This window comes from Chrysoperla carnea, chromosome 4, assembly GCF_905475395.1.
Source record: "Chrysoperla carnea chromosome 4, inChrCarn1.1, whole genome shotgun sequence".
Lineage (NCBI taxonomy): Eukaryota > Metazoa > Arthropoda > Insecta > Neuroptera > Chrysopidae > Chrysoperla > Chrysoperla carnea.
Genome location: NC_058340.1, coordinates 32682208 through 32817493, shown reverse-complemented (window position 1 = coordinate 32817493; position 135286 = coordinate 32682208). Strand labels below are relative to the sequence as shown.

Here is a 135286-nt window from a genome sequence, read left to right as displayed (position 1 = left end):
TTTTGCAATTTTTTTACGTACTCCTTTAAAATTTTAAAAATAAAACTCGGTGGATGGGGTAATTTTGATCCAAAAACTATAAAAATAAGGTGATTTAATGATTGTGGCACCGACTTGAAAATTTTATTGAAATATTTCTTTTTAAATTATTTAATGATTATTTTTTTTTTAAACTTATTAAATATCAAAGTAATGTTTTCTATAAAAAAATTTTAAGAGAATTTAATAATAAAATTTATATTCATATAACTTTTTTCATTGAAATAAATTTATTGGTTTTTATTATGACAAATTAAAATAAAGAATCGAAAATTATTGAACAGGTGTAAAACATTCAAAGTTATTTTACATGTATCGAAAATTTTTTTTTCTAATTTTTTTTATTTAATATTACACATATGTGTGTGTGTGTGTGTGTTATTCGATTTTTATTTTATTTTTATTCGAATATTTATTTTCTTTAATTTTTTTTTTAGATTTGATTTTTTTATTGCTACAAAAACAAAAAATAAAAATTCAATATTATCGATTGATTCATTTATAATTTGGAAATTTTCAGTTTTATGTTGTAAGAATTGAAATAATTAACAAAAAAAAAAAAAAAAACAAGTGAAAACAAACAATTGACTGAGTTAACTGTTGAAATACCATGTATAGACAGTGTTGATAACTTTATCACATTACACACACATACATGTCCGACACATACAACTGATATACCCATATAATAATACAATTTGCGCATAATATGCGCTCTCACGAATAAACAGTGATGTTAACGAAAAAATGTTTCAAACAAAAGTTGTTAAATTTTTATAAGAAACATTTTTTACATTTTTACTTTTATTCTAACTGTAACGGTTTAGAAGATTGGTCCTACGGGACCCAATTGACCTATGTTGCTCATTTACAAACTCGATCTCACGTTTTACGTCCTCAGCACGCTATAAAAATTTCAATTTCACCTTGATATCTATGTTTATCAGACGACAGCTGATAGACGGCAGACGACATACGGCAGACGACAGACGACAGACGACAGACAGACATCCGGAAATTGGCTAATTAGGTAATTTTATGAACACCTATACCAAATTTTGTTTATAGTATCAATATTCTTATCGTTACAAACTTGGGACTAAACTTAATATACCTTCGTATATTTCATATATATGGTGTAAATATACTCACCAGATTTGACTCTTTTCATTGTTTGAGGACCTGTTTTATCGGCTAAAAGCTCATTTCAAGTTGACAATATCTCGAAGTTTCGGTTTAAAATTATTGTCATTTCTTTAAAAAAGATGAATTCCCAATGTTGAATTGTTTAAAACTTCACTTACTTACTTGTTAGGAATGTTTTCTGCACCGAAGGAAACTGCATACAGAAAAAATTTTTCTAAACGAAATTTTTCTTTTGTTCTATGAAGTCGAAATACTTAATAGTTTGGATAAAATTTTCCAAATAGTTAAAGTCGTAATTCAAAACAATTATTCTCACGTAGGTATTTAGGAAACAGATGTAAAATTTCAAAACAAATTCTACAATAAATAAAAATACAAATTTTCAATATCGATTTAATAATAAATTTTCTGGAAAAGCATAGAAAAATAAACAAATATTATAATATAGTTTTAATAAGAATTTTATTAATCTAAAAATACACAATTTTTTATTCTTACGGAATATTATTTTGATAATTAACTGTATAGGTATAAAGCTTGAGTAAATTTTTCGTTGATTTCGAGGAATTTTCACGGAAATTTTTAGTATTACTGTAATCTAAAGAATAGTTTGAATAAAATGCTATCACTTAAATGGGTTACGCATAATAATTGAATATATTAAAAATTAATTTTCATAAAAAACTCCACCTTAATAATCATAAATAAAAAAGAGATAACAACTGATAAATAAAATTTGTTCAATTAGGAGTTCTACGTCATACCCATGGTTCTAAGGTTCAGATGTTCTTATCAGTTATGTTTTTCCGGCACATTCATACAGAAAATTTGTTTTGCAAATTAATTTACAGTCTTGGGAGCCAGTGGTTGATTTTAAATACATTTTATCACAAGCTAAAATTGTGTTGCTGCATTTTCAAAATTGTTGAAAAGAAATTAAAGGACGTTAATTAAAACTTTTGAAAAATTGAACTTTTTGTGAGTTGTATGTCTAGACTTGAGGGAAACTATTGGCCCACTTCCAGATTTGAAATTAGCATAGGTTCAGCACGCGATCGTGCGATTGTAATAACAGCCACTCAATTTTCTGCATTTAATTAAATGGTTTAGAATTTGGTACACTAGGTTTTTTGCCATTCCAAACGTTACTTTTTACCCAACTGTCAAGACGTGGTTATGTTTTTCGCGCGTATCTTGCATGAATATTTGTTTCTAAATTTCTTTATTTACTCGTATCTTCTAAACGGCTCAATAGATTTCAACATTTAAGAAATCATTATATTTTTCTCAAAAACCCAAATGTTCTTAGATAGGTCATTGAAAAAACAAAACAAAATGGCGGATTTTTTGAGCGAAATAGTATTACGTTAATAAAAAAAGATTAACAAAATCTATCGAGTAGGGTATCAAAATAAAGGAAATTAAAAGGGAAAAACAAAAACATATATGTTATATGTTTAAATTTAATCAGTAATCAAATGAAAAAACGTGCCATGATTATGAAAGAAAATATGTTAAGAAATTAAATAACAAAGTCTCGCCATTTTTCAATGGGATACTTTCACATAGATTTTCATCTATATTTTTCATCATATAGTTTGATTATTTTCAAGATGCAAACCCCCGGGGTACATACAATTAACTAATATACATCAATAAAACATTAATTGGATGCGATATAGCTGCGGGGTTCAATTGATAATAAATACATAATATAAAAGAGTATATTAATAATATCATAGAGTATCATTGATATTGGATCTTGAATTACAATTTACTTAAATGATCGATGATCTCATTCTTCAGTCCATGTAACTCATGAGTATAAGAATTTAATGTGACTTGAAGTATAGCATTCGATATTTTTTAAAAATTATCTGTAATAATACGGATTAATGAAGAAAAATTATAGTTTTTTTTCAGACAAAACCACCCTTTAAAACGTGGTTGTTAATTTTTATAATTTGCGTCGTCCTATGGTCGTTGATTTTTCAACGGAAGTACTTCTTACATTTTTGGATCAGAATATGTCTAGGAAATTGGATTTATTGGTTTAGTTTAACTTTCAAACCTCAATAATTTTGTTTGCTTTTTAAATGAAAACTTTAATTTTTTACTTTCTAGTTAGTTTATTTTCAAATTCTGAAACTGATTAGGGAAGAACGTAAGAACTTGTCGAAGTATTATACTGATAAAAGACAGTTTTTTTTTTAATGTTTCCATAATGGTGGGAGCGCACGTCAGTGTAATAAACAAAAATTCATTTATAATAAAATTGAATATATCCCGGCCAGGATCCTTGTTTCTTAACTAAGTTTTTCGAAGCATATTTCGAAGCATACTTTGTAGACGAATTCATCGATTTTAAGTAAGCACTGGTCGTAAAAATTCTTAGTTCGTTTTTACACCACAAATTCAGCAAATAAATTTCACCTCACAAAAGTGAGAGCTATAATATACCAAATTTATTTGATACAGGATCCTGAAAAAATGATATTTCTATTTGTTTATCACTTATCAATTACTAATTTTCAAAATATAATTAAACTAATTGAAATTTAAAATGATAAATTTTTTTTTCTTGTTCATGATATCATTCGTCAAACTAAACACAATTCCTGCCATTGTTTATATTTAAAATATTGTCCCCAAGTAGCAACAAATGCGCGTTCTATGATGTGACATTTCCTGCTAATAAAGTTATTTTTTTTTTTTGCAAAGTAATTAAAAACTTATAATAAAATATAAAACTAAATTAGATTAAAATAATTAATGATTAAAAAAAAAAAAATGTTTAAAAATATTAGAATAACGTATACAAAAATATACCACTTCCTTAAAATAAAAACAAATATATGCTGCGTTTATTAATTTACGAACGCGAGAATCGTTTGTATCGTTTTCAAATAAAAAAGTTTGTTCGCGAGTTTACGTCTTTCAGTGTATTATAAAATAAATTTTTAAATTAAAACTTTTTTTTTCTTTCGAAAAGTTTTCAACAAGTTGGTCGGTTCAACTAAAAACATAAAAGTGTTTGAGTCTACAAAATTCTATATAAATTCGAAATTGTTTGAAGCTTATCTCTTTTTATAGGGATTTTTAATTTGTGCGTGAGTTTATGTTTAAATTGTGTTCAATAATCGAGTATAGTGCTAAATTTGTGCTTGAAAAGTTTAAATGGTTTGAATCACGAGTAAATTAAAACCTTTATAATAACTAATTCGAAACTTTTTTAAAAATATACACACGATTTTTAGCTTTTTTGAGCTCACGTTTGATTTAAATTGAAATTTTTTTTTGAAAATTAATAATTATTTATCGTTTTTTAATAATATTTGTGTGCTTGAAAAGTGAGTTTAAATCATATTTCAGTTTGAAAAGTGTTAATGATCTTGCTTTTACAAAAATTAGTTGAAAAATCGTGAAGAAACAATTTAAAATTTGAATACTGCAGTACACCGCATTTTAAAAATATATGTAAAGTGAAAAAAGTCCGAAAAAATTGTTTGAAAGTTATACACGAGAAAAAATTTAAAGTGGTTCATCTAGGATTAAAAAAAACTCTTTAAATTTATAAATTTGATATCGAAAATCAACCACAAGTTAAATGTGACCGAAAAGGGTTAAAATGGCTTGAATCATGGATTACAGAACCATTTTTACAGCCGAATAATTTAACCACAGCTAGGTGCACTTTATGTACATAGCATATAAATTGAAAAGTGACCCAAGAAGTTTTTAAAAGTTCTGTTTCCAAAAAAAGTTAAAAATGGTTCGAATCACAACTTATTTAATATTTTTACTATATGTTAAAACTTGTTTAACAATTGAAAAAGAATGTCAAATCAATGAAAATTGGAATGAAAAAATGATTTCAAAACATTGTGATTGTGCCCATAATTATTGTTATCGTAAATGTTGTCAAACGAATGAATATATCGAATTAAATTACACAATGGGATTAAATTGTATTACAAATCAGAATATCGATAAATTTAACTATCATGTTTATAATTTAACAGTTGTTTATAATGATAATCAAACAATTGAAGTGAATGCGAAACATCTATATGTAATTATACCGGGTCAAAGTTGTACAAAAGATCGAATAGATTTAACTTCGAAATTATATTTACAACAAAATGGTTCATTGATTGTAATCGAAGAAGATGGTTATCAAGAAGTTTTACCATTAACGGAATATTGTTTTGAATATGTTCATGATGTAGAAACGGATGAGTATCAATTTGAAGCATTCAGTTGTTTTCCAATCGAGAGAAAACAAAATATGGTACCAATATCTATCGGTAAGTACTTTTTTTATTATCTGGACTTGTAACCAATTGTAAAGAAATATAATAAAACAAGTGAAAAAAAACAATTTACTGAGTTAATTGTTGAAATACCATGTGTAGGCAGTGTTGATTACGCATTCGTTGGGTTTTTTACGTCATTTAGGTAAAGGAAGATAGCCACACATACATACATGTCACACACACATAACTGACATTCCTATATAGGAGACCCAATAGACCTATGTTGCTCATTTACGAATTCGATCTCACTTTTTACGTCCTGAGCACGCTATACAAATTTCAGTTTTTCTGAAATCCTTTTATTTCTTTTCGATCTTATGAAAGATCAATGAGATCTATGGTTACCATCTCGCATAAATTACTTTGGTTACGGTAACAACCAATTACCCTCAGAAAGTGAACTTCAAGACATCAATCAAGTTTTTTTAATTTCTCTCCATGGTTCAGCATACATATCATGTAAGAGCAATCTTTAATACATTCTTATACTTCTTAACAACGAACTTTTTTACCTTCTGCGTACTTTTTTAACCTCTTCCTAGGTATGTAATGTAAATATTATGTTTTCCAAATTGAAATTAAGGAATCAAGTTTTTGAAGCTCCGGATCATTGAGTTTATTCCGAATTCAGAGCTCCGTAACTTGAGGGTTTTTGAGGTCCCGACAACAGATTCTTCAAATATTTTCAAATTATTTCATTACACATGCTGTAAAAGCGCTTTCTTTCCGCACCGTTTTCTGGGTGGCAAATTGGTAATTGCCTTTCTTGCGTAAAATTTGCTTGTCGCACTTGTCGTACTCAATGGACCATCAGCAATTTGTCATTTTATAGAAAATCGTGACAAAAGAGAGAATCTCGGATTCATAAAAGATAGTTTGTGAAACACGGTCGGTAGTTTTTTCTCATGTGAATTTTGGTATAAATGAGTTGCTATTACTGTCCTTGCACATTGTAATACTTGTTGAACATAAATTTAATCATTTTTTAATCAATTTTATGACATTTCAACACAAATTATTATTACACAGGCAACGAATTTGTTTTATGACTGAGAGGTTATTGATTTTTATGTCATTGAAACTAACAAATTTTAAATACTCAGTAAAATTTTCAATCATAATCGTTAACACATGCAATAGACAAATCAGAAAAAAAACCTTCGTCAAAATAAAATCAAATAAAATCTTTTTAAAACAAAAAATATTTATTATATTATTAAATTAAATATGATTTATTTTAAATTATGAAATAATTGTTTTTAAAAATAATTATATATTGATTAATTTTTGTATAAAAATAAATTTTATATTGTCTCAGCAAAATTTGAAATCAGAAGTAATCATTTACAAAAACTAAAAAAATACTATATTAAAAATATATCTAAAACTCATCAATATTTTTTGAAACGCGTTTCAATATTTGAAAATATTTTTTGAAATGCGTTTTATTTTTTAATATTAAAAAAAAACACTAAAAATATAAAAATGATTTGTTAAGGTGGTTCACGCATTAGAAGAATTTATAGATTTATAATTTATATTTAAAAATACCAATTGTTTTTTAGTGTTTATCAAAAAGGTTGATGTATTCAATAGTTTAAACATTCATAACTTGTTATTGGAAAAATTACTTCACCAGCACTTTGCCATTAAGCCATCAAAACAGCAAAAAACAACAGTGGCCTATGAAATGATCAAACCATTAAAATGGTAAACTATTTAATATAAGAAAGTTCTGAACATTTGAACATTATTGTTGTATGTTACTATAGTTTCTTAATATCCGTCTATTTATCCAACGCCTGCATGAAAAGTTTAAGTCTATACCAAGAATTTGTACTTTTTTGATATCGAAATTCGAAAAGATAGTGATATTTAATTGAAAGTAAAACATTTGAAAAGAAAATAATGCCTCTCAAAGACTCAAAAAAGAATTTTAGTATGTATTCTGGCACCACGTACCAAGTCCTATCTTTTAGTTGAAAGATAAAACAATTTAATCGAATTTTAATATTACTTTCCCAGATGCAAACCTTTTCAATGTGATGTCTGTGTGTGTGTGTGTGTGTGTGTGTGTGTGTGTGCATACGTATGCTCGTTCGGATTCTTTCACTTCGATTATCACGAACCAGTTAAGACATTAACACGTGACTGGGCCAATTCGACGCGTAATCGTGTATTTAAGAACTGAAAGAGAATTTTCAGCAGAATTAGTTGAGGCATTTTTTAAAGGCGATAAAAAAACTGGAAAAAACTGAATAAACAGAATCTGTAAAGTGGATGAAACACATCATTTATCTATGGAGATAATGATCGTTCCAGCATAAGCTGCAGTAAATGTTCGAAGAATAATCTATGAAGGTTAACAAGACCTTTTCTTTAATGTTTTTTGCCCCTCTGGAAAGTTAGGGGTGTGGTCTACAGGGGTCGCACTCACACGACTTCAGTACCACACCGATTATGTACTGCAAATTTATTATTATTACTAGCGGCCCCGACGGACGTTGTCCCGTAAAAACGTAACTCCAATTCATGAATACCTATACTACGTTTAGCCTGTCCGCTAAACCCATCCCGCTAAACCCCAATTTAACTAATATTTATTGGAGTGGCCTGACCTTCGACCTTTGGCCTGACCTTTGATAGTAGAGCTCGCTGCGCTCGCATATGGCTCTAATAAATGCCTATTGACAATACCTGAATACTATTAAAAATACATAGTACACATAGTATACATAATGTGATATGATTTATATGCGCTCCCACCATTTAATGAAATTTCATTTTTTTGGTACGGAGCCCTCAAAAACAGTTGTACTGGACCAAATTGTAAATCTAAACCATTCTCGAATCTCCACGAACACACACAAAAAATTTCATCGAAATCGGTCCAGCCGTCTAGGAGGAGTTCAGTCACATACACACGCACACAAGAAATATATATATTAAGATATATTCAACATGATTTTGTATATATATAAACTGACCACAATCATTACACCAACAACCTTAATATTTAGAAAATATTTTTATTTAAAATAAAAATATGAAAATTAATAATATTTTACAAGTAGATTATGTCGTGCGTTGGATAAAACGAGTATATTTTATGTGAAAATTAAATCATTATGAAAAATTAGAAAATATACAATCCATTAGGGTAATTAAATCATTAAAATAGTTTTGATCACGTGATATTTGAGTTTTAGGGTTGATAACAGTAAATATTTATTCAATATTCAAATATTCAACTTTCCTTATAGATACTAGTTCAAAATTCGTATTTGACGAACTTTATAGAACTGCAAACTTCATACTTTTTTATATGCCTTTATGAAAGCCCCTTCATGCTGAACGTGCACTGCAATCCTTCATGTACAAAACATTTTTTTTTTCTAAATAAACAACTCTAATTTCTGTGTCTACTTAAAAACTTTTCAAATGATAATTCAAGTTCTACGCAGCCGTGCTTTACTAATTTTAGGTGAAGGTAGCAGAAAATGCATCTATTTTAATAATAATAATAAACTGTAATCTTTTTTTGGAGCAACCAAAACATCCACCTCATGAACTTTAATTTTAATATGCGATATTAATAAGATTTCCTGCCACGCCTACAGTATTAACTTCCCAGAAAACACTGTCAATATTTTCCATTGACCTTGAATAAAATTCAATTAATATCATAATATAAAGCAGATAATTAGTTAATTATTTACATTATTCATTAGATTAAAAATAATTCTAAAATTAGTAAAGTGACGACTAATTTAACTAGATTTCATAATTATTTCGTACTAGTTTATTGCATTTAGCGTTGTCCGTAACTTTATACACGATAATTTTCTTAATTTACTATAATCGAGGAAAATAAATAGTTAGAAAAAACAAAATTTATAAAAATAAGACCGAAAATAAGAAGCCCGTATCCATAAAAAGTATTTGAAAAGCATTTAATATAAGATCCCATACACAAGAATAAAAAAATAGTTCATCTGAACATAGGTCGTAGAAAGAAAATAAGTTTAAATAAACGTACTGTCTTACATTTTCAAGATATAGGCTCTACTGATAAATAAAATAACATCAAAATTTTAACCATCAAAGAACCCTGCAAGTTTAGATAGGAGAATGGCTTTCTGTGAAATATTTTCTAATTCACCTTAAAATGTTCTTTGGATTATTCTGACCAATAACTCTCACGACCACAAAAATTTTTTACGAGTAAGTTTTCGGGCTACTGGCGGCTAAAGCTACAGATATATTATATATAAAGTTACACATATAGTTACTCACCCGTTGCTTGAAAACTACCCGTTAAAAGTTTTGTGGCCGTGAGAGCTTTTGATCAGAATGATCCAAAGAACATTTTAGGGTGAGGGTGAAAAATTTGCACAGAAAGCCGTTTTTTAATCTTGCGAGGTCCATTTTCCAATGAAAACCAAAAATTGCTTTGTGGATAAAAATCTTTTACACAAGATATCAGGATTATAAAGAAGCAAAGGAAATTCTGTGATTAATTTAATAATATGTATTTGTTTGAAGATTTTAATTACGTACAAATGCTTAATAATGATGCCTTGCGGTTAAATTTAAAACAATTAAAACAAAAGCTTTTCAATTTCAATGACAATTTACAATTGCTTTTGTTCCGGTAAATGTATATTTAAAGCTTCGATTGAAATAAATTTGCAAATAACTACCCGGTTCATTATAAGTTTACTAGCAGATACCCGTCCGCTTTGCTGGGTAATTTCTCCTTTAAAAACAAAGACTATCACGTTATTGCCCCCACTTTTCCTCCCTTTTGTTCACAATTTTATGGATTTTTTTTTAATGGATTTCTAACTTTTTTGAAAATGAAGTTTTGCCCATGATACTCGCTTACATTGTACTTTTCTATAGGTTCATTCATTAAATTAACCTGATTTTTATACTTTTTTTATCAAAATTACAGCATCCACTGAGTTTCATCAAATTCCTAAACAAAACTTTTTTTTGCGTTTTTCTCGATTTACGTACCCCTTAGAAAAATTGCAAAAAATCGAAAATTTTTTTTAATCTCCAATTTCGATCAAACTTAGTATAATAGGAAATTTTGATAGAAAAAGTACAATAATCGGGTGCATTTGTTGATTGGTCGAATAGTTTTTGAGATACGGACTAAAATCGATCCAAATATTGCGATACCTCAGAAACTCTACATCCAATCATTAAATTAACATGATTTTTATACTTTTTGGATAAAAAATTACCCCATCCACTGAGTTACATCAAATTCCAAAACCAAAATCTTTTGGCGATTTTCTGGAATTTTTCAAAAGGTTACCCCTTAAAAAAAATGGAAAAAATCGAGAAATTTCTTTTATGTCCAATTTTGATAAAACTCAAAGGTAATTTTGAATTGAATGTTTGGGTCAAAATTTTAAAGTCAATAATCAAAAATTACAATTATTCTTTTCCGAATCATCCTTTCAAAAATTATAATTATAATTTGCATAAAAATGAAATTTATCAATATTTGTTTTGATAATAATTAAAATTTTATTTATTTACACACACTCATCAAAGTCGTTATACAGGTCCTCCCGCTGATCAAAAATATAATTAAAATTTAAATAAACATTAATTATGAAAGTAAAATATTTATACTCATACAAGTGTTCAATAAATAATCAGGATTCGTTATGTGCGTAGTCATGGTATGGACAATAAAATCGAAGCCAGCTCTTCCAGTGTAAAATTTTGGCGTTTAAGGAGGCTGTTATGACTAATTTTCAATTCTTTACATGTTAATCTTATAGAAAATGTCAAAATAAAATTATTGAAAAACACTAATTAATTAAACTTAATGCATTAAAAATTGTGAAAATAAGAAATCAAATTGCACAAATATTATTTTTCAAATGTAAATTATCATAATTATTTATTTAAATTTGTGAGACAATAATATTAAATTTTCAATGTAAGTCATAAATGCAATCCATACATTTATATAATTAAAGTAGTGTATCGTTACCATGGAAACGCCTCCAAAAAAACTCACGCACGGTGCGAATTGATAACTGCTCAATGATTTATTGACAAATATGTACAGTAATTTACATTAAAAATGCTCCTCGTTATTAGGAAGAATATTCTGTTGATAATAATTAAGCAATTATTTGTCATTGAAGGGGGACTTACAAGATAAATATCCTTCTGAAAAGAAATTGTGAGTGTTCAAGTATCAAACGAAAATACCATTGTAGATTAAGAATTTAACTTTGATTCTGGTTGGTTCAGTTTTTTTGTCCTGCACTATACAAAACTTGAACTCTTGATGTGGTACTTAACTCCAAATATTTTTGATAAATTTCAATCAAAATCACAGCTTAAGAAATATTTATCTTTAAAAAAAATTGGCAGTCATAGGGACTGCCGATAGAAGTGAAAACTTAGAACTTTAAGTAAAAAAGTTTGGAATTTCATAATTTTTTAATTAAAATTATCAATATCAGTCTGGTTATCGCATCTATTAACACTCAGAGCAACAGTTATATGCATGTTTATATGGTTTTTTATTATTTGAATATATTACGGGCTGTACAAGATTATGACAAAATATAAATATAATTCAATTGAAATAACAATAAATACAATCATATGATTTTTGGATAGCATTTGTATTTATACAAATTTCAATGCACTTGTTATATACGCAGCACTAATGAGACACAATACGTCAGCTGTATAGCTACAGATATACTGCTATAAGCATGTCGGCGCGCTCACAGTATGTCGATAACGCGAGCCCATAAGATTTTCCCCTACCAAAAAGTGCCCAACGTCGCTAAACAAGTTTTCACTAAAAAATATTCAATTCCGAAAAGAAAGGTCATATATTTCGTTTCAATATTAAACTTGGTAATTTTTGCTGACAAAAACTAAACTATTTCGAAAGTTGAATACATTCAGTCATTAAAAACATAAATTTTGCATTTAATTTGTGCAAAATGTATACGACAGAAGTATTTCCGATCGTCAAAAATGTTACATGCCTCTAAAAGGATTTATGATGTACTTATTCTAGTTATTTGTATAAGATATTGAAATTTTGAAATTTGAGATAATTTTTCGATTATTTATTACAATCAAGTTTTATTATTATTATTATGCATTAAAAAATTTAATTATTTAAAATCAAAATAAATTTATAACATTGTTAATGGATTTATAAAATAAATATTTATAAGAACAAAAAAGAAAAAAAAAACATATGCCAGACCAGTCCGTCAATGAGAGTATAACAAATTTTTATTAACAATTTTTTATTATTTTCATAAATTGTTATTCAAATAAAAATCTGGTCTGAAATATTCACGTGACCTCCGGATCCAAACTTCGCGAGCATAAATGTATAACTGCGAGTCTTGTAGATATAAAATGACCTTTGAGTGAGTGAATTATTAAAGAAAATTTTTAAACTGTTTTTCGATATCTTTAGTAGTTATACTTACTTCTGATAATTTATTTTCCTAGACTTAATTCGTTAAAATACGCAATGTTAATTTAAAAAAAATGATTTTATGCATAGAGGTTTAGAAAACATAAATTATAAAAATATTCGCAATAAACTTTAAGAAAAATTAAATTAAGTATTTTTTGTGGGTTACCACACTATTTAAACAACGAATTAATTGAGTTTCTAGAAGATATATAAATCAAAATCTAATGCAGAAATATTTCTTTCGATTAAAATAATAAAATCTGAAATAAATGTTCCCTAATTTTGATCATATTTTTGGCTTTTTTGTTGATAATTCGGAAATTATTTTTATCTTTTAATATCATATTCTTGTAGTCATTGTGAGATAGATGCAGATTTGGGCACTGAAAATTTACTCTTATTCAAAGGAAAAACGAAATAATTTTAGCCCTCAACAATATATTTAATTTATTGAATTGTTTCAATTAAATCAGGATATAAACCAAAATTTTCTCTTAAAATAACTTGAAAATTTAAACCATAGTGACACCTATCGGACTTTGTTAAAAGTATAAGCTTCACGTACATAACACACAAACTGTATTAGCACTGCTGAACAATAAAATACAACAATGGTTTAAATAATAGAAACTATACTTAAATCAATATTAAAAGTATTATCATAAAGTACAGCGGTCTTTTTTAAACAACGTACTGCCATCTGTGAATGCATGAATGTACCTGGGGAAAAATTCATAAATGGTGGAAGCGCGGGGAACAATTCTTGCCATGTAATTTTAATGTATAAAAATTACTTTTTATTAAACACAAAATCAATGTTTTTCACAAATTTAAATGTCATGAAAGATTATAAAACTATTATTTTAATATAAAAATTTTATTGCTTTAATTTTAGATTGACGTAAATATGTTTTGTTATTTTATATACTTGAGGTCAAACATTTTGGCCGAAGTTCTCTTGTACATATCATAAAATCTTTATTATTCATTTTATTTATGATTTTTGTTTCCAAAAGTGAAACTTTATTTTTGTAGCTTGTGAGAATTACTCAAAATCAATGTCTAATTACATTAATATTATTTTGTAGTTATATTATTGGAATAACAGAATATATAATTACTTAAATATAATAAGTGTAAACATCATTAATTTTTATTGAATAATTATTATAAATATTTTTATTTTATTTTTCTATTTTTAACATCATTATTTCATTTTACAGTTAATTATTTTTTCATAAAAATTCACAGATAACTTGTTTAAAGCTAGATCGCAGACTTTATTTTTAAATTTTGATTATTTAAAATAGCCAATTTTGTTAAAATTGTTTACTATTTTATTAATGAACCGCCGAGTTAATTTTTAACCAAGAAATCATATGGTTGACTGTTCTTGGTGTTTCCACATACTTATGACATGAAAAAAATGGTTTTATGAAAAAGGGTTGATATTCTGACTAATTAGATCCATACTGGAGTCAAGACCCTGCGTTTTTTTTCTACCTTTCGAGTTTTGGGATTGGCCTGTGTGTTAAAAAAAAGTCAATGACACATAAAAATGGTTAGATAGTATCGTCTGTCGAAAGGGCTTAAAATATAGAGTCTTAATTATGATATCAATGACTTCTTTTAATCAGCAGACAAAATATATTTTACAAAAATGTATAATTTGGGCCACGATTAAATTTTTTTAAATACCTTACTTACTTTTGTCAATTTTTCAAAATACCACTAAACAGTGATTTTTTTGACAAAACATTGATATTTCGCATTGTCATTTAAAAAAATTTGTGATCAAAGTTTAGCATAAAAATTCTTGAAAGTTCATAGAAATACATAAAATTTAATTTTAGTAACAATATTTCTATAAATCATAATTTATTTTCTAGAAACAAATTGATGTAAAAATTAAAAAATTTTTGCAAAATTCTTTTAACAATTTTAAATATTATTTTATGAATTATTTATTTTTCGATAATTTATTTTTACTAATCATAATTAAGTCATGAATTTATTTAAAAATGTCTTTATTATTTAAACATTTGATTATGGAAACTTTAACAGCAAATAAAATAATATTGCCAAATTTTATTGAAATGTTTTAATTGAATATTTCAAGTGCATTTATAACTCTCTTTCATCCAAACGAAAATTGAAAATTCAAATAGATATAGATAGTATATACATAAGAAAATTTTCAATTGCACCTAGCATCGAGCCTTTTATTTTTAGGTAAGCCTTTTTTTAAAATCATAATTGTATCAAATTATGCACATGAATTATTTTATATCATTTTATATACAATTTCTTAGCTCTACTAAAAACATTTCTTATGTTTCCGACTTATTTTGAAAATCCAAGCATCTCATTCGATTAATTTTTATTTTTGAAAATGTTTTGTTACCCCAGTCACCAAAAAGAACATGAAGGGGTTAACTAGAGATTCTAATCATTTCCTCTGATATCAGTACCTATCAAATGGATTTTTGATTTTGGGTTATAACATCAAATATCGCTTCTAAGGGTACTTAATATATAGAAATTTGCCTTTTTGATGAAATAGTAAAAAATAAAAAATTTTAATTGAACTTTATTTTACCTTACTAATTTGTATGAACAATATTAAAGTTTTAATTTAATAAATAAATAAACTTATATTTTCTTTATTTTATTGTGTAATACCTATGTAATAAGTTAGAACTTATTAACTTTCTCTAGAAAGTATGTAATAGGTATTAAATTTAATGACAGAAATAGAATATAATAAAAATATTTTTTTTATTACCCGTCATATTATTTGTAAGTTTGTAGCTACAAGTAACTCGAGACAAGGTCAGATTAGAAATATAGCGAAATATTGATTCCACACGAAGGAATGAGAGACATTCGTGAGGTCTTATAAGCTGCAAACTCTCAGTCTATAAATAAGGAGGTTTTAAATTTTGCAGCTTTGATAATCCGCACCTGATGGGCTTGAAAGAGATTATTGAAGATTTCTTGGAAATTCATTAAAAAGAAGATAACACTTTTCATCCCTTTAAACTTTATTATTTTGCTTCTAGTTAGTGTAAGAATCTTTGTATTTTCGTAACAGTCTCAGTGAATTTGTGAAATAACTAAGTATATTTGTAACAAAGATTAACGTGCCAAGTCACTCAATCAAATTTGTAAAATACATTTGTCATCTTTCTGTAAAATGAGTCACGTTTTCTGGTTAGATTTGAGTAAATATTTTAATTAATTAAGTCTATATATTGGACTAAAAATCCCTGTAGTGGTTTCCAAATTTTTAAAATGAGTTTTGCCACAATCTTTTATTTGAAGTGGAAAAAATCCAGCAAAGATCAATTTCGCCAATTCATCTCCTTAGGGGTTAATTTTTTTAATTTCTCTCATAGTGCCTACAAATAGTATTTCAAATTTTAATTTCACGTTTATATCATGAGTAGTATTTGTTCTGCCGTTGATTATCTGTTAGTCAGGATATAAAGCTTACGTCAAGAAATGTTTCATCAAACGTAAATATTTAATACTTATAATTGAAAATGCTCAAGGTCCTGGAAGAATCAAATTTTTTCGATTTTCAAATTTCTGTGTGACTCGTCTAATACACACTTGGCGAAAAGTTTTTTATTATCTGTAATTTTTATGTATTCTTTTTTTCTATTTATTTTAAGATGACTTCGATTTTGATACTTTTTTTAACACCTTATTAAAAGAATGACAAATATAATATTTTATTACTAAATAAACAATAATTATTTTTTATTATTCTTAACTTTTACAATAAATATTATTCAATTTACTTAAAATTCCCCAATATATGTCATTAATTAGTTCTTGAAAACAATCATTTTTGTGTATTTTTGTCCATAAAAGGTATTGAGTTTTTAAAAATCATAATTTAATGCCACAAAATATTTGTGTGACCAATTATGGTTTATTATTAACATTATGTCGTCCTAGATTTTAATTTTTTAATCGAAGGTTTATGTGAAATTATTATTATCAATTCAATTAATTGATTTCGTTTTTTTTTTTCTCGGGAAAAAAAATAAAATTTATAAAGTATACACAATTTTTCTTTTTCGTGTAGATTCCTTCCAATTTTTAGAAAAATTTCCTGGAGATATTAAATTATTCCCTTGGTATAATCAAGTAGGTTTGTATATATGGAAGAAACTTTGGATATCGAATACAAAATTTCTACAGGTTATAACCAAGTGCTTTAAAGTAATTTTAGTAGTTAGTATGTAAATTTCATCATAGATTCTTCTAGGTCGAAAAATGAATCAGGAATCTCGGAAAGGAGAAAAAATTAGAGTAGAATAACAATTTTATTTTTTTTTACAATTGATGCAATTAGCATTCAGAAAAAGTTTTGATACATTTTTCGGGCCAGGAATTGGCATAATAAAATTAGACGCCACTCGTTAATATATCAAATATGCTTAAATGACTTTCAGTCACTTTCTTGAAGTCGATTCAGGTTATAATGTGGACATTTTAAGAGAATAAATTATAATATTACGGAAATATTGTTGTGCCCATTAATTTCACGATCTCAAGAAGGTGATGTTTATTAAATTAGAGTAAGATAAATCACCCCGTATAATATTATTCATGTGACCTGCATACAACGGTATGAAAGCTTCTGATAATAAGGATAGGTAGTATATATGAGCTTGTTAGGTATGGTATATGAATTCACATATCTGGTGTTAAATAGATGGTTGACACTTGGATAAACATTTATTCATTCGCATTTACCGTATCGTATTCCTATATACTTACAAAAGGTTGACTTTTTAGGTGGTATCTACTTAGAAATTATTAGTGATAAGGTGTAGGAATCCTGAATTTTCTTACATTATACATAAAGACTGATTAAAAAATTATAATACATATTACACGGAAATGGTTTTCTGGACTCGAATAAGAACAATGATAAAATTTTTTCCAGGCAAGAATACAATTAGTTGTTTTCCCACAAGTTAATTTTTTTCTCGCTGCAATAATACTCTTCTTCCTTTTTAATTAGTTCAAGAAGAAATCTTTTGGGTCAAGAAACCCTTTTGTAGTGTAGAAATGTTTTAAGTTTTATTTGCTTAGCTTATTCAACTGTGAAACGATAATAATGCCGTTTTATTGCCCGGTATAAGAGGCGAAAATAATTACTGTGCTCTTTTGACACAATTATTTGGCTAATGCAACGTCACGTCAATCTTAAACGAAATCCGACTTAATCGCGGTAGAGGTATTTGAAAGCCGTTTTGATTGAGATAGCTAATTTAAATGAATTTTGTCTGTTGCTAAACATCTTTTAAAGGTTTTGTTTTGTCAAAGTTTTTCAAGGGATGTTTAAATTGGTGGAAGCGCAATTCAGTACTAATCCACTGTTTTAAATTAAATCGAATATACCCATTGCTTCCTGTCTTATTATAGAGACGGGTCTTAAAAGCAAATGATTTTATTTATTGTCTGTTTAGTATTCAACCGTTCAAATGTACAGAGATTTTTGAATCAGCTTTATAATTATACATAACACCTACACGCAATAAATAATTTGAAATGATATGTAGACATTTCTTACATAAGCAGCATTTAAACACGTATAATATCATATTATTTATTTAATACTGATTTTCACAGCTTTACGTGCGTGGCAATAGAAAAAATATATTAATTACAATGTATAGCCACCGAATTAAATTGAAAGTTTCGTTACTCTTTGGCTATCAAATCTAGTGATGAGATCAAACGAAATATTCTTTAACACTTTTTCAAGTAAGTTTGCCATTTTCACAAGTATCTTCCAGTATCGATTTACCCAAGAATCAGTATTTTGAGTGAAAAAGAACATTGGAATAGCTTCAAGGCTTGTAGCCCACAGTATATATAAGTGAGAGTTTTTATTAACTACCACATTTCTAAAACTTTGGAAATAATTACCCGACTGCGCCAGAAGGAAGGGTATCATTTCATATCACGCTAAGTGGGATATTATTGATTGGGTATTTGAAAATCCTAACTAAAAGTGTAAAATAAAAAAAAATATGGAAAAAAATCAAAAAATCACTCTTAGTTAAATAAAAACCGAAAAGAAAAAACAAGTCCAGTAGATTACATAGTGACTTGAACAATCGGAACCTATTAAAATCCAAGTGACTCAAATCTTCGCAATAATATTGGGCTTCGATAATTAAAGACGCTTGGTAGGTAAACTACTGGACTTGTTATCAAGTCTAGTTTTACGTTTTATGGGTAATAGGGCCAATTCGACTTCAGAATTTCCCCTATTAGAAGATTGTGACTTTCAGTATAATAATCAATAGAAACTACTACCAATGTCCTCTTTGAACAAGTTTTTACTTAAAAAAATTCTTTGAACTGTGCAAGTAATAGAGATTATCGATTTTGAGGCCTTCGTACATTTAGGAATAAAGGAAATTCTATATTGCTTCAAAGATATTAATGTTTATAAGAATTAGTCTGTATTTTAATTTTAAATTCTGTTTTATTACAAAAAATATATTGGTTTTCATTTTGAAGTTGGTCGAATTGATTTAGTTTACATAAAACCATATTTTGATTGCTAAAATTCTTTTAAGCAGATATAAGTAAGTACATGTTTATACTATTTCGTGTTATTTCATTACATTCCTCTAAAAATGTTAATGCACTTATTGATTATTTTCACAAAATATTTTCTTAGAATTACAAATTCATTCTGGTGAAATCGAACTTTTAAATAAATTCAAATTATTAGTAAATTAAGTCATGCAATATTTCCAAACATTTTTGAATACGTTGGATGCAAATTTTTTCGTACGTGTTCAAATTTTCATAGAAGAAATCTATCTGTGTAGTTTGATTTCCAAACTCCCAATAGAATATTTTATTGTATGCATATGGAATGTTATTTAAAACAGGTGAAAAGCAACAAGTGACTGAGTTAATTGTTGAAATACCATGTATAGACAGTGTTGATTACTCCATCACATTACACATATACCTATACATGTCACACATACATAACTGATAATCTAATATTAATACATACTATAAAATTTGCATCTAATGTGTGCTCTCGTGAGTAAATAGTGATGCTTTCAAACAAAAGTTGTTTATTTTTTTATAAGGAACACTTTGTACATTCAAGCTTTTGTTCTATCTCTAATGGTTTACAAGATGAGTCCTACTGACCCAAGACCCAATTGACCTATCTTGCTCATTTACAAACTAGTCTGTCTAAATCTTTTTTCGTTTTTGAGTTATCGTGATGACAGACAGACAGACAACCGGAAATGGCATTATTAGGTGATTTTATGAATACCTATACCAAAATTTTGATTTAAGCGTTACAAACTTGGGACTAAGCTTAGTATACTTTGGTATATTTCATATACATGGTATAAAAAGCGAATATTTGGTATATTTGAGTAGAAGTTGCAAAGTTTTTTTATTTTGTTTTATTTTTCGAATTATGTATATCTAAAAACATAAAATTCTTTTCTAACATTTCGTTTTGCTTCGGGTACTTATTCACGATTTCTGCACCTGGAGTATATCCTATGTATGCTTTAGAAATTGTATTATTTTGTTTCAATATATTGATAAATATTTCGATATTACCTATATTCGAGTTTTTATTTCAAAAACAAACTGGATCTTGTGCAATATTCAAAGAAAATAGTTTTCATCATCATTTCTAAGGCTAAGAAACACATTTTTTTGTATATATGTTTATAAAAACCCGTACCTCCTATAAAGACATGAGAAATAAAAAAAATTTTGATAATATAAAGTTTAAATAATTTTGAATGATTTAAGAAAGAAAAAATTATACAGTTGAATTAATTTTGTTGAATTTTAACTTTAAAAAGTGACAAAAACCAAGGTTTACATTGGGACTAATCGATAAGACAGTATAAATGGATATTTCTCAAAAATAACTGCGTCAATTCTTATCTGCATTTTCAGAATTTCACAGATTTTTTCATTTAAAATTAAATTTTTCATTTAAAATTTTCGATTCGTTTAAAATAATTTAAAATTTACATACTGTTTGCTTATGACGGGAAATTAACGTCATTAAACGAATTGATTATTTTTAAGGTGATATTTAATTGAGAGTAGGATTAATCTGTATGAGTTCAACCGTAACGAAAGTGTCTGTCAGTTTTCTTAAGATCAAACAAGCTTTTCTTAATAATGTACAGATTTTCATGTTAGTGGAAGCGAAGATCAGGTCATTCAACATATCTATTTGTGATAAAGTCAGAACGATTTTTCAATATTTTAAAGATTCTTAAATTTTGAACTTTGTAACCAAACTAAATGTCAGACTTGAATCATCTATAATTTTCACACGAGTAACATTTAATTTTCTTCTTCTACAAAATTTTATAAATAAATACTTAATTTTCACACCTATGATTTATAAATTTGGAATAATCGGGAAATTTTCTTGTAAACCAATTCTCAATAAATTTTAAGTTCTTAAAATAAAATTTTTTATTAGTCTATAAATCATTTTTCAAATCTATCTAAATATTTTAAATATTTAATGATGATTTCCGATTTTATAAACCATTAATAAATGTTTAATTTTCTTAAGTACTTAAAAACAAATTCGATTTTCCCATATCGCCACAAAAATACTTTTCTAATATTAAATAATGAGGTTAATACATAAATTGCATTTCTTTTAAGAAACTTTAATAAAAATGATAGAATTTCCCCGGGTTGAACGTGCTAAAAGGTATGATTCCTGTACGAAAAAGGTAAAACAGACAATAGGTAAATTAATGGGAGTTCCAAAATCGTCATATTATATATTCTGCCTAACATCAAACATCGACCACAAACGGTTGTTTACAATAAAAATTCATTTAATTATTCTTTTTTTAATCTATTTTCTCTTATAGTTTATTGGCTCGATTTGGTTTTTGAATGAGTAATTCGAAATGTAATCCAAATGCCTTCTTAACTTTCTCCATTTACCTACCGTAATTTAAGCAAAATTTGTTGCATTGCAAGAGCCAATATTGCCATTCGAAATTCTAATTGATTGCTCGAAATTAAATAAATGTTTTTTTTTTCTCCAAAATTTATTATTTTTCTACAAGAAAAAAACCTTTTTCGGAAAAACAACATTTTTCTTCCAAAAAATTAACTTTTTTAGTAAGGAATTAGTTAAACTTGACCTTCATAAAAAATAATTATAAATAAATTTAGATTATTTAAAAGAAATCGATTAAAAAAAATTTGATTGATTTTATTCGAAATTTGATATCTTATAAGTGGAATTATGTCAGTAAATAATTAACAGAATCGATACTTAAGTCAATAAATAATTAACAATAAATTATAATTATCAATAATAACTAATCGATAAACACTTGAATTTGACCAAAATGACGTAGCAACTATTTAATAAATATCTGGTTTTCATTAGTTTCAATACATATTTATAAGGGCACTATTTTTTTTTATATGTATCTGTTTTTTGAAGTAGAAGGGACTATACTGAGAGTCTTTTAAAAAATATTAATATAAAAATTTAATTTTACTGTTATAATTAATTTTATTAGGTTTTTTTTCTAGAAACTCATTACTTATTTGAGTTAATCTCTGCAAAATATTCGAAGCCCTAGAATCTGGCCGATAATAATTATTAGGTATTCTGCTAAATTTGCTAAATAATTATACAAAAAATTCAAATATTGGTTTTAATTTCATAATGAATTAATCGATGTATCGATTTAATGAATGCTTAAACTTATTTTTATTCTAGGCTTTGAAATGTTTTACATTTTTCCAACTTACACAAAAAATCATAACAAGGGCATTCGACCGCGTAAATATGTTTTTTCTTCAAGGTGAAGATATTCGTTCTACATTAACAGAGGCAAATACAAATTAAATCAAATTGATTTTATTTTTAAATTACTCAATTACCTTGGATAAAATTTTAGGATTCTGTATCAAAACAAAATTTGCCTGTTATTAATTGGTTTATTGTACTTATAGCTGCTTTCTTCACTTGCTGACTGTCTAACAGAGAGCTGAATCGATTTCAATTTAACGGTCGATTAAATTTAAAAAGCTTCTAAAAAACATTGGAAAAATGGTAAACATTTCCAGAAATGGGTCGGAAGTTTTAAAACTTTTCGAATTTTCTTTTTTTTTTAAAGCTTAATATTATCGCTTTTTGGTAGTCAACCAAAACTTTACCAATAGCTGAAGAAGACTTAGATATTGTAGTTATTAAAATAGAAATATGTCCGAATAAATATTTCTAGTAGAGTAATTTGTATTAATCATATTTTCCCTTGGAGGTTTGACTTCATGGTTTTATTTTTGGGTGGCAATACTTCAATAAGTTTAAGTTTAAGAAATAGGTTTAAGAAATCTTTTGTAAATAAAAAAAGCTTGAAAATTCATATTTTCTTTGATGTTTATTTTTCACAAGGTTTCAAGGGGTAAAGTTTCGAAAGATACTACAAAAAAAGACAATTAAATAATTTATTTCCTTTTAAAAATGCAATTAAAAACAAATTTTTATATTTAAATTAAACTAATAATTATTTTAAAACAGAAAATTAATTCACTGGGAAACATCCAAAATGATTCGATATATGTGATTGGTATATTTTTACAGATTCAAACAAAAATATAGAGAAATATAAAGTAAATACAATCGTATGACTCTTGTCTTTCGAATATTTATCGAAAAAGCAAAATTATAATTTGCACCTTGTCTCGCGCTGATTCTCTTCTCGCTTCTTTCGTTTGTCCTTATCTTGATACGCTTTTTTGACCGAGTGAACTATCAAATTATTTCTTTTTTTTCTTCGGAAGAAAAAAGCACTTTAATTTATTAATTTATAGGTGAATTGCGTTCTCAAAAGCCTTGTTATCGAGGTTATACTGTATTTGCTATTTGCTAGTATTTAATTACTTTACAAATCTGGGATAGTTACTAAACATTGAATGCCTTCTACATATCTTATTTCATTTAAGTGTTTACCCCAATCAATCATATTAATACTTGGACAGAAAAATAGATATTTATGAATAGACCACAAAAGCAAATAAAATTATTTCTAATACGTATTTTTATTCCTGCGTTCTTAAATTTGAGAAAATAATATATTTATGAGTTTTGTGTCTTTAACGCTAGCAATTATTGACAATATTTACACATTTAGCAGTGATTATAGTAGGAACGTTGTTAATTGGAACGAAAGGATAAATTTCTCTTAACTTTGATTATAAAGATTCATACATAAAGTATGCATTTTTAACCCTCGAACTAAAGAAAGGGGTATTATAAGTTTGACCGCTATGTGTGTGTCTATCTGTGGCATCGTAGCGCCTAAACGAATGAACCGATTTTAATTTTTTGGTTTCGTTTGAAAGGTAATTTAACGGAGAGTTATTAGCTGTGCGAGATTAGTGTTCCTTACCCGAAAAAACTAAAAAATTGGCGATGATCTTCTAAATTGATTCAGTTTGCAAAAGGCATGACATATAATTTTAACATATAAATAATTACTATGTAAATGAATGGCCAAATAAACCTGGCTAAATTCATTTCGAAAAGTGAAATGGTAAAAATAATTAATTAATTCAAAACATTAATTCAGAAGAACAAAGTCAACTCAAATATTTCAATTTCAATAAAAATATTTCCAAAAATTTGTCCCAAAAAATGATAGTTCTCCAAGTATTCTTTTCATCTCATCTGATGTCCTTGACCATCACTTTGATATTGATTTCAGAAGTAGTGTTATGAGTTTAAAGTGTTTATCTGTGCGTCTGTATGTATCTCAGTGGCATCGTAACGATTAAACGGTCGAACCGACTCGATTGAGAACATTTTATAGCTAAGTTTCCAAAAATCGGTTTACAAGGAAAATTAATCGCATTTGTCGGCGGTTTTCTAAATATTGTAAATTTCACTTGTTGTAATAAATTGTTTGTAAATATTTAGACAGTTGATGGCTTTTCAATAATTATGAGCGTAGTTTTGAAGGCAACACCATTCTTCATGTTTATTCGATTTTCTTTATAAACTGGAAAATTTGATTTTTTTTTCTAACAAGTAACCAGTAATAATTTTATCTTATGGGATTAATAAAATAATATTCAACTAAAAACCTATTTCTTACTAAAAAAAAATTGAGTAATATTAAAAGCTAAAAAATACAGTACATAATATTAAATTTATTTCAAAAATGTTTTATTGAAGACGAAACTAGAGTAAAATGTCTTAGTAATAAAATACATGGATATTCCTTATATTTTATTGAGTGTGACATTTTCAAATTTATTTTCATATAAATATATGACATTTGTTTTTTACAAAAACTATTAAAAATATTATCTGTAACAATTTTGATAAAATATACGGCTTCATGTTTGTTGGACAGTCCACCAAACTTTGTAGAAACAGTTTAGATACTAAATGTCAGACACATCAGACGTGATGTCAGACACATATTATTATCTTAAATGGAACTATTATTGCATTTAAATGATAATATGTACAAATGGAGCCAAGTGTAATGGCATTTTGATCATTTAAAGTAACGAAATGTCATTAATATTATTGCAGTTTACTCTTAGAGCCTTATTAATATTTTTGCAGTTTATTCTTATATTAATAAAGTAACTTGTCGTTGCTATGGCAATTCCTTGACATAAGAATCATGCACGGAGCGAATTTTCAAATTATTTTCCTGTTTCCTACAATCTCACAATTAAAGTGTTGACTTTATGTGATTGATGTAGGACTTTAAACATCGCTTTGATTCCTACGGTATCATTCTTTTTGATCCAATAATAATCCATATGGACGAAATCAAATTTTAATGACTGCAATGGACAGGATATGTAAATGGTGGAAGCGATGGGAAGGATGAATTAGTAGTCTTAAAAAATAAAACACTTCTTTAAAGGAAGTTTTAATATTCGGGAAAGAAGGTAAATTTAAGCTGCACATTGAAGAAAAGACAATTAAATGAACTTTTCAGTGGAAAGAACCCGCCATCATGTTGAAAACATGTTAATTCCTCAACCTTTAACATTTCAAGTGACTTTTAAACTTTTTTTCACAGTTTTCCACATACTCTGGTTGACAATTATGAATAAATGATGGTCCTTGACCTTATCTGTATGTAGTTGCTAAAAATTTACTTTTTTCTTAAATGGTGGAGGCGATGGGAAATCAAGGAAGTTTGTAGTATTGGAAAAAGCACTAACTACTTCAAGCAGTCAATATGACAATCATAATTGTACACGGTAAGAAATGCATGGCGTTTATTACAATGCTGATATGGTATAAAGATTGATACTCAAACAATATCTGATAATACAATATTTCTAAAAAATCTATGACTATGGCGTTATTTTTTACAACACTGTTTGGTCAAAAAACTTTGGCCCCACTTACATTAGCAAATATTTATTTCAACTCGACAGTCTAGTCTTGAGTCGCATACTGCATTGCAGATGTCGCAATGCTATTGGTTTTTCTCGCTATAATTTTTGGCGCGTTTATCAATACGCATTCTTAAACTGCGATCCTATTCAGTATAGGTATAACCGCTGTGTTTGTTGTCACACTGCTCGTCACTCTTTCTACTCTTTAACTACTTTGTCATTTTGTCTTTGCCATCGTAGCAGTGACATTACAGTGTTAAATAGGCGTATTCGCCAGAAGTGTTGTGGATATCACCAGTCAGGGTAGACCGGACATCCATACTGGCATCGGCCCATGCGTTATAACTGTTGCTCATGTTCCGATACATTTAATGGTAAAATTATCTTTTTTTTAAATTTAATAGCAAATCAAAAGCATCGAAACCATACAGTATTGATTTTAAGCCAATACTTACATAGTGATACCATACACGCTTAAATTTTACAAAAAAGCACCGTTAGTACATCATTAAAAGAATGAAAAGGGCCATTTTTATTCAGGGCAGTACATTTGTAGATTATTATTATTTGGGCATTTGTGCATAGAATATTAAAGCATCGATTAAGTGCTAAGCGCCAGAATGGTTTTATTTCTATTTTTAGATTAAATTTTCCAAGAACAGCAAGTTAATAAATCATCTTGAATCACCTTGTAGACAGAGAATTTAACATAATAATTTAAAAAAATGTATTAATTGTTTTATTATATAATCTGTTGCAAAAAGAAACCATTTATTTACACCAAACATAAAGCAAAAAAGTAAATAAGTCATAAATCAAAAATAATACTTAAAGAAGTAAACACACTTTACCTAACATCGTAGACATCTTCTTATAATAAAAACAAACATCACAAAATACTTTACCTTGATTATAATAACTTCTCGGACGCAACAAACAGCATCACATAAGTAATACAAAAACCTACATTAAAAAAAAAAAAAACAACAACAACATAAAAACTTAACATGGAGTATGGATTTGGAAGTATATAACCTAACCAAACATGTACTGGGGTTTTCCTAGTACACGGCAAAATCAAAATATTAAACATATAGGTAAAACACGACTTTGCACGAGGTATTGTTGATGATGGTCGGTTTGAAAAACAAGTTTGTATTTATCTATATACTTAAACATTTGTCGACTCAGTAGTATCAGTGATATTGCTACGGTTATATTAGTTTGTGTGTTTACACTGGATGAAAAACAAAGCACATAGAATATACGAGACATTTAAAACTGTTTTTCTTCTGTCATGTCTTCATGTTTTTTTGAATAAGTTCTTGTTTTTATAAAAGAAGTATCAATTGTTTGAGAGTTTCATGGAATAAAATCATCATTCATTTGTTTTCAAGTAGTGTTATGGAATAACGTTATTCAATTGTTGTTTTTTTCAATCAACTGTCATTTGTTAGTTAGTTTGTTTTGTTTTAAGTTTCATGGAATAAAAATTCATTTGTTTTGTGATATAATGTGAATTTTATATAAAATACCAAAGAAATAAAAATGTGTTTAAATAAATTAATAGTGTCATTTTTAATTTTAATTATTATAAATAATTGTAATACAATATCGGAATCCGATTATGCACATTGTTTAATACCAAATGTTACAAGAGTTTTATTTAATCGTTCAATACGAACGCGAACAGGTGAATTATATGATAAATTCCAATATATTCAAATGAGTTCGGAGGAATCGGGACAATTAGAATATTATAATAAACAATGTTTATGTAGAAATAAATTATGCGTACGAAAATGTTGTTCAAATGATGAAATACATGTTAAAGAAAATCGAAAGTTACAATGTAATATATCAGAAAATGCAAATTTTACGAAATTAAACCTGGATTTTTATAATTTTACAAAGGAAGCGAATAGTTTAGTTAATGATTCTATGATACAATTAATTGATGGGAGTCCGTGTGCGCGCGGGAAATATCGTATGTCGAAAGAAGATGGTGAATTATATTATTTGCAATATAATACGGGATTTTTATATACAATTGAAGAAGAGACCCAGGAAGAATTGTTTCAGACAACTAACGTAGACACGTTTTACACGTGGAATGAATATTGTATAGAGAATAAATTAACTGGCGATGGAGACTGGGAAACGGATTATTTTGTGTGTTTTCCAAGTGAAGTTGAACCAGAACAGCTTATGGTGTATCAGCCTTTAGCCATTGGTATGTTTTATCTGAATGTTATTTTTGTTTATTATAGGTCATTTTTTTTGCTTCTGCCTTCGAAAAAGCTGGAAATTATTTAAGTTGGAAATTTGTAAGTGAAATCTGTGAACTACATATCGAAAAGTTAGTTTTCCATTTTTCAAAGCTGTGATTTTGTCGGGTCTATCATGTTCGCAGAAAAATTCTGTAATTCAGCCATGGCCACATGAGACGCACGCAAGTGATTCAAGGGTTGAAGTAAAGAAAAAATTTTTCTAGGAAAAATGGTCATTTTAAAAATATGTGGCAGTTAAGAGGTCGCTGATCACACAGTTTACTGGTAAATTTTTCCTTATTTCAGCAAATATATTCCAAGATATAAACGAGCAAATTAGGCACTCTTATCTGCCACCATCTTACGGTCTATTGGAGTAGAAGATATCAATAATAATTATAATATTTTTAAATTAACCAAATCGTTTTATTATAATAGGTACCAAATTTAGACTGAAACTAAGATAAGATATCTCTCTTAGTCCTTAGAACTAAAATGTTAGTTCATAGAAATTAAGTTCCTAATGATAGCAATTTATATAAAAGGGTTTTTTTTTTGCCAAATTTAAGAACTGCAGAGAAAATGCCTTCCGATCTTCTTTAGTAGCCCATTTATCAAAGCCCTTTTATTTTACTGATACAGTTTTTATTAGTTTTTATTTTAAATTTCAATCATTATCTTATTTGAAAAGGCGAATCATGACCCTGTTGAAAGGTCGTGATCCAGTCTTTGAATTCAAGTATTAGTTTAACAAAAATTACCATTTTTAATTACTTGATTTTCCATTTTCATTCAATAACAATGCATCAAGGCGAAAGTCATTTAATTATATAATTTTTCTTCACGCATGGATAAATATTTGCTATTTTTACGTAAAAATATTACTTATTATTAGCTACAATCAGTCCGTTATGATAAAAATGAAATATTCCCTAAACATCAACCGCTAAGAGGATTAAAATGGGATATTAAATAAAAAACATTTTTCAAATAGACCAACCGAGAAGATAAACGAATTAAGGCGCAAAAATATCTTCTTAGCATATATCTTGAATTGAAATGGAAGACTACGGGCTGGAATCTTGGCAACGATACGATGCCAATAATAATGAACATGGCAATGAATTAATTAAGGTGGGGGGATGTTTAGGACTGTAACAAGTATATTTATTTGTGAAGAAGTAATTTTTCTTCACGAAATCCAAGCGAATATCTTTAAAAGGCGTTTATAAAGAACGTTTATATATATACTGGCGATAAGTTGAGACAAGATAATGATTTGGCGATATTCGTCTCACATACTTACATGAGTCATAAATAAAGTTCATGAGACTTCAATAAAGTCATAAAATGTATATTATATTTTACTGCTCACGATATTGTTGCGAAAATATATTACTTTGGGTGTAAACTGAATTAAAAAAATTCTTTTTATAAACCATTTGTCCAAATAGGTCAAGCAAAAAAAGTTTACTAATCACAAAAAAATCTCAAAAATTGTTGTTTATCAGTGAATCGTTCTTACAAAAAGAACTTAGACTAAAACCTCAATTTTCAAACGTAATAAAAAAAATATGAATTCATGATAATAACTAGTAATGAGCGAAATAAGTCTCGATCCGGCAGTCGTGATTTGCTCTTACAAATTTTTCGTGAACAATATATTTATCACTTCGACAAGACCAGTACCAAGACCAATCAACGGAGAATCAAGACCAAGACGAAACTCTGCAGGACCGGGACCTAATGTTGCAAGACCAAGATTTGTAACAAGACTTTTACCAAACCTGAGCCTTACTTTATTATACCCAAGTAAATTTTTCTTTCGCCTTTTAAGTAAAACCAGAAAACTTTCGGTATAACACAGTTTGGGTGACAAACATTGACTTTAAATAATATAAATGTAGATAATTGATTAATTTTGTAGCGATGATTAAAAGTAAGACTCTAAAAATTCTGAAATAATCAAATTAATACAATATAAGACTTAATCAATTCTTAACAGCTCAAAATATTGCTGATGCAAGATCAAAATCAAGAATCGATTAATCCAAGATTGAGATTATTTTTGCAAGACCAAGACATATTTTTGGAATAAAAAGACCCAGAATAATTAGTGAATAATTAGGATTTTAGTGAATATTATTGAGTATGAAACTCAGTCTCATTTTTTAGTCTTAACGGTTCTAGCTTATCTAGCAATTATTATTTACACACATAATGTTTAATCTTATTTCCTTGCGTCTTGTAGTTTTCTTTGTGGTTTACATTGTACAAACGCTTCCTCTAATTTGACGTAAGTCATTCAGATAAACAAAGTAAAGTTTTGATAGCTTCATTGATATTTAAATACACAAATTTTTCTATATATACTAAAATATCTTAGTCGACTCAGCAGTGTCAGTGATATTGCGCGGATGTGTATAGCAATACATGCTTATATAAAAAGAATACCTTAAACCTAACTGTTTATTGTTGCTCATAGGTAATTACATAACAAATAAAATTCAATTGTTTTATGGAATACAGTGCTCATTGATTGTTTTTGAAGAAATATCATGGAATATTAATATGGAATAAGTATCAATTGTTTATTAGTTTCATGGAATAAATCGAAAAACATTGGATTTTAAGAAGTGTTATGGAATAATCTTATTCATTTGTTGTTCTTTTAAATTTAATCATTTGTTTGTTTCATGGAATAAATATTCAGTATTTTTTGTGATAATATGTGAATTTTATATAAAAGTACCAAAGAAATAAATAAATATGTATTTTAATCATTTAATAGTGTCATTTTTAATTTTTATAATTATAAATAATTGTAATACAATATCTGAATTCGATTATAAACATTGTTTAATACCGAATGTCACCCAAGTTTTCGCTAATAATAATGCAATAAGAACCAGTACAAATGAATTGTATGATAAATTTCAATACATACAATTGAGCACAGAAGAATCGGGGCTATTGAAATACTACAATAAAACATGTTTATGTGAAAATAGATTATGCGTTCGAAAATGTTGTTCAAATGATGAAATACATATTAAAGAAAATAGAAAGTTACAATGTAATATATCAGAAAATGTAAATTTTACCAAAAACTTGGACTTTTATAATTTTACAAAGGACGCGAGTAGTTTAGTTAATGATTCTATGATACGTTTAATTGATGGAAATTCGTGTGTTAGTGGGAAACAACGATTAACGCAAGAAGATGGAAGTTTCTATTTGCAATATAATACGGGAAAGTTGTATCTATTTGATGAAGAATTACAGAGAGGAACGTTTGTGTCGTGGAATGACTATTGTATAGAGAATAAATTAAAGGATGATGGTGATTGGGAAACAGATTACTTCATGTGTTTTCCTAGTGATGTTCAAGTCGCAGACCCTGTAGTGAAACCATTTGCCTACGGTATGTTTTAATTAAATTTGATTATCATTCTTTAGATGAATTAATTAAGAAAAATATAGATAAAGCACAAATAATTTGAAACTTTTAAATAGTGCAGGCAATAAAATTTTTTTCCAATATTACTTAATATAGATTTAGACAGGAAAAATTACCCTTTCTAACATAGCTATAGGTTTATACTTATCACTTATCCTGCGGTTTTTGTTTAAAGAAGATTCATACTTTGAAACATTGAATTTGGGGTCAGATATGAAAAGGATTGTCATTTAAGTGATGCCGATATCTAATTAAAACGAATATAAAAACGAACTTTTCGAGAATAACCATTTATGAAGAAAATGCTTAGAAATTTTTGCGTATATTTTGCAACAATCTTATATATTATTTCCCTACCCTGTTTTTTCCACGCAATATCTTCCTTATTCTATTATCAAATCCCATGACTAACCTCTCATTGCCAAGGTTGTCGTGCTGGTTAATGAGGACAATTGTACCGCTTAGGGAAAAACCGGCTAGAAATATATGTTAAGATTGAATTTTGTACATTAGGTACTTTGTATATCATAGCTGTAATAAAATTGCCTATAATTAAAAAGACGAAAGAGTTATTTTAAGTCGAAGTCACCATTAATATAACTTTATTGTGTGTCATTAACTCTATTGTGTGTCTCTTTATCCAAGATTGTTCATAGAGGAGGAAGCGAGACGGGTATACGAATCTTCTATCTATCTCAGTTTCTTTAATAGTAATAGAGAAACAAATGTTGTCTCTCTGTCTTACTCGTATTTTAGGTTGTCGCTGGTTAAGTTTTCACTATTTTACTCGTATTTTAAGTGAGGAGTCCGAGGGACTTCTCTAAGTCACATTAGCCCATGCCTGCTCTAGAATGTTTGTAGCTTCGGTAACCGCATTGTGAAAGTCTCCAAGGGTCGAGCTAGTTCACTTTTATTTAAAATTTCGTTATAATAATGACAAATATTTCAAAGAGTTACTCCAACACAGTCTGAGGGTAGAGAGGGTAACTTTCATTATTACGACGTAATCTTAAATTGAAGTGGATTGTTTCAAAATAATCATATATTGTATTCTCAAATATGAAAATGGAATTCCACAAATTAAACCGCAAAAAATACACAAAATGTCTTATCATATTATTGTATAAAATAATGTTAGATAAAACAATTTTTAAACCAACATTTTTTGTTTGATCAGTATCAAAATGTTTTCCAGTGTTACATAACGTTTTAGCTATTCCTCAGGGAGTTGAGAACAACGATATTCAAGGTATATCGCATCCAGTCAGTCCTGTACAATCTTCCCATCGTAGTTCATGATAGCTTTTAATGTTTAGGTTAGATTAGCTTAGGTTAGGTTATATTGGCTGCCCAGGAGGGACACACTTAGGCTATAGAGCCCATTGTGATACCATATATGTGTTTTACCACCTTTCCGCTGATAATTTCATTTATCAGTTCCTCAATTTCAGAAGCTGAGTGCATCTCGATCATGCATATACCATGCACTACACCAGCCCATCACAACTATTAATTAATTTGATTATGTTGCGACGGCGGAAATCGATCTAGCTACCCTATGTATCGCGGGCGGAATTTGTTACGTCATAACCAACTGTGCTAATAGGGCATTTTTAATGGTTAAAATGAACAGCTTAAGCCATTTTACTCACTCAAGAAATTTTGCTCACTAATCCTGTCTAAACACTGTACATTGATTACTCAACCAAATAAATTAACTTGATTTCCGTATGTCTTGAGGTTTTCATTTGGCGCACGCGTAGAAATTCAACCGACTCCAATTATTATTTAGATATGAGTTATTCACAAATTAAATTGAAATTTAATACGATTTATAATAGATAAGCATATTTGATATATATATAAATGAATACATATTTATCTAAATATACTGAAACATTTAGTCGTCTCAGTTATGAGTCGTCAGGGATATTGCGCGGATATATTAATATTCATATGTTTACACTTGATGAAAAATAAATAGATAGAAATATAGTTTATTTATGTGGAGTAAGTTGTCGCTTTTCTTAGAGAAAACATCAAGGATGTAGTATATATCTACAGTTATTAATTGTATCATGGGATTAAATCATCAATAATTCACAATAAGTGCCATGGAATAAAAGTTTTTCAATTGTTGTTTTTTTTTATTCAAACTGTCATTTGTTTGTTTTTCAAAAAGTATCATGGAATCAAGTTTATTGAATTGTTTTATGTGATGATATAATGTGATATTTTATACAAAGAAATTAAAATGTTTTTAAATAATTTAATAGTGTCATTTTTCATTTTAATAATTATAAATACTTGTAATACAATATCTGAATCTGATTATGCAAATTGTTTAATACCAAATGTTACACAATTTTTCGAAGATGGTGTAATTAAAACAAATACCGAGGAAATATTCTCTAAATTTCATTACATACAAATGACTTCGACGGAATCAAATTCATTAAATTATTACGATAGACAATGTTTATGTAAAAATAGATTATGCGTTCGAAAATGTTGTTCATATGATGAAGTACAAGTTCAAAAAGATGGTCCATTGCCATGTAATAAATCAGCAAATTCTACGAAATTAAACTTGACCTTTTATAAAAATACAATAGAAGTGAACAGTAGTTTAATTAATAATTCTATGATACGATTTATTGATGGAAATCCATGTGTATATGGAAAATATCGGTTAAAAAAGGAAAATGGTGATTTATATTATTTACAATATGATAATGGATTATTGTTCACGCCTGATTCGGACGATCCCGATGGTGGAATATTTCATTCATGGAATGATTATTGTGTTGAGAATAAATTTCTTAGTGATGGCAAGTGGCAGCTGAATAATTTTTATTTATGTTTTACAAATGATTTTGAATACGAGGAAGCTGTGGTAGAAGCTTTAGCTTATGGTACGTTATAATTTTATACATACTGAATTTTTACTCTCACTTTTTGGTTCAAACAATTTACGAGGCTATTTAGGCTTTTTTGTCTATTAAAAATTTATATATTTTGCAAAGTGTAAGCAAAAAACTGAAATTTTATGTGTCAATTAATGTATTTAATACGCCTTCTGTATAAATTTCAAGTCGATTCTATGTATGGTTTATGAGAAATATGCCCTTTATTTTGTAAAAAAAACTAACTTTGATAGTTAATTTCTCCTAAACCGTTCAGACAATCGATATGAATTTTTCACAAAAGACGTGTAAAAGGATGATTAATTGATGAATAAATCGAAATACCTTAATAATATTGCTTTATAAATTCGTGTAAAAATAAATTGAGTGTGCGACTCTCGAGGTCCACACGAAAAACTTCCTGGTATAATAAAAAGTTATAAAAAGGTCTTGTTAACATTTATGGATCATGTTTCGAACATGTTTTGCAGCTTATCCTGGAACGATCATTATCTCCATAGATAAATGATGAGTTTCATCCACTTTTCAGATTCTGTTTATCGAGTTTTTTCCAGTTTTTTTGTAACCATTAAAAAACGACTCAACCAATTCTGCTGAAACTTTTCCAGTTCCTCAATACGCGTCGAATAAGCCTAGTCACGTGTTAATGTCATAACTGGTTCGTGAGATAATCGAGGCGAAAGAATCCGAGCGAACATACGCACATACGTGCACACACACAGACATCACATTGATAAGGTTTGATTAGGATATTGCGGCCTTGAAACCCCGGAAATATGTAAAACTGGATATTTTCAAAATCGGCCCCATTACATTAACTTCCTCTGGGAAGTTAAAAATTTCCACTGCATTAAAATGTTATGCTGAATCAACATACAATTGACTTAATTTTCCAGGTCATGATCAATTTTGGGGAATAAAATAAGGAAATTTGATAAAATAATCTCACTGAAGAAGTTTTTGAGTTTTTACGGCTCTCGTTTTTCCCGACTCGACAAGGAATATTAATTGATCACCAAAGTTTACTCAATTATCCTACCGCCTGTCGTGTGGGTTGGATTTGGCGCAAGCGTCAAGAACTAATCAACTCTCCGTGTATTTAAATATAATTAATTCAAAGTAAAAAAAACTTATTTATATAAGCTTATTTGATATGCTATAAAAATATGATTGTCTAAAAATATTAAAACATTTAGTCGCATGAGTTATGTGTCGTCAGGGATATTGCGCGGAAATATTAATAATTTTCATGTTTATACACTTATTTAAATAGATAGAAATATAGTTTATTTGTAAGTTGTCGTTTTTCTTAAAGAAAGTATCAAAGAAACGAATAGTAAGTGTTAATAATTGTTTCATGGAATAAAACCATTAATAATTTGTTATTTTAAAGAAGTGTCATGGAAGTAGTTAATGGAATAAAGTATATTCAATTTTTTTTCGATATTTTATGTGCATTTTTTTAATAAATTATCAAAGAAATAAAAATGTTGTTATCTAATTTAATAGTGTCCTTTTTAATTTTAATAATTATAAATAATTGTAATACAATATCTGAATCCGATTATGCAAGTTGTTTAATATCTGTTAAAGAAGTTTTATCCGATAGTAAAATAAAACTAAGTACCGGTGAAGTGTTTGATAAATTTCATTACATACAAATGAATTACACGGAATCGAATGAATTACATTATTATGATAAACAATGTTTATGTAAAAATAAATTATGTGTTCGAAAATGTTGCTTAGAAAATGAAATACAGATTCATAAAGATGGCCCATTACCTTGTTATAAATCAGCAAATATAAACTTTACTAAATTAAAATTAGACTTTTATGATAAGACAATTAAAGTGAACGATAGTTTAGTTGATGATTCTATGATACAATTTATCGATGGAAATCCATGTGTAAATGGGAAATATCGGTTAATGAAGGAAAATGGGGATTTATATTATTTGCAATATGATGATGGATTATTGTTCACACCTGATTCGAGCGAACCAGAAGTTGGAATATTTCATACATGGAATGAATATTGTGTAGAGAATAAATTATTTAGTGATGGCAAGTTGCAGATGAATAATTTTTATTTATGTATTCCAAATGATTTTGCCAATTTTGAGGATGCTGTTGTAGAAGCTAAAGCTACTGGTACGTTACTATTTTCAACAGAGATACTGATTTTTACTTTCGCTTTTGTGGTTAATCAAACAGTTCACGGATATTTTAGGTATTTTCTTCTTAAGTTAGGTCTTCTTGATTGATTTATTTCTATACAAAACGTCCTCTGAGAGACCTTTTTATTTTTTTTGAGCTATTAGTGTGTGTTGAAATTATATATCATGTCTTATCAAGCTGAATCGATTTTGAGGATCATCGCCAATTTTTTAGTTTTTTCGGATACGAAAACTTCAGCCGGCGGCTTAAAACATAGTTAAGAACATTTTCAGTTAAATTACCTTTCAAATGAAACCAAAAAAATTAAAATCGGTTCATCCGTTCAGGCGCTACGATGCCACAGACAGACAAACACACATCGACACATATATAGCCGTCAAGCTTATAACATCTCTTTTTTTAGTCCGGGGGTTAAAAACTAGCTCAACTCGTGCGAAATACCGCTCCCGTAGGTTCTGTAACCCATAGGTACCCTGTACCCGTGACTAAATACAACAAAACCGTGGCTAAATACAACAAATTTCGAAGAAAAGTGGTGAAAAAAGTCAAAAGTCCTTAAATTAATAGATATTAGGAGAAAATGTATTAAAAATAGTAATTATATAACTAGAGTATTAGGAGAGCAGCTGTAAAAACTAGCATGTTTGACTAATAAACTTATTATTTAAATTTGTTTCAATTTATGATATTTGTTCATTCAAATTATTTGTCTAGCGTGTCTTTTCCTAAGCGGTGTATTTTTAGCCCATGAGTATATTTTTCGTCAAACCTGGACATAATAACCATGAAAATGAGCGGTGAATCATAGAATTTGGTAAAGGAATAAAAAAGATAAGGGAAAAGTAGAAAAAAACTTGCCAGCGTAATAATAATAATGCGTTGAACTTAAGTTACGAAATAGAACTTGAATAAAAGTACAATAATATTATCCAAGTACTGGCTCAAAGTTAATTTGCAAGATTTTAATGATTTTTGACGGTTAAAATGACGAGACCTAATAAATATTCTTCACTCAAAAGTTTTTTCTCTAATACCATTCTAACTTATGCTGACTCGATATGGTATATATATATTGAATGCTCAACAAAATATACTCAATTATCTTCCCATATGTCTTGTGGTTTGTATTAAGCGCAAGCGTCTAGAATCAATCGACTCCGCGCATTTTGATATAAGTAATTGAAAATAAAAAAATATAAATTTGATAAGCTTATCAAATTATTCATAATATTATTTGATATACACAAACGAATATAATTGTCTAAAAATATTTAAGCATATTAGTCGTCTCAGTTACGTGTCGTCAGGGATATTGGTCGGATATATTAATATTAATATTCCATGGTTACACTTATGAATAATCACTAAAAAGAAATAAAGTATCAAAGAAACGAATAAAAACCGTTAGTTATTGTTTCATGGAATAAAATCATTAATAAATTTGTTATTTTAAAGAAGTGTCATGGAATAACGTTATTCAATTGTTGTTTTTTATTATTAAAATGATCAGTCATTTGTTTATTTTTTAAAAGTAGACTCATGGAATAAAGTTTATTCAATTATTCTTTGTGATATATAATGTAAATCTTTAACAAATTATCAAAGAAATAAAAATGTTGTTAACTAATTTAATAGTGTCATTTTTAATTTTAATAATTATAAATAATTGCAGTCCAATATCTGAATTCGATTATGCAAATTGTTTAATATCTGTTAAAGAAGTTTTATCCGATAGTAAAATAAAACTAAGTACCGGTGAAGTGTTTGATAAATTTCATTACATACAAATGAATTACACGGAATCGAATGAATTATATTATTATGATAAACAATGTTTATGTAAAAATAAATTATGTGTTCGAAAATGTTGTTCAGAAAATGAAATACATGTTCAAAAAGATGGTCCACTACCTTGTAATAAATCAGCAAATATAAACTTTACTAAATTAAAATTAGACTTTTATGATAAGACAATTAAAGTGAACGATAGTTTAGTTGATGATTCTATGATACAATTTATTGATGGAAATCCATGTGTTGATGGGAAATATAAGTTAAAAGAAGAAGAAGGAGATTATTATTATTTACAGTATGATACGGGATTGTTGTTCACATCAGATTCGGGTGAACCAGGCGGTGGGATATTTCATTCATTGAATGATTATTGTGTGGAAAATAAATTACGTAGTGATGGTCAGTGGGAACTGAATAATTTTTTCCTATGTTATACAGATGGTTTTGAACTAGCGGATGCTATGGTAGAAGCTTTAGCTTATGGTACGTTATAACTGTTAATATGCTGATTTTTATTTCGTTTTCTGGTTAGTCAAGTTTCATGAACACATCATTTCAGATTTTCCGCTTGTTGATGGTTTTTCTATGTTATTAATTTTCAGAATGAATTTAAACTTTTTTCACTGATAAATTCATTTTTGTGTTTCCATATGTTTACCGGTCAGTGTAGGTTTCCTGTTCCTCTTTGATACTTTGTAAACTTTTGGTTCTATTAAATGAAAATGAAATGTTCCATATATTATTAGTGCAGACTTTTGTTTAAAGATGGAAGCAAATTGCATTTGAACACGGTTCTTAGTCAGTGATGAATGTATTATATATGCATTCAGCTATCACAAGTTATTCTTTTTTCGAGAAACAAACTCTGACCGCTTGTCTTTGAATTGAAATAATAGTTTTATTGAAACTATTATTTATTTTCCAAGTTCATCCTACATTAATGTATCCGCCGGAAGTAATTTGATAAATATTTACTATTTTCCTTAAAAAATATTTTTTGGTTAATCATAAACCAGTATTTTGATAACAAAATCTGGCCTTCGCAGCGTTTGACATACTTGTACACTTTTGAACTAAGTAATGAATTCTAAGATAGTAAAAATGTATAACAAGTATAAAGCAGTATACTTAGAGTTACAACAAAAATTTAATTTTTTAGTTTCTGGCAATAAATCAGTAATCTAGACAAAAACGTTTGCATTTTTATAAAACTACGATCATTTTTCATCACTATTTGATACGATAATGTTTCCTAAATAGTGCCAATACAAAGTTCCTGAAAACGTACATTTACTGAAAATGTACAACCTATTGTGCGCACTTTTCACTGTTTATTATTGCGTATGTATATTTTGTATTTTCGTGTTCTGTCAACAAAACATTTATTGTTTGAAATTGACAATAACCTGAAGGCACAGCACAGATACAACACTTAAGGATTAAACTCCGGTTGTGCGTCGGAGCTGACACATACGCTTTTTAAAAATAAATCTGCCCTTCTAGCTCTTTAAATTAAAGAAAAATTTTCTTACGTTTTAGTAATACTTCCGGTTTTACTTTGAACAAAGAAGTAAAAATGCCACATTTATTTCCTTTATGACTTCTATTATTCCAATTAATTAGAAATATGACGACTGTAAAACCACAATTGTCTTTTTAAAATTAAACAATATTAATTAGGCAATGAGTAATTTGTATTTGATTTATAATGTGGATTTGATAAGGCTCTTGACATAATTGATATAAGTTAAAAACTTACCGAATTAAACTCATCTTTCAAGAAACCATACATTTTCAACCATATATTTATCATACATTTTCAACCATAATTTAATATCAAATAATATTTGATATTAAATTAAATATTTTTTCGTAAACTCATTGTCTACGTGCATGAAAATTCTCGTCAATTTGCTTGTGAAGATTAGTTTAGGTGTCTGTTGAAACTGGAGTTCTCGATTTGATACATTTATACTTCAATGAAGCATTAAATTAATTCCATAATTATCATTTTTGGCTTTTTTTCAAATTCATTTCTTTGCACAATATTTATTAATCTTTTGTGTCCAATCGTGTATTTAAAAATTTAGGTAGCTATGCCTCGACGAGATCTTGATGAATCTCTGAAAGGGCAAGATTTTCTGCACTAAAAAGTAAAAAATATACTTTTCTGGCTATCAATCTATATGTACCTTTGACCATATATTATAATTTTTGTTTTAACTTGAAAAAATCACAAGAAATCGGAAAATACTACGTTACTAACAAGTTATACCGAATTCTATTTATACTCTTTTTCATTAAAATTACACAAGTTAATTACCACATGAAATGTTTTGGTAATAACACTTAGAATGTTTTAAAAGGTGCGATTTTAATGACATAATGTTAAGATAAAAACACTTATGGGTTTTAACTGGCGCGATTTTAATGATATAGAGTATATTCTTTCCCTATATTTTACGCAAGACAAAAACTTCCAATCCAGACACTTTGTTGTGGTTTTTACCCTAAACATAAATCTTATATATTAAAATATTTATGTTTAAATGGTCTCTTATGTGGCTTAACCAAGCTTGCTAATAAATTTTCGGTGAATTATATTTACATAATTTTGTAAAATTTTCATTCAGAATATTCTGAATGAACTTGTTATATTTATGAATATTTTATTTTCATTTATGAAATATAAATGAAACTAATTCAATTTGTTTGTATAAATAGAAGAGTTTGTTTATTTATTTAAGAGAAAAAAACAATGTATTAACGTAGGGCGATTCAAAAACCTTACTTACTGGACTAACAATTTATAAGAAGAAAAAATATTCTTACAGCTAAAACAAATTGACGTGTGCTATTCTTACAGCTAAGAGAAAATGCTTTTAATATTCTTAGCCTAAGAAAACATCCTTTTTTGGAGTGAAACTTCTTGACGCACATCAATCAAAATACAGAGAGTGAATCATTTCACATCCACATTCAAATAAGAAATCAAATTGCAAAAATATTATATTTCAAATGAAAATTATCATAATTATTTATTTAAATTTGTGAGACAATAATATTAAATTTTCAATGTAAGTCATAAATGCAATCCATACAATTATTATATATGCATCCATACAATTCTTTAATTATATTAGTGTATCGTCACCCTGGAAACGCATCTAATAAAACTCACGCACGGTGTGAATATCAACGTTTATACGTTTTCTTTTTTTAAGAGAATTATGAATCATCTTTAAAGTTGCATTAAACAGACGAAAGAATAATTTGAATGCATTATATTTTGCTTTGTAATTGAATTAAAACGTGATTAAAACAAAACGCTTACATTGTGAAATAAAAATCTGTTGATAAATTTTATTTATATTTATAATAATTTAATAAGTTATTTTTAAGTAATGCATTATAATCGAACGATGTTTTGTTTTCGAAATACAAAAATGTTGGAAAATATCCATAAAATTGTTCGTGCTCAAAATCCCGCGTTTCCGGTACTTTAAGTTCTTTATACCATTAAAAGTTTATTTTACGCCAGAAAAATCAACTCCAAAAAAATAATTTGCGTATTCATCTTGCTTATTAGTTTGCTATTACTATCCACGTTAGACATTTCAGGCAAAATTTCTTGATAAAAATATTCTTTTGTTAAGTTATTGGACAATCTTTCAAAGAAATATAATTAAGCAATTACGTGTTAAGCAAGATCAAGGGTTAGATAAGGTAACTCATCAGTGAAAGAAAAAAATCACATAAAATAACTCTAAATTCTGGGGAAAATATGCAATTAACTCATAGAACACGGGAAATTTTTTTGATGACATAATCATCATTTTGACGTCAAATCATTAAGAAAGTCACCAATAATTTAAAACCTAATGAGTTAAATACAATGTTAACAATTAACTAACCTTTATGAGTAAAATACAAATGTTAACAATTTTATCCTGAAAATAAGTCGTGATAAATTTTACAGCTGGGTTTTTTATATTTATAAGTAATTCTATTTTTAATTTTCCTGTTACTTAAATTTTTATAATATTGAGACACGTGAGAACTATCATGCGATTATTTTTTTAGTGCAGGAAAACTAGGAAAATATTATAATCATTAGGAATGAAAGGAATTAAAATTTTTTTTTTTACCAAATAACATGTACGAATTTAATGCAATTTTGGTGGAAGCATTGAGAACAATTAATCTTGTAACAAATAAATATGTTCTATTTACTTCCTTGCGCTTCCACCAAAATTATATCTGAAAAAAAAACCAAAGTTGATGGCAAACGAAAGATTTTTGATAAAATCTGCTTAGAAATATTCATCTATTTATAAAACGTTTAGCTAAACTAAAGTGACTTGTTCGAGGCTCATGATGCAACTACACGGATATTCAAAGGCTTAAAACTTAGATATAAAGCACCATTTTTCGGATGTTAAAACAGGAAACTGTTTTCACAATGTTTTGACGTGTATACGTAAAATATATATAAAATTTTGATACTAAAATTTGAACCAAGCTTTTACGAAATTAATTTGGCAAATCGGATTCGTGGTTTTCTAGCTATAAGCACAATGCGATAGAAAAACACTCAGAGAAACAAAACTGTTTTTTGGTAGAAAAAAGAAGCTTTTACTTCATAAATACAAAAGTTGGTTTTTATTTTCATGAAACAATTTCTTTTTATGTTTATTCCCGATGATAACAATTCAGACGACTATTATCTAGAGTCAAAATTTGATTGAAATCCCTTGTGCAATTGCCTAAATGTATAAAATAAATCGATGAATATGTATTCAAACGTAAAATGTTTTTTACTTTTATTGTATTATCGGGGTATGTTTCGAGCAAGACAATTTTGGGTAACATATGAAAAATATTGTCTTTAGAACATATCTTTAGAGGTTTTTATACCTATAATAGCATAGAATATCAATTTTAAGAATGAATACAAAAAACAGGATGTCAAGTGTTTGTTTAGGCATTGACAATTTCATGTAGAGTTCAGAAGTATTTGTCTTTGCTTATTACCAACATTCTTTATAATTATATGGAATAAGTGATTTTAAAAAAATTACAAAAACCGAATTTTTTTTATATGAATATTTGAGAGATTTAGACAATATTTTTGGTAAAATCGTTACCGATACAAAATTCGATATTGTTTTCATTGCTACGGACCCTAAAATGAATAAAAACGTATGTGTATACATATTCTTTGTGATTTCTCAATGGTCTCAATTCTCAATTTTATTTTGTTTTTGTTTATTTATACTTAGAATGGAACTCTGTTGCCGGCGTTTGCAAAAAATACTCTCATCCGATTTTTGTTGGTATCTCTTACGATTTGTCGAATGTTTGCCGAACTATTTTAGCTTATTTGGTATAAACTTAATATTCCTTTTGTAGTTACGTATTAACTGTTCAAAGCTGACAAAAAATTCCTTAAAAATCCGAGTTTTTCACCTTAACCAAATCAAGTTACGGCAACACTTTTGGCTTGACGTTGGTGGGAAATTAACGTCCTTTTTATTTTATAGCATGTAACGTAGTTATAATTGCATAAAAATTTACTGATGGTGCCGGTAACGGAGTTACTTCTTTTGTAGCTATCTATATATCAAATGCTTGCTGTAAAATGGACATGCCAGAATTATGAAAAGTGTCACTTGCATGAGAAATGCTTTTATCCATTGATAATCCAAAATGAATTATATATAACATTTCAGATTTTACTATTACGGAATGTACTAAAAAAGTTCGCGAAAATACGTCAGTATTATAAGTACTTCAAAATGTAGAGTTTAGTCAATCGATTATTTTTATTCGAAGAAAACCAAAGATTTACCAAAAACTCGCTGTTACTTAAATGTAGAAAATTCTATAAAAACAGGAAAATTTACTTCAAATGTTTTATAGTAAACATTATGTATATTTCAAATTTGAATAAAAGCTTTCATACTGAAAACTTCACTTTACCAGCATATGCATACCACAAAGGATATTACATACTTAATACTTATCAGAAACTTTTAAATCCTTTTAATGTAAAAATCATTTGTTAATATTTGTGCTTCGATTTAAAACTCTAATGGAAACCAATTAACGTTTTAAGTGCAGTATTGTTTTATTCTCGTAATATAATAGAATTCTAACAATTTTCAATTTATTTCTTGATAATTTATTTTCTCGAAATCAATAATCTTATTATCTTTTTCGATAAATTTTTATTTCTTTCGATGAAATTGAATGATTCATGCGAATGATTGATTCTACAACATTTTAAATTTTCTTTTTGCATTTTTTGATATGACTTCATTCTGTTGGATTTTAAATTTGGATCCTGTTAAGCAAATATCTCGAATGCCATAATTCGGAAAGTAGTAAATTGATGGAATTTATTTCTGTAAGGTTTCAATTTTAACGACAATTATTTATTGGCTTTGTTTTATTCCAAAAATTGCGAAACTTGGATTTATTCCACCGATATGTATTGTCTACCTATTTCAAGATAAGAAGATTTTTTTTCTTTAAACTTTTTCTTGATTTATCTAGCCCAACGATTTCATTTTAAACTTTAAGAGCCTGATAGCGAATTTTCTTTACAATTTTATAGATTTATCGAAATATTCAGGATAGTAAATATATGAAAGTTAAATCGCTATTTAATTAACTCCTACACGTATCAATGAATATTGCATTAGCTGTTATCCCAGAAGTACATAAAGTATTCTATAGAAAGTTTCCAGTCGGTAAATATTGCGTGCTTTTATTTTCCGAATAAGGTTGTTAATAATTGAATTTGATCAGTTTGAACATATATCAAGTATGGGTTGATCCCAATGCTTAAATATGTGCTTTTTTACTCTCAATAAAATTCATATGTGGGTATTTGTGGTAAAAATCCATAAACAAAAACGGTTTTTTTTCGATAATGAAGGTTAGTAATAATTTATTAATTTTTTTTTTCGGTATTGGGTAGGTACTTTTATTTCGAATAAAATTATTGCTTGTTTATGACATTTTAAATTGTTTATGGAAAATATCTGTGAAATGTATTAAATGACTTAAAATATTTTGGCCATAAAAAATTATGTTTTTAAAATACTGATCAAGTATATCTTCTCTGAATTTTGTCCGAAATAGAACGATTCCTCAATTTGATCAATTCTTTTGTGGAATTTCAAATGACCAATTTTTGTGACTAATGGGTAGCCAGTCGGTTTTGGATTCTCTTTCACAATATTTCTTACAGCAGCAATATTTTCAATCAGGGAGGTTGCTTTTACTTAGATTTACTATTTTTATCCGTATCGTGCTCTCAATTTTTAGTCGAAAAGTATAAATGAGGAACAACCCAGGGATTGTTAAAGCTTGTAAGGGAAAACGGGAATAAAAGTTGCATCCTGATCTGCGAAGCAATGGACCCAAATGACTGGTTAGTGGTAGTATTACGAAGTTTTTGTACTTTCACTGATTTAAAAGTAGTATTTAGGTTAGTGGGACACACTTAGACCATAGGGTCCGTTGTGATACCGAGAAAAGATTGGTCCATCCCCGGCCACTACTCCATGAACCATTTTGAACTGTTTAAGAACAACCGTAGAACTTTAACGTCGACGGACTTTAGGTCGGAGAGGTCGTCAAAGAGAGGCTGGCTCCATTTTCTCATAACAAGAGCTGGGCAGTGGCAGAGAAGATGAGACATTGTCTCCTCCTCCTCACCACTGTGACAGCTCCTGCAGTAGTCGTGGAACACTGCCAGGCCCAGGCGTTCAGCATGCCTCCCGCCCAACCAGTACAGTAGTATTTACTAATGGGATAAATACTTTGTGCTTAAATTGCATAGTTTTAGGGGTATATTCAACTGAAAGTTATAAATAATCCTGATTTAGTTGATAAATCATCGAGGATAAACGCAAAAATAATTATTTAGAGATATTTTATGTATCATTTCATTTTTGATTTTTAATATTTATTTGAGAGTACTTTGTCTAGACCATTAATAATTATATTTCATCAAAATTCAGGTCAGCCATATTTCATCATAGCAAATAAAAATTTTTTCCCGAATAGTCTATAAATATTTTGATTTATTTAAATCCTATATTATTCGGGCAAATATAGATTAAATCCGTGTTGATAGAGATTTTTATAGATAAAAAAAGATTTTTATATGGATAAACATATTTATAATTGTATTATTTATGATGATACAATATTAATTTGGCACGGTACCAGAAAATAAATTACCATTAATTAAAAAATGTATTAAATGTGAATGCACTATTAATTTATCTATTTCATTTGCTTGAAATCAGTATTTATATTTGAACTTACAAACTTTATCTATCTATTTGCATAAAATTATAGAGGGTTTTCCTATGGGCGCTAATCACTGAAAAATTTCTTTACCTATAAAGATTGTATTTCTTTTCTGTTAAATGAGCACTACTTGTTAGGACATTATTCTAAAACATATTATAAAACAGACCACTATTTTTTCTATATCATTGGAAAATGACAAAGGCTATCTGTTTAAAACTATGTTTTTTTTTTTTTTTTTTTTTTTTAATGATTCACTGACCCTTCAATTATTTTACAAGATACACGCGAAAACATAATCACACCTTGACAGTCTGATAATAAAATATTACTCAAGTAGTGGATTAAGAGTCAGGCCAAAAAAATTCTTTGAATTTACTAAAGCTGATTATTTGAGGATTGGCTAAGACAGTTGTGTACACCCACTGCGGTCAGTCAAGCAAACAATAAAACATTGGTCAGATATATGGTACCGAAATGGTTATGTTTTCCGTGGTATTTAAATGAATTTGCTAAAGCGAAAATTGTTATTCATTTAAATACCACGGCAATCATAATTGAATCTTGTTTATTTATTGGAGATACATTAGAGCTGATTGACCAACTATGTTCTCACATTTAACTCACTGACTGTCATTACTGTTATTTATGTGCAATATACAATCTGTATAACAATTTTCAGCTTTAGTAAATTCATTTTAATACCACGTAAATCTTGACCGTTTTGATAGCATATATCTGACTCCTGTTCTATCGTTCGTTTGACTGACCGCAGTATTTGTGTGCATACAACTACTAGAGTCAATCCTGAAATGATTAGCTAGAATTTTAAAAACTAGCTCCTTTACAGGAAAATGGTAAAGAACTGAGACCTCTTTCTGCCTCTTTTTTCTTTTTTTTTTTTTAATATTTGCGTACGAAGTCGCGGGAATCGGCTTGTTATTAAATTTAAATTATGAAAATATAAATATATTAATTTTTTTCGTAAAGTTAATTTGCCGTGCCACGAACGACATATAATTATCTGTCACGTTCGCTAGCCAAAAGTAATAGCTGACAAACACAGTAGCTGACAAAATCGGAAAATTAATAGCCAATGATATATCCGTTCCAAAATTTATCGAATACATGTATTATTTTGTTTTTAGAATATTAATAATAATAATTCAGAATATTAATTTGAAATGATTCATGACTATTTAGTTATAATGAATTCTTCTAGTATGCAAGACAGGGAAACATATGTACACAAATACAAGAAAGTGACACACTTAACTGTATCTTTGGCCATACGCCGGACATTTCTTGATTGATATGGCCAAGTGTAGCTATGTCTTCAAAATGGAATATAACACAAGCGTAAAGAGCGCTCCTTTCATAATTAACCGCTCCGAAACAACCTCTATCTTACTTTTTTGACCTTATTCGGGATACCTAAACCCTGGTATCGTTTTTTATTAGTTTTATTTAAAATACAGAAGAATTTCTCGTTTTAGAAATTTTGAATTTTTCTCACTGAATTTGTACTTTTATTCATTGATTTTAAGTAATTAAAAAGTAATTAATTACTAAAATAATGGTTTAGTTGAAATGTCCGGAAATTTAAATTTTATGAATATTCCCTATTATTTCCTGTGACAGTGCCGGTTGACTCTCGGACTATAATTGGAAAAAATTTGTAATACTGACCATGAATTTAGAATAATTTATGATACCATATTTTTCTTTATTATTATGTCGTTATTTACATAAAAATTAATGAGATTGTTAGGTTTATTTTATTTATATTTTTTGTTTATTTTTAGACAGAGGTTATTTTAGAATTAAGTTTACAAGATTTTTTTGAAATTGAAACAAACTTTTATATATTTCGTAGGCAGATGAACATATATTACACGTGTTTATAATAAATAATATGGAAAAATATAAACTGTTTTTTATTTTATTTATCAATATTTTTTGATGTCATAATACAACAAAGTATTTTTATGTAATGCTTTTTTAACTCTCAGTTTACGGCATAAAAAGAATTATTATACTTCTTATTTTCCTATATTTAAAATACCCTACTTTTAAACAATTTTAATATTTCTGTCCCAATATATTTCTACGTTTTATGAGTTATACTTTGATATAATTTTAATTCTAAATAATTCTACTTAATAATAAAACCTCCTTTGTTATTTCTACTTTAAAAAAATTCTATTATCTCTTTAGATTTGTTCTTTTAAATATTATTAGTATTTATCCTTTTTATATCGTAAAATGAGTTAAAAACAGTGCTTTTAAAGATTTATATTTTTAAATAATTCTACTTTCAAAGAAGAACAATAATACTCCAGTCAAATTTCGTGATTATAGAATTTAAAATATAAAATGTGGTTTAAATTTTTAATTAATTTAAAAAAAATTAAATTCTTTGCTTGGTTAAAATTAGATTGTCAAATTCGAAATCTGAAAAATATTTATCAAAAGATCTATAAAAAAAATTTTCTTTTTTTTATCTTTCTAAAAAATGATATGTGGAAGTTAGAAAACTACGCGACTACTGATAGTTGTAAATTGAGGGTTAAATAAAATATAATGTGATATACCAACCTACATAATAAAATAATGTCAAACGAAGTATAAGTAATTTTCTTTTACTTTTCTAACCATATTTTTCTTCTAAATCTAAAATTTTTTTATAACAAGTAAATAATTTTTATGTACATGGAACACGCATTATATTCGTTTATAAATAATCTCGATATAAACTACAGCATGAATTAAGAACTGAAATAATAAATTTAATCCTAATAATGGGTAAATATTCACTGGTTATTTATTGAGGAAGGCTATAGGTTATATAACACCACGTGATAGTAGTTATTCGCCCACTGTGCTGATCGATTTTGAAAACTACCGAATGGATTTCAATGAAATTTTACAATAATATAGCTCATACAGCAGATTAACACATAGACTATAATTTATAAATATAAGTTGTCCGCTTGCTTCACTGATTACTTCAATTGATACATCGATATCGTTGAAAAAAGAAGCTGCGTTAAATTTAAATACATTGAAACTAAAATGAGAGTTACATTATGTGTCCCTTTTGTCGTTCCTTAGAGTTTCATTAGGGGTAAATGAATGAATTTTTTATGTTGAATTTAAAAACACAATATTAATATAATGCTAAAAATAATGTATGAATTTTGGGGATGGGATCGTAACTTGAAAGATCTCATGTATTCTCCTTATCTGGTGTTGAATCTACGTTTTGGATAGTCTTTTAGCAGCTATCGTTGCTGTTTCAAGAAATATTCTTTGAGTTTGGAATACTCTGTGGTAGGTTATATGCTGTAAAGGTTAGGTATAGCTTAAGTAAAAAGAAATAAACCAATTTTGCTGATACACATAGTACAATTTTCTAGCTCATAATATTGTATTTATTATTACTATTTTTTTTTTCATTTTATAAAATATTTGTTTTACTACTAAATATGAAGTTTGATTACAATAATTGCATTCTTAACATTCCTTCTTCTTTTATAAAAACTATACCTAATATATAATGGCGCCATTTTATAATTAAACATCATTAAAGTTGTAGTTTAAAGAAACATGCAAAATCCATTTTCGTTAAAGGTACTTTTATGGAAATAAATATTTTATATGATTATTTAAAAAATTCCAGAAAATTTCCTTTGTTACGAAGCTGTTTTCTATTATGTATATTCTGTGTATAAAGAGTTAACCATTTTAATTTATAATTGAAAAAATCTTGTAGGATAGCTATATTTACAAAAATTGGAAGCACATTTGAATTTAACCTTGATTTTTGGAGTCATGTAAAAGTTTCATATAGTTGAGAGTTACAGTTGAGTTCGAAACACTTTACCAAACGTTTTCTTCCTTATAATGAAGTAAATATAGAAATTCATAGTTAATCATACATTTAATTAGTTATTTGAAAAATTGTACAAAAAATGAATAAAAACTCTTAATAAACATAATTTGTTATTTATTTATATTTAACCGTAAGTTTTCATCAACTATGTACTGGTAAAATTTAAGAAACATCGTACAATTTAAAAAAATTAAGATAAGCTCTATAGATATTAATTTAAAATATTGTCTAAAATCTAATTAAATTGTCAATTGATCGTAGCTTTATAAAAATGTGTAAATGTTACGAAAAATATCAGTTTAGTATTCTTTACAACTGAATAAAAATGTCAAAATATATTACGTACGCCCCTGAGATAAGAACTACTTTTTTGACTCAGTATGCGTGGGAAAAATAGTTCATTACCGCACTATTATCGTAATGAATTAATTACTACACAGTCCAAATTACTGTCAAAATCTAAACTATTAAAAAGTAACTATTGATAACTGGGAGTTGCAATTCGTACAGGCACTAATAATTCGTATTAATTAAAATCAGAAGAATGCCCTCATACAGTAGTTACAATTTTGACTACCATATGGCAAAACTTGTACTTATCATATTTTTTAAGGCCAATATATAAATTCAAATTCAAATAAGATCAATCCTGCTAACTGGCGATAAAAATTTGTTCTTTTAAACAGGAAGTGGACCGATTTTTCAGTAGTTCCAATTTAGACCACCTGATTATTTACCATTTTTCAATAGTAACGTTTTTAATTTTCTATTATTCTTAATTTTAAATAATTTTCTCTAGTCATGACAAATTTTTAATAATAATCGTTTATTTTCACCTTTTAGAGGCGCAGATAAAGTATTGTACGCTATGCGTGTGATAACGCATTATAAACGTACTTGTGGGATTGCCCAATTCGTGCTACGCACTTGTTAATTTCACACATAATAATGTGACGTTAATAATGATCTTTCGTACGTTAATTATGATCTTATCCCACTTGTATCATAAATAACTTATAACAAACTTATTTCTATATTTGGCACCTTGATTTTTGACCGCCAAATATACCTAACTTCAATTTTTTGCCTAGATTACCGATTTTTCATTTTGTTTATGAATTGATGGTCAGAGGAAACCGCCTGTTACGAATTAAACACCGGTACACAATAAGCTATTCTCCTCTAGATGTGTTACACAAATATTACCAAAATACCATTCACAAGGATATTCAAGTTCAAAAATTCTCAAACCTGGGCATCTTTCCCTCCTAGTGGTTTTAAATAGTTATTTTTTAATGAGTTCGTAATGAGAAATGTCTGACGTATTGTATGAAGTATGACATTGAAAAACTTCTTTGATTTATTTAAAATTTTCATTTCAATTAAAATTATATTCATTTTTTGAAGAAAATTTTCACGTTTTAAAATAATAAATCATTGTCATATTTTTACGTTCTTTTCTTTCTGTGTGTGTGAAAATTACTTTGGGAAAAAGATTTTCCCGTACGATAAGTAAAATGTAATTTAATTTTTCATATGTTTAATAGATGGTTATGGGGGAAAACAATGTCTTACAAATTGTTTTAGTAAATTTTATTATTAATATGAAAATCTGAAAAACACATACGATTTATATCAGAAAAATAAATTATTTATTATTATTATTTCTGATTAACCCGGAGCCTGCAGTGGTCAGTGCTGGTTCATTTTGCTCTTGAAGCGACCTTAGTTCTGATGTATTACCTTTTCTATACCGTTTAAGTCGATATTTACTCGTTCAATCGTCAAAGGGACCTGATGATTGTGTTTTTTGGATGAAAGTTACTCTAGAAAATAGTTTTTCCAAATCGGATGGAACAAATTTTTCCCAATTTCCTTTAATTTTGTTCAGAATACATTAAATAAGCCCCTTAAAAACCCTTATAAACTATAATTTTTATCAATTCGTAGCAAAAAATTAAATTTTATAATTAAGGCATCTTTGGCATTGACATGTTGTAATTATGAAAATTTTTTCGCATAAAAATATACCATAATGCAATTTTAACATGAAAATCGTGCTTACTTTGTATACGAGACAAATTTAATTAGAAACTATTTTTTAATAACACTCATGTTTCTATTTCGAATACATATAACAAACAATAGTAGTTAATATAATTTACATCCCAAATAGTAATTATTTTATCAAATTAATATTTTACAATAATTAATGAAAATAATAAAAAAGGCATGGTAATAGTTTTAACTAATTAATGATTTTAATTATTATGCTTAAGTAAATAAATATTTGCTCAATTATTTTTGAAATTGATACAATAAAATTTTAGTTTTTATCGTTTTTTTATGATTTAATATCGACACACACGAAATTAACAAATCAAACAAACTATGAATTATAGAAACACATTTGACCTTGAAAATACTTCACAATTCCGTATTATCCTCATTAAAATGCAAAACGGAGAGTATGCAAATACTATTGCCAAGAAATTTGACAATAAAAATTAAAACCATCAAAAGAATTCAAATTAGGAAACTAAAATATTAATAATCCAAAAATTAAATTCATTATTTTTTTTTTAGTTTCTAATATAATAATTCCGAAAGAGAATAGGAAATTAGAATATGGCGCCGTAAGTCGATACAAAAACTAATAAATTAAGCTCATTAATATTTATAAAATAAATTCTTCCTTGTTTATAAATGATAAATACTTCAGTATGGTACCTACCACAGTAATTACAACATAAAAATATGTTGTGAGCACCATATGACTTCCCTGTACGGAAATAAACTATAGTTAAAATGGATTTAGATATAGCTATAATGTATATTTGTACTGAAATCTCTTCGTTACTAGATAAGTCTCTAATTCGATATTTTCATGCACGTTTCATTTAAACTATTAAAATATTAGATTCGAAAAAGCGCTGAGAATTTTATCTACATAGGTATACTTCTGCTTTATAGTCTCTCTTGCCTTAAAATATCAAAATACCTAACGCCAGTTCAGTTTTGCTTCTTTTATCGATAGTATAAACGGCGTCAAAATTCAATATGCGTTAACAAAAAAGGGCAATCGTTAACCCATTCAAGTGGACATTTTGGAATTATCGGAGTATAAATTTGAGCCCTGAGACATATTGCGGGTTGCTCAAAATGATTTCGGCTGAGAAACTCAATATCGCGATTACAATACGACCATTATTTTGTACTAGGAAGTAAAAATTTATCTGTTCGAGTATCGATTACATTGTAAATAAATAATAATTATAGTTAATTAAAATCATTACATCATTTTAATGAGCGTTGTGTTTCATTACACAAACTATATAGACATATTAATTACATTTATTATTTAATATAATAAAATTTATTTAAATATGGTCTAATTGACTTTTAGTTTTTAAATAAATAAACATTTAAAATTCTTAATTTATTATTTCTCATTTTATGAATAAATATTACTTAATTTTATATATTTGTGATGTATTCAATACACAGAATCCAAACATATTGAAAGAATTAATAAAGACATTCTTTGATAAATAAGAATGCAGAAAGTATAGACTAAACAAAATTTTATAATTTTTAAGAGGAATCTAATTCATTGTGAAATTAAAAAGGTAATTATTCTGACACTTTGACTTGGACTTAGATCAACTTGATATCCCATAATCACTTGGGAGTAAGTTGTCTTCGTGGAGGCATGCTCTATTATAATTAATGAAGCAATACTTACAGCTCTATTATGGTGACCGAAATTAAAATGTTACTCTGAAACCTACCTGCAAGGCGAATTGATTCAATTTTCCGAACCCAAAAATTTCTTTCTTAAGTTCTTGAGATCTTCTATCTAGATCTTCTACAAATTTCTGAAAAAATCGTTAGAAATCATAAGATGTTGTAACTGGTTATTCCATCGGCAATGGTCTAGTTCAGGCTTTACACAAATAAGCTTTTCACTTGCTGTTGTTTCACATATTATTGCGAGAACATGAAGTCTGATAAGCGGGGTGTATGGGAATAAGGGTTGAATCATATCAGAACAAGATACCTTTCAATAGAATATAGAATACTTTCTCTGAATCGAAGTTTCACAAATGAAATAAAAGTATCGAGTTTATGCCTGTCTCCACAAGGCCAATAAATTACTTTTCTTTTTCTTTAAGCTGGGTTTCATTTTTAGAAAACGTCGTTTTATCCTTGTTTTCAGAAAAAACTTGAACTTAAACTGCAAAATATGACTCTATTTGCGAGTATATACATTGTGGTTTGTTTCGTAGTATTGTATAGTGTGCGATCCATGTGGCTATGTCAGTTTTGGTTAATACATAGCTGCTGTGGTATACGTATATCGTAGCTAACGAAATAAAGTACATTACCGAGACATTCAAATTGGTATTTGTGTCAAGACATTTTAAACGGTTCTTATTTTAGGTATAAATACTTATATATTAAATGAAATACATTTTTTATAACTTAGCTATAAGCAGCTTTTAATATTCTGTGTTAATTAATATTTTGTGTTGAACTAATCCAATATAATCCACATAAGTATGATTAAAACGAAAACGAAAAATGATTAAATATAGAAAACCATCGTCACTTTAAGCAAAATTATCATTTAAATCAGTGATTAAGAAATTTTTTAGTAACTTAGACATAACAAATTTTCTACCATTTTCCTTGGATTATATTTTACACTAAATAATTAGGGACATGCAGTATTCATTAGCATCCGTCCTTCTACCTGAATAACGAAAGTTTTTTTTGTATGTGTGTTAAATATCACCTTTTTTCTAAATAGGCAGTAACGTTTCTTGTTTTCTCGCCTATTATTTTAAATAAATAGTCAGTATAATACCATTAGCAAAAAGACGTTCATAATATATGAATGCTTTATGTACAACTTAAAATCCGTTACTCTACGACCTTCGTCCGCATTGCGTCATTATTATTACTATTAAGATTATTAACACAATCTTAGAAACAAACTTAAGGAAGAAAGTAGTAAAGTAAATTGATTGTATAACAAGAAAATTCACAAGAAAATGTTTTATGTTTGTATTATGTAGGTTGATTATTATAATGAAATAGTATTATGTATGTTTAGTATTCATTTTTATACGGGGTGTTTATTTTAAAATTAACGTTATTATACGATTACAACATATATTTTCTGCTAAACTTTAGACAATTGCAGTAATAAGCAAGTCAAAGTCCGTCAAGATCGCAAATTCTTTGTACTCAGCTCTTACCATACAAGCAATACAAACCAGTCGTGGTGACGAGATTCCTAAGACTTTTTTTAATGCTCGGAGCTGAAAGCAAATAAAACTATATATTTTGCTTATGAAGATTTTTTGCAAATTTCTTTTACATACTCCAAATGAACGTTCTACCTTTCAACTAAAACAAGACAGAAGAAATTTTTTGGATAAAATATGAATAATACAACAGAAACTGCCCCGCTATAGTCCTCACTTCCGTTGTTCACACTTGTCTCTTGTTTTGTTCACCATTTCAAGGACTTTTTTGGTGCGGACGTCTAGTTTTTAAGAAAATAAAATTTAGCTAATGTTATTTCCTGACAATGTAATTTTTAATAGGCGAAAAATTTTTTTAAATCGATTAAGTAGTGGATTCAAAAGAATTCATACAAACTTTCATCCTAAGTCGGGACGAAATTTGTTATTTTAATAGTTGTTCTGCTATTCAGGGCGGCGACGAATCCAAAAAATCAGAGATCACTTAAATAGGCCCAGCCGTTCTTGAATTCTAACAGTGCAACTAACCTTATTTTGTTTTAAAAACCTAAACAAAAATTTTAAATAATTACCATAGTTAGTACTTAAGAGAAGGAAGACAGAAAGATGTTGTTCGTCATCTCTTTTAGCACGCTTTTATTAGCTTCATACGTATGTTAGTATATAACGGAAACTTTGAACCTGATTAATTTCCGGACTAACGATTTCCATCTCTAAAAATATATACATTTACTTGCGCTCCCACCATATTTACTGAATTTTTGATAAATAAATAATAGTCTAAGAAACTAAAAAATACAAAATAAATAATAGTTTAAAAACTTAAAACACGTTTTTGTATCTAGCTGAACTAAAATATTTCTGAACTATTTTATAAAGATTTTGCTTTTACCATGATCTGTCTATAAATATTTACAATAATTGAAATTTGGCACCCCACGCTTTTAACGATAAAATGATTTATTTGAATTTAAAGAAATTATTTTCTACCTTTTAGTTCAGCTAGTTTCAAAAGAGTGTTTTTAGTTTTTTATACTTATATTTATTCATTCAAAACATTATCAGTGCTTTTTGAAAAAAACACTCTATAAACTGATAATGTTTTGCATTCAGGTGTAATGGTGTATAGTTATTTATAATTAAAAAAATTTTAATTTAATAAACATGTAAATACTCAGACTTATTAACATTTTTAGTATTACTTTGTGTATATTAATATCTTCACTCAATAAAAAAAGGATCGTCAGTCATGAGAATTGAAAAAAAAACCAAATAAATAAATTTTATTAAAATTCTCTCGTATTTTTTTGTAATTGTCAGGCCATGTCAGTCTTTGTTCTCTGATGTATGCAATATAGAATAATAAACTATGCAAATTTTGATAACGGATTATATATTTTGTATTGTGTGTACAAAAATTATTCTTCTAAAATTACCAATAGATATAATTTATCAAAATTCAATTTAATATTTATTTTTAAAATGTATCTGGAAAATAAATATCTTTGATAATTATGATATAACTACTACTTTTTTGTCTTTGATAAAGTAAGTAAGAGGTGTTTGTATTAAGATCTTTCTATTAATAAACAAGTGAAAAGAGACATAGCATAGCAAAAGGCGCTACAGCCCGGGGTGGGCCTTGGCCTCCTCTACAATACGCCTCCAAGCAGAGCGGTCCTTGACTGCAGATCCCCATCCAGTGACTCTCATCACCTTCAGGTCACCCAGCACCTGGTCCAACCATCTGAGTCGAGGTCTTCCTCTTCTTCTAGTGGCATATATCTTTGCTTCAAGTATTTTCTTTGGCATTCGTGTGTTTTCCATTCTCTGAACGTGTCCGAACCACCTGAGTCTTTGTGATTTAATGAACTTCACAATGTCTTCTCCCTGTAGGATTTCAAGGATTTCTCTGTTGGTTCGGATACGCCAGTCATCTTCGTTCTCTCGGATAGCCCCATATATTCTTCTTATTATTTTCCTTTCAAATCTCCTGATTCTTTCTTGATCCTCCAATGTTAATGTCCAACTTTCACTGCCGTAGGTAATAATGGGCCGTATTAGAGTTTTGTATATTGTCATTTTGGTCTTCCGGGAGATGAGTTTGTTTTTCAGGAGTGTGATGTTAGCAAAGTAGGCTCGATTTCCACTTCGGATCCTTTCTTTTATGGCGGCACTAGTTCTTCCTTCGTTGTTTATAAGCTCCCCTAGGTATTTAAATTCTGCTACCGCCTTATATGTTATGTCGTCTATTGTCAAGTCATCCATCGTCCTCCGATCTTGTGAGGCCGAGATCTTCATGTAGACTGTCTTGCTTTCGTTAATTACCAATCCCAATTTTTTACCATTTTCCTGTATTTCTCTAAATACTTCTATCAATCTGCCTTTGGTTCTAGCAAATATACCTACGTCATCAGCGTATGCACATATTTGTGACGACTTGTAGAATATTGTTCCCCTTTGATCAGTGTCTTTTATGGCTTTGTGTAAGGCTATTATAAACAGTGTTGTTGAAAGTCCATCTCCCTGCTTGACACCAGTTGTAATGTCAAAGGGTTCGCTCAGCTTGTTGTTAATTTTTACTTTTGCTTTTGTGTTTTCCATGGTCATCATTGCTAGGTTGATTAATTTAGGCGGTATTTCCAAGTCTTCCATGGCTTCTGTTATCATGGAGCGTCTCACACTATCAAAAGCTTGTTTGAAGTCGATGAACATGATGTGTAGGTCTATGTCGTATTCGAAGCACTTTTCCATTATTTGTCTGACTACAAACAGTTGATCGGTTGTGCCTCTTGCTTCTCTGAATCCACATTGGTATTCGCCAATTTTTGTGTTAGATTTTTCTTTTATTCTATTGTTTAAGATAGTTGTGAGGATTTTATAGCCTGTGTCCAAAAGTGTTATTCCTCTATAGTTTTCACACTTTCCTATGTCTCCTTTCTTGTGAATCGGGCATATGATCCCAGTGCTCCAAGATGTGGGCATTTTTTCAGTTGTCCATACTTTTTCTATGATCTCAGTCAGAGCTGTTACGACTGGTTCCCCTCCGTACTTCAGGAGTTCAGCGACTATTCCATCTTCACCAGGAGCACGGTTGTTCTTCATTCTCTGTATGGCTTTTCTTACTTCCTCAATATTGGGCGTGTCATCTCCTTCTTCCTCAGATGTAATCAGGACACGGGGATTTTCGGAACTGTCCATGAGGGCTATATTGTCTTCAGGATGATGTTTGTTGAGCAGCTCAGAAAAGTAGTCAGCCCATATTTTCATTGTCTCTGTTTCGTCTAGGATAATAGCACCGGTTGAATTTCTGCACCCTGATACTGTGGGTTTGAACTCCCTTTTCGCCTTGTTGACAGCTGCGTAAAATTTCCTTACTTCGCCTTCTTTACTCATTTCTTCTATTTTCTTGATTTCCTTCTTAAGGCTTTCCTTTTTCTTATTCTTTAGTATTTTCTTGGACATTTTTCTGAATTCGTTATATGCTTCTCTGTTGCTTCTAGTATTTACTGATAACATTTTCCCTCTTGCCAGGTTTTTCTTATCTATGATGTTCTTGCACTCTTCGTCAAACCAACCAGCGTTGCGTGCATTGTTCTTCTCCTTTATAGTCTCTTTTGCTGCTTCCAAGATAGCTTTTTTAACACCTTCCCATTTTTCTTCAACTGTATTAAATTGTCTTCCTTCCAGCTTTTCTCCAATTGTGTCTTGGTATTTGTTGCGGGTGACAGCATCATCTTTCAAATTATCTGTTTCTAATTTGGTTAGTTTATTTCGTTTCAGAGTGTGAAGCGTTGACAGCTTCTCTCGGATTTTGGTTTTCAGCAGGTAGTGATCCGAGTCACAATTAGGTCCCCTGCAGGTTCTTACATCTGTGACTGAAGAGTAATGTCTCTTAGATATCAACACGTGATCTATCTGGTTGCATTCGTTTCTGCCTGGTATTTTCCATGTCCCAAGGTGGATTTTCTTATGCTGGAAGGTTGTGCTTCTGATATAGAGCTTATTTCGGGATGCAAATTCAGCCAGTAAATCACCATTGTCGCTGTTATACTCATGCAGTGTGAAAGGGCCTGCTACATCACTCTGGCTTTCTTTACTCCCGATCTGAGCGTTGAAGTCCCCCATCACAAGGACCATGTCATATTTAGGCACTTGAGATAGAGCCGTGTCCAATTCCTCATAAAACTTATCTTTGTCTTCCTCTGCCTTTTCTTCCGTGGGGGCATGTGCTGATATGATGGTGATATTTCGGAATTTTCCTTTCAGTCTAATTATACATAGTCGGTCATTAACCGTATTATACTCAAGTAGGCTGGATTTAATTCTTTTATTGATGAGGAAACCAGTGCCTAGTTGTCCGGTTCTAACTTTAGGTCCACTGTAGATGATAGTGTAGTCTTTCTTGTCAATTTTCCCCTGACCATGCCATCTGATTTCTTGTATAGCCATAATATCGATTTTGTACTTGAGCATTTCACCAGCCACCTCTTGCATTTTGCCGGCTTGCAGTAAGGTTCTAACATTCCAGGTGGCTAGGTTTAGTTCGGTAGCGTCAAATCCTTTCCGTCGTCCAGTATTCATGTTCAATTCGTTCCGATGTCTTTGCCAGTTTGACCGTCCGTTGTTCCGAGGCTCGTGTAGAGGCTTCACAGCAATTTGGACCGAAGCCCGTTTTCTGTGGTTGGGGAGCTGGCCCAACGCACAACCCTCCTCACTTTATCCAGGCTTGGGACTGGCATAAGCACTTACTCATTAGAAAAAACGTACTCATTAGTGAAAAGAGACAATTGACGGAATTAATTGTTGAAATACCATTTATAGACATGTTGATAATGCAATAGTTTGCGGGTCTAACACAAGAGAAAGATAGTCCCTCTTACACACAAAGAAATAGGACTATCTTTCTTCTCACTTCCTCAGTTTAAATATTAATAAACAAACACATACATACATACAATATGTGTAATTCTCCAGGCTAATTTGTGCCCTCACGGGTAAACAGTGATGTTTATGAAAAAATGTTTCAAACTATAATGGTTTATTTTGTTATAAAGAACATTTTTTACATGTAAACTTCCTATCTCTAACGGTTAACAAGATAGGCCCTAAAACCCAATTGACCTATATTGTTTATTTACGAACTTAGGCTTAATTTTACGTCCTAAGTAAACTATAAAATTTAAATGCTAAAAAAAAATTTTATGAAACATTCTGTAAGTTGAAATTTATTCTATTTGGTTATTTTTCGTAATATAGATGAAAAATACAAAACATAAATCTGCTCATTTTTTTTACAGTCAATTGAGTAGTTCTTTATAAACTTTGATATATCAATTTAGAAAATATGACAAGCTTTTCTAGATTTGAATAATAAAAATATTTGAGAAAAGAAAAAACAATGTATTTGGATTATGAAAACTTGTTTATTTATTTAAAATAAGTATTGATAAATTTTTTTTCCATATAAAAAAAAAATTTCAATATTCTCAATTTCATGCGATTTTGATGCTTGAAAGATTGAAGGATAATTTTAGAAAATAATAACTCGTCAATTTTTTGAACCATAAAGCAAAAATCACACAAATCTTTTATTGTTCATACAAGTGGAATAGTTTTAACGAAGGTCTTTGAAAACAAATTTGAAAATTTTCATTTCATTCCAAATAATAAAAATGAATCGTACCTACATTTGAATTTTTATTGGTCGGATTACAGTTTTGTTGGCTTAGAAATTTTTATTGCTTTCATTGAAATAAATATGAATTTAACAAATTTTTATATTGATCTTTATCAGAAAAAGCATATGCATAATTTGCATATTTGAAATAAAAGAAAATAAAATTCCCATACCACAAAATAATTTAAATAAAATTTTAATTACTTAAAATATATATATATATATATATATATATATATATATATATATTATTTGTGGTATCAGTTTCAATGAGTCAGTTTCCGGTTAAAATTAAAGAATTACTAATAATGATTACTAATAATCAGCTTTGTATTGTTTTAGTTTATAAACAAAACTTCTTTTTAATAAAGCAAAGTACTCACTAATATTTGGGTGTAATAAATTTTGCCTAATTTTTATTCATTGAAGCACCTGTAGTAGGTATGTTAATTTTTACAGAATTAAATTTCAGATACTTTAATACAGTGAAATCTCTATAGATCGAATCTCGTGAATACATAGTCCTCAATAAGTAGGAAAAAATGCCTTTCCCCTAAGCTGTGTCTGTAAATAAGTGGTTTCTCTCTTTGACTTACTCGAACAAAATGTCATTCCCTGCCACGTATTGATTGTACATATTTATACTCTGTAATTCGAATTTCAAAAAGAAGACTTTGTAAGTCGTTATTGGTAAAATAAAGTCGCGCATATCAAAGTCGAAATTTTAGCAATTAAATCCTCTCGAACTAATTGTTAAGTCGAAAACTCATCAATTCTAAATTTTTTGCATTATAGACTTTTCGTGCACACACAAATGTGATAAAAGTTACTTAATCAAATTACACACATAAAATGTATTAAAAAAAGCAACAATTATTCATTTGTAATGAGATTAAACGCTTACGATATTACGATAAAATAAATTCTCTGAATATCTGAATAAATTGTATCAAAATAAAGTCATAGTGTGTACTTAGCTTATGATTATAAAGTAGTTATTTTACTATGTTTTATAAATAAAGTGTTAAAATTTAATCTGCTAATGAAGGTTAAAATTTAAAAACTCATTTTATATTGTAATTAATTCTTTATTATTCAAAAATTTTATACGTAATTTATAACCTTTTTATATAATGGAAAATTTTGTTTGCCTTTGAAATTGTAATTACTTGACTTTTATAAGTTAAAAATTTAAAACTTGTTAACTATGGAAAATTTAAAGATATTTATTTTTTTCTGTTTTCCAATATTGTATCTGCGATAATTCTCGTGTGTAGGGAATTTAATTCAAGAGGCTTGGAAAGATTTTAATCGCGAGGGAAAGCTTTAGTTCAAATTTAGTTAAACGAAGATAATTGAAGAATTACAGAAAAAGTCGGTTCCACGCAATTAAATAATAATTTTCTTCCTAACAGAATAACATAAGAAACGGATATCCGTTAAATTGAAGCTTGCTAACGTGATCAGAATCTTTCCAAGCCGTCTGAAAGAGAACGCCTCACTAACAAGAATTTTTGTACCTCGTTATTTTTCATTGCCAATGTCATGATCGATACGCTAAATTATTCATAACATACAAGAATTAGTCATAAAAGAAATAACAAAAATATTGCAAATATAATCACAAAATATTAATACAGTGTTCAAAGTTTTGATTATTCATTTATTTTATTTTAATAATTGTAAGTGCTTTTAAAATATAATGGCTTGTACTATGAAATGGTCAATAAAAATTAATGGGGTGCTATTATTATATATTACAGAAAAATATCAGAAAAATATACGTTATACTATACGTTTATACCCTATTTTTATACCATGTATATAAGAAACTAGCAGATACCCGACCCTTTAAAAACTAAGTTGGACTCCTTTAAAAACAAAGACTATCTCGTCCAATCATTAAATTAACCTGATTTTTATACTTTTTGGATCAAGACTACCACATCCACCGAGTTTTATCAAATTCCAAAACCAAAATTTTTTTCGCGTTTTTCTCGATTTTTCAAAGTGGTACGTATCCCTTTGGCGTTTGATGACTGGTCATTAAATTAACCGGATTTTATTCTTTTTGGATCAAAATTACCACATCCACAGAGTTTCATCAATCCATATCAAATTTGCCACCATTTCTCACCCTCACTAACACTTTACCCGCGGAAGTTACTTTCCTAATTCACCATCCTCCATTTTCTTCGAACTTAGGTAGTTTCTCTGGCGAATATGAAGATATTCTTTGACATTATCTCATCTTAGAGAAAAACTACTGAAAGATATACAAAAACTTATAAAATTACGAGGTGTTGTCAATTTTTCTGGTTTTCACGTACCTGTCTGTATTTTCAGAAACATAAAGAAGGAAATCAAGGAATCAAATTTGTCCTTTAACACGAAAATTTTGTCTCACATTACTTTTGAATTATATTTTTCCGACAATTGTGTAAATCTATTATATATAATTAAAAAAAGTATAATAAAAAAAGAATTCCCAAAAAAATCTTTCAAGACTATTTGCAAAAAACAAGTTAAAATTATCTTATTAGATTTGTAATTAAATGAACTCATACGGAAAATTCCAAAAGATGGCTTTTTATTTATTCTGTACCTATTATTTTACATGTACAGGAAAAAAATCTTGATTGAATAATAAATTGTCTATCATTTAAAATAAAACACACTAAACTGGTTTAGTTGTAACAGTAAGTACCTATACTTAATTAATACCGAATTATTGATTAGGTATACCTATACTTAAAAATTTTCCATTTTATATAAAAAAAAAGTGTTTATAGCATAATAATTATTCAAACAAGATACAAAAAATTTTATCAAATAGAACTGTCAGTTTGCTGTTTGAGTGGCTTACCGCACCACACAATTTCCTGTTATCATATTCAAATTCCTCTTCCTGTCACCAATTAAAACTTGAACATGCGGTTTTTAAGACAAGGGTTGGCTATCTGTTCCTATTTTATTAAAACAGAAGTGAAAACCTTAAAATACAGATTTCGAGCTATATCTTCAGAAAAATAGTCTTGGAAGTCAAGTTTTTTAAAATTTGTTGAAGGGCCAATATCTTGAAGACCATGTTTTGATATCAAAGTGTACAGACACGAGTGACCGAGTTGTTCTTTTAATATCTAGATTCTTGATAATAAGCTATGTTCGATTGTAAGTAATAGCTCTAACAACTCATTCTTTACAATAATTTCGACAACCATACAATCCTCATCAGTATCAAAGAAAATATATTATTTAAAAGAAAATTCACATTCAATTTATAATCTTATCTGGCAAGTGAAAAGATATGAAGAAAATAATATGAAAATGTACAACATAACGCCTACCCTTAAAAAAAAAGAAAACATATGTTTTATAAGTATATCTGACAGTTAAAACGACATTATTTTACAACGACATTAAGGAACTTGTTGTAGATGTTTAGAAGATTAATTATGCCATGACCCTCGAGGATATCAACTAACATATTTCAATGCGAAAACATATTCTTGATATATGTATATACATACCTCTATTTATTTGGTGGAAAATTTAGTCGAGACTTGTTTCAGTGTTTTTATTTAAACTTTTAGTATGCATTATGAGAAGGAAAACTTTTATTTCATATTTTTATAGTTTTTAATTTTCTAAAGAAAGTTTTTTAGTTATGTAAAACGTGTTTCAGAATGTATTCACACTATAAGTTTCTAACCTAAGAATAGTTTAATTTTCATTTATCGCATGAACCTGGTTTCTTCATGCTTATTATGAATTTAGACAAATCTGATTTATAATGTCTTAATCAAATTCAAATCTTATATATGTCTTTTCGATTTTGAGTTATCGTGTTAACAGATGGATGGACAGACAGACGAACATTTGAACGCAGAACTGGAAATGGATTTTATGAACACCTATATCAACATCTTTTTTATTGTGCCTTCATTCACATTTCAGAGTTTGGACTTTGGTCTCCACTTTTAACAATACTATACCATTTCGCCTACCAAAACGTTTTCTCCTGCAAACTCTGAAATTGACAGAATAATAATAACCTTTGTTAGCTTCTACACAGATTTTAGACTCAGATATCACTCTATTTTATCGCCACTTTGCAGTAAAAGTATCATTTATAAATTACGCAAATGCCCATTATAAATGCGCGAAACTCATAGAAACGTGCTAAAATAGTTTCTTTTATGCCGCCTTAGTTTATGATTTCAGGCGATATCTTGTGAATCGCCTATCAAGTCGTCAATGGACACTTTTTTCTTTCGTTTATTCAATCCAATCTACTTTACAACGAGATCCAATCGAATCCATTAGATTAAAATTTTTGGGTTCATTTAGGTTTTTTTTGTAAAATAACTGGGATCATTCTTAACTCATTTATTATAGCATTAAATCGTTTTCTTCATCTTGGAGTTGTTTCGAATAATTGATGAAATTTCATCGAAAAAATTCATTTGAATCTATTAGATTTAAATTTTTGGGCTCATTTCTGTTTTTTTTTTCTTTTTAAATTACTTAGATCATTCTTAACTTATTTATTATAGCATTAAGTCGTTTTCTCTATCTTGGAGTTGATTCGAATAATTGATGAATATTATCGCAAAAATCTGGAACAAATTTTTGGAATTCGAGAAAATTAAAATCTTGTTATACTTCTTAAATCATACGCGCTCTGTATTTTCTACCACCCAAGTAGAAAATTATTTCAAATGTGTAAACCAAAGAAATAAAATTATTTCTCAAATTAAATTCAAACAGTGAGAAAACTCGTAACAATGTGAAAAACCGTGTCACGTGAAATGTTTATATTATGTTGGTACATCATAAACATTTTTCGTACCGACTTCGAGAACGAGTTCCTAAATAAATGCTGTTTTAACACACATTTATAAAACATACATGTGATAAATTATGATACTAAAAAGATGAAAATATAAGATAAACACTAAAGAAAGGTATCGTTATGGGAAAGATCGAGGACTTTAATGTATATACTAGAGTGATACCCATCCGCTTCGCTGGGTTTAAAAGTAAAGATTGATAAAGATTGCTTTCGCTTATCCCCTTTATATAAATAAACACTCAAAATAATGGTAAGGATTGTTATTCTGAAATATGAGCTATATTGCTGTACAGTTTCATTAAAAACCATTCGCTAGTTTTAGCGTGAAAGCGTAACAAACAAACAAACAAACAAAAATGCTTACTTTCGCATTTATAATATATAGAGAATAGAGATGAACCATTTTCTTTTATTTTCATATATCTTAATAATTTATGTTTGGCCGCTCTTGTGAATTCTTAAATATAAACCTTCTTTTTTTTCAACAAATTCTATGACATAGAGTATTTTCTTGGGAATATTCTGAAATAGTAAAATTAAGTCAAAAAAATTTTAAATTACACAAAAACGTTAACTCTTTTTCCGGTAAGAAATATTTGTTTATTTATGTACTTAAAGGAAGCTGTTTTATATCGAAAGTGCTATCACGGTAAGAAATGTATGGCGCTTACTACAAAGCTGATATGGTATTGAGATATATACTTAAATAATCTAAATAATATTACAGTATTGAAAGGGGCTATCCACCAGAGGTATTGTGTGTTTCACCAACCAGAATGGACCTGACGCTCATACTGCATTGACTCGTCCGCCATAACTATTGAAAATGTTATTATTCTTTCAATACAGTATACAGTATGGCGTTCACGCCTTTACTAACGTAGTGATATTCACAGTAGATTTCTTACCGTGTACAAACGTAATAGCTCATACCGATGTTTAAAAAACACTTTCATTGTGATCTTATACGCCAGATCTTAAGGCGCCATTTAATTGTCAACGAGACCACAAAAAAAAAGTTAATTACTTCTTCAAAAACATTTATTGTCTTGTCTCACACTTTTTTATTGAATTTATTGGTAATTTCTCGGAATTAATTAATAAAATATTTCTTTTAATAAATCAAGTTGGTAAACCACCATGCAAAATTGTTCCCTTTGGCTACAAGTGTTATTTTTAAAACTTTATATTTTGTGTAAAATACATTTCAATCAACGAGACAAGTTTGAGATGATAAACTTTCTCCAAAATAGTACCTTTTTCAATATATTTTTTATGTAATAATTATTTTTATGAAATTTCTTATTATTTTTCCTTGTACAACTTTATTATTACCTAATCTTGAATGATGTGTTTAATGCAAAACTGGTTGGCACGATCTGAAAATTAGTTTAAGATAGCCTCAAAAAAATAAGTTTCATTTCGGTTATCTGGAAAATAAATTCGACATCCGGAGACTTATAATAGAATTACCAAAACAGGTTTTAACTGGATTTTAGCTTGTAACTGAGCAGTCGATGAATCAATAAATTGATGTTATGAAACCATCGTAATTTATAACAATTCTGTTAAAATGTGTGTGTGTCATATTTATTGACGTTATCAATGATTTTCCCAATATGCGCATGAAAATTTTCCAAAATGGACTATATCCGTGTTGAACTAGCAATATGTTTATATTTTATTGAGAATTTAATCATTTTTTCTAGTTGGATAAAAAAAATCATTAATCTTTTTCTTCGGTTAACGAATTCGAATTAAGAGGTTTTCTGAATATTTCATAGAAATATTGTTGTGCTTTATTTTTACACTTCATCTGTTCGAATGATTTTACACTGAAAATGTCAACCTTTATCATACAAATTTGAAGGTCAGCTATACATACATGCCTTCATATTTTATGCATTGAACGTATTTGTAGACAGTGCATTCTAGGAATTAAACAGCAAAATGTATTAAAAACTGGAATAATCTTTTGTTGAAAATATTATGTGATACAAGTATTAACAAATCATGCAATGGCTAGGACTCTTGACCTAAAAACCCAGCTCAATATCTATCTTTCAGTTTCAACCTATTCTTATCATTGATAGATTCATTTCTTACAACTTTTTTCGTGGTAATTGTTTCCCAAAAATAAAGTATTATAGTATTAAACAATTGCCCTGCAATCCTTATCTCAAAAAAACATAAGAATCCGTCTCTGTTGATGATTAGATTATTTTTTCGAAGTATATCCAGAATTTCTACAAATTAGAAAAATTTGCATATAAAGATATCAGGCAATACCACAAAAACTATTCCCTTAGGCGATACCACTAAATTTTTGCCCATTTTTGTCTCCGTTTTGAAGAGAGATCATTTTCTGACATAATTTTGGTCTAAAAACACAAAAATGGGGTTCCCTTGACGATTGGATTAGTATTCACTGATATATCGCTCAAAATTTGATAAGAGTGACGTATACCTGGTGCAAATTGTTCAGCTGTTATCGATATCTCAAAAACTTGTCGTTTATTAACCAAATTCATGCCCCTGGGCTATTTAGGGCTAAGAGGATCCAAAAACCATAAAAATTCAACTCATATTACAATTAAATGATACAAATTATTAATATGACCCCCATATAGGAGTACTATATGTTTTACTTCACATACATTTTAAGTTTCATGTAATGCGATAGCTTAATTTATAAAGTTTTAATTGAACAATTGATTAAGCATCAACCATTCTTCAGTCATTCAATCAAATTACATGACATTGGTGTTTAAGGATATGATGTAGAGTTTTAATTAGTTTTTATTAAAATAAATGAGAAAACTGAAATATTGTATGTACACAATATTAATGGTAATATTATTGACTTTAGTCAATGGTGTGATGGAACAGAACTAAAGATGATTTCACACTTAAATAAAAATGGAAAAAAGTCAAAATAATCAGCAGAGCGAAAAAAATACTTTAAATTATAAATGTTAGGTGAATTATTTCTCACCAACCCCAAAATTTTTTCTGAACGCGTGTAATTATACTGCTAATAACGCTTCATTCTCTGTTCTCGCCTGAAACTTACTAGAGCACAGTTGAGAAGGGTGGTGGGACTCTTGACAGGACACTGTCGATTGAACTTTCACCTTCACAATATGGGGATCGCTAATGATCACACTTGTAGAGCCTGTTTTGAGGATGACCAAAACCTCCATACATGTTATTTGCACCTGCATAAATGTTCGGGTCCGAAATCTTGGATCCATCTATCCTGGGAGAGATCCCAAAGAAACTGTGGGCTTTCTGTGTGGCGTCTAGCCTTGACAGAATCTTTTAGCTTCATCTGATTTTGACAGCGCCTCCTACGTCTTCGGGTGGCAGGTCGTTCTCAAGGAGGGCACAGAGGACTGTTGGTCTAAGTGCTAAGGACCCACTTGCGGTACCCCTCTTTTGTCCTATTATAAACGCTTAATTGTTAGTGATATCTCTTACATTTAGGGTGCACATTAGGATGCACTCTTTACAATAAGAATAACAGGATTTCTACAGTCTGGAATTTTATCATCAAAGTAGACATTTTTCTTTGGTGTAGTAATTTTCTTGCACAGACTCGTGGAATGCTAAGGGCGTATACGCTTTCCTCCAAGCTTGGCAATCCATGATTTTCTGAGTGTAGGTATGGATAGCTAGAGGAAATTGGTCTGTCTTTGTTTCATTACTCATTATTGAAAAACTTTTTCAACCTAATTTTCATTGTGAAAAACCAACTTTGAGCTATAAAAATGAAAATATATTCAAAGATAATTTATACATGAAATTTTAACTTCGAAAATTATCCCTGTTATCAACTCCTAAATAAATTTTCTCACTGCCAACGTCGGTAATTTTATAAGCTGACTCAAATTAATATAAATTCGTCATTTCAAAAGCTTTGATCTTAAACTTGGAGACATTTATTAACATCAACCATAGTATATTCAAGAATGATTAAAGGACTGATTACGTACACCTTACAAAAAGCGGAAGTAGCCCATGTAATATTGCCTTTACATGTTACTTGGGTGTTACAATATACACAATTTATCAGTCATCATCAGTGTTCAATAAATACAATGTCTAAGTGTAAAAAGTTTTTTTTTTTTTAACAATAAACCCACTATTTTGTTATAATTTTTCATTTTAACATGCCAATCATTTTTGTAAACAAGATTTATTAGACGTTAAATTTAAAAAAAAATGTTTAATTACACTTTTATTTTATAAATATTAAATTTATTGATTGATTTTATATCAATTTATTTTTTTCAATTATTTATTTTAAAAATATTGAACTTTGTTTAATGTATTTTCTCGTTATTTTAAAAGAATGAAAAGACATTTTGTTTAAAATTAATTAATATGTCTATTTATGTTTTGAAAGCAACATAAGTTTTTAAAAAAGTCTATTGTTTATTATGTTTATTATTCAAAATTGGATTACAGATCTTTCTGAATTACAGACAAAATGGATTTTTATAAAAATAGCAAATAATGAGTTTTATTATAAAGTGAATTTTGTGCCTTTCATTATAAATCCACAACAAAAGATATTCATACAATGAAGTTTAGTTTGCAAAAGTTTAGGAATACAAAACTGGAAGCAATGACCATGTATCTCTTCTTTATTTCTAATTTTTAAAGAACCGTCGCTTGGGTAAATGAGCATCGTTTAAATATGAATTAAGTATAAAAACAAACAACCTACGCGTTTTCGCCCAAATGAACATCCCTAGTAACTCACTTTCGATACTTCGATACTCTCGATGTGAGTTGGCCGAAAATTGTCCGAAACTTTTGGTATATTATCAATATTAAAATAATACTAAATCCGTTGGTTATATTTCGATTACATAAGGGTTTCAGGTTTCTATTATGCAATAGCTTATCGAATAATCACCAAAATCGAAATATCGAAGTTCTAAAAATTTCATTTTTTTTAAAGAAAAATATGAAAATTATGGATTTTTACAATCAATCAGAAATAAGGTCTTATTAAAGAAATTATTTAGTCTTAATCAAGTAGAAAATAAAAATTAAATACTTTGTTATATAATTAAAAAATCTTTCAGCTCGACTCTGTTATAAATTTAATATTTACGTCAATAAAACTAATATTGTTCCACAGACCGGACATATAACTTAACCACAAAAACATAGTGATACAGAAAATTGAATTTATTTATTTTTTGTGACGGAAACACAAAAATTGATAAGAAAACATACACATTTATTTTTCTCCATAAAATCGAATATATCTTATCGACTTATTAAATAAACATTTCAACATACTTTTTAAGTCTATATAACGACAAAATTATGTCAAGGTTAACCTATTTTACTTGTTGGAATAGTTGTTAGTAAAAGAAGGAATAACTTTTAATTAAAAATGTGAATTTCTACATAAAATCACGAGTTCCAGCTTCTTCATGTTGAAATTCTACAAAAAAATACTTTTTTAGTGTTATTTAATACGTCAATATGTTTATACTATAGATGAACTGTGCCAATTTTGCATATATAAACCATTTCCGGTAAAATTGAACAAAGACAATCAGAGCCTTATCTATTGTAGTTCATCTATTCAACTAAGAAACTCCCACTCTCCAAGCGTCTTACATCTATCTCAACGCATATCGAAGCTTCAACACATGTATATAATACCTCTCACTTAAATGCATTTCTTAACGCATGTATTCTGTTATAGTCGTGATATTTATATGCCTTGATGTAAATCGAACATTCTGTATAGTCAGATTGTTCAATTGTTCGGTTATTGTATGAGAGGAAGTAACTTGTATCGTTAATTAGAAGCCAGTTTTATTGTATAGCGTTTATAGGTTGATCATTCAATTATGCATTCTTTGCCCGCTGCGATTTTTGTTATCAAATCAACTTTAAAGTTGCATTAAATTAACTTCCAATAAATTCAATATTTTATTGCAATTAATTTTATCGAAAATGATTACACATTAATTCTTGTTATAAAATCAAAATGAAATAATTGATTCATAATAATTTTATGAATAAATTTATTTTACATATTAAGTAAGTCATCAGTTAAACTCAAGTATGTACTTATATTTTACAAATTAAATTATTTTTGTTTGCTCATATATGATAAGTACTCTCTTTTCGCACTGTTTTCCGTGCTACAAATTTCTATTACTACCCTGGTGCGCCAAAACTTGTCCCACTTCTAGTGCACTAAAGCTACTGTTTGTAAAAGTAAATTTTTAACCTACTTTTTTGTCATTGGGCGAAAAAACGCATAGCAAAGCATTGCATAGAAAATTGCGCCGAATAACGTGTGTTTCTCTCACAGATCATCTATTGCATACTCGAGTGGAAAATAGCCTTCTACCTTCATTCTCGTGTATGATTGACAACTAAATCCACTTGTTGTACAATATACTGTTTTGAGTTTATAATAAAATTAAACAAATTAATATGTCGTTGATTTTAAACAGAAATTAAACCTAGTATAAAGTTAATTACATAGATTACGCTTCAAATATAACAACTTATTCTGTTTATAATTGTAAGATATTAGCGCAGATATATGTAATATTTTGGTTTTATCAAATTTAGTAGAAGTAGCGATAAGTTGATATAAATTATACTGAAGTATACCTAAAGTACTTTAAATTAGATAAGCATAGACGAATTAATTTGAAATTAAATTAAATTCTATTCAAACTGGTAAATATACCGTAAGTTTCGTGAAAAATGAGTAATATTTGTATTCACATTAGGGTAGTATTTAATGGTCATTTCAGAACGGTTGAAAATTTGAGTAACTGGTTTTCAAAGCTTTGAAATTTTTTATAGAGAAGGTATTCTCTTTTTTCGAGCTTAGCTTAAATAAGACGTTATCATCCTTTTCGAAAAAAACGTAGGTGAAAGTTTAGTAGACTCGTCAAAAGGAAGCCACTTACGCAGTTTCAAGTATATATTTATCATTTATAAAAACCCGTGTTGTCCCATGGTCTAAATGAATTTGGTAATGGTTACACCCTCAATATTCGGCTGATTTATCGAAGAAGATGGCTAATATTTGTGACATTTTGGCGTTGAAATCTTGATTGTAAAACCGAAAATAGAAAATCTATTATTGTATCTAGAAATATTATTCTTCGAAATCAAAAATATTCAAACAATTTTTAGTAAATAATAATTGTTAAAACACCTATTTTTAGAGTATTTCTCCGTAATAAATTTACTATACAACTCTAATGATTGTGGTTTTTTTTTTACATTGTTAAAATAATAATTATATACCGTTTAAACAGAATATTATACACTGAGTTGTTGTTTTTTTTCTGCTATTAATTTCCAGTAAATTCTGTAGCTTGTTATTTTTACTTCCGTGTATAACAGAAAAGAAGTATTATAATCTCGAAAGAGTTCGATGTTTTATACGAAAATATCTATTATGACTTCAGTTTTTGCGTAAGTTCAGTAGGTACGTGCGTGTATTTACAGGTACAATGTAGATATTGTGTCTTTCAACTGCACAACTGTCATTTTATATGTACTACATCTTTGTAGGTAGCAATATCGGAAATTTTCGGTATCTGACATAACTAAACCCTCCCGCACCTCCGTTATGACCACTTTGTTAACGCGCGATTTAAAACACAAATAAATTCAAATGATATATATATGTAGTTAAACTTTTTCATATAAGTTTATTTATTCTTTTCTTCATATAAGTTTATTTATTTTCGGATAATGAATTTTTTTTTCAGATTTTTTCAACCTATCTACAGTTTTTTTTAATATTTTTTTTAAATTCCTTCAGGAATTGTGAGAATTTCTCTCATCACGAGAGTAAAGGTGTAAGTAAGAAAATATTATTTACTTCGGAAATTTTTGAACCTGTTCAACTACGTCACAACTACGCGTGAGAAAATCTTTCATCAGACGCCTAAAGATTATCGAACGAAGGACGCGACACCTGACAGGTTAAAACAATCGAAGATTTTGAATTTAAGATTGGTAGAAACACTTCGATAACATCTTGATAACAACATCGTTAATCGATAACATACCGATTTGTACTTTATAGGTATAACGATATCGTAAATTTCAAAAAAAAAAAATTATTTTGACTACCTAGTTTGTAAGCATACACGGAAGTCACTTACTGATGGTATCAGATTTTTTGTTTAAATAATATTTTTATTAACTTCATTAACCTTGATATTTTATAATTAAATAATTTTATAAATCATCATTTGTATTATTTAGTTTGGTAAATAAATCTGTATTTTTTTTTTTTTTTTTAATATTTATTTAAAAAAAAAACAACTTCTATTCAGTTGCAATGATATCATTGAGGCGCCAATTTGTATACAGTGATGCAAAATTATCAAAAAAAAAAAACTGGAGTTTTATATCGCATTCCACATGTGTATTTGGGTCATCGAGTATGTTTTTTAACATCTTTTTGATTAATTGAATCCTTGTCTTGTCAAAATGATTACAAATGAACTGTACTTCTTATTATTAAACTTATAAAAAAAAATTTTTTTCTTACTTAATTCGACATTTTAAAAACTACTCAATCAATTTTAAAACCAGTTTTGTATATTTTTTGGGTAAAAAAAATCCTCCAAACCAAGTTTTATTAAATTTCGAAATATAAAATTTTTGCAAAGTTTCTCCATTTTTTAAATAAAATAAAATTTTTTAAATTGAAAAAAAAATCAGGAACTTTTGTTTACCTCCGATTTATATCTCATTTTTTAGAATAATTTTAACCCACACAAGTCGAACATTGTATCAATTGACGAATGAATGAGTAATTTCTTAAATATCGACTAAAATGCAATACGAAGGGTGATATTTCGATTTAGTTTAGGCCAGAAACTTGATGACAAAAACCTTGTTACAGCTCTTTTTTTAATCCCCAAACCATAAAAAGGGATGTTATCAGTGTCTCTGCCTGTGGCATCGTAGCGACTAAACGGGTGAACCAATTTTATTTTATTTTTTTTATTACGTTTGAAAGGAAAATTAATGGAGAGAGTTTTTAGCTATAATTTAAGTACGAGCTTAGGGTTCCGTACCCGGAACACCTTAAAAATAGGCCATGATCCTCAAAATCGGTTCTTAAGAAAACGATAATTTAATGAAGAGTGTTATTAGGTATGTTTCAAGTGCGAGTTTAAAGTTCCGTAATAGTAAAATTTGTGAGGGGTTTTTTTAATTTTGTAAATTTCACTTGTAAACCAATCGAGCGTAACTGCGAATTATCACGCTTTTCTTATAAAATATGACTTATTTTAAAACAAAATCAATTAAAAAATTCATCGATTTTTTCAAATTGACATTAATTAATTAATAATTATAAATAATATATTAATATTATGAGTATTAAAAAACCCAATACCTATAAATAAATGAAAAACCAGTTAGAAAGTTTTAATATTGATATAAATGCCTGAGTGTAATTATTAGTCTCACAAGAAAAATTACATATTTTTATTTTTAATAAATACCTACAATTTTTATTTTTATATAATTTGAAGTTTTATTTTTACATAATAAGTACGGCGAGTAAATAGTTAAGTATAAAATTGACAATAGATATCGTGATAAATATGGCTTTTTTAAGCCAGACCAATAATTTGATCAACAAAGATAATGTATTGATACAAATTTATGATATATTGAAACGAAATTTATATTGATAAATTATATTGAAATAAAATAAAATATGAAAATACCGTAAAAGAGATGACAAAAAGTGAAATTAAAATTAAATTCGGTCAAAAAATACGTGTAATATAGCATTGCCATAAAAGGTACATGGTAAATTCTGTTTTGGTCTGTCATATGCTGTCAATTATTGTCTTAACTATACGGTTTTTAAAATAATGTTTCAAACAACAAATGTTTATTACAAATTAAAGGGAGGTATTAATTGAACCGGAAAACTTAGATTGAATTTAATACCCGTATAAGATATAAAAGGTTTCCTTGAAAGAGTGAAGGCTATTGAAATTAACATTTATCGGTTGAAGCATTTTCCTCGATTAAACTTATTTTTCAAGTTTCATGCATATCTCAAGTTAAAAAAGCACCCTGTATATGTGCATATTAGATCTACATATTCTAAATATTATTATTATCAGTATTATGCAAAATATTCTAAATTTTCGAGCCGAACACATTATTTTTTTATTAAAATATTATTTTTAAATAAATACATAATATTATCAACAAATTACTATGCTAGTAGTATCCTGTACATGCAACTTTGTAAAGTTGCCAACTATAACAAAAATTTAATATGCAATTCTAAAATATGGCATATAAATACGATAAGTTGTAGCGATGAATATGTAGCTACTAAAAACACGATATTCGAAAATTGCTTATATTGCAAAATTGCAAATAATTGTTATGTATAAAACTTGTTTACAAAAACAATGAATTATCAAAACTTTAACATTCGATTCTTAGATTATATTTTACTAGCCCGTTATCCGCCCGCATTACTGTGAGAAATTTAAAAGCAAAGACTACCGCGTTATAGCCTTCACTTATCTTCCCTTTTGTGCACAATTTAATCTTTTAGTGAATCCTAATTTTTTAAATCTTATTGAGCATCTAAATTGGAAATTAGTAACTATGCTAAATTTCAAATCAATCGGGTCTTGACCCCCCTCTTGGGATTTGATTTATCATCAATTTCGTTGGCTTATTGTGTGTTTATGGCAAAATACTATGCAATATGAAATTTTTACGGCAAAAGTTTCTGATTTTTTGTTTTCTTTTTACCCAAAGTGTTCCACTTTAGACACTGTTGTTTGAAATACTTTTCTCGGCAAACTAATTTTTCGAGTAATTTATTATGCCAGGATACCTTCGAATATGGCTAGAATTCTAGTACAGTAGAGTCTCGATAATCGAGACTTCATTAAATCCAAGGGTGTTCCGATTGCCGAAGTTGTTCCAATCATTAAACACAAATTTTGAGTTATGACATCATACTAGATGTATATACAAATAAACAACATCATTTTTAAGTGATTGTTGAGAGCAGTATGAAAAGTGCGTTCGTGCGAATAGTATTTCGGTTACTATACGTTTGCGATTAATGAGGCTCTACTGTAATTATATTAGCCTTTAATGTGACTTTGTCATAAATTGATTAAACTAATCCGTTAATAATAAGCATGGTCTCGAAACTTTTATTTTATATTTTTGTAAATAGATACGCAAAAAAACTATATTTCGAAGAATTGTGCGAAAATATCTGATTTAAATGTGAACATCGCCATTGCAGAGATATAATTCGACTAATTTTTATATAAATAAAAAAAATTATTTTCTAATTTAAGAACCATTAAAAAAAGATTTATTATTTAAAAAGTTTTTTGTGTGAACAAAGCTTTCTATGTATTCGCATTGTAGTTAGTATTCGCTTTAGGATGGTTAGAATAGAAAAAAAACCTTTTATATATAAGTTTTTTTCCACCATTAATAAGTTAAATAAAAATACACATTGTGACCAAATTACAACTTTTTTTTTTTTTTTTGTTACAAACATTTTTTTATGACTAGCTTTTATCAATGCTAGAGCTAAATTGTCTCTTGCGTTATTGTTTAAATATGATATACCGGCCTGGGCACGGAACGATTCTATTCTATTCTATTAAACACAAGGATTCTTGGTGGGAAATAGTACCTTCCAAAAATCAAAATATAGGTCAGACGAATAGACAACCGAAAATGGACTAATTAGGTGATTTTATAAACATCTATATCAAAATTTTGGTCGTAGCATTAATATTTTAAGCGTTACAAACTTGGGACTAAACTTAGTATACCTTGAAATATTACATATATGCATGGTATAATAAAAATTTTACTTGAAATGGGCAAATCTATTGACTTTTAAAAAGTATATTGCTTAAATATAAAATTTCCTTAGTGAAAATTCAAATAAATTTTGATCATCACGGAGCTCGTGTTCTAAATAACATACAGATTGTATGACGCTCATCCTAGATTATTCAGAAATTTATCTACTATTTTCGACCAATGAGAGGACCCACTTAATTTACAAATAAATTTATAAAACGTACAGTGATAAAAAAAACGATAATAAAATTTTATTGACTTTCATTTAAATTAAAGATTAAAATCAAGAATTTTTTATTCGTCGACGTTATTGCTCTGTTGTCGAAAATTATAACGCTTTAAATATTTAAGTTATGTAAAAAAAAATTTAATTTTTGTTTTTTTTTTAATGATATTTGAAGAAAATGTTAATTGAAAATAAAAACCTCAAAATTGTGGTAGACAGTAGAATGAATGAGTCTCATGATTAAAATTAATTAATATATTCTAGAAATTTAAATAGAATCATTTCTATTCATAATGAAAATTTAGAAAATAAAGGTTACTAAACCTTTTATCTTTGCTATATTAAGTTCTAGACAAAAGATAGTAAAGTTTAACTGATTTGTTTATTACTAGAAGGTTTAATTATTATTTAATTTATATTTCTTTGACTTTCTCTTCAATACAAAATGAATTTAACGGCTACTAACCGACTGAAAAAGAATCGCTTATGAAGCGTTGCAAGAAAATATCTCATAATAGAATAATATCTGCTGATACTCCGTTAGTGCGCTTGCTCGTCTACGTTTTTTGCCAACTCTAACATCCTTTAGTCGGTTGCAGGTATTTTAATATTCCAGTAAAGGTTCATCTGCTAAAACAACAGCTAATCAGGGTTTTGTTCGTGATCATCTAGGGACAATTCATTTTTTTAAGCACAAATTTCGAGGAAATGAGCTGGCGGAACAAAGGAATGTAAACCTAACATTGATATATAACGAGACATTCCAGGAAATTCAAAAGCTGACGATCTTGCTAGAAATGATCCAAGGTTGTCCGATACAAATATCAACGGACATTCGGGAGTCTGTTTTGCGAACTGCAAGGCACAACTCAGTGAGGACATCTTAAGACGATCTCTGCGACTTGAAGTACCTTGTCGTTAAAGCACATTCTGCTGTTCTTAAACTGCACCAAACTCGGCATGGATCAACCTTATTTTCGGTATTACATCGAACTATAAAGTCTAAGTAACCTAAGTCAAAATTTAGCCCACAAAAAATTTTGAAAGGATTGAGTAGACGGAGAGTGTGACCAATAACATCCAAAGATAATTCTTCCATAATATGAACCGTTGTAAACGTTGTTTTTTAAATTTTCCAAATTGTATTTGTGATATATGTGAACGAAGCTGATAAGTGATTCTTCAACTCAATGCTCTATATATATTTTAAATAATTACATTAAAATCAAATGAAAGTCAAACACTTTCAAGTTAGGTAGTCAAGTTTTCTCATGGAATGACACAAAATAGAAACCGCCTACATAGAAATCAATAATCACTGACAAACATTTTCATTTATTTTTCATTGAAAATTGTAATTTAATTTCATCTCATTTTCTTTTTGTATAAACATACAAAACAAACATTCATTACCTATTGAAACTACATACGTCGGTTTTACAGTATTTTTTTAATTTTTCTCGGCACAATCGTTGGTAGTAATTTATTTTTAAATAAACTGTTTCCAATTAGAAAACAATATATTGTTTTTTTTTTTAACGGTTTTCCTATGCTTACCAATTTTTAACGAATGGCCGGAGGAAATGGAGCTATTGATATATATAAATGTATATATCAATGTGCCTGTAACCTAGCGGTCGCATAAAAAACAGAGGGTGGAAAGATGTTCAAAGTACAAACTTTTAAAATTTTTCTAATTGGAAAATATTTTTGTGTTTTATGATCAGTTTTAAGTAAAAAAATACTCTTGCGATTTTTACAAGCTGTTATACAATTAAAAATTTATATTGAATCTTATTTCAACGGCCTGTTGCTTGATGAACGGTTTCACAGATTTTTGGTTTGTTATTCCATATCTTGACAGCCCAACGGCTCGAAACAACAGTCAAGGTGTTCATGAAAGAAGTCTATAGAAGGGTACCTTAATTTTAATTGAATAAACGCCACTTTCAATAATTTTCTACGCACGTTTCTTAATTTTTAAGTGATAATAACTATTGAAATATGAAATATTACTTTTCCGTAACCACGGTAGCGTGCGAATATATTATGTTTACAAGTGAATATATAATACATTTAAAGAAAAGTTTCTATACCTCAAAAACCAAAATAAACATACATGCTTGAAAAGTATAATCATATATGTTAGGCTATACCTAACATTGTAAGTTTATATCCAAATTGTACGTTTGAAAATTTGTTATTTAGTTCAACCGAATTTTGTATATTTGATCAGAATAAATAAACATAAATGGAAATATGTGGAAATTTATCAACAATGAAGGTGGGGACATGGAAAGTGGCGATGATAGGAGGGAGAAATGATAATACCAAAACCGTTACAAACTTAAGTTTATGCGAAAACTTTTGTTAAATAATGATGTTGAAATATGCATTAGATACAATTAAAATCGATTGAGCCTGAAAGTAAACCATGTTAAAAGAATTCGTAGTCCACACTTAAGCCAATTTCCAAAGACTGTTCGTTTACGAGGATATTAGATGATAAAATATCAGAAACAGGTAGTCGAATTTCTTCTTTTTTAAGGATTGAATTTCGAAATTTAAAGCAAATTATATTAAATACGTCGATAATATTCTATTTTTGATCCTGCTTGGACTTTATTAGATATGTGAAATCGAAATTCTTGCATCAAATCTCGAAATTTTATTTCATCGTAAAATTATAGTTTTTGTCGTTATCACTAGGTACTTAGCAAGTGTGCAAGATACAGGTCTTGAAATGTTTTATGAAACTACGTCATCTCTAGTTGACTAAGTTGGAAGCATATTAGTAAAATTAATAACTGTAGTTTAGAAAATTCAAACTTTGATATTTCAATCAAGTTTTGCACGATATATTTGATATTTCGAAACGAGAACAGTTTAATAAACTATCGAAAACATACTTCATTCATTAACCTTTTTTAGCTCAAATATTTATAAATTCGTACTAAATTTAACTACATTCTGATAAGATAAACTCGTAAAATTGTTAATTTTAGATAACTTGAACCTCAATAAAAAAAACTCTCCTTTGTCTCATTAAGTTTAATAAACTCATTTAACACAGCTATCTTTAATTAACATTTTCTAAAATACCTTCGAGAATATAAATTTAGAATTATTTAAACTTATACAGAATTTTATTGTCATTTAATGCAACCGTTTTTAGAATAATAAAATTAACCCCACAGTTTATTACATACCTGCTTTATTTATTCGTAAGATGTAAAGGGTCTTTCAATAGGAGTGATACTATTTTTTAATTTACATTAAAAAAAACGTAACAAAGTGAATTAAGCCATTACTCTTGAAATATCTTGAAAATTTAAGCCAAGCAGGATAAAATTTTTGGAAGTTTTTTTAGTTTTAAATTCTATCGAAGTAAAACTCTTGCGTACCTACATAAGTACCAACACATCACTTTTTTTTTTTAAATTCAAACATTAAAAGTATCACTCTCATTGAAAAACCGTGTATATATTTATTTTTAAGATGTATACAACTAGTTATTATAACATTTTGTAAGCTTTTAAGCTCCAGAAGCTTGTATTGTTCAGGTGTAGGTATGTATTTATGGTGAGTTTTATGTCCTGTTTTTATGATTAGTTTATAGGGTTTTATTTTTGTTTTATTATTTCTTAATTTTATAAATTATTAATATCGTTTAATGCATATTAAACAATAAAATTTATGTAATTATTGTTTGGGTCGTAAATTTTGGATAATGATAAGACCACTTATTAAATATATTCTATTTGTATAACAACGACAATTTTTAAAGATAGTGTAATTTTCCGGGCCATAAATCCATTTCGTTTAGTCCCTTTTGGCTTGTTTTTAATGCTTTTGTTAACGATTGCTAAATTGCATAAAATCAATGAACTGCACTTCAGATCTCTCAAAAAAGAATATTGTACACTTATTCTGAATTTAGCTAGTTGATGCTAAATTTAGAATAAAGATTGTCTTGAACTTACAAATTAAAAAAATTGTTCTAAACTTACAAACTAATTCAAATAATTCTAAAATTTGTCTCTATAAATGGGTTTTTTGATATTTTCTTGATATTATTCTTGCAATCATAGGAAACAATATTGCCAGATGAAGAAGCTGTTGTGATATGAAGGCTATTTATTATCTGTTCTCGAAAATGAATGACGTAACAAGTGATTTCCAAATTGTTTATACAAAATCGAATTAATTAATACATATTTATGAATATTTATTAAGGAATTTTCAATAACAATTACAATTTATGATCGATTAATAAATGCTAATGTTTATATTCATTTGGTAATTTTTTTGTTTTTTAATTTATGCAAAACAGGTTTTAAAGATCATTATTTACTGTGCCGTAGATTTATATTCATAAAGAATGGTCAAGATGAGCGATTTGTAGTAAATTATGGTGTTTAAACTTAAAATACCAAAATTGTACAATATATTTCGAAAAATAGACTTACGTTTAATGGTGAAAGTAATTGTGTTATCAAAAAAATTAAATTTTTTAACTTTATGACGTCATCAGAATCCAAATAATTTAATTTTGCACTATCACATCCAAATTTTATCCAATTTTGAAAAACCAAGTATGTAATTCTACTAAATTTGGGCCAATATTTTCAAATTTTTGGTCAAAATTAACCTAGCTTTAATAGATTTCAAGATTGTATATTCCTGGTCCAGGAATTAAGCACAAAAGTGATAGCTACCGAAAAACTAACATCACAGTTGAAAAGAATGATCCAGAGTTAGTTGGTTTCAAAAAAATTCCAATAAGATCGAATCAAATTTGCCTGTGTTATAAAAAAATCGAATTTTTTAACTTTATGACGTCATCAGAATCCAAAAAATTCAATTTTGCTCTATTACATCCAAATTTTATCCAGTTTGGAGAAACCAAGTATGTATTCGTACCAAATTTTGGCCATTCTTTTCAAATCTGTTATTAAAATTAACCTAGCTCTAATAGGTTTCTAGAATATGGACTTCTGGTCTCGGAACTAAGCACAAAAGTGTGATCGCCTTTTAAATGATTCTTTACTAAATTTTTGTTTAATGCATAAAACTTTTTGTTTTACGCCTCAATTTATGTTGCGCCGGTGGCGGGTGCCTCCTTTGCCACGTCCTAGTTACGGACATGTCTGAATGTTCATCTTTACTTACCTTCGATACATTGTGATTTAAATACTAAAAAATTTGAAATAAATGCAAGTAAAAATGTCTTAGTGTTTGCATTTTTTGCTGTAATCAGGATAGAAAACTCTCGAAAATTCAGTTTATTTGTTTATTTGCCACAAACTTGTACCAAGAAATTGTCAGAAATTGATTGGAGAAATATTCATATGGTGTTTTAGACATTATCGCCAATATTGTGTTTTCAACTTAAAATCTTGTTCGATTATTCACAATTTTCTTAAGGAGTACTTGGAAAAATCAAAAAAATCAGAAACCTTTTTTTGATTCGGAATTTGATAAAAATCTCTATTTAGGGTAATTTGGATAGCCAAATTAGTATCTCAAGCTTTACAATTCTATTCGTTAAATGGATTTTGTGCTTTTCAAGTTCAACTAGAAGGGAGAAATTATCATTTCAAATAACGAGCGATTCTGAAGACCTCATCAAAATTTTTTCAATCTGTGAATAAACTATTGAATCACGTACGGCGTATTTAAACACACCTTTTTTTATTTGCATAAATTCTTTTAAATTTATCTCAATGTACGCCATAATCAACATTTTGCATTATACAAACCAAGGAATTATTTTTTCTGAATTTTGTAAATTCTCAAAATAAATTTTTCCATTTGAAAATAAAAATAAATATTGTATTAAAATTACCAATCTACTTTGTTTGAATTCTCTGATTGTGACCAGTATGCAAACGACCTCTCTAAATTTCGACATTAAAAATTTAACAAACTAAAAATAAGAAGCTATTTTTCACGAATGGTTTTACCATGAACAATATGTAGTCATAGAGTTTATATTGTTTTACATTTTTCCAAGAAAAATTTATTTAAAAAACACTCAATTTTTCATGATATAAAAAGATACCTCATTTATTAAATTGCTTGGCCCATCTAAACTGTATATAAAGTATACTTATTCTAACGAGTAACACAGAAAATGTTAACGTGTATTTGAAATAAATATACAGGAGACAGAAATTTTAAAAACAGAAAATTCAAGTTTGATAAAATTCACTTAAATAAAGAAAATTACTCGAATATAACTTGTTTTAGGATATATACTATGCCTTAATGAGCATATTTCAAAACTATATAATAGGCACAAATTTTACATTGGTAACAATCCCATGAGAAAAGTATCGTCAGCTTCGTCCATTCACCCACGGCTCGTATCGCCCCGCGAGTATAAATCTTTAGTGCTGAAAAACTAACGCCGCCTACCATGACATGCTTTTAAATTAAACTTATTACTAAAATTAGTAAAAAAACAAGTTATATATTACTTTAAATCTGTACATAAAAAGCGGAACATCACTCTCTGACTGAGCAGATAAATAAAATTGACATAGGGTCAGGGAACTTTTCTGTGGAACTCTTTAATATAAGAGGTCACCCTTACTGCAAGGGCAATTTTATTTATCGGATTTGTCAGCGAGGTAAATGAGTGACTTTTCGCTTTGTGTATACCGATTAACTAATACAACTTCTTTTTTAATTTTTAGTTTGTTTCTTGACCGGGCAGTCGTGTTTTTTAAATTTTTTAATAACTTAAAATAATTATAAACTATAAAAAAACAATAATATAAAATTAAAAATATATTTTAATATTACAAAAAAATATTTATCAGATGATAAAAATATATTACAAAATATAATAAAATAAACTTTTCAAAAGAGCACTCAAAATTCACCCTGTATCTTAACTATTTGAAACATTTCCAGCAAATATTGTAGAAAACCATAATCTGTATTTGAAATAGATATATACTGTGAATAAGACAATACAAATTCGACCAGCAGAGGAGAAAGATACATTTGTATCTACAAAAGAATTGTGGAATAGTTGGAAAACTTTAATACATAGATAGTATACTATCGAATCAAATGCAATACTTTTTTTTGTTAATTTTTTTGTGGAATTCTCTTTTTTGCGTTTATTTCCGACAAGGAATTATTTTGTCTATTAATCTTGTAATATGTTCATAAAACATTTCGAATAAATGATTGTATTTCTAGAAATCTTTTTTAAATGTAGATTTTAATAAACTACAAACGAAATTTTTTAAGTTTATTTCTTGTCAAACAAATCATGGCCACCTTTTCTGATATACTCAATCAATTAAGATTATTTTACAATTTAAAAAATTGAAAACTGTGCATTTCTTTTTTCAAGCTAGTTTAATATATTTTCGTATTTTCGACACAAGCGAATTTTCTAAACAAACCAAAAGCAAGTATACCTTTTACCTCATTTTTAATGTAAAAAATACGGTTTCTTAATCTGGAAATTAATTACTTTCTTTTTAACGCCAGCAATTCAAAAATACAAATTAAAATATTGGGTTTGACTAAAAATTTTATAAAACTCGGATAGATTTACTTCAATATTATTCCACGAACTTTTCAATTCATGATGGGACATTTCAGGACATTCAAAACTAAATTTAGCATAGTGGAAATAAAAAAATTCGGCTGCATCTCGACTAGAAAAACCAAAGGAGTGGTTTTATAAATTTTTATTTTGTAAATGCTGTCTTTTTTATCCAATTATTTTTTTTATAGGTATACGAGTATTTACAATACCCTAAAACTCTGTTTTATGTAATTTATCAAACAGAAATAAAAATAAATTTATCACTTTAAAAGAAAAATTTTCTTTTATAAATTTTCCGTTACAGGATATTTGATGGATGTCTATTATTTTCGAACAATAGAGTGAAAATAATTTTATTTTATGGGTATATCGTTTTATCGTCTTATGTATATTTATATATATTACCTGTTAGATAAAACTAAATCCGTAAATCAATCTAAATACGAAATATTTACCTAAAGAAAGGTATTTACACGAAATCGTATTTAAATTCCAATCATGATAAATGTTTTAATATTTGTTATAATGATTTGTTTTAATGATAATTCCTAATATAATTCTATAACAAGAGCCATATTTACCAAATTTACCAAATTTACGTTGCGCGCCGGACTACACCAAATTCTCGGTATTCTGTTTAAAAAATTCATTTGTTTCAAGAATTTGTCATTTACTATTTTCAAAATATCATTGCGATACATAATCGTTAATCGCGGTTAAGATAATCAAGTATAAAAATGGGCTAAAAGATATTGAGAAAAATATTTGGGTTCAAATTGCGACCGAATTATTGGCGAATCTTTTTTTTCATTTGGTTAAGTCTTAAAGTCTTTGTCAAATGATTAATACACACTTGAAACTTGTGTGCGTGGTTTTCTTTTGGCGAGTCTACCAAAGTTTTCTCTACGATTTTTTGCTGTTGGTGCTGTTGTCCGATAAGTTTCCTGCTGCGTTTTTTCAGACCGATAGTTTAAATATGACATTATCACATGCTCATTTGAAAACGCAGCACTAGAAAGAAGCCCCTCGCGAAGTTTCAAGTAAGTATTCATCACTTAACAAAACACTCCCTCTGTCCCACGGTCTATTTGCTATATAGAATAAATATGGCTCACCTTTTGAAGGCACAAGAAATTCTTGAGACAAAAAGAAAATTTAACAGGCCTGGCTCTTGGTATAATATGGTTTGAACTGTTTGTAATTTATCATTTAAATACAACAAAAGCATAACTCGATAAACGATTGAACTAAGAAAGTAAGAATTGCAAATGTATTTTCAGCGAATGTGCATGCCACGCAGCTTTAGCCACGCCACACAAGGCTAGGTTATAGACTTTGAATAATTAAAATAAAATAATTGCACTTAACACAATTATATTTATTTTTTCCTCATTCCCATTTTTTCATCTCATTAAAAACTAATTCAATTGAATTAATACCATCATTTTCAGGTCATAAATAAATTCATTATTAAATACCAAAACACCCAAATGAAAACCATAATGTGTATGTTAAGATAATAATTAAATGATTACAAATTTTAGGTTGGGATAAACATTTCATTAGTAATACACATTAAGCATAAAATATTGTACACGCTAAGAGGCAATTTCGAGGATTTTTCTAGAATTATGGAAAATTTCAAAATTTCATGATTTATATATAATTTTGCAATTGATTCACAGTCTTCTTTTATTTTTAACAATCATTTGTGACGTGCTACGGCTTATTATACCATTTTCAGACTGTTTTCTAAAGTAAAAAATACTTTTAAGGAGAAGCCTTTATTGTACTCAAAACTGGAAAATAATTTTTCTTATGGGTCACTCCTCATACATGACTATTAGTAAAAATATAAAGCGTGGTTCGGAGCACCTCAGGCTTTTCTAAATAGTCGTGTATAAGTGACCAATAAGGAAAATTATATTCTACTTTTTAGTAGGTACATTAACAGCTAATCCCTAAAGTATTTTTTGTTTAAATTTTTAATTTTAAACTTGCAAACTTGTTTGTTTATCAAATATGGTGGAAGCGATGGGAAAAAGAGATTATACATACCATAAATTGCATTGTGATGGGAACAAAACACATGGGCCAAATTTTAGCCCGATAGCTTCAGTGGAAGTGAATGAAATATGGATTGCAAAAATTCCAGGACATACATACATACATGTAAAGTTAAATACATGCTTCTTAGGTTGTTATCTTGCTAGGGGCTTATTGTCAGCAAATTCAAATTTTTTAAATAATTATTAAGGTTATTATAATACAATTACCTTAAAAATTTGAAGTCGATTGACCGTCTTTAAATCGGGATAAATTTAATTAAAATTCGGATGAATAACATGGAGATGCAAAAGAGAGGTTGTGTTTTTAACAAGTTTCTTAACTCCTGAAAAAAAGCTAATTTTCAGATGCTTTCAAAAAACTAACTGAACATTTATGTATTTCTGAGTTTAAAATAGAAAAAAATATAGGCCGTTTATTATTGAGATATAATAACGTCAAATTAATCAATTTTGTTGTTGAATAGAAACAAATAAGGTTAAAGTATTGGCGGTTGAAGAGAAACATCTATATTAACAAAATTATAAACAATACTTTGTACATGCATTTAGTTTATATACATGTGCCGATGAATGGGGGGAAAACAACTCATGCTTATGAGAACAGAAAGTTTAGAGACTTGATAATAATAAAATACAGTCAATTTGTAAATCTTAAATGCCAACGAATGTGTGAAGTGATATCATCAAACCCGAAGCTTAGTTCTTTTCTTAAAAACTAAACTAAACAATTTAGTCTCTTAGTGTGAAAGGACCTAATTTCGTTCAAATATGAACATATAAATTTTTGTTAAACACAGAAATGAGATACACATACACAGATAATGGCTGACTATATCACACTGTGGAAAATGATTTATAATTGACGCAATATGGTAAGTAATAAATCACTTACGATATCACTATAAAGTGAAATTATATTCCAACAAGTGTGGAGAGAAAAATATGCACCGTTATCTATCTCCCTGTAGGGTTATTTGATACTTGGAAAAAAAGGGGGCAGTAAAAAAAAATATTAATTATTTTATTGTACATATGTTCCGGCTCTAGATAATCGATGTATACAATCTTGTTACTTTATTGGAAACGTTTTATAATAATTACAATCCAGAAACATATTAATTTTTTAGTATTGAGGTCAGTTTTTATATCGACAGTTATCAGAATGAATTGTTCGTACGTGATTGAAGTCATTTAGTTCGAGATACAATTGTAAAATTGTCTATAGAATAAAAAGTTTATCGTTTAGGTTTCTTGTTAAATATGGGAAGGTTGGCAAGATCAGCAGTAGTTTTGAATTTGGTCCATAACTTTCGTTTTGAGAAATCCAAATATATTTTTGGCAAGGTCTGAGGAAAAAGAGTTGCTGAATTTTTCAGTTTTATTATTAAGAATTACAAATTTCTTCGAGAACGACCATTCAAATACCAAAACCCTTCTTGATACCAAATTTTATTCAAATCTTACTAAAATTGCGACCGCTTAGAAAGTATAGACACATAAATGTATAGATATACATCTTAATATATATATTTCTTGTGTGCGTGTGTATGTAATTGAACTCCTCCTAGACGGCTGGACCGATTTTGATGAAATTTTTTGTGTGAGCTCAAGGGGATTCGAGAATGGTTTAGATTCACAATTTGGTCCAGTACAACTGTTTTTGAGGGCTCCGTACCAAAAAAATGAAATTTCATTAAATGGTGGGAGCGCATATAAATCATATCACATTATTTTACAACTTACTATGTGTACTATGTATTTTTAATAGTATTCAGGTATTGTCAATAGGCATTTATTAGAGCCATATGCGAGCACAGCGAGCTCTACTATCAAAGGTCAGGCCAAAGGTCGAAGGTAAGGCAACTCCAATAAATAGGAGTTAAATTGGGGTTTAGCGGGATGGGTTTAGCGGACAGGCTAAACGTAGTATAGGTATTCATGAATTGGAGTTACGTTTTTACGGGACAACGTCCGTCGGGGCCGCTAGTACATATATATAAATTTTAACGATGGTCATTTTTGAAATCTATAATGTAGCAAATCTCTGTATAGTCGGTTCATAAAATTCTACAGAATTCCATTCCATTTTTTGCCTATGTTGTTTGTATTTGTCTGTGGTACAAATATACGATGAACTGTAAATATTTCACCTTAGAAAATGAATAGAGAAAACATCTAAAATATTTCATTAAATAAATACAAACAAGCACACGCCATAATTATATTTATTTAAATACGATTATTATATTTTAATAATAATTTATACGAAAATATGTTCTGTTTACACAATATATTTGAAATTTAATATATAAACAAGTGAAAATAAACAATTGCCTGAGTTAATTGTTGAAATATGTATAGACAGTGTTGATTCCAATGTCACCTCACATATATACCTATACATACTCATATAATACATAGTTGCGCCTAATTTGCGCCCTCGCGGGTAAACAGTGATGTTTACGAAAAAGTGTTTCAAACAAAAGTTTTTTATTTTTTTATAAGAAACATTTTAAACTTTTGTTCTATCTCTAACGGCTTACAAGATGAGTTCTACGGACCCTAGACCCAATTGACCCATGTTACTCATTTTTTAGAACTCTACCTCACTTTTTACGTCCTGAGCACGCTATACAAATTTTAGCTTGATAACTTGGGACTAAACTTAATATACTATGTATATTTCATATATACATGGTATAATTATATACATATACATATTTTGAATATAGTACAATTTTCATTTCATATGAAAACTACTGAAAAATAGGTCATATAAAATTTAGTGTTATTGTTTCTGTAGAAATGGAATTTGAAGCGACACATGAATTGCTTTCTATACTTTTATTTAATTTTTTCAAATGGAAATATCAGATTTTTTACAAATGTATGTGCAAATTTTTAAAATAGCTATTTTTTTCATTTATGTTTATACCAAAAAAAAAAATTATAGCAAAACCTAATTTCTAAATTTTTTACCAACTTCAAGCAAAAAAGGAGGGGGTTCTCAATTCGAGTGTATTTCAGAACTTTTGACTTGGTGAACCGATTTTGATGATTCTTTATCTATTTGAAAGCTGCTGCTTCCCGTGTGGCCCCCTTTTAATTTAGATTAATTATTGTTATTTTTAGAGTCGATATCAGCCAAGGAAACAACTGACAGAAAAGTTTGCTACATTAACTTGGTTGACACCGACTTCAAATATAACAATAATTATAAGTACATTATATTATCGTTATTTTTTTACTATTTAGTGCATTTTTTATTTTCTTTATTTTTTAATAATATAAGTCGGTTTTTTGTTTTTGTTAAAAGTTTTTTTTTTATATTTCTACGTTGAAATTCAATGGAGAAAATTTGGGACTCAATTTCGTGTTATATAAGTATCTATTTCGATTATACGATTTTGTTATCAGTTATGAATAAGCTAATCGTAATTAATCTTAAATTAGCTAATCGTAATTAGTAATCGTGATACTCTCAGAAGCTGCGGGAAAAATCGACAATTGCATTGGTTAATTTTCGAATACATTATTTCTTCCGTTCTACATTTTAATATTTTAATGACATACGCTATACCTACATTTTGTTTCGTATTACCTCTTCCTTTTACAGTTCCATTTATTCATGTCTTCATTCATGAATGCTCTTGTAGTATAATTTAATTAAATTCTAGGAAAACGAAATATAATTGACCGTCAATGATGTAGTTAGTTGATACTCACTTGTTAGAAAGCCACTATGTCTTTCTTCTTCATGTACATACTTAACAGATAAAACCAAAGCGGTTCTTTAGTTAAAATGTAAAATTGAAATGCTAATTTTCTTGGGAAATTTATATATTACCACACTATGACAATAGTTTTAATCAAGTGTGAATAATTTTTTATTTAAATTAAAAGTTCGTTTAGAAATATTCTTCGTAAGATACGGAGATGAAAAGATTTCCAATTTATTAACTTTTACTCGAATCTTTTTAACACATAAATCTTAAATTAAAGATTTTATTGTATTACAAATAGGAGTTAATATCCTATTGGTGGTACATAATCTCTGCTGTATATGAACATCAAAAATAAGTTGCTCCGCTGTCCGCTGGAAATCAAAATTGTGTTAAATTTAAATCAGCCAAGCTGATGTCAAGAATTCTCATCCGTTGAGTACTTTTTTCAAAAGAATCTAGGCTAATAATTTTAAAATATCTCCACATTACTTGTTGACTTAATTTATTTATGAGCGGCGCATTGTGATATGCGAAATTTAAACTATCACGGTAAGAAATGCATGGCATGCATTACAATGCTGGTATTATTGCATGGTATAGGGACAGATACTCAAAAAGTATCTGATAATACTATCTCTATATAATATTGTCGAAAGATCTGCAGCTACGGCGTTACTTAAAATACTGTATGGTAAATAACGCCATAACTATGGATCTTACGACAATATGCCATACCAAATTGTAATAGATGTCATGCATTTCTTACTGTGTAATTTTGGAAATAATAGAAAATTTTCAAATCAGTAAAAGATAAAATAAAGACTGTTTTATTTATTTTCTAAATTTTTTTAAAATTAATTTTATTATTAAAAATAGTAGATTTGATTTTTTTTTTCAAATTTTCCAAAGAAATCAATCTTAATTTAATAAATTAATTAAAAAATAATAGCTTAAAGACAACTTTTCTCTTATAAAATACGATTCCATTCAATTAAAGAATAATAATACATTGAAAGAAAAAAATTATTCTCAACTTTATAAGAAGATAGTTTTTTTTAAAGAAATAAATTGGTGCAACAAGAAAGAAAACATATAAAGAAAAAAATTTGTCATAAAACTAAATGAAAAACTAATATTTTTAAAAAGCATATCTTTATACTATTTCCTTTTTATAATATAAAGTCCATATAAAAAATGAGAAAAGAAAAGCAATCCTCTTTTCTTAATTATTTTATCATTATCCAATTTTATAATTCTACTTTTCTTTTAAAAAAGAATTTATTTTAATTCTTTTTCATCCTCTTATCAGAAGCTTTTTCTAAGTAACTCGATTACTGCTTTTATTTATTCAATTCTTATTCAATTCGAAATTCGACTATCGAAAATGTCATAAATATCTGATAAAAATCTTATTAATTATGAAAAGTTATTATATTTTCCTTAATTAAACATTTTATTTAAATATATCATAAAGAAATATATCTAGAATGTATTCCACAAAAGAATTTAAACAGATTATGATTAGTCGCTCTATTAGGTCAATTGATTAAGGCGTAACCAATTCCGTATGCGGTAAGTTTCAGGGAGCGGGCTCGATTCCCACCGTCGCACCATAATTATTTTAATTAATAGTTGTGATGGGCTGGTGTAGTCCATGGTATATGCATGAAGGAGGTGCTCTGAAATTGAGGAGCTGATAGATGAGATTCACAGCGGGCAGGCGGTAAAACACATATATGGTAACACAATGGGGTCTATATTTTTTTGGACCTTAGTGTGTCCTTCGTGGATAGCCAATATAACCTAACCTATTATGATTAAGTTTTTAAATTTTCCAAGACAATGGTACGATCAAGGAGGCTATAGAAAATTTAATGTTTCTTCACTAAATTTGTTACTTACATTAATTAATTACCTACATTAATGCTTCTTAAATTTTTGGTTCTGAAGTACTACATATATCATATCTATCAAGCGATAATTTTGTTTAATTTGAATTTTCTTTACGAAAATTATTTTTATTTTTGTACAATTTACTTTATTTACCTTATTAAATACAAGTTTTTGTTTGTTTCAGGCATGATAATATCAATACCATTCCTATTTTTAACATTTGCTGTTTACGCCATTATACCTGAATTACAAAATTTACATGGAAAATCATTGATGTGTTACGTTTTTACGTTAATGTTTGCATATACGTTATTGGCATTCATACAATTAAGTCCAACGCAACCAGATCCATGGTGTGAAATTATTGGTAAGTTTTTACATTCTTTATTTTCACCTTAGCTTTTGAAAACATCAACGCCGTGCTTTAGATATAGTAATTAAAAACTGTTATAGTCGTAAGCATAGATTATGGCATCACTTAAATAGAACGCCAGACCCTTTGATTTGTTGGTTGCAATGGATATGATTTTTCTATTGAACTAAAATATCTCTAATTTAATTCTTTTATTGTTTTAATCGGAGGCGAAGATGCGTTGATGTTTCATAAAAAATATAATTTCCAATTAATTAGTAAAAAATAATATCCGTAATTTAAAAACATTAAAACCCACAAACGAAGTGTTTAAACAATAGGTCATTGAAAATGATACAGAAAGATTTTAAAATAATGAAATAAGAACAATCTTTCATGCATTTTATTAAAAATATATTTTAACAATATGCATCCCTCCGCGATTCACAATAAAATATTTTTATTGTGGCTCCTGAAGAGGATATATTTTAACAAGATATTCATAATACTCATCTTAATTTGAAAATTACTAATCTTTCATGTGTCAGAGCATGAAAATTGCTCTTATAGTAAGTATAAAATATAATATTAACTTCAAACTTTACGAAACTTTGACCTTAAAAGAAAACTAAAATTATGTTAATTTAATGATTTAATGAAAAATTTGCGAAATATTTATAGAAGAATACTGGTACGAAGACCAATACGTTAAATTGAAGGGCAAATGATGAAGCCTGAATGCGATCTAGAAGTTTTTCTCTTTTGTTCTCAGGCCAAAGGAACAGGAAATTAGAAGGGTCAACAGGCGATCTCTATGTTTCCATTGTTGAGGCTCTCAAGTCGAGACAGTTTGAGTAACTGCCTAGATGTCAGTCTTGAAGTGCTCACGAAGTGGTCATTGAAGTGCTCACGATACAAGGAAAAAATGACAAATATCTACATAAATTATAACGTTAATTATAACTTTTTCATATCTTGATTCAACATTTTATAAACTATCCATATAGTTTGAAGGACAGACAACGAAATCGGTTATCAATATACTGGTGCAAAAATTACTTACTTTTACCAAGAAACCTGAACTCGGTCGAGAAATGAGAATGTAGGGTGATTTGTTAGAGGTTTTTCTCTTTTGTACTAAGGCTAAGGGGACAGCAAACTAGAAGTGTCAACAGGCAATCTCCATGTTTTCCCTGTTGAGGTTCTCAAGTCGAGGTAGTTTAAGTAACTACCTACATGTCAGTCTTGACACTGAAATGCTCACGATCCAGGGAAAAGGGGAGGGGGATAAGTTTCAGTTACACTACTTCAGAGACAGTAGCGTGGTAAATGTAAATCAAATGCCAAATATCAACATTAATTACTACTTTTTCATTTCGTGATTCAACATTTTATAAACTCTCGGTATTTTCTTACACTTTTATTACAATTTATTATTAGTTTACATAGAAAATAATATATAATGGGTCGTGAAAATGTGATTAATTAAAATGGAAAATAAAACAACATCGTTAATATGTGTGTTAGAACGTATAGGTTTACGACACACGATAAAATACATAATGCATAAGTTCTTTTTATACCATACTGTATACACTTTTTGAAGTAAGTTTAAATAGAAAAAGATAGTCTTATCACATTGTAATGTTACTTGGTTTTTTAACTTAAACATAGTGCTACTGCACTGAGGCAAAAAGAGCAAAAAGATACGTTGTATATTGTTTGTATGGTCTCATTAATAATATCCTATTGCGAGTAATAAAGCACCCTACTTGGTAAAATTTTATGTAATTGACATTAAAATGAAAAAAAAAGCAGTACACACTTGAAATAATAAACATAATAAAAAATGTGGAAATTAAAATACATAAAAAAAATTCGGGTAGTTTTTCACCGTAATACGCATAATAAATTAATTTAGTTTTTTCCAACATCTATCCAATTTTATATTTATTCTACCCTATGTATGAAATGTACTGTGTATTTTAATCCTCTAAATCTGCGTGCAAGAAATAATTTCAAAAAATTTTGGTATTGTTAAACATATTTACCTACAGAAAAGAAACTCTCGTTGGAGAAGAAAAGCTCAAAAATTCATTACTGTCTAATACCATAATTAGGATTCTTGGATTAAAATAAATTATTGTTTTGTCATCAAAATTGACTTCGAAAATTTTTTAACATTGTTGTTTAGTTACAAGTGAAGTTAATAAAAGCATGTTAAAAATAAACAAATTTTTGTGTGTCAAATACATTGAAATGTTACTTTTTCAAACTAAAACTTCTTTTTTTATCTCTATTTTTCAGCATTCAGCATATATTATCTATTCCTAGTCAGTTTCTTTTGGTTAAATGTCATGTGCTTTGATATTTGGTGGACATTTAGGTAAGTTTATTTAATGTTTTTGTTCCATATATAGTCAAAATAAGTTATAACGACATTGAAGGGACCATAAACTTTGGTCAATATAGACGATGGCTTTTATAAGCGATATGTACATTCTTATATTAAAGTGAAAGAACGTACAAGAATGGGCTATTAATTAATTACATAAGCATAATTTTGCCAATTTTTGAAACCCCCTTCCCCCACATAAGCCATGAGGTTTCTTGCACCCCTTCCCATCATCTTACATAAGATTCAATCTCACTTTGCCGAATAATGAAACGTACTCTTTTAACGAACAAAAGCCTCTGTACTGTCGTTTGCGTTGTGTTTATATAGGGATTCGATTGAGGTCTTTCATTTTCGTCGTTATAACTGATTTTGACTGTATTTATATATTTATTTTAATTAATTTTATAATTATTTTATCTAATAAAGTGTAAAAAGTACCTATTTATACGATTCCCACCTGTGTAACAGTGATGAGTACCTACTTGTTGACCGTTGTTGATCCATATTCATGGTTTAAAAAAATGTGTTATATTAAATTAATAATAATAATATTATTATTATTTATTTTTTGCGTGCTCTTATCAATAAAAAAAGTCCTCTTATCACATTAATTTTGATGTATGTGTGCCATCAAATGATTGTTGATTATTATAGCAGACCCGTATTACAAATGAAGGAAAAAGGCTTGTTGTATGGAATTCACTGTGTAAATGTCGCCAGAAGAGAGAGGAGGAACTTCCTCTTTAATGAAATATTCCTAATGCTAGTAATGTACGATTTATAATTCTGCCCCAAAAATTCTCTAGACTTTAAATGATAAAACAGTAAAACCTTGTGCTTTCTCATTAATAAACGCTTCATCAATTATCCCACACGTTTCCTTACTACTTTTTTTTCAAATTTGTGTGAACAGATATGGCTTCACTGGGCTTAAAAGTAAAAACCACCGCTTCATATCCTCCATGATCTTACTTATACTCCTTCCATAACACTCGAAAGGATTGTTTTACACAACTAATTTATATGCACAGTTTTCAATTATTTAAAGTGTGAAATAGTCATACTTCATTGAGTATATGAGATAAGATGGCCATGAATTGTTTGAAATTTACTATTTTAAATTTTTAAAGAAATCTGTAATTTATAGTTTAAAATTATGATCATAGACGGAGCAGTAAAATGTCAGATTAAATTTTATTTTTTTTAAATATATCTTTATAAATTATAGCTCTTGTGTTATTCTGATGTATGAGCTATATTGTTTTGCAGCTTCATTCAAATCCGTGCGCTAGTTTTTGAGTAGCGTAACAAATACACAAACATCCTTACTTTTACATTTATAATATATAGGGATATCTTATTTTATTTTATATTAGGCATATAGTCTACAAGTTTTATATTATTATGTTAGACATGAGACGAGACGGTTGGTTTTTTTCTTCGAATTGCTTTAACACCTCATCGTAGATAATTTTTTTTCTGAAATGCGAAACGAGAATTTTCATAGAAACACAACACAGCATATTTTAATATCCACATATTACACAAGGAAAATATATGTATTACTATAATTTAAATAATTTTAACTTTACAAATTAACGCCCTTGTGAATTGCGGCGGTAAATAAAAACTAATTTTAATATTTTTTTCACACGTTATTTTTACAAGTAAATAATTTTTATCTCCCAAATGGTTCACATAAGTGTTACGAATTACGATAATTTATAAACTACTATTATATACTTCAGTCATTCATATAATTCATTTTGTTAAAACATACCCCCTTCAGGACCCAGAATAAAAATATTTAGCTATATTATAAAATTATTATTAATTAGCTAGTTAATAATAATTTTCTAATATAGCTAAATATTTTTATTTCCATAAAATACGGAACTGTTTCTAAATAATTTATTTTATTAATGTTCATTTATGGTGGGTGTGAAACTTGTAGATGAAATTTTAAAATTTTTTTTATATATATTATATAATTAATTATATAAGTTTGATGTTTTGTTACATATTCAACTAATCAATTCATCACATAACTAAGGTGGGGTTGCGGTTTAAGAATTAGTCAAAGTATTTTTAAATAGAAAAAAAAATTACCACCTTTATTATATCAAAACAAAATTTCCACGAATATTGATTGTTTTTACTATGAGAAAAAAAACTTTTGAATTAATTATTAAATGTATTTTTTTAAAGGAAAAATTTTTAATATTTTAATTATTTGTATTAATTAGAAAAATAACTATTTATCGGAACCTTTTTTTAAATATTAGAGTCATAAATTATATCTGAAGTATTTGATTAGAGCTTATAAAAACAGTTTTAGACAAACCTGGGCTGGCTATGAGTTTGGCTTACTCTTTATAGCTTTTAACAAGAAAGGTATGTTCCAAAGTGTTAATACTTTAAATACAACCTAGAATCAAAGCCAAAACAAGTTTGATGTTGTTAAAAGAATTACAAGAGGAATTTTAATTTACTATACACATGCCAATGATCGTGAAGGTTTGGTACTGGGGATAATTTTTTGGTTATTCATTCACCTCTGAATATATTCGATGGTTACTTTGAAGTGAAAAGGTAAAAAATAATTTTTTTTAGTACATAGTCGGTGTGGTACTGAAATCGTGTGAGTGCGACCTCTGTAGCCCAGAGGGGGAAATCTTCCCAGAGGGGGAAAAACATTAAAAGCCAGGTCTTGTTAGCCTTCATAGATTATCCTTCGAACATGTACTACAGCTTATGCTGGAATGATAGATAAATGATGTTTTTTTATCCACTTTTCAGATTCTGTTTATTCAGTTTTTCCAGTTTTTTTTATTACCATTAATAAATGGCTCAACTAATTCTGCTGAAAACTCTTTTAGCTCTTAAGTACGCGATTACTCGTCGAATAAGTTTAAGTATTCAACACTTTCTATACAGGGTATTTCAACAATTAACTCAGTCAATGTTTTCACTTGTTTCTGTTAAAATGGCCCAATCTATAAAATGTATCGTGCATGACCTACCTCAACAATAATTTCCATACTAATTATATAAATATACAATTATTCAATTATTATGAGTAATGTTAATAAATTCATTATATTATATTAATATTAAACTGACTGGAAACTCACATGTTCCGCAGAACTGACACCCATTATAATGTTGGTCGAATTTTAATAATATAATGTATGCATATATGCATAAACCTTATTTATCATCATAGGAATTACATTGTTAAATCCCTTGATTGTTATGTTTATGTCAACGAGAAAACAAACAGTGTCGAATATGTGTGTCATTTAACTAAAAATATGTGACATTTAATACATGGGATTAATTTCGTAATATTTAATGAAAAATGGGTTCGGTTTTTTAGAAAAGCTTGTATCATAATGTGTTTCTACATGCATGCAGTATGTTATTTAAAATTCATTTTTAAGCAACGGCTGTTTTATCATTTTCCAATATTTACTGTGGTAGTAAACAAAGTAGAAAAAAACGTTGTGGAAAATATGAAACAAAAACATCCCGTTCATGGTTCTAAAGTATAATATGAATTTAATTATAAATCAATCAATAAAACAAGTGAAATTTACAAAATTTAAAAAACTCCCGACAAATTTATTGGTTACGGAACCCTAAACTCACACTTGAAACATATCTAAGGACACTCTCCATTAAATTACCTCTGTCCTTAAGCCTTTTCCGAACTGGACCGATTTGGAAGATCTTCGCCGATTTTTAATTTTTTCGGGTACGGAACCTTAAATTTGCACTTGAAACATAGCTAAGAACACTCTCCATTAAATTATCTTTCAAACAAAATCATAAAATTCAAAATTGGTTCATTCGTTTAGGCGTTTCGCTGCCACAGACAGACAGACACACACAGGCAGGCACACACACATAGCGGTCAAACTTATAACAACCCTTTTTTTTTAATTGGGGGGTTAAAAATCCATAAAAAATATGTCTCATCTGGTTATCAGATGGATGAATTTCGATCATATACCGTCTCTTGTTCTATAAATGTTTTGAAATTCTAAAAACATTATGAAGTGTTGTTTGAATGTCCTTCAAAGGCTGAGATTCTCATAGACAGATTTGCGTTCCTACTTATATGAAGTTCCGGCTAGTATTAACTGAGAAAAAGACTTAAATACTTTCTAAAGACTTTCATCATAAGTAAGTGAGAAACATACCGATTTAATAGGTCTTGGGATTAAAAAAATTTTGGTATTTAAATCCATATAATTACGATATACGATACCAAAGCCATACCTAGACAGACAAATCCTTAAAACATATAACAGACATGTTTTTTCGAAAAATTGGATGGATATAATCTCCTACCTCATTTTATAGAATTAAAATGAGAGAATTATATTGAATTTCAATTAGCTAAGTTAACCTCTAGATAAAAAAATTTGAAAACCTTCTTAATAAGTTAAACACGCAAATATTTTTTTGAACAAAAGGTATTGTTTTACATTGCATGAAATAATTGTTCGCATTGTCTGTCTATATTCGTTCCTTTGATGTCTTCTTCTTTGAATTATGTATAAATATAAAAATATTAGTAATATAAAATACGAAGAATTATTTATTATGAAAATTGAACTCAAATTGTCTGAGATTGTGACTCAAAAACTGCTGGTTTAAATTTATAGCTTATCATACTTTGTATAAGTACCCTACATATATGAAATAAATATCAAGGTATACTAATTTAGTCCTAAGTTTATAACGCTTAAAAATATTGATGATACGCGTTTATTAGGTAAGTGGTATTGTACAAAATCGCTTAATTAGTACATTTCCGTTTATTCGACCGACGGTCCGTGAACACGATAACTCAAAAACGAAAAGAGATGTCAAACTGAAATTTTATAGCGTGCTGAGGACGTAAAAAGTGATTTTGAGTTCGTAAATGAGCAACATTGAGTCTTAGGTCAGTGGGATCCATCTTGTTATTGAAAAATGTTCCTTATAAAAAAATAAACAACTTTCTTTTATATCACTGTTTACCCGTGAGGGCGCAAATTAGGAAAAATCTTTGGTGTCCATTTTCTCCTAACTATAAAAAATAGGCAATTGAAACTTTGCACTTACCTTCAGCTAATGGTGTTGTGAAAGATTCTCGAAATTCGAAAAAAAAAAAAACATACAAACAATAAAATATTTACCTAGGTACTCTTTAATATTAGTTTCGATTATACATACCAGAGAAGCATAACTGCTAAGTCACTAATAAAAATAAGCCATTATTTACACATTTATTTACATTTAAAAATCATATTTTCGAATGGAATCGCATCTTTCAAGGTGCAAAACTTGAACAAACCCTCATTTTTAAGTATATTTAAACTTTATTATTTATGTTACAGTGGCATTGGTGGATTTAGATCATCCCGCAATGCAGAACAGAAAAAATTCTTCTTCTATCATTTATATGCGTGGGGTGTACCTAGTGCAATTATAACTTTCAGTATGATCATGCAATATCATCCAGCTGTTCCAGTAACATGGTATTTACCAAAATTGGGCTCAGCTACAACATGCTGGTTTGCTGGTAAGCGATAAGAGTAGTCATTATTATATAGGGTAAGCCATCTTTTATGTCGATAGGTAAAAATTGAATAATTTGAAAAAAAACAGCCAATTTCTGTAAAGGAGATATTTTTATCCAATTTGATGATCATACTGATGATCTTCCACTTTCTCGTGCTCAACAAAATTTGACACCAAACGACGAATAGTATTACCAGATGTTGCCTGTTGGCCTCGATATTTTCAACGATATGCGCTTTGAGGTAACACAGATAAACGACTATTTTCAATGTAAAGCGTCACTATTTCGCCGCGTTATTTCGGTGTGAGGTGTTTCATGCCATGAATTTGGCTAAAATTGTACTGAATTGTCGTTCCAAAAACATGTCTATTCAATTCAATCGGTTGACAAATGCCAAAGTTATTCTATGTTTACCTACCGATATAAAATATGACGCACCCTGTACTAAGTCCGACTCAAGCGAATGATTCAATATCCTTTTGTCTGAAAAGAAATATAATATTATGCCGTATAGCAGTCGAAACCCATTTTAAAAAGCAAAAAATTTGAGTTTTGTTGATTTGAGTCGGGTTAAACTGATTTTTTGTCAATTAGAAACTATAATTGAAAAATTTTACCTCCCCTTCCATATATTGTATATTCCTGATTAATTTTATTAATATATTTTTCAGAAAAAGAAGGGCAATTATTATATTTTCATCTGCCATTATTTTTTGTAATTACATGCAATGTAATTTTATTTGTGAGTACGGCTATAAAAATAATTAAAATTAAACGTGATACAGCCATGTTAAAAACAAAAGATAGCCAACGTCATGAAAGTTCGAATTACACGAAAGATAAACAAAGGTAATTAAACTGCACTATAATTAATTAATTAAAAATAATTTTTAGATATTCATATTGTAATTAATAATAGAAAATAATTTCCTAGCATGTTTGCAACATATAAAAGATATTTAAAAAAATTACAATATCAAACCTTTGAAGGCCTAGGCAAAATTTAATTAGACCTTTTGCATAGCTGAAGTGTAAACAAACACAAATTGTAGTCATGTATTATTAATAATCATAAATATTTTTAACCCCACGACTAAAAAGAGTCGATGACAATCAAACGGCTGCGTTTTTTTGAAACATAGCAAAGAACATTATATTTCAATGTATTATTTATTATCAATTCAACTGAGAAGTCAAATATTTAAGGAATAAAAATCATTATCGATAAAGTATTTATACATAAATCTAACTTATCACTTATAATAAACGACTACAATTTTTTTTTGTTACACTGCAATAATCCCTAGAATTTATTTAGACAGTCACTCTGGTTTTAACCTATATTTTCACTCTAAGTGTAACAACATTCTTAATTTTATTTTTCATTTTGTCTTAGATTCGCATTATACTTAAAATTATTTATTGTAATGGGCGTAAATTGGACAATGGAATTATTATCAATAGTATTCGAATCAAATGATCCCAAAGAATCATCATATGCATGGTTGCTTACCGATTTGGGTAATACGTTACATGGTGTCTTAATTTTCATTATATTTGTATGTAAACGACAAATATGGGCATTACTAGTCAAACGGTATGTATACCAACAAATTTATTTCCTTTTTTTTCTATTGTTTTTGTTTTTTTTTTTTTTGGTGGGACTATTCACGGGTTTTTATTCATGTAGTCCAGAAAATTTTAATGTTATTTCATCCACATAAAACCATGTTCATTTTAAAATGGTTTTGGTTACATATTTTTTTTCGATTATTTCTCTGGAAAAAATTTATAAGGTTGTTCGACTAATTTCTAATAAATTTTTTGTGTAAAAAACAACTATCCGTCGAATAACTGAGAATTAGCTAATTTATTGGGGTAATGACTATATTGCAGTTGAATTTGAACTTTATCAGAAAAACAAAATTATTTCTTTAGAGTTATAAAAAGTTTTCCATAAGAGTGAAAATCGTTTTTTAAATTTAAATATGTTTTATAGAATATACATCAACAGATTCGAACATCCTTAATGGCATACCCTTTTAGTGTTATTAATCGAACAACCTTAAAAGATTTATTTATAAAAATATTTCAGAACTCGTTCACATCTCAAATGTTTATTTATTTTATAATTTAATAATACATATTTGAAATAATTATTTTATTTATTATCATAACCTAATTTAAAATTGTTTTTTATAATTTATTATTATTATGGGAGAATAAGAATTTTTTATTAAATTATTTAAATATTTATACAAAATTTATTATTATGTTTGTTTACTAAATTTTGTATACACATTTTAAACGTTCAAGTCATTTTGATTATTATTGATGTTTTTTATGATAGAATGGCGAACTATAAAGACAAATATCTTGCCGAGTTAATCTTAATTCAATTGAATTGAAAAAAATACACACGCATTTAGTAAACAAACATAAAAATAAATAAATAAGTAAATCATAAATAAATAAATTAAAAGTCGTTGAGTTGAAAAAATTATACATTGTGCCTAGTTAAGAAGCTTGGCATGAAGCCAAGAGAACCGGGTTCGAATCCTGGTTCGTGTGCATTTTTTCAATTCTCTATAATTACAATAAATATGAAACATATTTGATAATATTTGAACAAATATTTGATATGATTAGGGGAAATAAATTACGAAATTCTTACTCCTCCTCCTCCGACGATTGCAGCTGAACTATGCAGAAGGTGTTAGTATTATGTATTTTCAATTTTATCTTTTAATATGGCTATCCAAATTTCCAAATATTTTTAATTTTATGAAAACGTATTTCCTGAAATTAAAAAGAAAAAATTAAAATTATTTTATTTTAAAAATAAATTTCGTTATTTTCTTTAGTAATGGTATTTTTAAATCCATATAACCTAGTTATTTTTCAAGCCAATATATTTTTGTTGGGACATTCGATTTAAATATAAATCAATAAATTGAATTATATTTAAATCGAAAAATTGATATGTTCATTTTCCATTGTCTGTTTCATGAAACTTATCAAAAGGAAACTTACCAAAGGTCAATATACAGGATATCCATAAATTAGCGGACCAAACATGTTTTTCGATCTGACTAATTGTTAATGAGGCTTTCAGACTTTTTTAATTTTAAACATTTCTCGACTAATCTCAATAAAAATTAAATTTTATAATTAGTTATAGGAAATAAAGTTCACTATAAATTATCATCAAACCAATTTTAGATCAATAAATATAAAGAAGTTTCAGAATTCTAAAATAAAAAAATTAAAATTTTATATTTTAGTAATCAAATCTTTCTGTAAATATTAAACTTATCGAACGAGGGGCTGGCGATTAAAGTATACCAAAGTTTATTTCCTGTAAGTAAAAATGTTATATAAGTTTAAAGGTTCTTTACATTAAAAACGGTTAACGGTGAGTGTCAGATCGAAACACGCTTAAAGACTTTTCGTCTTAGAATTCATAATAAATTCTAAGTTTCTGTATGGTCCGGTGATTTGAGGCCATCCTGTATAAATACCAATAGGCATTAAAGTAAAGCTTTAAATAATAGTACTACAAATGATTTTTTTTGTCTGTGATCTCGTCATTAAATTTGGATTTAATAAGCCAATCATTTAACAATTGTTGTGTTCACATATTTATACTAATCAAAATTTCATTTTTCGATATATTTTTTTCCCATTTCTAAATACTAAACAATTTCAGTCATTGATTTATATACTTTGCACTAAATTTTTATGAATTTCGCCACGTATCACAATAACTTTTTTTGAACATAGTTTTAAGTTTTTGTTTTTGCTAAAACTAAAAATTGTAATTATTTAAAAAAAAAAACTTTATTAATAATTTTTTTAGATTTGATGCGCTGTGGAATCATAAACAGGTTACAATTTCTGTGTCAACTATTCTTTAATTTATATAAAAAATATATTTTTTCCGTTTAATTATATAAATTAATGTGTATTATTTTTTTGTATACTTTAAAAAAGTAGTATTTTTTTGTTGATATAAATACCATGATAGGTATGCATCATTTTTTTTTTAAAGCATGTTTTTTAATTTTTTGTTTTCTTCTACTAACCGAATATTTTTAACATTTTGAAATTATTTCATGATCATTTCCAAAGTATTCGAAAGTAAATACCAATTAATTTATTTTATAACACTAGTTACAAGTGAAATTTACAAAATTTAAAAAACCCCCGACAAATGCGATTTATTCCTCGTAAACCGATTTTTGCAAACTTACCTATAAAAAGTTCTCAATCAAGGCGGTTCGACCGTTCAGGGGCTACGATGCCACTGAGAAACACACAGACGTACAGATAAACAGTTTAAACTTATAACACTTCTTCGTAAATCATTATTAAACTGATGATCAAGGACATCAGATGAGATGAAAAGGATACTTAGAAGGCTATCATTTTTTTGGGTCAAATTTTTGGAAATATTTTAATTGAAATTGAAATATTTTAGTTGAGTTTGTTCTTCTGAATTATTGTTTTTAATTACCTAATTATTTTACCATTTCATTTTTTAAAATGAATTGAGCTAGGTTTATTTGACCATTCATTTCCATAGTTATTATTTAAATGTTGTTATTATACGTCATGCCTTTTCCAAACTGAATCGATTTTGAAGATCATTGCCAATTTTTATTTTTTTCAAGAACGGAATTCTAAGCTCGCTCTTGAAACAAAGCTTAGAACACTCTCCGTTAAATTACCTTTGAAATGAAAAAAAAAAAAATTAAAATTGGTTCACCCGTTTTGGGCGCTACGATGCCACAGACAGACAAACACACAGATTATGTTATTTCGTTGCCCAAAAAGATTATTATCCTGCAAGGAGTATTATAGGAATACGATGTCAAATTTCGATTAAAATTTCGTTTTTTAAATTCCCGGAACCAGGATTATTTTTTCTTATGTTGAAATAATCAAGGTCTAAAACAGATTTATTTTAGATAGATTTCTATTTTATATAACTCACTTTATGCCTAAGCGCGCATAAAAACTACTAAAGATATAGAGATTTTGTTTTAGATAAAATAAATAATGATAATTTTTTTCGCTTAACTACGCAGTTGCAGCGACTGTATTGTAACTCTGAGCTGAACTGGGCATAAAAATATGCTCAAAATTACAAAATATTTTGAAAATGATTATGATCATTAAATAAAAATGTTAAAATTACAAAAATATTAATATGGTTTTTTAATTTTCAATGGCGTAAGCTTTCACTTTGGGTAGATTTTGAAGTTTGATTATTCCAGCATGGTTAAATAATTTTTTGTAGATTTTGGAATGGGTTTTAAACAAGCATGTATTTTTGGTAGCATAAAAAATATTATTTTACAAAAATTATTAGTAGTTAGGTAAATATTGCTAAATCATTTTCCGAAATAAATGTAAGATGGTTCACTGATTTTCACATAATTTTCACCATTTTCAACTTGGTTTAATTTTTTAAGAAACTTTTGAAATGATTTAAATTCTTGTCCATGATAGTATTCAATGGCGAAAACGTAATTTTAAATCAAATAAATACCTTGGAGATATTCTCAAAAATAATTTTTCTTATTAATTTTTATATTCGATACTTTCTGTCACAGAAAAAAAAAGTAAAAATGATATGAAAACTTTTTCTATCAAACTACAAACTGTGTCAAAAACTAAAAAAGTTTTGTTGGAATTCCAATAATTTAAAAAGTTCCTCGAAAATTTATTAGTTATTGAAAACTATTTTTATTACATATTCGAATCAGTGAATCTTCACCTAATAATATATATCATAGAAAATTATATGTGTAGAATTCGAAATAAGAGTATTCGATTTATATACGCAATAAATTTGTAAAATAAATCAAACTCAAATATCCATTATTCATAAATTTGTCTTTCTGACATCATGTTGTCATTAAACATATTTTTACAAAAATCAGCATTTTTTTCGAATTTATTGCGTTACCATGGATTTTTTTGTCAAATAATTATTTAAAATTTAGTTTTTAAAAATTCTTTGTTTGTGTTTGTTTATTCGTACCATGAAAATATCATTACGATATCAGTTTTCGATACAATCTATGTAACAATTTATCGATAGTTTTTGACAATAAGCAAACACAAGCCTACTTTATTCACTTTTACCTACACTTAATACAAACTGAATGATTTTGCGAATATATTTTATATCTTTCAGCGTCGCATTGTTTAGAAATTTAGTATTATCTCAATCATTTTAGACGGCTATTGATGGCTTCATTTTTGGACGTATAAAAAAATTCCAATCTGATTTAATTTTTCAACACCGTTAAGATGCACACATAGAAACACATTCAAGGGGAAAGGAGGTCGATAAAAACAAGGAAATATTTTTCGAAAGTTGAGCGAAAGAGACAAGCAAATTTATGGGGAGAGATTTTCAATTAGAGGGTTGATTCCCTACTCTCCCTTGTGCATGGCCGTGTAGATCATATTTGAAATAAAGACTCGTCTAATAATGTTAAATCTTGTTAACTAAACTTTTCATAATTTCTAATGAAGCATTGTTTGGAAATATTTGATTTTAATGTTTAAAATAATTGTTTTTTCGCGTATAGATAAGAGTTTTTTGAAAATTTTATTAAAAATTGAGTTGTACGAAACGATCTCTGTAAAGAATATAAAATATCCTTGCAAACATCATAAAAATATTAAAATTTATATAAGTCAGGGTTTGTACAAGATTGAAATTTTATAAATAAAACTTTTTGGGGAGTAATTTGAGGTTTGATCAGTAATTAAAGAAAAATCAAGATTAATTAAACGTAGAAACCAAAAATGAAAAATTCGAGTTTTTTCATTTGATTTTACGAATACGTTGAATAAGTTCAAAAAGGGATTGCGTAATTTTTACACTCATACTAGCTGCCTACGTACGTTAACTTGAACTTCGCATGGAAAACACGAAAATCTATTTTATTTTTCAATTGAACGACAAGTTTCTTAGAAATCGGCTTAAAGTGCTACGGGCATCGCTCTTTCTATACGATTTTAGTCGATATCTCAGAAATTATTTGGCTCATGGTCGAAGACACCCTATTTTTATATTTGGTGGATCAAAATTACTCTAGAAAAAGTTTTTTTGTTCAAAATGGAAACAAACAAATATCCCGATTTTTTGCAGTTTTCTTAAGGGGTAGATTTGGTTGAAACTTGGTGTAAAGGGTAATTTTGACCCAAAAAGTACACAAACTGGCTTCATTTAACGATCCAGTTAGCAGTTTTTGAGATATCGTTTAAACACCTGCACGAAAAGTATAACCCCGGACCGATTCTGAACAAATCGCGATAAATACTCATCTAGTCGTCAATTTGGTTTTTTATGTTTTTTTGAGTCCCTAAATATCCAAAATAAATTTTATGCATGAAAATCTCATTGATTTTGCGAATGAACTCTCTGAATTCTTCGGGAAGTAAAATTGTACAAACCCTACAAACAACACGTTTACACACCACTAGGAAAGCACACATTTTCGAACTAGTCAACCGAAAATTACACACAACGGCAGATGTGGGTTATAATATTTAACGCTTTTTTTTATTACACACTTTAGACATACACTATAAACACACAGGAATGGAAAATATAAAAATACACTTTTAGTAATAAAAACGAGTTTTTATTGCAAAATTTTCTACAGAAACATTTGGAAAATCCTTTAAAAATATTATTAAAATGTGGCATTATAATTTTTCAGGTATCATGTGATGATGGGCAGACCGTATCAAGCAAACGCTGCATTTTCCAGAACTCAAACGACCTCTTACTCCGTCAGTCAATCAACCGACACCACTGCCAGTCAACACGGATCCGTAAAGTTGAACAGTTTTAATTAGGATTTACGGACATGCAAATTTTATGAAATGTTTTTTATACTATAAACGCTTGCAAAGTTACGCAAACAAATTGAGAAAAAAAAAATTTTGAATTCGATGCATTTATAAAATTATATTTATATGTAATAATTATCTCGATGTGCAAAATTTTAGGTTAAAGTGAGTTAAAAATATCATGGTTAATAAGCAGTGATCCGTAATTGATAAAGTTGAGTTAGCAACATGGAGAATCGGTCGGTAGATTGAACTGTTCATGTGAATGAACAGATGTGAATCCGAGGAATGCTGGGTCTATAGCAGGTATACATAAATTCAGTATTTTCAATCTGACGCCTTTGATATTGGTGTTAATAAAATTAGTAGTGAGTGCCATAAAAAGAATTAATTTAGTTTTTATCTTTGTACTCCTTAATTTATCTACTTAAATAAAACTACTTTTAAATAGTTTTACTTTAAAATATTCCTGTTATAATATATTCATACTTTTTGAGAATTATACTTTAAATAAAACATACTTCTAAATAATTCCACGAAACAAAAAATTTACTTTATATTTTTCTACTCCCAAATGATAATTCCCTAACAGATTTATACTTTTCCTACCTGACTCGACGAACTTTGTACCGCCAAACAGTCAATTAATGTTATGTTGGCTGGGCAATTTGAACTTAGAATAAAGACTACCACGATATAGCTTTCACTTCCCCTGCCCTCACTTGTCTCCCCCTTTAGTTTACAAATTCATGGGCTTAAATTTTTTGGAACGGAATCCTTAGAATGTAGCCCATTATATTAGCTGACAATTTTTCATTCTATAGGCGCAAATTTTTTTAATGTTTTAAAGTAATATATTCAAAAATGACGTATTTATATACAAAATATCATTCCCCTCTTCCACCCCCTTGGACCGGGATGGGGGGCTTTTTATTAGCTATTCTGCTATTCGGGGCGATTCGTTTCATCTACAATTTATTTTATAATAACTTTAAATCAGCGATTATAAATCTTAATTATTTTGCAGCTTCAATTCATTAAAAGCTATACCGGTTCTTTTAGACTTACCTCTTAAAGCTCGCTGCGCTTGTATGTAGCTCCGGTAACTCCAGGTTATAAATAGCCTTACTATGCTTGTTCCCGCTTAGCCCGCCCGCTAAACACGTACTTGACTTCCATCTCTTGCTCAATTAGAAGACCTTCGGCCGTGAAACTCGCTGCGCTTGCATACAGCTCTAATTCATTTTACTTGAGATCGCTGCGCACGCATGCAGTTCAGAGGTACCTCCAGTTCATGAATGACCTGGAACCCTTCTTGAGAAAAGTTTTGAAGTAGACTTTTTGTTATTTAGTAGACATTGAATTATTTAGCAGATGGTTTAAAGTGGAAATATATTGGATTAAAATTATTTTAACGTAAAACTTTTTTAAAGTATTATTTTCAATTAGTAGAAAAATTGTAGAGTAGAAATGAATTGTAGTAAAAAAAGAAAAAATAAAAATCGTTTCAACTGTGATTTTGCTGCTGATTACCAGTGATATTTTTAATTCAGCCTTAACTAAATTAATCTTTAATTAGGCTAAGTTTTTTAATATTCAACAAATTAAATTGTTAGATTATACAAATATTATCGTACAATGCTTATAATATTTATATTTTTATATTCTAGACTGAACGTAGCTTGCATATTGCAATATTAGTAGAACTAAAAGCACCAGAACTCTTAAAATTATAATCTTAATTTATCTTTCTTCTAATTATCCGTTAATATTATTGAATATGAAGGAAAGAAGGAAGCAGAGTTGACACTATTCTGTTTTTTATCAAAAATTCGACGCCAGATTATATTATAACAACGTATCCAATTAAATTTCGCTTTCTGCATATATTTAAACAAAGAATGTAAGCTCTCTGGAATTAAATTCCTTTCTGATTATATTTTCGAAATCTTTCCAAATTCGGCTTAAGTCTAGATTCAATTTTTTTTCCGTAAATATTAAACCGTCTCAGTTTTCTATTAATCTGCCATTAATGATTTAAAAATTTTTAAGTAAGTGTTGAAAAATAAGTTACCCTTTCTAGAATATAATTGTACCCTTTCTATAATCAGTTCAAACTTGAGACAGACGTTACATCTTTGGTACTCTATTGGGAACAAAGCCCCCGAGGAATTTTGCGAACGAGGAATAAGGTTACGATTGAAGATATGGTGCTGTCTTACATCTATGAAATTCTTAGCCTTTCTGAAATGGTTCGCTAAAACTTCGCTTGGCTGCAGACCTACTAGTCGTAGCAAGATACAATGTTATGCCAGTTTACATTATGGACAAAGCATACCTTATATATTCGTATCACGGTTTAAATCACAAAAAATTAAAATAAAACCATATCTTCGGGCCAGGTCAGAATAAAATTGTGCCATACAGTCACCACAAGAAGAATCAATTTCAAAAAATTAATAGTCACATTTGAAATTTATTATTTTATGAAAATGTATCCTTTTTTTATAACAACAAAAATATTAATAAAAATAAAACACAAATATATTTCAAATAAATACAAATACATATTTCTAAAATTGTAAGATTTATTTTTTTGTACAAAGTTTTTACTCATTATAAAACTATTAAAAATAAGAATAATGAATTTTTTTGTAAAACTGTCTAGTCAAACAACAATTATTAAAAGTCGTCTATTTTGTGTATAAAATCTAGTTTTTAAAAATACCTACAAAAACCACTTTATAAAAATGTCAACTAATGCAAATTATATTCGAATAATTTTTAAATATATATGTATTTAAAATAGTTTAGATTTAAGTGGATTTAAATACTGTTCAGAACAAATTAAGAAAAGTTTTTCTAATTAAATTAATTAATCAAATAAAAAATTATTCGATATTTTATTAAATTGTTCGTATATTATTAATAAATATTTTTCTTACAAAAACAAAGGAGTTAAATCAACTTATGAAAAAATGTTACAGATTCTATTTTTTTTAGAAAGACCATTTGAATTAAGTAGAGAAAAGAGCTTAGCGTAAGTACTTAAAACACAATCAGTTAATTGTGATAGAGTTCATGCACGATCTACCCAATACGAAATTTTGCGAGTAAATTAGGGGAAGGAGTTGTAGAGAATTAGCCATATAGCAAATACTACAGATGGCCCCGATGTACGAGACAGATGGTGAATTAACGAAGACTAAAAAATGATAGGCAGTCAAAAGGAATACCAGCAGAAGTGAAAACTTAAAAGGAATAACTAACTAAAGAAAAACTATGATAAATAACAATAGCAACAATGTCCAATATCCAGCAGGCTCCCAAAAACTGACTGTGCCAAAAGTTGCTTAACTTCTGTGGTCGGTCAAAAGGCAGTCAAAAAGAATGTCGGAAAACTGAAAAGGAATAACTAACTCAAGAAAAACTATTATGAATAACAATTGCAACAATGTTCAATGTCTAGCGGGCTCGAATCGTTGTTTTAAACGAGATAAGTCGCGAGGTATACATGTTGCTTCCGAAGGAACGATGGCGTCAACTAACTAAAATTTTTACCCCCTACTAAATAACTATTGCAATAAAATCGCTCAATGTGACTAAAGAAGTATTCATTTCAAAAATAATGTTAAAATGCTTGTTGACTAAACAAGTTTTGTGTAAAGAGACGACAAAAGGGCGACGGTAGATTTACAGCTTCTACAAAAAAAGGTACCCTTTATAAAGAATTTTCAACGCGCTCACGATAGAATATTCTAAAAGGAAGCTAGGAAAATCAAATACTTGTCTAATAACTCATTGTAATGTTTAAATCTAGTAAAGATATCTTAAAATATGATTAGGGGTCTTCTACGGGTAATTGAATCAACTACCTTATATTTCATTAAGGTAATTCGTTGGTATTACAATACGACAAATCTTTATCTGAAAATATTTGTATATCTTTCTCCATATGTTGCTCCATATGACCTTCTCCTAAAATTAGTTTTCCCTTACAAAGATTCTTTGAATGTGGAAAGGTCGTGCAAGAAACGAACTAAAATTTTCGAATAGTAAAATACAACAAATATTATTTTCCATATAAGTAATTCGTACCTTAAAATTTTAAGTACCTAATATTTTTACAAGAAAAGAACAAAAGTATATTTTTAAATATAAAAAAAAAATATAGATTTATAACAATGTTAACTAACAACCAAAATCAAAATTAGTTTGATTTCGAATTGAAAAAATTACACAATTTGTCCAAAAAAGACGTTTAGCATGAATCCAAGAGACCCGGGTTCGATTCCTGGTATATATATATATGTATTTTTTTCAATTCTAATTATTTAAAAATTTAGATTTTTATTAAAATTGTGAAATAAATATTGAAAAATAATTTTTTGACATTAATGTTAAATAGAATATATTATTAGATTGTTCAGAAAAACGTAGATTTAATATAAATTAATACAGAAAAATATATTTATATGTAATAATATTTTTTTTAGTTTAGTATATTTAAGACTGAACTTATTTTCAAAATATTTTTGCTTCTATTGTGGCCATTCTTAATTACTATATTAAATATAAACTGACCCACATACTACGATTTAATCGAATTGTTTTGTTCGAAAAAAGAGTGTTTTCTATTGTGAAGGAATATAGAGTCAAACCCTATAGGACCAAGTCAAATTTTAGTGGGTTATAAAACTCAGGACCTTTTAGAAATAACAAGGAACTAAAGTTTTATCATTTTGGATCAAATAAAATTCGTTCGTCTAACAAGATGGTTGAATAAAATGTAGTGTGCAGGTCACTCTAAAATTATATTAATGGTGCTTAAACGTTTTATTGTAAAAGCCTATACTTAAAATATATTTTTTGTAATAAAGTATTACATGTTTTAAATAAATCATAATTGTGTTTTTATTTTCAATTTATCGTTTCCCGCCTGCTTCGCCAGGTAATTCCAACTTTAAAATAGGATATTGATTATGTCTTAAAAACAGGACAATAAGGAACTCAGGCATTCAACGGGTTTTTTATTATAGTAATCGTTCAATGGGTTGGTAAAGAAATTAAAGGGTGGAAATTGAAGATAGGGGTGAGCCAAATTTCGAGAAATATTATGTAAAAATGGTGGACAAAAAATATTTATTAGTTACTTAGATACCAAATAGACTTGATCTTACTTCAGTTTTCTACATCAGAGTTCACTTAGCATGAATAATGTTTTGAGTTCTTAGATTTGCATTCAAAGGTCAAAGGGGGGAGGGAGAAGGAACGTCAAAGAAGCTAACCAAGATCGCATTATGGTCTTACACCTCGCAGTTCGCTTCACTTTCAAGAATGCAAGGGAATGAAGGAGAGGGTTTTAAATACAGGTAAGAACTCTCAGCTAAACAAAACGAAAGTTACATGACAAACAGACGCACCAACAATTATGTATATAATGATAAGCTACTTTCTAAGTGCATGTATTTTATCGTCACGCTAATTGGTACTTACGTATTTTTATTTTGCATGCATTTTCTCTGTAACCTTAACGATAAAAATGTCAAGTTATTTTCGAAAATAATAAATATTTATTTACGATTAAAACGAAATTCATAGACGTGATTTCTTTATAGCATGACTTTTAGTAAAATTGGAAATATAAACCCCGAGATCGATTTAAGATATTTCTGTAGTACATGATCTGAAGCAATTTATCGGCAACGATTTATCTTATCGTCAAATGAATGCAATTTTTGTAATTTTTTACGTCCAAATTACTTTATAACTTAAGTTTTATCACAATTTAAGCAAAATTTTATTTAAAAGGTACGTAGGTACCTCCGCCTTTAGAAACGTCGAAGAAATGAAAAAAAAACCTTCCTTATGATAATGGCCATTGGTCAGCATGGTGTGAAAACAATTTTCTCAAAAGTAATTTTGATGAAATCAAATACGCTATCTGCAGGAGTATAAATTATTATATCCCGTATAGTTTTTAGTTAAACCCTAGAATGGTGCGACAGGAAGTTATGTAAAAAGTTTCTTTCATAGAGAGACATCTATTTTACAACGATGAAAATATGGTTAGTAAAGCTTTCTACAACCTATTACTTCACGTTAGGCGACAATGAGAAATTACAAAATCCTTATATAACAACAGATTGAAAACCTTTTAGGTTTGTTTTAGTATAATATTTCTGTAACACATAGATATCGTTAAAATCTACAAATTACCCGCTCAAGAATTTAAACATTTCTCAACATAACAAGATCGTTTAATCTTCGTATTTAATTGTTTCTCAAATAATGCCAAAGTTAAATCATTGGTAAATATGCCAAATGCTGCCTGCTAAATGTAAATGTACCATATGTTCATAATTATTTATTTTTATGGCTTCTAATTGAAAAAGAATTACCAACCAAAGAATTCAAATGCACTGTTTAATGTTAAAATAAGTTGCTAAACGCTGGTCACCTTCGTTATCAAAGATTTAGTCATGGATGAATAGACAGACGAATGCTCAAGGAAAACTCAATCGAGTCAATCCGAACGTTTTTATATTAAACTAGCTGACTCGGCAAACTTCGTACCGCTTAACAGTCGATTCGTTTTCTTTTTTTTAATACTTATTCTTTCCTGGAACCCCTCTACTAACACCTAATCTTTTTGGTATGGTAATAAAGTCCAAATTGACTTTTAATTATTAAAACGAATCTCCTGTACGGGAATATAGAAATGTGTTGCTTTTAGACTTTTTCAAACAATTTTTAAAATTTTTCTCTTCGTAAGATCCATCCTCGTACTTCAAGGAATATTTGGAAAAAAGAATTAGCGAAATCGATTCAGCTACACTCGAGATTTGCGCTTAGCATTTTTATTATAGATTATGCTTGCCAGATTCCATTACTTGTTTAATAATTTTTTGAGTAACAGGTTCGCATAAATTGTAAAATTTGGCATGAGTTTTATTTCAGGGTGTTTTCATGGTAGGTAACCATAAACGGTTTTATCAATATAATTGTATGGATGGACATATAAATTTATGGTTTGTATATAAGGATAACATTGAAAAATTAATATTATTTTGTAAAAATTTAAATAATTTATCCAATTTCTCTTATTTTCACAATTTATAATGCAACAAGTCTAATTAATTATTATTTTGCAATAAATTCAATTTGAGATTTACTATGTGAACAACTATTCATATTTTAAATAAAGTGCATGATTTTTTACAAATTTTCAATCGATTTACCTGTCCCCTTCACCTGCAATGCCCCCTGCAAATAAAATATGTAATAAAACTATATGTATTAAATTATAGACGGCTTAATTTAGTTCTTAGTTGGCGCCATCATCGATTTCAAATGGATCTTAATGAAAAAGATGACGTATGAGGCATTGAATGCGTGGTAGATCATTACGCATGTACACATATGTTTAAAAAAACATTTTTAAAAGGTTATGTATTTTTATTGCTCTATATGACCATTTGTGAATAAAAAATTGAATTTTTTCACGTTATATGAAAAAATAACTTAAATCATTCAAGCTCAAAAAACGTATGTACAGCAATTCTACTTTTTTACAGTAAAAAAAACAACATAGAAACGATCGTTTTTATACAACTAAACAACAATTGTTGATATTCTTTCTATTATTATGATGTTGACGTTTTATGTTTGTTCAGTTAGGTTATGTTTTCATTTTATACATACTCACATACGTACATACATACATACACACGTACGTACGAACATAGTATGGAAAAAAACTGTTTGGAAAAACAGACAGAACACTCACTGTTGTTGGAAAAACAGTTGGCTATATGCTACTGCACACGTTAAATATAGAACTGTGCAGGATATCATATAGTATAATGTGTAATGATATTGTTTCGTAGGGTCAAGTTAGTAGTGAGTAGGCAACTGATCGTACAACAGTGTTTTAGTGTTTGCCGGTAAGCATTTCTATGTATTATGAATCACTGAATTTTATTATAAACATTTACACAAATCATTTCTTATTTAATAATTGTATATTTTTAAGTAACATTTATTTGAGTAAATTATTATTTATAAAAATGTGAAATTTAGGTGAAAAATAGTCACATGTAATTTTAAAAAAAATGCATTTACCGGGATTCGAACTCTTGACCTCTATCATTGAGATCACTGAGATTATTTTCTTATAATTTGTAAAGTAAGTTCAGAGACTTTTATTCTCTGAACTTACTTCTTATTTTATAAGAAAAGATGATCTTGTAATTTTTAAATAAATTAAAGCATCTACCGAGATACGCGGTTGTTGATCTTTAATCATTGAGACAAATGATCGTTTTCTAATGATTTCTGAAGTATACTGTGAAATTTTTCCTGAACTATAGTTCAGGACTATACTACTTGTTGATTTTTTAATTGCACCTCTTGTCCTTTTTTAAAGGAAATTTTCTACAGTAGAACTTGTTCTTAAGTTATTTTAACGAATCTGTGACGGTTTTCGTTGGCTCTTTTCGAAACGAATCGAATTTTTATGCTATAACAATTAATTCCGCTATAATTTGAAAACAAATGAAAATCGGATAACATTTGGATTTTTTACATTGTTTTTACGTGTAGAAGACACTCCTGGAGTTCGTTGCAATCCTCACGACTCTGTATAAGAAGCAATTTTTGCATAAAATTTAATATATATTTAAAAAAATGCAATTTTCATTAAAATTAAAAACTAATAAATGAAAAAAACACTCATAAAAATTCGAACCTTTGATCTTTGACTTTAAAGGACGTTGGTAAACAAGAACCAACTAAATAAAACAAATAATTTTCAAAGAGTTATTTATGAAGTTTATAAAAAGTTTCTTACATACTCGATTGTTCATATAACTGTAATAATCCAATTTTTTATTTATCTTGTAAAATATACGGAAAAATGTTTAACTCAATTTAATTTTTTGACATTTTTAAGTACTTTTTGAGAGCTTTTTACATCTACATTTCAAATCATGTAAATTCGAATCGCTAATTGTTATGGGCATCCTTATTATGGTGGAAGCGCAGATAAATGCAATAAATATAGCTAATTTATAATAAAGTTGAATGTATTCAGCGCTTCCACCAGTATCACTTATCACATTACAACAACTTTCATCCAGATAATTTTTCTTTTAATCCTTTTTAAACTATAATAATAATCCACGTTATGCACTTTTTTATGCACTTTTTTATCTCTTTTCATCAAAAGAGATTTATTTTAAAAGCTCAAAAGCATAGTAATGGGATTAAAAAGGATTGATCTTTCTGGTTTAACTGACAATGTATTATAATATGTTAGGTATTACTATCATTGATTAATATTGCATTTCCTTTCGAAAGTCATATACAATTCAGTAAATGTACGATGTCCAATGCCCGTTGCTTGGATATATAACGGAATCCTCACCATGACCTTATTGTATGGTGAATTAAATAGCTAAAGGCTCCTAATCTAGAGAAAATAGTTTTATATTTAAATACTATTGATCATTATAGTTTCGGATTTTATTTCAGGTTTCATTACCTAAGCTTTAAGTAAGACTTTTAAGTGAATTATTTCAAAGCTAGTAGCTTACCAGGTTTTATTATCGACTTACCATCTCCAATCTATTGAGAAGTGTTCAATATTTTAATTCCTTCTACCAAGACTTTCAAATTTTTTACCTAACTCTGGTTTCTCTTGATAAAGGAAATTTTCTTTTTAAGAAATCTAAATAATGCAAAAAAGTAGAGTATGCTGTGAATGACAAAGATAGAAATTTTTGGATTTTCCCTTTAGCTCTAATTATTTTGGTGATTCAAAAGTTTTTAAAGATAAAATAAGATAAGATGAGAAAAAATTTGTAAAGATACTCAAATATAATATTCTATAAAATAAAGCTGAGGAAGTTTTTAAACATTTTGTATTAACATATTTGTACGACGGTATATAATTGGATAGACCTTTAAAAATACAAGATACAACTCGTGTAGGTTTTCCAAAACCAAATGAGACCGAATAAGGAAAAGTGACGAAATATAACTGACTTTTTTCTTTAGACGAATACCAATTCAAATATAATCACACGAAGACAAGTATTTTTGACTATGTTGAAATTATTACATCCGCCAAAGATTCACTTTTAGAACTTTGTACTTGTGGAGACTTTTCTAGATATTCTTTCACTTCCTGTGCCTACCGTGTACATGCGAATACCTTACTCTTTCAAACGACACAATCACTTGAGATAAAATAATCTCCACTCAAGTTAACTAAATGAAGTATCGCCCAAGAATACTTTTAAATAAGTTTATTAAAGCTGTTGAATTTCTGAAGCACCTTTGAAGCAAAGGAGATCGCAGTGCAAAAGATCTAAGATATATCTTAACTCAAATCTAATCTAATATTAATCTTTACTTCTTGATCACAGTTTTCGTTTCTTTAACAAAAGAAACCACTCGATGTACTTTTCTGATAAGCTACTTTTAAAGTCTTTCTGTATTAAAAGATATTTTTTTAAACACCTCTAACGCATATCAAAGTTGATTTTGTAAATAAAAATAACAAAAACATTTAACAAAAAAAAACCGACTTCAAAAGAAAAACTTTTCGAAAATAAATTAATATGCAAAAAGTAAAAAAATAACGATAACATAATGTAGTTAAAATTATTGTTATTTTTGGAGTCGGTGTCAGCCAAGGAAACAACTGTGACAGAACAGATTGCTACATTAGCTTGGCTGACACCGACTCCAAAAACAACAATAATTGTAACTACATTCTATGATCGTTATTTTTTTTAACTTTTTAGTGCATATTAATTTATTTTGGAAAAGTTTTTCTTTTGAAGTCGGTTTTCTTATTGTTAAAAGTGTTTTTATATTTTGCGATTTTTAGTGAATCTGAAGTACACTAACTAATTTGTCACTAAAAAAAGGAATCATCGAAATCCGTTGGCATGATATTGCTTTATTCGTCCTCTTGTCGTGCATACTTCATGCAAATTTAAAACTTTAATGGTTTTCTCATGGATAGTGTTGTCAAAACCGGACCGCAATGAAATGGGACCACACGGGAAGCATCAACTTTCCAATAGATAAATCATCAAAATCGGTTCACCCAGTCAAAAGTTCTGAGGTAACAAACATAAAAAAAAGAAATACAGTCGAATTGATAACCTCCTCCTTTTTTGATTGAAGTCGGTTAAAAAAAGAAAAAGCTTTTAGTTTTAATTGACTTTATAAACTCATAGATAACTTTGTTTTTTTTTTTAAATAAACGTATTTATCTAACTATTCATAGAAAATCTACATTTATTTTCTCTCACTTTTATCTATTTAATAAAGACAACAAACAACATTGTTTTCAGAATATATATTGTTGTTTCATCAGGTTCGTTGTTGTTGTTAGATTATGAGTATTGTATTGTTACGAATCTCAGGTGAGATATCTACAATACCTTCCTATGTATGTATATAATACATACATGCATATACGGATCCGTACGTAGCATCATTATATGTATATATTATTAAGGGAAATATTATCGTTACTATGGTAACCATCATTGAGAGTTCAGAGCTAAAACATCAAATATTAATGTAAAATTATATACAGGATTGTTCACGCTATACGACACGGAAGATTATGGCTAAACGGCTTGATTTTACCAAACATTGTTGTTTCAGAAATAAATGAAGGGTGACCGGAATCGGGTTATGTATCAAAGTTGCATTTTTTAAATGTAGCCCTCCGTTTATCATTCATTTTCAGGTTCTACGATCAAGTAAGAGTGTTTTTCATGAAGTTTTATCTCACTTTAATTTCACGGTTTTCGAAATATACTGTATTTTTTTAATTGATAGCAGCAGTTTTAACGTATAATTTCTCAAAGCTTATACATCAGTTATACCAAAATTATGACTAAAGAATTACAAGTTTTAAATGGTAATAACTTGTTTAACTTAAATACAACACAGGGTTTTATATCAATAGCAAATGTAAATTGTAACTGTTAACTATCAAATATCATCAACTTTCCTATAGTTAACTATGGACGTTTTCATGAAAAACGCACATTTTTGAGAGGTATTCGCGAGTCAAAAATACCCCACACGGTCGTCTTTTTCTTTAACTGGGAAAAGCACGAAGCGACACGCCTTTTCGACTGGAATCCAAAATAAACATGCTTTGGTGCCTCGTATTAAAAGCCAAGCCTCTTGACAACTTGCCACCATCCTTGATTTTGCCACCTTTAATTAAATACATAGAAACATGGCTAGCTGAACATATTATGAAATCTTAGAGTGGTATGCTATTAAAAATCAAACTATGTAAATTCTACTACTATTCTGAATGCGAAAGTTTGCAGGGATGCAAGAATGTTTGTTAATCTTTCACAAAAAAAACTACAGATTGGATTTGGATGAAACTTTGAACATAGACAGTTTATAACCTGGATTAACACATAGCATTCTTTTTATCCCGATGTTGTATCCCAATAAAATTAAAAAAAATTCTTTCGTCGATAGAATGCTACATTGTCACGAACTAGCATGGGCTGGCTGTATTTTATTTAAAAAAAAGTAGTGTTCCACACCAAAAAATTAAAACCCATTAAATGGCGAACAAAGGTGGAATTAAATGAGGATAAAAGAGGAGAAGGCTATAACGCGGACGTGTTGCTGCTAGTTATATATTTAAAATAAATTTAAAAAGTGTTTTAATACGATCACATTAAATGAAAATGCTCCATTAAAGACTTGTTATTTATCTAAAACTTTTTTCATGAAACAAAGTATTCATTCAGAAATACAAATCAATCAGTTTAAAAGAATCGATCAATATTTATGTTACTTTCAACAAAATTAGCTTCTTTTTTTTTGTTAAAACTTTATATTCGCATGTTAATGTGATAATTAATAAAGTAATATACTTTCTTTTCTTAAACAAACGAAAAAGTTTATTTATTTATATTTGGAAAAGTATTCCTGCCACCTAAAAAGTACTATCTATCAATAGAATGTGTTATATATTGCTTTCAGCAAAACTGTCTTCTCATTACTTTATTCATCGCAAATAAAATGATATATTTTATAAGGTAATGTTGCGGCCAAATATGAGATCGAACACCAAACAATAACGAAAATAGGTCAGTAGATAGCAAAAAACCAAACAGTATGTATATAGCATCACGTAAATACAATCCTTTTATTGCTAATTTTCGAAGTTGTTGGTGTTTGCCTTCGTGCCTAGCCGCAGCTTTATTATAAAGCTTTTAACATAATGGTATCAAAAAAAGAATCTATCAAGTTTTTTTCATGTAATCCATCAACTTAAAATTAAAAATTGTTAACAAAATGAAGTTAATTATTTTTGAAGTGAATATTTTTTACGAAAAGAAGTAATTTATTTAGGGTCGGATGTAAAAAACACCCCTAGGTGAATTCTGGGTAAACTTTGCGATATATTAATGTTTAACACAAAGGTACATCAATTTTTTCAAACAAAATCAATTTACAATATTGATTTCCAATTATATTTTCAACCAATCTTTTAAAAAATAATTCAACAACTACTTTTAGTACTCCACTATAATAGCACCCGTTCAAAATGGCTGTCCATAGAGGACTAACTTATTATTTTATATTTTTGTTATTTTCACAGTCACCTCATTTTTCAGACTTCTTATTCGTATTCATCTAGAAATGAATTTCACAGCTACCCACTATATCAAACTCGTTACAATATGTCTAGACAAGAACGTTATTCAATAAAAGTCTTTGTAGATAAGGTTTCTGAACCCTTTTAAGTTTAAGTTTAAGTTTTTATTTTTGTATTAAAATAAATGGCGATCAAGAATGTTAATGATAATTATCTTAGACTTGAAAAGTTTTTTGAAGGATAATCAACAGTTGATGTGATTTTCGTCAGTATCTGAGTTTTCCATTTTTGAGCCTCACATTAATTTAAAAAATGAATCACGACAGGTGAAATTGTAATTGCGAATCTTGCTTGCACATCTTCTGACTATTTTACATAAATTAGTAATAACCTTCGGTGACAAATATTTCTGGAAATATTATCTGTGTCATCCGGTATCTAGGCATAAATATTTAATATATACAGCGTGAATACTGTTTATTTGGGTTTAATTTATTTAAAAGTAAAAAAAGATACATATTTTTTTTAATTAAATGTGAAAAGGTATATGTTCTTTTTTTTATACCTGGATTTATGTACGGTACTTAAGAGCACCAGGTGATAAAATATAGTTTGTTGACAAACTTGTACTTCGTCGTGAAAATAAAGAACTCGATGATGTCCCTATTAAGAGAATATTCACAGTCATGCATGAAAATACAGATGAGGGTATAGATGTAATGTATGTGTTTTTTATTTTCGTGAAAGCACAATATATTTTAAGTTGAGCTTTTTTTACGATATACTTTCTTCTTCATGTTGTAGGTAGGAATTTAAGTATGAAAAGGTACGTGCATTTTACTTTTTTTTTTTTTTACTTCTAAAATTTATGATTTTAATAAAAGTTTTCTACGGAAAAAATATTATGATAAAACAAAAATTTTATTAAAAAATATATTCTTATATGGGGGAAATTTGGTCGGGATGAGTTCATTTCATACTATTTTTGAATCGAATTTTAATTTGTTGCAAAAAAAAAAACTTATAAAGGGGAGAAAATATGAGAGAAAATCTTATGGCTTGAATTCCTTGTATTTTTTTAACTTTTAAATAATGAAAAATAGTTTCGTGAAGGGAAAATTGAAATGGGGGCTCATTCACTGCTACACACATTTCATACAAAATATTTCCAAACATTTCTTTGAAAACGGCCTTTCGAAACATTATCATATGTATTACCTTCGATAGATGCTAATTATCACACAGTCTATATATTATAAATGCTTAAGTAAGCATTTTGTTTGTTTGTTTGTTGCGTTTCACGCTAAAACTAGCGAATGGTTTTTAATAAAACGGTACAGCAATAAAGCTCATACTTCAGAATAACACATGAGATATAATTTAAAAAGATAATTAAAAAAAAATTAAAAATTAATTTAATTTGACATTACCATAAATTACATATTTCTGTAAAAATAGTCAATATAAAATATTTCACGGTCATCTTTTCTGATATAGGTACTCAATGAATAATTACGACTATTATACATTTAAAAAAATAGAAAACCATACATATATTTTACCTGTGTAAAACAATCCTTACCATTATTTCGAGTGTTATACAAGGGAATAAGCTAGAGCAATCTTTATAAATCTTTACTTTTAAACCCAGCGTAGCGGGGGGGGGGGGGTATAACTTTAGTAAAATTTAAAAATGTTAAAGTATCCTTATTTCCTCTATAGAAGCCCCTTTGAGTATTCGAAAGTAAACTTTTAAAGTGTTATTATTATTTAAACCTCTTATGTATAAACTATTTTTACACGAAGAAATAGTATCTTACTTGAAGAGCTTTATAAGTTACAAAAGTAGTCCAAATAAATACACATTTGATTTTCTATTTCGATGCGCTCAATATGGTATCTAACAACTTCAAGAATGTGAAGATTATATATATTTTAATCAAAAATAGAGACTATATCGAAACACAATGAAATAACAAAAAAAAATAATTGAAAAAGTAAAACGAATTATAGATTATTTTAATTGGATTTTTTCTCTATTTCTCTAGTTCATTTCGAATTTTCAATTTCAAACCGGTTATTTTACGAGTAAAGCGTCTGTAAACACGTTTTAACTAGACTAAAATTTCCAGATGACTTTATTTAACTGATCCTATGCAACGTAGTATGTAACATAAGATCTCAGTCAATTATTTTGGGATCCAAAAAATGTTTAAAAAATTTGAAGTCGTGAAGTTTTGTGTATAGTCTTGATGAATTTTTTAAGATAAGAGAAAAATCTACGCAAATTATTTCGTGGAAATGATAACTATAGCAATATTGTAAATCATTAATAGAAATAGAGCATTATAATCTCAAATATGGCTGTAATTATTAAACGTTCAGAATTAGTAAAAAATTTATTTTCTATAACTTTTGTAAATATTTCTATTTAGACGTAGGCATTAATTAAACTGAGAAATTCAATATTTTGTCTTTAAGACAAAATATTTATAATGAAAATATCTAAGAAAATTCAATTTTCTTAGATATTTTCATTATAAATAATAATAATGGAGTTTAACTTCCGTTTCTCAGACCACGTCTATGACAGAGGCCATCCACATCATTATTTTTAATCTTTATTTATTTCCTAAACTACATTCGAATATACAATTAATTTTATGATGTGGGTAGAGTCGGTTACTCCGTTCTTATCCAAGCAACGAAAGTGTGATCAATTCACCGTCCCATTAACTATTTTTGTTCACACTGTCGCTATTTATATTTGAACCCGCAAGCTCCCAGCCAGAAGTTAAAGCAAGTAAAGACGCCTTACCCTGATCGGCTACTGAGCCGGTGTAGATATTATTATACCAACAGAAAAAAAGAGTGAATGATAAATTGTAGCAAAATTTATTGCCTACAACTTTTCATGAATTTTCAATTTTACGATAATATAAATCAAGAAATTTTAAATTTTATATTTTCTTCAATTTCTCAAAATTTTCCAATTCGACTTGATTTGAAGTTATAAAAATTTAGCATGGAAATGTTTGCTCGTTACTTTTTTCAGGCACAGAACTATACGACTAAAGCATTTTTAAACATATATGAACGTTCAAAGTATTGGGTGTCCGATGCAAGAATGTCTTGCTAAAACGAAAATTAATAAAATAACTTTACACTGAAATCTACATCAGTCATATTAGACGCTTTTTTTTTTTTTAATTGAACGATCGTTCTTGTAAAGTTGTGTAACGTTCTATCAAGAACAACATGTATAAAATAACACATAATATATTATTTGTATTAGAATCGTCAAATATGGTGGAAGCATTGGGAAGTCATATATAATTATATATTTACAGTCAGTAGTGATGTGAATTGATGTGATGTATGTTACAAACTAGTGACTAGAGAATATGTGATGAACATTATTACATTATTACAAACAGAACATTACAAAACTGATCATAGTAAATATTACAAAGTTTTATGTTTCATATATGTATGCGAAAGAGACCATGAGCATAATGAAGCCAAATTCTAATTTTAAGCTCTAACCGTAGGTCTAGCAGTTAATTTTTCGATTTTTGTGTTTTTATATATTTTTAAAATGGCTGAAAAATTAACAGCAATTGTAAAACCTATTTTTCATTCCTTTTGACATTTGTAAGGGAATTGATGGGAAAGAAGAGGCTGAAAAACTAGCCAAAATGTGTGCATAAACTGTTTTCACGTAGAAACATTTCTTGGATCGTGCAAAAGCTTTAATAAAAGACCTTCATGAAAAAAAGGCTCAGAGCATTGGCAACTGGGGCAAATGATTTGAGTATACTTACCGCCCGTTTTACTGATCCTTGTCCATTCAATAAGAAAATGGACAAATAATATATCTAAGAAAACGACTTCTACAGATTTTTTCATGAAGAAGAGGAAACTAGAATCCACATACGTATACGAAATTTTCTCTCTCAGACGACACCATCAGTTGGGATAGACTGATCTTCAATTAAGGGAAAGAAGACACCTTCCATCCCAAGAATATTGGAAAGCTGTAGAAATTCTTGAAAACTTTAGAAGCAAACCGCAGACTAAAAACAGTGGGGTAAATGACTGGATGATCGAATTTATAATGTGGGCATTATCTATAAAAATATAAAAGTAAAGGTAATACCACAACAAAACCTGAAAATTAAATTAAAATTGATTAAAAAACGAAAAAGTTATAAGCATTCAAAGATTGTTGCAAAACAGAGTTTTATACGTAATCTCAATGACGTCAACAATGACGTCACTTTTAAAGTATCTTCTTCTTTGTTGTCAACCTCACTTTTTTGTCCGTGCACAGAGAATTCTTCACCTGAAGTGATAAAAATTTTAGTCATAGTCTCAATTATCAAATACATGAAAATCGATACTTGATAGTTCTTTATTACCAAACTCTCAATGGCAAACAAAAGAAGAAATTTGGTATCATTATGGGCTTATGGTCTAATGTAAATATATAATTCAAACCACGGAAAACTGAACATATAAACATTAAAGGCATTTCATCTAACTATAGTTAGTTGAATGTAGAGCATTCTATAATACGGAAAATTAATGACAAGTAGATACTATCACTATCAGAGTTAATGGTTTAAATAACTTGTATGTGATGGAGCAAGTGTCATATTCTTTACGGCATAATGAAAACAAGTTTTTTCATCGATTTCTTGCAATTTTTGAAAGGGACCCCTTCGAAAAAATCGAGAAAATTGCAAAAAAATTTTTGTTTTGGAATTTGATGAAACTCAGTGGATGGAGTAATTTCGATCCAAAAAGTATAAAAATCAGGTTAATTTAATGATTGGACCTATAGAAAGTTACAATGTCAGCAAGTATCATGCATAAAAAATTTAAATCCATAAAATTGGGAACAAAAGAGAGGAAAAGTGAGGGCTATAACGTGATAGGCTTTGTTTTTAATGGAGAAATTGTCCAGCATAGCGGGCGGGTATCGGCTAGTTTTTAATAAAAATGCCATTTGTTTTTTTTTTTTAAATTTTTAGAAAAATCGATCTATATATTTTTATAAACCATATGGACTATTATTACAAAATGGATGGATATTATATTAAAATATAGAAAGTTATGAATATTTCAAACCACGGAACGAGCACACAGCAAACATTATAAACTATCTATAGAATAAAAATTTTTTCTTAAATTATCGTTCGAACATAGTATCGTTTTCTATCTCAATTTGTTGATCGTATCTTACCTTTCAAATAATGTAATATACAGTTTTTTACTGATCTTATAGTGAAAAATTCATATCACAAACACCACAAATAAATTACCAGATAAATAAAATATATTTGTTTATATATTCTGTAAATAAAAGAACAAGTGAAAACAAATAATTGACTGAGTTAGTTATTGAAATACCATGTATAGACAGTGTTGATTACTATATCACATTACACATAAATACATGTCACACATGTATAACTTATATTCCTATATAATACATATTATACCATTTGCGCATAATTTGCGCTCTAACAGGTAAACAGTGATGTTTAAGAAAAAATGTTGTTAATTTTTTTAAAAGGAACATTTTTTATATTTAAACTTTTGTTCTATCGCTATCGGCTTACAAGATGGGTCCTACCTACCCAAGACTCAATTGACTTATGTTGCTCATTTACGAACTCGACTTCAGTTTTTACGTCCTAAGTACGCTATCAAAATTTCAGCTTGATATCTCTTTTCGTTTTTGAGTAATCGTGATGACAGACGGACAGACAACAGACGACAGACAGACAACCGGAAATGGACTAGTTACGTGATTTTATGAACACCTATATCAAATTTTTGTTCGTACCATTGATATTTTTAAACGTTACAAACTTTGGACTAAACTTAGTATACCTTGATATATTTCAGATATATACATGGTATAAAAACCATTAAGTATAAACAATAGTTTTAGCGATAAAAGTAATATCCATTAACGCTTAATACTTATAATCGAAATAATGATGTTTACTTTTGATATTTAGTAAAAATATATTCAAGTAAAACAGTTATTACTATTAGTAGCTTAAAGTTAATTAAAAAAGCATGAACAAAAGAATGTATATAATATAAAGCATTAAGTAAGTTTTTATCTTACACTTTAATATATGTATGCATTAGCGTATATATGTAATAATAATAATATTGGCAAACAAAAGCATTTTAACTAATTTTCAATTCTGTTTGCATTTTTCCTTCCATTCACAAGCTAATGTATAAATTGCAGGCATAGTATGAATTTAACAAAAAAATATTACTTTCATTAGGCATTATATGATTACTTTAATTATTTCAAGCAGAAAATTATTTTGAGTGCACCATCAAGTGTTATTTTCCGTGTAATTACCTGATTGGCAAGGAGTGGTTATGCTTTTCACGCATATCTTGTATGTATATTTGTTCGTGAATTTCTTTATTACTTCGTATCTTCCAAAAGGCTCAATGGATTTCAACATTTAAAATATCATTTTGTTTGTTTCAAAAACCCAAGTGCTCTTAGATGGATATTTGAAAAAAGAAAACAAAATGGCGGATTTTTTAGCATAATTGTAATAGTTTAATAAAAAAAAAATCAACAAAACCTATCGAGTATGGTATCAAAATAAAGGAAATTTAAAGGGGATTACTAAAATATAGTTAGGCTTTAAAGTTTATTATACTATATTTATAAGAGGTTTTTTTAGTGTAGGTACACTAAAAAATCTAAATTAAAATAAAGGATACAAAAAAATAAAAAAACCCGACTGCGTTTAATAAAATCTGAAAAGAAAGAAACAAGTCCTGTAGTTCACAGAACGACTTTAACAGTCGAGACCCAATAAAAACTAGACTGACTCAAATCTTCTCAATAATGGGCCACGACGAAGTCGCTATGTAAACTACTGGATCTTTCTTTCTTTTCCGATTTTATTTGACGCAGTTGGGTTTTTTATTTATTATATATTATTTTAATTATTTATTTTATTTAAAGTTTAGTTTAGTTAGTTCTTCACTCCTTTCCGCCTCTTCCACGGTTAGATTTTCTTTGAATTAACAATTATTTTCCAAAACTTCTTCATTGGAAATTCAAGTTAATGCCTCGTTAAATGACTACTAATGCCAAAATTAAATATTTACCTTCAAACTCTCGTTATAGAAAATAGTAGAAATGTTTTCTACATGCAATTACAATTTAGCACATATTCAATTGTTGATATAAAGTAGTTTACAATATTAGAAATATCAAGAACAAAACTATAAGGACGGATAGACTGAATGAACAGTCTAACTGAAAGACATATCATTTAGACAGACGGACAAACAGGATTCATTAAACAAAATTATATGTTAATGTTTTCTAGTACTTAGTATATGTATAATATTGTGTACAATTCTCTTCATGGTGGTGCCAATTATTATTATAGTAGATTTTCCTACCATACACATTAAGTGATGAAAATAGAATTTCTCTACACTGTGGCATGACGTAAATTATGTGAAATTTCAATGATAGACATGGATCACAAATTAATACCGGGCTGTGATTAAAGTTGCAGTTTAAAATGGACATAAAAAAATAAAAAATTTTTTAATGTGCCATGTTTTTATAACGGATTAAAAGGTATAAAATAATTTTTCCAATCTTTATGGGTTTATAACTCTTTTTAAATTATATCCAGAAGCTATTATAATACTTGTAAGATTGGAACCGAAAAATGTGGGGCGCATGTATTTAGTAGAAATCGTTGCTGACATTATGTTAACAAGTGGGTGCTGGTTTTTTATAATGAAACGCCCCCTGTTTTTTTCGTTTCCAATCTTCGAAGTATTTTAATAGCTATCAAAAGTTGTCAAGCATGAATTTTCAGGATAATTTAGAAAAAGTTATTAATTGTTAAAAATACAAAACTGAAACTCATTCAGTTCTTGAATGAATAGTTTCGTTAAAAAAAACTAGTACAAAAAGCGACTTTTCTGTTTATAATTGCTTGATTCCCTAGCTGAAAGTACTTTTGGTTAAAGGATCAGGAAAAATACTATACAGCTCACGGCCTGACTGTTGCATTTCTTAGCGTATGTGATATAAAACTTCGGCTACATCTCAAACTTTATGGGTGCTAGATTTATATATTAGGTACTAGAAACGTTTCGGAACAGCATCCAAGCACAGAAAAAAACAGTTTTGGAAAAAAAGTTTCATACAAAAGTTATAGAGCCAAAAAAAAGGTAAAAACTTTGATATTGTGAGTGACCTTGGTTACCAAGGTAAAAAAGTTTTAGCTGATAAAATATAAAAGTTCTCATAAAAAACCAACAACTTTTGTTCGAAACATTATTTCGAGAACTCAATATAATTGGTAGACATTGAACTCGAAGTGATATCGATTCTTGTGTGGAATAAGCTTTTCATTTTAATTTTTATAATAGAAAGATAGATTATCTAAGAAGATATAAATTTAAATTTCAAAGTTTTCTGTGTAAAAGGAAGAAAATAATTTTTTTTTCGAAAATTAGAAATAAGAAAAGTTATTTTACTGTTCCGGTATTTTTCTAACACCCCGTATTATCCTATTCTATGTTAAGGAATCAAATGAAATAAATCGAAATTAGTTTACTCTAGTCTGGACATTTTTCGCTTGTTTAACTTTACTAAAAGCATGGCGTCCCGACTGCTAATAGAAGCAACACGTGTGACGCTATGCAATATCACAAATCATAAATATACAACCCCCTCCCAAGTAATAAATTATCACACTGTATATAAAGTCAGTGTGCATGCTATAACATACATTATGCACCAAATAGTTATATTACGGTGTTGCTTCTACACGTACTTTATTGGTGTACGTAGATTTTACTCAACATATTATACTCATATAAATATGTGATATAAAATAAAATATGTTTTAATAGTTTTACACACCACACCATAAATTTGTTCTTTTTAGCTTAGTCACTGCAAGTAAGTAGAAAAAGATAGTAATATTACATTGTAATAAGAGACTATCTCTTTTTACTTACCTTTAGTGTGTACTACACCAAACTAAAAGGACAAACTAATGAAAAACCACCATACCTTATTAAGGGTTTTCTATAAAGAATATCTAAACTTTTAGTAAACAACTTGTTTCTGAGCATAGATAACAAATATTTATATTATACTATTATAATTTATTGTCTATGTTTCTGAGATCATAGTTTTTTCAAATATTTGAAATTGTATTTTAAGGCAATAAAATGATATATCATAGCCAAATTTAGTCACCTACGTAAGTACGCGAAAAATATTATATGAATCAATATCATCGATTACATTGTTGCTTTTAAGTGTACCCTATCAAACATCGCCTTTCGACAACGTTTGACAACTTTCGACAATCATTTGAGGATTTAATCATTTGATTGTTTGATTCAAAATTTCTTACCAAACACGGTAATAGAATTCACGTGCACGATAAGTAGCTCAAACTGAACACTTGTTTTCATCAAAAAGTTCAATAATTTATGTTCAATGTTCCAAATTCAATAATTTTTGTGATATCTCATATACAAATTTAAGAACGTTCCCAAAAAGAGTGTATGAAAAGAATGTAAAATTCTTGTGAAAATAAGACGTAAACTAAGAGTAAAATTTTTCGATATTGTATATCATAGTTTTTGAAATATTGGTACCTTAAAGAAAATCATAGACTTATAGAAGAAAACACAAATGCTATTCGTTTTATCCCTTTAAATATATTTTATGGAAAAACGAGTGCCACTTGTTATAATTATATAAAGAGTTTCCTATAGGAAACTATTTCTCAGCCAAAAATTTAACATTGTAAGTATTAAAAAATTTACCTGAATATAAAATTGCATTAATGAGAATGCAATCTTACGATTTAAAGATGATCCTATGAAAACATGAGTTGTTGGAAACATCCTTATGTTTAAAATGTTCGGACACTCCTAATGGAAACCCCTTTATAAAATGAAATACTACGTGTAGGTTTCAAATGTAATATAGTTGAACTCTTTATCATCATATTTGACCTAAAAGTTTTTCGTCGAATGATAAATTGACGTACAAGGAAAATGTACATATTTTAAATAGTATTGGTGCATACTAAATGTTTACCTTGTTTGTTACCGTTTTTTCTCTGAATTAATATTTATTTCTCGTATGTTTTTTACGCTTAATGAATTCTCATTAGCATTTACTATTATGCAATTAATTAAGCAACATAAAAACAGTTCAGTTTTTACGTTTGAAACATTGAAAATTTGGAGTGTAATGCTCATGAGAAATAATAAAATTTACATGAGTTGAAAATCCTAGAGCTTTTATTCACATTTTTCCTAAAACTGTGATAGTAAATAATAGAAAGCCTTGTTAGTAAATAATAGAAACCTGATGATCGAGTTTTATACTAACCCCGGGTTATTTTACCTTAGATTGTCATTCGATTTAAGTCTTTCGTCTTCAGAACTCTTTAATTGATAAATTAAATAAATGAAACTGCCTCTTATCTTTCATCTTTACAACTCTGAAACCCCATGGAAAAAAACTACGAAAAACCGCATACTTCCGAACCTTAATAATACCTAAACAAGAAAAACTGGAAAAAAGGCCACAATTGACTATGTACAGTGTGTTGCATTTAAGATAAAGACATCCTCATATTTTCGTTATTTATGAGAATATCTCCACAGTCACAGAGGGTGATGAGTCATATTTTTTAATGGACAATTTAATAGTGTTATGTATTCAAATTTTTCAACAAACTTATGCGACACACTGTATAGTAAATTACAGTTTTTTTTCCAATAATTCCTGTCGAATGCTGTCAATTGATTATTAAAGGCAAAAATGTCATTATCAATTCACCACTCTCGTAATTTTCCCTAAACTTTTCAAC

The 135286-nt window shown here is 28.2% G+C and overlaps 1 protein-coding gene across 1 annotated transcript; it reads left to right on the top strand.

Annotated features, from left to right (window-relative positions):
- The first annotated feature begins 28065 nt into the window (after positions 1-28065).
- LOC123297397 (G-protein coupled receptor Mth2-like) lies at positions 28066-110992 on the top strand. The gene is made up of 7 exons (XM_044879045.1): positions 28066-28675; positions 94677-94859; positions 97152-97230; positions 102633-102817; positions 103489-103666; positions 104214-104414; positions 110563-110992. The coding sequence occupies exons 1-7, from the start codon at positions 28168-28170 to the stop codon at positions 110699-110701; spliced, it is 1473 nt and encodes a 490-aa protein (XP_044734980.1). The 5' UTR covers positions 28066-28167; the 3' UTR covers positions 110702-110992.
- The last annotated feature ends 24294 nt before the right edge of the window (positions 110993-135286 follow it).

Excerpts from the sequence above, each read along its gene's own strand:
- LOC123297397 (XM_044879045.1), top strand. The coding sequence starts at position 28,168 with ATGAGTTCGGAGGAATCGGGACAATTAGAATATTATAATAAACAATGT. Across the intron at positions 94,860-97,151 it reads TCCATGGTGTGAAATTATTG|CATTCAGCATATATTATCTA; the intron begins GTAAGTTTTTAC and ends TCTATTTTTCAG. Across the intron at positions 104,415-110,562 it reads TGGGCATTACTAGTCAAACG|GTATCATGTGATGATGGGCA; the intron begins GTATGTATACCA and ends ATAATTTTTCAG.